The sequence below is a fragment of the Camelus dromedarius genome, chromosome 5 (genome assembly GCF_036321535.1).
Source record: "Camelus dromedarius isolate mCamDro1 chromosome 5, mCamDro1.pat, whole genome shotgun sequence".
NCBI classification, from domain to species: domain Eukaryota; kingdom Metazoa; phylum Chordata; class Mammalia; order Artiodactyla; family Camelidae; genus Camelus; species Camelus dromedarius.
Genome location: NC_087440.1, coordinates 51,822,142 through 51,966,320, shown reverse-complemented (window position 1 = coordinate 51,966,320; position 144,179 = coordinate 51,822,142). Strand labels below are relative to the sequence as shown.

At 41.1% G+C, this 144,179-nt stretch overlaps 1 protein-coding gene and 1 pseudogene across 7 annotated transcripts; one reads left to right on the top strand and one right to left on the bottom strand.

The window, feature by feature from the left end:
• Positions 1-8,666, bottom strand: part of LOC105091469 (cleavage and polyadenylation specificity factor subunit 7-like) — a 14,315-nt pseudogene extending 5,649 nt beyond the window's left edge.
• A 31,290-nt stretch (positions 8,667-39,956) lies between these two features.
• On the top strand, positions 39,957-143,764 carry TRIM9 (tripartite motif containing 9). Of its 7 annotated transcripts, XM_064485956.1 has the most exons (14): positions 40,041-40,967; positions 94,700-94,795; positions 97,056-97,178; positions 109,742-109,852; positions 110,996-111,149; positions 119,279-119,436; positions 120,606-120,760; positions 129,349-129,362; positions 132,850-133,038; positions 135,536-135,577; positions 135,994-136,017; positions 136,846-137,095; positions 139,579-139,741; positions 141,731-143,764. In XM_064485956.1, the coding sequence occupies exons 1-14, from the start codon at positions 40,146-40,148 to the stop codon at positions 141,791-141,793; spliced, it is 2,364 nt and encodes a 787-aa protein (XP_064342026.1). In that variant the 5' UTR covers positions 40,041-40,145; the 3' UTR covers positions 141,794-143,764. The 7 variants fall into 7 exon arrangements, with proteins under 7 accessions (XP_010981212.2, XP_064342026.1, XP_064342024.1 ...); XM_064485954.1 differs by lacking the exon at positions 129,349-129,362 and having other exon boundaries at positions 119,291-119,436; positions 120,606-120,744; positions 136,846-137,149; XM_064485955.1 differs by lacking the exon at positions 129,349-129,362 and having other exon boundaries at positions 120,606-120,744.
• The last annotated feature ends 415 nt before the right edge of the window (positions 143,765-144,179 follow it).

The window sequence follows — 144,179 nt, the reverse complement described above, 5'->3', positions numbered from 1 at the left end:
GGAGTAAAACCAAACCCAACCAAAATCTAAAAGTTTAGTAGTTTTCTTATCAGAGTCACAAATTAGTAAAACCAGTTGATATTTTCTGATGTTACTTCCTTTGTATTTTGCATGTCAAAAATGTCCCCATCAGTACATGACTATGAGAAAAAAGTCTGGCTTCTCCTGATATGCACCCTGTCTCATTCAAAGATTGATGCAGAGATACTGAAAACTACCTTTCATGTAAAAATTTAGTTTTTTTTTAATTAACTAATACATTTTAGATGATCTTACTCATTTCTGGTAGAAAGGTTTTCCTGGTAGAAAATCATTATGAAAAGTACAGAACATTTTTTTTTTAATAAAAATCACCAACTAGTTTCAGCACCTAAAGATACATGATGTCCATAGTTACCATTTTAGTATGCTTTTGTCTGTATTTTTTCTATGCTGTATTTATGTCTATACCAGTGAGATAATATTCTCTATATAAATTTAGTATCCTGGTTTTCTCTATGGTATTAAATTTTTTATAGAAGCTTTTTCATGTTGGCATAATATTCCATTGTGCATTATCCTATTATTCCATTATCCTTTTATTTACCTATTTCCTTCTCTTAGAATTCAGGTAATTTCTAATTTTCTGTTTATTATAAGCAGCCTATAATGAATATCTGTGTTCATAAAATTTTAGTCTACATTTTGGGATTTTTTTTCCTTTGTATAGATCCCTAGAAATCTTTCCTGGCTTCCTGAGAAGCCTGCAGCTTGGGGAGAATTAACAGCTCACTCCCCACATTCACGTAGCATGTTAGAAGAATACAGGCCTAGTCATCAGAAGACCCTATTCCACTATTTCCAAGTCTCTTTACCTCAGAGTCCCCAAGTATAAAGTCAGGGAGTTGAATCAGATAATTCCTATTGCTCCATTCATATTTAATATTTCTTAAACAGTCGATTAGTGGACCAAGCTCCTATCCAGGGCCATGATTTTTCTTATACCCTTTAGGTCTGTATAGACACGACAGAACACCACTGGTGATGGCAGATCTACAATATTACTGTATCACTATCTTTATGCCATAGAGGACATTCAACAGTATATAAGAATACAGTTGGGTCTGTGATGTCTTCTCACCAACCCATATAACTAACTGCTATCTGTGTGTTTTAAAGTTACTTTTGACTTCTACATTGTAGCTATGTGAACCTACTCGCTGAGCCTTCTAATATTAACCCAAGCAAAAGATTGTTCACTTGTTAGATGTTAACATACGACATTTGAAATTTTTCTTTTGTGTTGCCTGAATTTACCTCTGGTTCAACCTTCATAAAAAAGACTGTATTAAGTGTTTCTCTGTGCATGACCTTGTGCTAGAAACTGAATTACAAAGACATTATGTTTGATGTCAAGAAATTTCTAATTGAAAAATCATAACACTGAGGACAAAGAAGCATCTAAACAATCCGTCTGAATCTCAGTGGTTGTGGGGGGCTGAGGGCCTCTCGTGGGAGGTCAGGAACCAGGGGCTGTGAGAGATTCTGAGTTTCAAGAGGCTGGAGCTGGTACAATATTGTTCTCCTCAGAGAGAAGATCTTCGGAGGAAATGGGATTCTGGAAGCTTTTCAAATGAAGTGGCAAGGCTTCGGGTCTGCCAGAGAGAGAACACTTCAAGATCTGGGATCTAAATCAGGAAGGATTCTTTCTCCTGATAAGGGTGCAGACAGAACCATCTCACGTTTTACAGATTGAAAATAAGTCAGTTGCAGAATAAACAGGAAGGGTAATAACGTAGGAAAGACAGGTCTTAGCAAATGGCAGTGCAAACAAGTAATGAGAGTGAGCGTGGAGAATTAAGGCTGAGCACTTGGACACACTAAAATGCTTCCATGAGAAAATGCAATTACTTTCCATTGCACTAGACCTAATTGGGTCCCCTTATTGCTTTTAATAACAACTGCTCTTTATGAAACACAGTAGTTCTGGCTAGTTCTGGCTCTTTGCTCACACATATTGTATTGTGAGCTGGCTCTGCCATCAAGGACTTCATGAGGGGTTGGGGGAAATATTGTAGGAAAAATACTGCCTCTCCCCTATAAGGAATTGGGGTAGAGAGAGTGAAATGTAGTTCTGAGAAAGCTAATGTTACCAAGGGGCAGTTACTGCTGAGCCAGCTGACATGGTTTTCAAATGAGGATATTTAATAGGCTGACTGGTGCGCAGCAGGCGGTGCTACCCAGACATGAATGTTAGGAACTTGAAGTTCCAGCACAGAAGATGAGCCTTAGTTGTGGCTCCCTTGAAAGCAAAGAGTGAGTCAAGGACTGGGGTGTGGCAGCTGAACTGGGAGGTGACCCCAGAGAGCAGGAGTGAAGCTATTAAGAGAGGGAGACAAGAGGAGAAAGCATAATTAACAGAGACTTTTTGACTTTTCGAGCACCCTGTCCCTGAGGCCTATACAGGGAGAGCTTCTACCACTGTGGACATCAGAGACTCGTCCCGCCACAGGCCCTCCCAGGACTGTGGCGAATGTGTCCCAGGATTGTCCCGCTGAAGGACAGGGAGGTGGGGGGGATTCGTTCACTAACTGCTTGCTCCTCATTCACTGAGAAATTCATCCCCTAAGGCATTAACATCCCCGCACTCCCAGATCACAGCTATGCAGACTGAGAGGACTAGAGAAAGTCCTAAGGCAGAAAGAGAGATGTCCAGTCATGTGTTTAAGGCGAGACAGTGGCTGTTCACAGGAACTGCCCGCTGCCCAGCTCCAGGGTCCCCTCCTGAGGTCTGCGCTGGGATCAGATGAGCGGGGCAGGGTGGTGTGGTCAGACCTGCAGAGGACAGTGTCCTTGACATCTCACGGCGGCCAGTTCTTCCCTCACCAGCGCCTTCCTTCTTGTCTCAGTGGAGGGACTGTCTTCTGGACCTCTTCCTGGGGAACACAGTCACTGGTTAGATTCTCAGTGTCACATAATAAGCCAGTGTAACATGCCCTGATGACTCTTCTCTCCATGCTTCGCCTGGGCAGTTGTGGCTTTTCTGCCTCATTTATTGTAAGTTATTTTCATGTCTAACCAACAAAGAACCCAGCCAGCAACCTATGAAGTATCCTTGCCGGGAAGTCAAATCCTGAGTCACGAGAGGGTGCTTCCAGGCCAGTAAGTGCTCCCTGTACAATGCCTCCCTTAACACTCCATGCCCCTCTGTCCAACACCTTCAAGATCCACTCCTACACGTGTTTCCATGTTCCTGTCAGTGCATTTTAGTAAATTCCTGCAGTTCTTCCAGTAAGAAAGCTGTCTGTTCCCGCAGCAGGGACTGCTTGGACTAATCAGAGAGCTGTCCCCAGTTATCAAAATCTGATGACAATAATAGAGGGCAGGCTCGGGGTGGATCTTAAAAGGGACACATATCAGCTTATATCTGCCTCAGGTGAAGCCTTTGTGTCATCTGCTGGCAAAGGGGACAAATGCTTCTTCCTGCTCAGAGGAATTCAGGGCTTCAAAATGCTCTGGTACATCCACAAAACATGCCTGGTGAAGGTAGGGAGATGCAAGTCCACTGAAAAACATTTGCTTCCAACCAGATTCCTTTCTCAGTGGTGCCAGTCCCAATCCTCTGGTATCTCTCGTGTACCTGGTTCCTTTCTTGGAAATAATGACCATGCTGGTCTTCATTATAAGCAGGTTCTGGTGCCTCCTGCTGCTCTCATGGGACCAGCTAGATGATCTCTCCCAGAACAGATGTCTTTTTCTGGAAGAGCTCCTGCTGGCACCCACACTGAAGGACTTGGCTTCAGTGCCATGAAGACAGCTCTAAGAGAGGAGGTGAGGACACAGCAACACTCCTCATTGACGACCTGAGACTGTTTGATACCAGTAATTAGCTGTGAGCAGCATCCCAGTCGAGGCCCTGTCATCCCCTGCACTGGCTCCAGATAGTGCTTTAGAAGTGGCACTGTTGAAAATGGCTCTGTTTTGCTTCATAATCACTCCAAACTCAGCTTCACTCACCATAGAGGGTGGAAAGCCCAAATCTTGGCTGCTAGGGTGGTCAGAGGGTTCAAAGACCTTCAAGTAAATATCTGGTGGAGACCTCACCATTGGGTGGGGAAAGAAGGCTGGATTGAGGCAAAGGGAGGGTGGAATGGCCCAGGGGGGAGGTACATCTAAATAACGAGGCAATGGAGGAGCATAAGATGCTCATGGTGGGTGCCAGAAGGAAAAGGAGGGACTCCAAAGCTTGAGGAGAGAAGTGGTAGGAGTGGAATTGGGGGTGGGGCAGACCGATCAGGTGAAGGGCTGAAGAGGGCGACTGAAGTTGGGCACTGGGTGGCTTATTCATGTGGACGGATGAAGGTAAAATTTCTCAGAGTGTGGTCCATCCATCAGCAGAATCACTAGAATCTCAGGTATGGTCCCATGGAGCTATTTCCACTCATGAGACCCAAACACATTCACATTCTGAACCTCTGACTCAAACTATGACAGATTCTGCCAGGTGGCTGACCTCACCTTTTTCTGCATTAGGTACTTTTTCTGGCAGGAGTTTCCAGCAATTTGTGGACAGAGTTTTCAGAGGCTGCCGCCTCCTCAGCGTACCCCTTGGACTGGCCTTTTGCTCCATTCTCTGCAAATTTCAGCTCCACCACATCATGGACTCCTACAAAGTGAATAACCTGGGACCAGCTGCTGGTCTTTGGTCCACTAGAAGCTGCTCACATAGACAGCAGCTCATCTATCATTCAGACTATTGTGGGTATGCAGAATCACAGGCGTCTTGCTGGGCTTGGAGATGACTCCAACAAACAGGAAGAGGGGGCTCAGGATGGCTGCTTCTGCCATCTGAGGGCTGGGATGTTTTTCCCATAACATCCAAATTGTGATGTGGTTACTGCTGAAGGAGGTACAGCAGCAGAGCCCCACAGTGCCCGTGGGGTGATGGTACCTCTGCATGCCTCTGCAGGGCAAGCTGCATCTGACCTGAGAAGAGATGGGACCTATGAGATGAGACTTGGCCTATGAGAGGTAGGGTCATTGGAGACCCTTCTGGCTCAGAGGGGAGAGACTGAATTGGACTGAATTCTTCCTCTCTTCTTTGGACATTTCTGATATAGCCCTTAATCAGTCACTGAGGCAGTCTCCCCAGAGCTGAAAAGCCACATTCCCTTGGGACAGAGGCTATAGGTTGTAACCTTTTCCCCCTGTCCCCCAACCTCATCCTCATTTCCCTTCAGAACCTGGCGCCCCATCCAACCCGCCAAGTGGTAGGTGATGGCTTATCCTCAAAAGCTTTTTAAAATGTAGAAATAGCCAAATAAGGTGATAGTTTAAGGGGAAAAATATAGAATGCCAGAAAAGCCATTTACCTAGAGGATTTTCTCTCCTCATCTTAATTTTGTTTGTACTCAATGATAGAAGTTTTGGTTTTTCTTACTGAGAGCAAACAGAAGGAAAAGGCCTTGTCCCCCTGTTGTTGGTTATTTGTTTATCTTCCTGGTAGGTTGAAAATCGTGTAAGAAACTTGATGATGCTGTCAGTCTTTTATACTGCTTTGTATTTTTTTCCTTTTATAACAAAACACTTTTAAATAAGAAACGGGGTGTGAGCTGTTAATAAAAACAAAAATAAAAAGACAAATATTGTATGGTTCCACATACATGAGTTATCTAAAGTAGTCAAATTCATAGAAGCAGAAAGTAGACTGGTATTTACTGGGGCAGTGGGGAGGGGAGAGTGGGGAGTTAGTGTGTAATGGGTATAAAGTTTCAGTTTGGGAAGATAGAAAGTTCTGGAGGTAGATGGTGGTGACTGCACAACAGTGTGAATGTACTTAATACCACTGAGCTGTACACTTGGAAATGATTAAAATGGTAAATTTAATACTTTATCTATTTTACCCTAATATAAAAGAAAGGAAGGAAGGAAAAAAAGAAAGAAGAGGAGAGGGAGGAAGAACCAGGGAGGAGACAGGCACTTATCTTGTGGACAGAAAAGAAAAGCTCACCCACAAATCAGGGTCTCTTCTCTCAGTCATGGATGGGATAAAAACAAGGTAGATTTCTACCACGTTTGTACCCAACAGCAGCCTTCCACAGGCTCCGTCTCTGATGTGTGTTTTCATCTGGCACAGAAAGCAAACAAACAAGAGTATTAAATTGGATTTTCATGCTGTTCAATCTTTTCAGACTCTAGTTGCCCTGTAATTGCTATATTTACTGAATGCCTGCAACAAGCCGGACACTGTAAACCTCTATCCTATCAGATAGATCTTATTATTATTATCTTATTATTCTCTCTCTCTTCTTTTTTCTTTTTTAAACAGATTGGTAAACAAATTCAGGAAGGTTGAACCACTTCTTAAGACCTTAATGGTCTATTAAACTTTTAATGGACTATAACAGAATTTAGTCCCTGCTGAGCCTGACTCCCAAACCACCACATCACCCTCTCCCTTTCATTAGATAACTACTTGCAATGAATGCTCTTTGTGCTAGACTTACACTAAGAAGGGTCATGATTCAAAAGCATGCACATTTAGTTCATTTCAACAACTATGGCAGGATGCTGTCACTGTGCTAGAAATTGATATGTGGTGTGTGACCTTACATTATGCATTTCCATATATTTTATAAAATGCCCTGATGGTGACAAGAAAGCTAAAGTGGACAAGGCATTTCCTTGAAGGAGCCAGCTCAAAGGTGTTGCCACTGGCCACACTGAATAATATCATTTAAAAATCCATGATTCTCATAGTGAGAGGGAGAGAGGAGGTGGGGAGAGAGAAAAGAGGAAAAGATCGTCTTTGTAGGAAAATAATATAGAGAGGAGAAATAATAAATAAAGAAGAAATGATTTCATTAGAAATCATCATTTTGTAAGCCTTATATAATAATTGACTCAGGCAAGGATTAACAAAGGATGCTGAAACCATTGGGTAAAAGTTTGTTGGGGAATAAGATAGTTGTATTATTCAGATTATCACCCCACAGATTCTTTTTTAATTAAAAAGGAAAAAATTTATGCTTGTGGTGATATCTGGCAGACACACCTTACCCAAGTAATCAAACTTTGTTTTTCAGTAATAACAGAACAAATTTACACTCTGTGCCTCTTTCCCATAAGCTACGTGGGGAAATACACAGTATCATTTATGTAGTAGTCTTGAAAAAAATGTTTAACTTGAATCTAATCATTAGGACCAGTCCAGAATTGTGGTACATTCTATAAGACAACGGCTCCAAGTTTTCAAAATGTCAATGTCAGGAAAGAAAAAAGAAAAGGTGAAGGGATACTATTTTACTAAAGAGACATTATCAAACATAGTTCATAAATCCAGATTTCATCTTGAATTTAAAAACATGTAAATGTCCTAGCTTATGTCATTAAGAATTAAAAAAAAAACTGTGATCTATTAAAAAAATATAAGTGCCATTTTGGGGATAAATGGAGATTCAAATATGGACTGTATATTAGTTGATATAATCAAGTGAATGTTAATCTTTTAATTGAAGTATAGTTGATTTACAATGTTTCAGGTGCACAGCAATGTGATTCAGTTTTATATATACATACATGTACATGTTCTTTTTTCAGATTCTTTTCCAAATAGGTTATTACAAGATATTGAATATGGTTCCCTGTGTTATATTGTTGTTTATCTATTTTATATATAGTCATGCATATATGTTAATCCTAAACTCCTAATTTATCCTTCTCCTCCCCTTTCTCCTTTGGAAACCGTAAGTTTGTTTTCTATATCTGTGAGTCTATTTCTGTGTTGTAAATAAGTTCATTTGTATCATTTTTTTTAGATTCCACGTATAAGTGATATCATATGATATTTGTCTTTGTCTGACTTACTTCACTTAATATGATCATCTCTAAGTTCATCCATGTTGCTGCAAATGGCATTATTTTATTCTTTTTTATGGCTGAGTAGTATTCCATTGTATAAATAGACCACAACTTCTTTATCCAGTCATCTCTTGTGAACATTTAGGTTGGTTCCATGTCTTGGCTATTGTAATTGGTGCTGCTATGAACATTGGGGTACATGTATCTTTTCAAATTAGAGTTTTTGTCTTTTCCAGATATATGCCCAAGAATGGAATTGCTGGATCATATGGTATCTCTATTTTTACTTTTTTAAGGAGTCTCAATACTGTTTTCCGTAGTGGTTGCACCAATTTACATTCCCATCAACAGCGTAGGAGAGTTCCTTTTTAAATTTCTTTTAAATGATATCAGGGGTGGAAACTCATTGAGAGTGTCTTTTGGGGTGAACTGTCACGATGCTTGCAACTTATTTTTAAATGATTCAAAAAGTATATATTTTTACATATTATATATAGCATATAAAAGTTATATACATATATAAATATAGATAAATATATAGAGGCAAAGACAGAGAATAGAAACAGTGACCGACCTATTAGCAATGAGCATCCCTAGTGCCCAAATTGTGGTCTTGAAATACTATTTCTCATTAAAAGAAACCAGAGCCTCTGGGAAAAAATGGCTGATTCCAAATCAGTGACACAAAATAGTAAGATGAGCCTGGAATATCTTGTTTATCAAATACCAAGGAGCTTATCCAAGTCTGTTAGGATCGACTCAAAAAAGTTCACAGCCCACCTGAAGATTTCACTGGCCAAAGATGGGACAACTGGAGCTTCAATCATGATACTAGTAATTTTGATGAAATTAAAAAAATCAAATGTTTAAATCTGTGAGCTCAAAAAGAACTGATCACCTTCAAAATGTGATAGGGCATTGATTCATTACCTTGAAAAATGTTTTAAATAAAAACAAAGAATCACTATGCTGTACAGATATTAACATAACATTGTAAATCGACTATACTTCCATTTAAAAAAAAGAAAAAAAATTCTGGAAACAATGAAAAAAAACACAAACCTATTATGCTTCCCTGTATTGACTATACCACTGGGTAACCAAATAACAGATTAGGGAGAATATCTCTTTATAATAGTATTTCAACTAAAAATGAAATAGACATTATTAAAATTAGAATGTCTTCACTTTGCAAACCAAGTAAAGTACTAGATACTACAATGATCATCGGTGGCTGCTGACATCACCCCAAGGGAGACAGCTGGATGTGCCTCCTACAGAACTGTCCAATACCTCCTTGCCTTGCCAGAAGGATCAAACATGATGCTGTCCCTGGATCTAGCTGCCAACTTGCAGGAATTACAGAGGGCAGAGAATGTTCTGAATTACACCATGCGTGTGCAATCAGTAGAATCCAGATTGTGGGAAACTCTGCTGGTCAAAGAACAGAGATAAAATAAATGTAAGGAAAAGAAAAGGATTGTTAGGCTAGAATTTGAAATACATTTTTTAATAGGAAAGACTAAATTATAATGCCCAAGGCCATTTTATCACAATTGGGTGATAAAACTATTTGCAAAGCAGCAAATACTATAAAAGTAATTGGGAAAGAAAGTGTTCATCATTAGAATGAGTTTCATAGATAGGGCTTCTGAAGTGGAAGGCAAAGTTTTATTTTTTGACCTGGGTTGTAGTTACAAAGCTGTTCACTTTTTTTTTTTATGTTGAAGTATAGTCAGTTTACAATATTGGTGTACAGCATAATATTTCAGTCATACATATATATTCCTTTTCATATTCTTTTTCATTATAGGTTACTGCAAGATACTGAATACAGTTCCCTGGGCTATACAGTATAAACTTGTCATTTATCTGGTTTTGTGAGGATTCTCTGTGTATTTCCAATGTAAGAGGTATTCTCCTAAAGTTCAGTAGGCATTCTGTGTGAATTGTTCCATATGTGTTTTTGATGTATTCGTGGGAGAGGGTGAGCATTGCCTCCTTCTACTCCACCATCTTGGCCATCCCTCCCAAAGCGGTTCACTTTTATAAAAATTATCATACATTTATTTCACGTAGCTTTCTATATCTTCCTTTCACATTCTAATAAAGTTAATTGTTTTAAAAGAGAGAAAGATACTTTAGGAGACACAACAATCAAACATATGTGGACCTTGCTTGGATACTAATTTGAACAAACCAATTATAAGATATTTATGAGATAATCAGGAAAATTAGAACACTGACTGGATCTTTGATGACATTTAGGAATTATTGTTTAATTTCAGATGGGATAGTGCTACTTTGTGTTTTAGCGAAAAGGTGATTATTTAAAGATACACGCTGAAGTATGTTAGATAATGTTTGAGATTCACTTTGAAATAATACATTGGGGGTAGAAATGGCAGATCAGGGTTATAAATGAAACAGATTGGCCAATGTTGATAACGGTTGCAGACTGGTTGCAGAGTACCTGGGGGGGTCATTATATTATTCCCTCTACTTCCACATGTTTGAAAATTTCTGTTAACAAGAAGTTTCTTTTATTGACATGATTTGGATGAGTTGTCCATAAGCAAAAAAAAAAGATGGATCCCGAGTTCTGTGTGTGGATGTCTCAAGCAGCTCCCTCTCTCTTCAGTGAACTGCTCTGAAGATTATCCCTCCACGGAACAGTCGTTAAAGTCAACCAGAACTTCAGGGCTAGGTGTCATTTTCAGAGAAAATGTCCCTGGGTACCAAATGTCCCAACACTTCCTTCACATCAGACTGGCAAAATAAAACATGTTTTAGCTTCTCTGTGGAGGGCTGGAGACTGAGCAGAGGCTCCAGTGCAGTGAGTATACCGTCCAGGAGCTGTCGCCCTGATCAGTACCTTACAGGACGGAACCTTCCATTCCATGCTGCAGAATTTCAGGTCCAGACCCAAAATCTGTCTCTGAGATGCCTCCCACACTGGTTGAACAGCTGCTAAATCTCAAGTTAGTCCTGAAAGTAAAACATAATAATATGGGTTGTTTTTTAAGGGCTCACTGCCTCAATTTTGTCATGCTGGCATCAGCACCATATGCCTACTGGTGTGGCAAATTGAGAAGAAAATGTTTTTATGACCAAGCTGCTGATTTTAAGAATAGCGTATCTAATGAGCCAGCTGTGAGTAGACAGAAAAACATTAATAATGATTTCTACAGTTTATTTCATCCTAAACAGTTTTCAAATATTACTCTATCTTTTCAAAATTGTAAAACAGATATCATACAGATGGCCCATTTGATGGGTTCTGTTTTAAACAAGACACCTGGTAGATCATTGTTTTTATCAAAAGGCAGGAAAAATCATTTATCCCAGGTCAAATGGGCAGAACTAAAAATAAATTATGATTTTGACAAAATGATGTACATTTTATCAGACAGTGTTGTCAGTTCATGCAGATTACAGTGATTTGTCCCCTTGGAACTTGAAAATAAGGGACATTAAGATTGACTTGAGCATTAAACTATGCAGTCAATATATAGTGATCAGAACTGAGAATGCACATCTGCTTAGAGACCAAATAGCTGTCAGGTCAGCAAGACTGGGCTGTGAAAGAATGACTGTATTATGAAACCTAAGGATGTGTTCACCCAAAGTGCATGGGAGGAGGTGATGTTGATCCATCATAGAAATACAGGGAAAAAAGTGTCACTAAGGCAAGTGTTGGCTGTGTGTGTTTCAACATTGTTCAGGGACAGGGGTTTTAGCCAGTGGCTGAGTGACTTGAGTCTTAAAGTAAGATCACCTCTAATGTGAGCCAGATGCCTCAGGCTATGGAGACTCGAGGCAGAGCTTGAAACTAGAGTACTGGACAACTAACCCGGCTCATAGTCAGATTTGTCTGCTCTGTTACGTCCTCTTTTAATATTCAAATTAACTAGAAACTTTTTTTTAAGTGAAAAGACTTTACAGCAGATTCTCCATTTATTTTCTTGAAAAGGCCCCCATTTCCACGGGGCAAAAATCAGCGAGAACTGTGTTAGAGCTGTCACCTGCAGACAGCTCTCTGCCATCCACAGTCCCTGCCAGGCACCTTCACTCAACTCTCATACCTCCCTGGCCCCTGGATGCATTTATGTTGGCTGCCCCTAACTTCATACCTTCAGCTACTCCGTTGGTCTCACTTCCTGTGTTCTGAGTCCATGCTCATCACACAATCTCGTGGTTCCAGCCTGACTTCTGTTGTTTGTCTTCTACAGGGAGAAAATGAGCTGGCCATGTTGACGTGAGGACTCCTGCCTACGTGACAGTGGTATGTTTCATGGCACAGTAAGAATCTGGCATTTTGATTTTACACATCAGTCTCCGGTAAGTCAGCCTTGGAGAGATGGATCTACTCCTGGTATAACAACAAAACCAAGTGTCAGTCACCAGAGCTGACGATCAAACTCCCATGGCTGCTAACCTCAGACAGTGGCATGCTTCCCGGTGCAGTGACTTGGGACTGAACTACCCAATGTCACCATATAGAATCCTCCACAAAGAGGGTATTTTCCAATTTTTATTTTATTTAGAAGGTACTATATGCTCTAATTTTGTTTCATAAATCACATTCACTTACACTGTACCATTGTATGTAGGGGTGTGTGTGTGCGTGCGTGTATGTGTGTGAAATCTGAAAATGGGAAATTAGGTTAGTGGAAGAGCATACAAAATGAAAGTTTTGGTTCAAAGATAAAATAATCTTTGCCTTTCTAACACTTCTTCCTGCAAAGTGCTGGGTGTATGTTTTTGGTTCCTTTGTCCATTCTGTTAGTATCACATTTCATGACTCTTTATTAATTGTGAAAGAATTATTGCCTTTTCAAACTCTCAAACCTTATCTTCTCTACTTTGTGAATGTCATTGCCCCTGCAGCCACCCACTAGCCTCCCATATTTTATAATTTAGAAAATGTCCACCTACATACTGCACCTCAGTTGTGTCATCTGCCAAAAAGCAAGATGATTGGGGAAAAAAATCTTAAAAACACTTCCTACACATTCACACATTCCAGAAGCTTTACATCATAGGCATTTTGGAGTCCCACTATGTCTGAAAGAACTTTAGAATGATTGGATTTAGAAATAATTTGGGAAAAGATAATTCTGAAGATTCTCTCTTCAGATTCTCTCTTCAGGGGTGTTGTAATGCTGACTCATGTAACAACTCTGAAATATTTAAGATCCTCCAACTCCTCCCCCATTTCAGCCATAAACATAGACATCTCATTCACTCATTCATTCATTCATTCATTTAAAAAATGATCAATCATCTACTATGTGCCAGTGACCAAAGATACACCTAAAGCCAATAGAAAGCAGTTTTCCTGGATTTAGCGTCAGTGATCATAGTGGTGATGAGAATAAAACAGAAAAGGACAGTTTTGCTTTTGCAACCATATGAGTGATTTCAGTTGTTCTGTTGTCTGCACTACAGGATAGAACTGTTTGGCAGCTTACAAGAATTTCCAGCAAGTGCCAAGTAGATCCACACTTACGATTCGTGTTTTCCTCCTGTAAAGAGGTATCTTTGGGCATCAAACCGCAGTTTACTACAAAATGCAGGCTGAGGGCTGGCAACTATTTAGGGAATGTCTCTGAATATTGCTTCTAAATAGTTTTTTAAAACAAACCAGACTGTCACCAAAAACTCATTTTCTATCTCTGTCCCTCCTGTATCATTCCTACATCAGTATCACTTACGGTTGAAGCATCTAAATATGAAAAGTGACTATGTGGTGTATTGAAAAACAATAACTAAACATATTTCTTAAAATCATGTTTTTGAAATCACAGATGCATTTGATTAATTAATTAGTCACACAGAAAAGGATCCTAACTGAGCAACGTCTCAGACCTTTCATTTCTACAAAATGCAGTACTTTCAAGGCTGTAAAATACTAAATACAATCGCTAAAATACATCTTCAGGGACAGGAAGAAGTACTGGGGTCAATTCTTTATCAGGGTTACAAACTTTGAGTTTATTTTAGATCTTGCTTTCTCAGAATCAGAGAGAATGATAGAAGAACAGAAAAATGACCACATTTTTGAAGGACTGAATACTGATGTGTTAATTATAGAATTGACAGGCCAGCTCCAGTAACTCAAATACAGCAGCTGGTATTAGCTTGGGAATGGGCTTTACCCCACAAAGACGTTATGTTTCTTGCCCTTCATGAATACTTAGAATTCGGATAGAGATAGGAACTTCAGAAATAGAATTTTAATGTAAACATTAGTGTAACTAGGACCTATTTTTTTCCAAAAATATATCTACTTGACTGAAAACTTGTTCCCTCTCCTGCAAACTCTGTGAGCAACAAACTGAGGAATTTGTTAACCTGAGACACAGTGGCCTGGAAGCTATGTGAGATTATGTGTTCTTAAAACTGTTAACTTTTAAATGACAACTGTACTATTTTATCATAGTAACAAAAAATGACTCTGTGAGTTTTATATGGGAACCCTGCAATTCATTTTAAAACCGCCTCAGCAACCTACAGGTAAACATAGAGATCTGACAGTCAATGAGGACATTTGATGGCCTCATGCGGGTGGATTTGATATGGTATTTTATAACAGAAGAGAAGAAATATCAAGATAACTGCCAAGTATCATGCATTCTGTAAGCAACCCCAGAATGATAGAGGACATACATAGCATACGTTTTTACCTGTGCTACTCAAAGCCACCGCCCAGCTGCTCTAAACAGGAAGGACAGAAGGCAGATGACTCCCCTGCCTGGTGTGTGCTTTGCAAACCAAGGACTGCAGTGAGTCGATTCCACTCCAGAACCTCCGGCTTCAGAATTAGACACTTAGGATCTTTGTGACCTGGGCTGGTTTCCATAGTCTGAGTCTAAGATATCCATCTATAAAATTAATCAATTTAATCTATAAAAATAGAATAGAAATACCTTTTCTGCAAGCCTGTAAGGCTGTTGTAGGAGTCAGATGGGATGATGTGCTTAGCAGGGTGCCTGGTGGGTAGTCACTGCTTACTAAGGAGAGGACTTTGGGTTACTCTCCCCACGCCCTGTCTGCCGCTGCAGGAAGCAAAGAAACAGAGCTTTGCTTTGCTTTACCTCGTAAATGTGGTCCCCGCAGCTGGACTGCTGTAGCTTCTGGTTTCTTCCTAGAAGAAGACAATTATGCATTAGCAATATAATGTGTGTAAGCATCAGTGAGATGCCGTGAAAGAGAGATGGTTTTCCTGAGGAGGGTTGACCGAGAGGGAATGTGTGCATCCCTCTCTGTGTGGCAGTGTGTGCTGGCCACCCAGTATAACTGCGAATGCCACCTGTGCACACAGGAAACGGGGGAAAACCTTTTCTCATGGTGGATAGTGTCGAACTTCCCCCCGCCCCCCCCGGGTATTTCTCAACTCAAGTCGTTGCTTAAATATCACGTTTTCCACAAGGTCTCCTCTGACTACCATGTTGAAAACAGCAACCCACCTCCCTGTATTGATTCTCCTTCCTTACCATTTTATTACTCCTCAGCCCCACTAATCTAATGAGAAATACTGTTTCCAAACATATTACGTCTATTGCTTATTATCTCTGTCTTCCAGTTAGAGTGTAATCTTTTGGGGGACAGAAATCATTGTCTATTTTTTTGCCTGGAACACTTGATAATTTGTTGAATCAAGAAATAAATCGATACATTTATTCATATTTGTTTGTATATGCACAGAGAAACTCTGGAAACCTTCCAGAGAAAATAACCATTGTCATGGGCAGAAGACCTAAACAAGCAATTCTCCAAGGAAGACATACAAATGATCAAAAAGCACATGAAAAAATGCTCAATATCACTAATTATCAGAGAAATGCAAATCAAAACTACAATGAGGTATCACCTCACACCAGTCAGAATGGCCGTCATTCAAAAATCCACAAATGACAAATGCTGGAGAGGCTATGGAGAAAGGGGAACCCTCCTACACTGCTAGTGGGAATGCAGTTTGGTGCAGCCACTATGGAAAACAGTGTGGAGATTCCTCAAAAGACTAGGAATAGACTTACCATATGACCCAGGAATCCCACTCCTGGGCTTGTATCCAGAAGGAAATCTACTTCAGGATGACACCTGCACCCCAATGTTCATAGCAGCACTATTTACAATAGCCAAAACATGGAAACAACCTAAATGTCCATCAACAGGTGACTGGATAAAGAAGCTGTGGTATATTTATACAATGGAATACTACTCAGCCATAAAAACTGACAACATAATGCCATTTGCAGCAACATGGATGCTCCTGGAGAATGTCATTCTAAGTGAAGTAAGCCAGAAAGAGAAAGAAAAATACCATATGAGATCGCTCATATGTGGAATCTAAAAAACAAAAACAAAAACAAAAACAAACAAACAAACAAAAACAAAGCGTAAATAAAGGACAGAAATAGACTCACAGACAGAGAATACAGACTTGTGGTTACCAGGGGGGTGGAGGGTGGGAAGGGATAGACTGGGATTTCAAAATTGTAGAATAGACTACACTGTATAGCACAGGGAAATATACACAAAATGTTATGATAACTCACAGAGAAAAAAATGTGACAATGAGTGTGTATATGTCCATTAATAACTGAAAAATTGTGCTGAACACTGGAATTTGACACAACATTGTAAAATGATTATAGATCAATAAAAAATGTTAAAAAAAAAAAAGCCAAAGTTTAAACAAAAAAAAAAAAAAGAAAGAAAATAACCATTGTCACTAGGGCAGGAAAAGTGGAAGAGGTGGTCTGGATAAATTGGGGATGGAGTGGGAGAGAAATTCCAATTTTTAATTTTTGAACCATGTGAATTTTATTTATATATGTATATATATCTCAGACATCACTGTTTCTAAAGTCACCTGTCATCTCTGACAGACCTGATCTCCTCTGCACTCTCTCTAAAGAGACCTCTCTCTTCCTTCTCTTTTCCCTGCACCCTCTTAGTTTCTCTGTTGAACCTCAAAATGGCAAATTTTCTTCCTGCTACATCTGCATATGCGTCTGTATATATCCTTTCTGTGTAAATGAATGCTGTAAGAAAAGTGTGAAATTGAACTTCAGTTTCAAAGCAGAGATACTCTACTCAGATACAGAATGTAACCAAGTAAAGGTTTACTAAGCAAAAGCAACAACAAAATGTTGACTCCAAAGAGGAAAGCCAACCAAGAAGAGCGACGGTGACTGTAAACAGTTTGACAAACTCATGGTCCCCAGTGGCAGTTGCTTTGTGGGCATTTGCCATCCCTCCCTCCCGGGGGTCATGTGATGGATCCTTTGTGTGGAAGGAGCAGGTCCCAGTAGGACCTGTGGGCTGGGAGCAGCTGCTCTGGGATTCTCCCTGCTGAGCATTTCCCGAGCAGGCCGGATATCTGCTTCTGGGCTGCACCTTCCAAGGAAAAGGACTCCTTGGTGTTAGGGCATCTGAGGCGAATGCCTCAGAGAGACTGAGGGAACACAAACAAGCAGATCTGCAACATGGTGCGAAGAAAACAGAAGGGACACGTGAGTTGGGATGTGTTCAACGTTATGAATTCATTTACATAATCACCAGCGGAAGCCACAGGATCTGAAGTCAAGCGGAAGCCAAGAGCCTTGCCTCCAACTCTCCAGTGTGTTGGAACATATGTAAAAATTTTAAATATAGATGCTTTCTCCTTCCCTTCCAGCTTCTTTTTCACCTCCCTCCCGTGTTTTCCAGCCAGTTTTAGGCAAGCGAATTATTATTCTAGCCAGATTCCTCTAGGAGGGAAAGACCAAACTCAATCCATCTTCATTTCTCTCGTCTGACAAAGTAGGTAAGACAGTGATGGTATCAGTCTTTTAACTCACTGGATTTTGCTCGCAGGGATTTAATGAATATTCGTTAATACACTGTGATAAGCAGTGCAAAAATATGAGACATAGCAAAGTGATAAAGGCCATGAATTACAAATTCCTAATGCAGAAAACTAATTTCTTCTTACTACATTAAGCTCTGACCATGCTTAGACTCAGTGCCTTTTATGTACTTCTGTGAATTTTAATTATGTAAATAATTAAAACCTGAAGAAAGGAGCCACTTTAAAGATTTGTTCCTAATTTCTCACAGAAACATTTCTCTTTACAGAAAAAGTTAGTGAACAGCAGTACTTCAGCATCGACAATTGTCAGTCATATGCCACAATGACCTGTAAATGTCTTGTAGCAAAATAAAGTCTAAAGAGATGTTTTAAATCCACTTGTTTGATTGTGCATTATGTTTAATGCACTAACCTAGAAAATCATGTTAATGTAACCGGAAATTGAAATTAACGTTTTCTAATTTTTTTCATTCATTCAATATTTTCTGCTATTTTTCAGTGTTAGCTGTTGCTTCTATCCTGAAACCCCATAATGACATCACCCCCTTGAAAATCTCCCCAAATTATCTGTCACATGATGCCAGCAGAGCACGTAATTGCACTTTATTCAGTTCTTTGCTTTTTCCCCTACTTACTCAGCGCCACGACTGTAGTTAGTTTTCCACTGTGGGAGGCACACAATGGAAGAGCAGCATGCCCTATCACACCTCCAGGTTACATAAACGCCCACCCCAAGAGAGCAACCCAGATCCTCTAAGCACCCATAGAGAGAGGGTTCAGACCCCATACAGCAGCTTTGCTCTGAGCAGCAAGAAGAAGACACAATTCCACTTAACAATATTCATAGACTGCACCAGTCTACGAAGCTGGGCTTTCCTGGAGCACTGAACAGAAGTCACACTTCACGGTCAAGAGCTAGAGGAAGAGCCAAGACAGAACCAAAAGCTCCAGCAGTTGCCATGGCAGCAGCAACAGAACTGGAAAGGTTTCCAGAAGCAGGTCTGTCTCAAGAGTTTATAACATAATCACATGCTGTCTGTGTTTAACACAGGCCGAACGAAGACAGATACAGTCTGTTTTGCAACTCCCTCCATCAGTTTGCATTATGATTAACTGGTGAAATTTTGAGGAGGCAAGTGTGATGCGTTCTCTGACCCGGTCTTCAAGTTAGTTTGCAACAAAGAAGGCGCAAGCCCTTCAATCCTCCGCTTGTGCAGGAAACGCAGCATAAGCCGATCGCTGACCTAGGCTCAGCCTGACTGGCTGAAATTTCCAGTTACACTGTGACATTTACCAGTTTCTAACTGCAGTGTGATTGATCTAATAGCAAAGTTGACTCGACCACCAGAGTACTACTTGGAAATATTAAGAGCTGACCCACATGGTGCAGGGGAATGCTCTTTGAATCTAAATTCATTTCGAAAAAAGCAACAAGGGGTTAGGTTACTTCTTTTTCTCTTTTTTCCTAAGTAATTTGCAAAGCAAATTTAGGCTGTGATTGCAGATGTCAACTCTTCCCTGGGACAGGAGACCGGACCCTCACATGTTAGTCTATCTCTAGATGAATTTTACCCTTCCCCCACTCCAGGGAGACCACATGACTTTTTTTTAATGTGGTAAAATATACGTAACTTAAAATTTACTGTTTTAACCATTTTTAAGCATACAACTCAGTGGCATTAGGTATAATCATTATGTTGTGTAATCATCACCACTATCCAATTCCAGAACTTTTTCATCGTCCCAAATAGAAACTGTACCCATTAAACAATACCTCCACACCATCCCCTCCCCTCAGCCCCTGGAAACCACCATTCTACTTTCTGTCTTAATGAATTTGCCTACTCTAAATATCTTATATAAGTGAAATCATAGAGTATGTGTCCTTTTATGTGGCTTCTTTCACTTAGTATGTTTTCAAGGTCCATCCATGTTGTTGTATGTATCAGAATTCCCTTCCTTTTTAAGGCTGAATAATAGTCCATTGTATTTATATACAACATACACACATTGTATGTATGTTTTTTTCCCATTCTTCTGTTGATGGACATTTGGGTTGTTTTTACCTTTGGCTATTGTGAATAACGCTGCTATGAATATTGATGTTGAGTATCTATTTGACTCCCTGGTATCAGTTCTTTTGGGCATATACCTTAAGTGGAATTACTAGAATCATGTGGTAATTTTGTTTAGCTTTTTGAGGAACCACCAAACTTTTTTTGAGTTTTCCACAATTTAATAGAATCTTTTGGAGGAAGTGGGGGAGAAGTAATTAGGTTTATTTATTTATTTAAGTGGAAGTACTGGGGATTGAATCCAGGACCCTGTGCATGCCAAGCATGCACTCTGCCACTGACCTATACCCTCCCCTCTTGGCTATATAACTTTATATACCTACCAAGTTCCCCCTTTTAATGCCTTTGGAAAGCTATAACTTCTGTGTCACTTTTTCAAATTTCAAGGTGCTGGGGAAAGATTGCCAGTAGAGCCATCCTTGTTGTCGATACATTTCCCTGATGTCACACTGAAATCCAGATAAGTTAAAGCCAGTAAACATCTGTTGAATGCCTACTATGAGCCAGGCATTAGAGATACAAAGAGCACGTAGCTTAGTAGGAAGACAGACATTTAAATGCAAAAGTGTTGTGCGATGAATCTAATAACAGAAGGACATGCAAGGCAATAAAAGAGCAGGAAAAGCTTTGCAGAAGGGATGACTGAGCCAGGCTTTGCATGATGAACAGGAGTTTGCCAGGTGGGAGGAAGGAGAATAGCCCAAGTAGGGAACAGTAAGTTCAGAGAACATCCAGGAGAACATGGCCCCTCAGGGAATGAAGGAGAGTTCTTTGTGGCTACAGCTTACTGCCTGGTTTCTGGCCCACTGGTGTCCCCTCAGAAACGCTGTGGACAGCGGGGAAAGATACACATGTGTAAACTTGTGTTGACATATGGACTTGCATCTGAGGGTAGGAAGCAGTGGGACGTTACCACGGGGTGTCCAGAGTTTTCTGATCTGTGGTTAAATGCAGGAGCCTAGAGATGCTGAGTGAGGAAGGTGAATGCAGGGTGATACCTGACACTTTGATACATTGAAGTAGTTGTTACCAAACAAAATTTTAAGGCACCCAGAGATAGGAAATATGACTTAGAACTTCAGAAAAATCTGCTTTTGATTGATCCCGTCTCAGCAGTATGGCAGGCAAAGAAACCTGAATACCCTTCCACTGCAACTTCTAGAAAGGGTTTGTAAAATACAGTAAAAATTCTTACAAATGCAAAGCCAAATTAACATATACCCAAAATAAGGACATCTCCTGGTGTCAGAAAGGAGGCCACTGAAAGCCAGAGCAGTGACCTGAAACTGTAGACCGTGGGATTGCAGAGACAGGGATGCAGGATGGATGGTGAAAGATAAGGCAGAGTTTACTTGCTTCCATGAAGCCAGCTGGAGAGCAGGAGTGAGAGTCAACAACTAGGAGTGTGACCTAATGTAGTGTAACACAATCGTGGGCATGACATCCCCTCACCGTTGCCATATTGTGTTGGTTAGAAGCAGGTCCTAGGTCTCATTCACCAAGGGAGGGGATTATACAGGGCATGAATACCAGAAGACAGGGATCACTGGGGGCCAATTTAGGGTCTGCCCACCCCTGTCCATCACCTGGGTACATTCAGTAGTGCCGCATCCCAGGAGTCTCTATCAAGACCTTTCTCACCAACATCAGAGCAGAGTACAGACTTCTTGTGCTACCTCTGGAAGGCTAGTGACATGCTTTGTCCCATGGCCATTGCCTATAAATGCTGATGAATACAGGATTTACTAGCTTTTAATTTCTTTATTTTATGCAAATACTACACGGTTATGGAAACATTCCAAACAGTAGAGATAGGGATAAGGACGAAGGACAGATTCTCATCTCCTTTCTCATTCACAAACCGCCAGTACTTCTCCTCAGAAGTAATCTTTGGAAGTGGTTCTTGGATAGTGCAAGTTATCGACTGCCACCATTCCAAGAAAACAAGGGCACCATCTGTCCGGGAGAAAGTAGGAGTTGTCCTGGGCAAGGCCAGCTGTCTTGTTTTCTGAGGTTCCCAAGGTGAAGATGAAAGGGTAAGAGATTCATTAGGGGGCAAGAGGGGCGGCAGGGCAGCTGTGCAGGTGGCCTCCGGTCTGCCCTGCTGTCCTGAGACTCCAGTGGTAAAGTTCACTGGTAGGTTAAGGAGAGGGTGAAACCAAAAGGTTAATTATAAAATAAGAGAATTAAAAATTAAAAGGAATGAAATAAAGAAATATACACAGAAAAAACAGATTATTTTGGTGTCAAGATAAAAAATGTTAAGATAAAGAGTGCAGAGTATAAAAGCAAATAAAAGCCAAAAGTTAAAAGAAAGCACATTGCAAGTTAAATTAAAAGTCAAAGGATTACAAAGGCTAGACTTAATTTTTATTTAAATGTATTTAAATTTTTATTTAAATAAATAAATATGGGTAAAGAGATAAACTGACAATTTATATTGTAAAAGTATTGTAAAAATCTTATAGCTATATCTTCCTTACAACTAAGAGAAGTCTCCAAAAAACCAGGAGCATCACTGATTGAAACAGAGAAATGGTATCACAACCTATATGTCTGTCAAATGGGAATCGCTAACATAGATTATTATGTTTCCATTAAATCTGATTTATTCGCACAGTATAGTTTCCTCCTGCCTGAAATGGGCTTCCCTTCATTTGCCTCCTTCTGGAAGCCTTCTCAGATTACTCCATATCTTAATGATGATTTCTTTAGTAGATACTAGGATATTACCCACCATATCAATTTTCACTCACGTTTACTACCTTCAGATTGGTGATTTATTACATTAATGGTCCAAATCAGAGGTCTCTCCATATGCATACCCTCTGCCTTGTACCTCTGTAGTTCTGGCCCAATTTGAAATCTGGGCTTGGCCACATCACCTGTTTAGGCCAACAGGAAGATAGCAAACTTAACACACAAACACACATAAAGGCTTAAAAAAACAGCTTGCCCATTTCTGCTGGACCCTTGTGATTGCCAAAACAACAAACAAAAAACTGTGGTCTAGCCTGCGGAGAGTGAGACATGTGGCCTGGAGTCCAGTCATCCCAGCTGAAACCACCATAGATCAGCCAGCTGCTAGCTAAGTGTCGAGTCAGTGACGAAGCCCCAGCTAAAACCAAAGCACCAGCCAAACCCAGTGAAATCAGCAGAACCATCCAAACGATATGTAGGTTTATGAGAAATAATAAGTGATTGTTGTTTTAAACTACTGTGTTTTGGAGTTATACGATAAACAGTAGCTAACTGACATATTTGCCACTTTACCTTTTCCAAAAATATGTACGTATTCCCAGGCTGCTTGTGCTTGTTGATTAGCATTCACTATCTGTCTTACAATTAAACAGCTTTAAGAGAGTGGTTTTCAAAATAACTATTCCCAGAGTCAGTCCATGGAAAAAGTAACATTCCCAAGTAACTTTTTATGACACTTGGGTTACCAGTAAGGCTTGTCCATATGCTCTTATTATACCTAAGAAAACGACAAAAAGATACCCACATCTGCATGATTTGTTTGCTGTGATCCCCCACCTTGGCACTGAGTATCATCAATCACAAGAAGCTGGAATCTCCCAGAGCAAAGTGACCTAAGTTCACTCTGCTTTCTCTAAGTCCAGCCTGGATCTCCTAAGGTCATTGCTGATGTTCAAAACGTACACTCACTTCTGGCAATTACATTGCATACCAGTAGTGCTCCCTCTAAGCTGAAAATTCTATTAATTTAATTCAGTCTCTTTTTTTGCTATTTAGCAATGGTTTCCCCAAAAAATTAATTGAAAAGGCTATAACAGCAGCCAAAAAAAACTCTCTATCAGTGGCAAGATGCCACTATTTAAAATGAACGTATGTATTTTTTGCTTCACTAGTCTCCTTTTTCATTTCTTAAGTAGTTTTTTCTCACCTATCTGGGCATGACAAAGGACGGTCATTTCTTTTACCATGAAATCACATTCATGTTGTGGTTCTTTGAGATGCTAAAAAATACCCCCTTTCATATCCACTAAAGAGAGCTATGATTTAAAGGGAAGTAGAAACTAATTTAGGAGTAACCATGAACCAGGTGCTTTACATATGTGAGCTTGTTTAGTCCTCTAACCACACTCTAAGTTAGGTATTATCATCTCTGCTTTGTAGTTGATGAAATTAAAGCTCTTTAATAGATAACTTGCCCAAGACCACATATGGCATCAGAACTTGATCCCCCATGGGTCTGACCCCAAAATCAGAGAACTACCTCTTTCTTACTACCCAGTCAGGTTTTAATAAAATCTATCTGAATGATATTTATAAGAAGCCAGCCAAATTCATCTAATTTAATTTCTGGATCTAGGATTATTTTCTCCTCTTTTTTAGTTAGTCCACAACTTGCTTATATTTGACCCTTCTCAATTGTCCAAAATGGAATATACAATTAAACTACAGCCCCCTATTACAAAACCCGAAACTTCCATGACTCACAGGCAAGAGAGGCAAGCTCTTTGCCCAGACTCAAGGGTAAGCATCATGGTTTAAATTCTTGGCTCTGGCTCTGTCATCGAGCAGGCCAATGTTCAAATCCTTGGGGGTTGTCTGAGGACTGAACAAGTTCATGTATTAAGTATCTGATAGATGTACAGTAGATAGGAACTTAATTTGAAAAATATTTACAGAGCAGCACACAAAGCTGATCCGATTCCCACCCCCATTAGACAGGATGTGGAAGGGGAGAAGGGAATGACAGGTGAAGGGAGGAGGAGAGTAATGGACAGGGGCCTTGGGGCCAGGGAGCTAAACGCTGCTGAGAATGCAGAGACCAAACTTTCCATTTTACAAAGCCAAGGGCTGTGGCTTTTAATTATACCTGGGGCTTGATAAAGCTTCCTTCCCTGGTTAGAGACCCTTCGAATTCCCACTTGAGAGAGAAACAATCCGGCTTGGCAGATAACAAGCCGCCCTGTGATGACAACAACGCTCAGACATCAAGCCTGTTGACAGAACAAGCTGACAAGTTCATCCCCTCCAGGCGGGTTTACGGATTCTCAGATGTGTTTTACCACCTTCAAGTATGGGCAGATATATTTGGAAAAATAATGACTTCACAGCAAATTAGATTTTTCATGTGTTGCTGAGCAGTTTTGACAGGTGCAAGAGAGGCAGTGGAGGTAGGTTTGCAGATCTAGCCACGATGCCACCCCAACTGTGCGAGGTGGATGATCAGCAGGATGTGCCATGTCAGTTCCTGCTGATATTTGTTCCATCAGGATGAAAGTGACAAGTGCTGCTTGGAGAAGCCTTCCTAGCTAAACTCACCCCACCTCCATCTTTCAACCTCTACGGCATGTTCCTTTAGGGAGCTTACTACATGCCATGTACCGTTCTAAATGCTGTATGTATAATAAATCACTCTATCTGCACACCAGCCTATGAGGTAGCCACTATATCATCCCCATTTTACAAATGAGGAAACAGAGACACAGAGCAGGTAAATAACTTGCCCACAGTCACACGTGCAGGGCCTCGTATTGAGAGGCTGGAAATGCTGTGATTCCTGGCTCGCTATCTCCCCATAGCAAAGACCACGTGCATCAGGTGCGTGCCATGGTCCCAGCTCTGTGCTAAGGACCTTCCGTACATTTCTCATTTAATACAACACCTGTAGGAAGTGAATACTATTGTTATCCTTCCAAATGGGGAAACTGAGGCTTAGAAGGGGTTAGCAACTTGCCCAAGTTTACAAACATAATGAATTGGAGCAAAAAATAAAACCTCAATCTGTCCGACCCTAGAGCTCATGGTCTTCACTACTACAGTTCTCTGCTTCTGTCCTTTACTAATTATCTTGAGTATTTGATCTCTCTCAACCTCAGTTTCCTCATCTGTGAAATGGGGATACTGTAAATAGAATATCTCAAAACACCAAAGTCAGAGTGAAACATTGTACATGAAAATGATCTAGGAACTATACTGTGCTGTGTAATCTTAGTTCCTGTCATTTTTCCTGAATTGCTCTAGATTTGCTCCTTAGCTGTTTCAGATACTCATCTAACCATTCCCCCAACTAAGCACTAATTTCTCAAAAGAAGAAACCATGACTTCTCCACTTGTAAATTTATCTCTCATAGAATATGGCACTTTCTGGGTACATAGTTGGGACCTGATAAGTGCTTCTTAAATAAGCACAAGCATGTGGGACAGCAGTGCCAGAAGTTTTGTCTCAGGGGGAAACTTGGGTAAGCCATTTTGCAAAGGTTAATTCAGGCTTTTAGCCAATAATTGTCCTATTTATAATGATCATGAGATACATGTACTTTAAAACAACACAAATGTAGATTAATCTCAAATCAATGTTGGAGAAGACTCAAGTGGGTTCTTCATTTCACTAATACCCTTAACCTGAGGAGTCCGTCCCTCCACAGCTGTCCCAAAGGATCATATAGTTAGAACAAGGAGAGTCTACTTTATGAGAAATACGTGATTAGTGTAGTAAGACTAGGGAAAATGACTCCCCTTTTCTTGAATTTTCTAACCTATTGTCTATTTGCAGATACACACTATTATATATAAAATAAACAGCAAGGTCCTATTGTATAGCACAGGGGCCTGTATTCAGTGTCTTGTAATGGCCTATAATGCAAAAGAATATGAAAATGAATATATATAAGTATAACTGGGTCACTATGCTGTGCACTGTAAATTAACACAACATTGTAAACCGACTATACCCAAAAGGAAAAAAAAAAGTATAAATGCAGGTATTCTCTCTACTCCTAGTTTGATCAATGTGCGACCATTATGTTAGCAATACACACTCTGCATGGCATGCAGCAGTTCTTATTCTTCTCCAAGCAAATGAGTTCAATCCTCCCCAAAGCTGAAGCTTTTGGCATTTGTGACCCCTCACTGATTTATCAACATAACACATTTAAGGGGTAGAAGGGAGAAAAAAGAAAAAAAAAAAGAGGGAAAATCTCTTGCTTCTACCTCCCCCACCAAGTGGTTTTGTGCAGGGGAACCCCAGACAATCCCTGGGGCATGACCATGTCTTCAGTCTTGAATGAGGTAACAGCAAATATCTGAGCCTTTTTCTTTCAAACACAACAAGCTCCTTGTATGTCAGGGTCTTTGCATTTGCTGTGTCCTCTGTCTGGGTGCTTGTCCCCAAATTTCCCCAGAGCTCCCTCCTTCCCATCTTTTGGGTCCTTTCTCAGGAGGCCTTCATCCCTGGCTAAAGTAACCCACCACTCAGTCCCATCTCATAACCCTGTTCAAGCATCTCCACAACATTTATCGGGGTATGAAGTTACCTTGTTTACGTTTACTATTTGTTTTCCTCAGCTTGGGTGTAAACTCCTTGAGAGCACGAAGTCCTATGGCATCCTCAGATGCTTGGCACAGAGTAGGTGCTCATTAAATACGTGTGGACTTAACTGTGGAAAGACAGGTCCTCCTCCCCAAAATCCCACCTTCACTTCCACTCCCGTTTCCAAGCCAGAAAGACTATATAGAGGGCGTCTCTAAGGAAATGGTGCTCCCTCGTCCTCGGTGGTGATTGTCTCATGGTGACTGGCGCACCACGGCTCTGCCTGTGGCAGCCTCAGCTCTAATCCTAATCCACACATTTGGTGTATTGTTTCGAGGCATCTATGTCATGATTGCCAGGGTTCAGATTCCTGCTCTGGCTCTTTCTAGCTGGGTGATCTTGGCCTAGGTATTTAATCCCACTGTGCCTAAATTTCTTTGCCCTTACGAAGGGGATATAGAGCACCTACCCTGCAGAGTTGTGAAGAGTCCCTGAGATAATGAATGTGCCCGGCTGAACCCAGTGCCTGGCACAAGGTAAGCTCTCAATAAATTGGAACTCTGAATTTATTAATGATGGAAGGTAATTTATACTTGTGCCGCTAGTCTCTCTCCCATGGTAGTACTCACAAATTGATTATGCCATTCTTCCTTTTTAAAAATGGCCTCACAACCTTCATATAACACCATCCTCTCCTAGACAGTCACTACCCATCAATCACTCAGAGTTGGTGTGCAGACTGAAACCTATGAGTCCCTCCTGATTCAGGAAGCTTTTAACTGGCTGTCAAGCGGGACTATTAACTTTATGGGCTTGGTGTCCAAAAATAAATTGGTAGTTAATTTTGCCTCTGGAAAAGTGGCAAGTTCAGCAGGATACATCCATGGACACACTCACTAGCACGGGAGGAGAGAGAGTAATGGGAGAGCCTGCTCTTGATAGATGAGGGTGGAGGGGAGGGCCCTGACTCCTCCTATTAGGCTTGGCTCCCAGGAGATTATAGAAATCAGGGCAATTGGGAGACAGGGTATGAGCAGTCCTCAGATTTACTCTCTGGTATATTCCTTTAGATGAAACAGCTCTAATGGAAATTGGGTGCTCACCAGGCAAAAATCATCCCCCCTGATTGGCTCCCTTTGAATGCTTATTAAATATTCCAAACATCTCCTAACAATTTTTGGATTCCAATCAATATCAACAGAGGACTATGATTTTTAATAACTCATTTTTGAACGATAGAGAATCTAGCAGATTATTACTATGTGAGTGCACACGTGTGTGTGTGTGTGTGTGTGTGTACCATTTTAGAAGTGACAGTGAGGTTATTGAGGAGTTTTTCTAAGTGCTGAGGAGGCTGTTGGCTTGGATGGATAGCAATGACACTTTCAGAACAAAAATGTGAAGCTAGAAAGATGAAATACAGAAATAAAAATAGAAAGTGACGCTTGTGTTTAATTTACATCCATAAATCTAGCCCCATCAAAAATAGCAAACGAGGAGATACCAGCTTACCAGAATCTCCAGGACCCCTTTCCTTCTCATTTTTTGTCATTCTCTAAAGGACTTAGTGCCCCAACTTTCTCCATTAGTTTCATCATCCAGATATTCCTAGAGGAAATTAGTTGGAGAAAAACTAGTTTATACCAGAATAGAAATGCCTAGTGGCCTAATATTTCCTCTTTATGGATTAAAGAATTATGGGTTGAAGTGTGTTCCCCTCAGAATTTATATGTTGAAGTCCTAACCCCAGGTAACTCAGAATATGGCTGTATTTGGAGATAGAGTCTCTAAAGAAGTAGTTAAAGTTATATGACATCATTGGGGTGGGCCTTAACCAGTATGACTGGTGTCCTTATAAGAAGAGGAGATTAGGACACCGACAAGTCGAGGGAAGACCATGTGAAGACAAAGGGAGAAGATAGCTATCTACAAGCCAAGGAGAGACATCTTAGAAGAAACCAACCCTGTTGACACTTTGATCTTTGACTTCCAGCCTCCAGAACTGGGAGGCAATAAATGTCTTGTTTAAGCCCCCTGGTGTGTGGTATTTTGTTATGGCAGCCCCAGCAGACTAATACAAGTGGTATAGGAGTTGGTCAAACTTGTGTTACAATCTCGACTTTTCCACTTAGGAGCTGTGAAACCTCAGGCAGTTAACTATCTGAGCTTCAGTTTTCTCAGCCGTAGATGGAGATGGTAATACCTATCTCATGAAATGATTGTGAGGATTAAATGAGACAATATACATTATTGGTTGGCACAGTGTCTGTATGGTACCTGGCACTTACACTTCATCAAGTATTATCAGTACTACTATTACAGTAGAATTTTAACTGGTTATGGATGAACGAAATCAGTACCATGACTTGTCTTCACACCATAGATACTCAAAACATATCTGCTACTGGATCACACAACATTGGCGACTTCTCATTCCAAAGGGGCCCTTAATTCCCATACAGTTGGCATCAGAATCTACAGGTGTGGTCTTGGTCTCCAAAATGTAGACAAGAATTATGGGGAGATATAAGAAAAATCTATCCTGCAATAATAGAGGTGAGAAGGGTCTGCACCAACAAATGAAATAAAATTTAAAGAACCATGAGTGATTATGCTAAAACCACTAGTTTATTAAACCATTTATATGAATAAGGAAGTAGCTTGTTTCTAATTAATTTTCTGAGAAAGCCTCTTAAGTGTAGGTTCTCAGGTAAATGTCTTGACTGGGAGGACAGTTATCTAATAACTATGGTTTCGAGTCAGGCACATTAAATTTCAGACAAACATTCTGAATTTTAATGTTTAAGTTCTTTTTAGTATAAATGGTTTCTCTAGCAATCAAAACTCCCTAATGGGAAGGGAAGACATCACTAAAACGTATACCATTTCTCCTATCCCACAGTTTTATACAAAAAAAGGCTATGAAACAGATCACTCAAAACTATTTCCCACAAGGTAATCTTCACAGTCAGTATAAATATGTCCGGTTGCTTTGCATCCCCCCAGGAAGCAGGAACAGAACCACTTTGGATCTCTGGGTTCTAGGATTTTAGAGGTGAGCACATTAGCATCCACTGCATATTTTGAGGCTTTCCCCTTGCTTTTATCGAATGGAAGTAAAGCTGAGGTTGAAAAAGCCAGGTACACAACGTCAAAACATAAAACCCGATGCGGCCTTCTTCTGAGTCCCAGTGTGCACAGTCTACCCCTGGCCATTCCTTCTCAGCAGCAGAGAGCATCCCTTCTTTGTCCATCTGTCCCAGCTCTGGCACTAGATACCTCCATTCATTACTCTCGAGTCCATAATGTCACCCATCCTGCAGCTCTACCTTCTGTTCTGTCCTCCCCGTTCCTCTTGCTAGGCCCACTCATCTACTCTCTGGTACCCAAAGCCCACTACACCTCCCCTTCTCAATTAGCTGTCTATCTCTTATCTATTTCCCTGTGCAGTATGGCTGATTGCATTGTGCAACAGACTCAAGAAATCCTGAACGGAGAGGCTGAGAAGAAGGGAGGACCAGGTCCCTTTCTCATCTCAGGCCTCTAGACATGGCTGTTAAGAGTGTATCACTGGCCTGACAATTCAGCACCTCCTCAAATCCAGAATTAACCCAAAATGAATATAAGTTAAAATCTTTGGAGAAGTAGTGTAACAAAAGAAAAACAGGAAGATTTGACATTCTAGACTTCTTTTATTTCCTCTTTGAGAAGTAACCTCCTTTGTAATTGAAGTGAAATTCTCTGTTGTAAGTGGTTGTTTACATGAGCCTTGCAGAAAACCATTTCTCATTATCTCTGTCAGTACAGAAATGATCGTGGTGACACGTTCCCTCAGCTCCTGTTAGCCTGACACCTCCCCATGATGTACCAGAAGAGAGAATAAAGACTGACTTGTGGTTATTATAAATGCTAGAACTGAAACTTTATTGCACGTGTATTTTTGCTCACTAAATTGCTGAACCTAGTAAAGATATATTTGTTTTCTGCCTTTCTTACATAATGAATCAAATAGGTTTATTCAGCTTAGCCACTCTCCATTTAAATCTCTTACTGAAACATGACAGTGAAAGGCAGGACCACACTTGATTTCCTTTTGTATTATATCCTTCAGTCTCCAAGAAGCTTCTCTGACTGTTCAGGTGACCTCATTCCCTAGGATGGCTTAGCTATTCATGGGTAAGCTTGGTTTGCAAGTGCACACCAACAGTCTTTGATTCAGTGATGCCCCACGCCACTGGTTTTGTGTCTGACTTGACTATACTGTCTCTCCTTTCATCATATTGTAACTTGTCAGTCAATTCTATCAACCAGTCAGTATGTTTTTATTTTTTGAATTCTTTTAGGCTATACTAATGAAAGAAGACAAAAGCTGATAATGATCTAATCCTCTGAATTTTTTTTTAGTGGTTCATGGAGGAATTTGGATTGAGAGAATTGGATGTGACAGCTTCCACGAATGTCCTGAGATACTCTTTTGCAGGACCTGATAAAATCTTCATATGCACTCACAAACAGATCTATTACATCATACATGCAAAAGAATGCACCAGACAATACAGTTATGGCCAGCTCAATTACAGAATTCCCTTAGAATAGTAACTAAAAGAATAAAATGAAATTAAAAGCAGCAAGTATAATGTAATGCTCCCCATAAGCATTTAGTAGATACTCATTAACAGACTATGAGACAAAGAAGATACCAAAATGTGACTCAAGTCTGCACCTTCACAGACATGCAGTCACTAACAAACCACAGGTACTTACGATGCCAGGCTTAATCAGCTCCTGCAGCAGGTGATGGAGACTTGAATTGGAGATAGTGTCATTTAAAAGGGAATTTTTTTTTGTCTTTAGCAGTGATAACATCAATGGAACAGATTCCTTTTTCTTTCTTTCTTTCTTTTTTTTTTTTTTTTTTTTTTTTGGTGAAAATCTCCAAACTAAGCAAATACTCATGTATTGTTTGCTGGGAAACTGCCTTGTGAGCATTGACTAGAATGCAGATATTTCCAAATGAGATGCTCAGTATTCAGTTTAATAATATATTGGATCCATCTCTGCCCTTAGTAGCAAGAGAAGAAAGTTTTCACCTATTTACTCTAGAGGAAATGGGCATTTCCCTGTCAATCCCTGGGGACAGGAAAGGACAGCCCACTGCCAGTCACTTATTAATAGGAATAGAAGTGGGTCTTGCAATGAGCATGGGAACTTTTCATTTCTCTAGCATCAGAGGTTAGACTGGCCATCTAAGGTATGGCGGTGGGAGACTTTAATTTTTGAAGTTGAGCCAACTTCTGCTTCTCAGAGGCATATCTGGCTATGGGCCTGAGAGTAGCCACTTTTGTGGGCATATCTAAGCTATTCTAAAAGGTTGATCGACCTACACAGGAAAGCCTCACTATTTCTTCTTCTTTGTCACTTGCAAATCTTATCCTGAATCTAAAAACAGAATGAACTTACTCTTATAACTTATTTACCCTTGTATCCCTCACATCTAGTATAGTTTTTGGCCCACATTTTATTGTATTGAATTTTCATAAAATTCAATGGAATTATCAGGATAGGAGTTTTATCTATATTAAATAAAAGGAGCTAGCCCTTTAAGTGACTTATTTCTAACTTGAGCAGCTTTAATGGACAAAGCCTAGATCAACTAGCCTGCTCTCATTTTTGTAAAACTAAATTAAGTTGGTCATGTCATCAAAAACTGGGGAACCCACTGGCATTCCCAGGCAGGCACAGAGCCGAGAATCAGATTCACCCCACTGTCATTCTGTGCCTCATCTCCATTTCTCTCAGCATAGGCTTTGGCTCAGCCAGCAAAAAGTATCACAGCCAACACTGGTTTCTTTGTCCCAATCCACATAAAGACACATTTCCATGGTGCCCTTGGACCTACAGATATTAGATCATATATATTAAAAAATCAGATGTATAGTCATAAAAATAGAAAATAAATTAATTAATAAAGATTCAGTTAGTGCATATCAATCTGAGGATGAAAAGAAAGTCATGTTTTTTAGAAACCTAGTTCATGAAAGGTACTGTGTTAGAGATGTTTATTTTTTTTTTTTATTGAAGTATAGTCTATTTACAATATGTGTAAATTTCTGGTGTACGGCATAGGATTCACTTATACATATACATATTCCTTTTCATATTTTTTTGTTATAGGCCAATATAAGATATTGAATATAGTTCCCTGTGCTATACAGTAAGACCTTGTTGTTTATCTATTTTGTATAGAGTAGTTAGTAATTCTGCAAATCTCAATTCCCAGTTTATCCCTACCTACCGTCTTTCCCCCAGTAACCATAAGTTTGTCTTCTATGTCTGTGTCTGTTTCTGTTTTGTAAATAAGTTCATTTGTGTCCTTTTTTAATTCCACATATAAGTGATATTATATGATATTTTTCTCTCTTTCTGGCTTACTTCACTTGGTTTGATTATTTTATTCTTTATGACTGAATAGTATTCCCATGTATACATATACCACAACTTCTTTATCCAGTCATCTATCGATGGACATTTAGGTTGTTTCCATGTCTTGGCTATTGTAAATAGTGCAGCCATGAACAATGGGGTGCATGTATCTTTTCAAATTAGTTTTTTCCAGACATGCCCTGCAGTGGGATTGCTGGACCATAGGCATATTTTCTTATTTAATTTCTCAGTACAACTTTTTGAGTTAGGTATTATGTTTTCCACTATATTAATGAGAAAACTGAGGTTCAAAGGGATCATTAATTCACTGAACAAATATTTACGAAGCACTCATTATATTCAGGCACTGTTCTACACTCTCGGGATACACAGCAATGAGAAAGACAATATCTTCATGAAATTGATACCCATGTTCTTGTGCCTAGTAAGTGGGTTCACATCCAGCTCTGTCTGATCCCAATAGTCATGCTTCTTTCACTACACACAGCATCTGGAATGGAGGAACTCAAAGAGAAGATTGCAATATTTGAGTAACCTGAATAAATGCTATGAGAGCCTACCTTAACTCTACAATAAAAGACATAGAGTACCCAAAAGGAAAAGTACTTCAATTCTTGGTTCTAAGTTGTTTATTCTTTAAATAATTAACATACATATTTTTTCATTAAAAATATATTGTTAAATTCCCTTCTTCCTTTCTAGACTCTGGAGAGTATCAGATTTTTGTCAGTTAGCAAGCAATTATTCTGAGTCTTTAGGGGATGCTAAGACTCGTGGACATGTTTCTGCCCTTTTGGAAAAAAATCTAGGTCCTTCTTCCATCCATATGTTCTTGTGTCCTATGCACTAAAATAATAATACTGGGTTGATTTTCTTTACTATAAATTTTATCTGCAAAAGCTCCAAACTCCAACTTCTCTGCTTACTGTGTACCCTACTAAATATTCTTCCCCACCCCTTTCTTCTGAATCCAACCTATGAAGACTTCATAACCTCACCCATATGTGCTCCCTCCCTCCTTTGACCCCTCAAGACACAGTGGAACCATTTTCTGGCACTTATGGTCTTATACTGTGATCATGAGTGATTTTGTATTATTCTCTAATAAACATTCACTCTTAGAGGGCAAGGACATCTTCCTTTGGTCTCTCATAATCACCAAGACAGCAATAAATATTTTTAATTGGTTGCGTTATTTTTTTAAATTAAACCCATAATTATCTCTACTCAGATTTTTTTTAACTGTCATTTTAGAGAACCAGCTATTTTCAAAACCACAAACATGCCACTCAAATAAAAGCCCATGTTAGTTACTGAATCTGTAAAAATGTACAAGAGGATTTTCATCCAACCCATAAATAATTATTTGTCATCTACACTGCAAAAATAATTATTCCAGCATAATTGGAGGTTGCAGTAAAGAACCAAATGTACATCCAAATTTGTGAAGTGTTATAAAATAATTTAATAGCCAATCAATTAAGAGGTGATTATAAGCAATTCAAAGAGATCTGAATCACGGATTTGGGGCAAGAAAAATGATCTTGCTCATTCAGTCTCTCATCAGAAGTTGATTAGTAAAACTGGAAAATCTGGGGCTCAAAAACCAGCAATAAATGAAACTATCCCAAAATCTACATAAAGGCTTTCTAATATAGTATCCATTGGTGGCAACAAGGAAGAGAAATATGGAGCAATAAATATTAGCCACTTCATAAAAATTGGCATCACATTTTACTATGTAACTACCCTATAAATGTCACTGAAGCTGCGAAAACATTGCATAGTAGAGTGCTACTATTAGAAATTATGACAACAAAATGTTCTCTTACAAGTTGGTTGGGCTATTTCTATGTATGACCTGAGTTCTAGCCCAATGCCTTCTTCATGGCCCTGGGCACATTACTTAATTTTTAAGAACCTTTGTTTCTATAAAGATGGTCACTTACTCACTAGGGTTATGAGAGCCAAATGACATCTAATACATGAAACTATTAGTGATAAATTAGGTACCATCCCAAAGGTATTATTATGTTTCTTCTTTGCTTAAATATTAAATCAATATGCTTATTACATTAAACTTGTATTTTATTTTAAGGCATAGATATCTTCTGCTTGAAATTTGAGTAAAAATTCATATCAAAGAACAGGAATTAATAATAAAATCTCTAGAAGTAGTGCAGCCATATTTTAGCAATTTTCCTCCCCCAAATGAGTGTAAGCTCTATTTTATACCATTTAGATGCCATCATGTAACAAGTGGTTCTGACTTTCCGCTTATTCCAAGAACTTGTATAGGATGCTCTAAGTATTGTGTCCCCCAGAGCCTATTCTCATTCACCCTGGGGAGAAAATGATCTGAAACGTTTTTTCCTAGAAAAGGTCATATATAATTCTGAAAACTTTTCAATCTATAATCTCATGTATCTTTATTTGACTCAGGAAAATTATTTTTTCAGTTGTGACTTTTCCTCCATCTGTGCCTTTTCTTCTTTCTAGGATTCCTATTATTCACAAGTTGGGTCTCCTGGATTTATCCTCCAACTGTTTTACCTTAATATATGATTCATTAAACTTCCATCTTCCCAGAGTCTCCTGTCTACCCTTTCCAAAGTATTAGTTCTATATTACTCAGAAATATAGAAATATAAAACTTAGTTAGAAATACTACAGAATTTGAATAAGGTCATCTTCCAGTAGTACTAAATTTAAGGCAAAACACTTAAGTTACTTTAATTATTGCATAATTAAAAAGACAAAAGAATATTCACAATAAATAAATATGGAGGTTATTAAAGGATGGTACAAACATTACAAGTTTAAATATTAAGGGGTTAAATTAAAAAAAGTTTCCTCAAAATTTCTTTTGAAATAGAACATCACCTCCATTACTTTCAAATAATGCAACTTCTACAAGCCACATTCAGCAATATCCTTAATTACAAAGTAAACACGGAATATTTTTTATCTATGTGTCATAGAATCTTACCAGAGCCTATAATCAGCTCCTTTCACTGATTTTTTCCCCCTGTCACTAAGGATTTGTGGCTGTAGAAGAGAATGTGGGGAGAAGGAGAGAATTATTTCTTCTCTGAGTGTTCATTCTTTAGAATCAGAGACTGTTGTGTTAATAATTGAGCACTGTAGTCAAAAGTAAATAGGAAAACACCTACATTTTTCATTGGAAAACATTTGTCTTAAAAAAAACATGGAAAAGCTGCTAGTACCTTTTAAATTTGCTCAACTTCTTGCCAAAGAGCATCATTTGGGTGAATAGTAAGTTTCAGGGGATAATCAGGCACTTTACACACATGAGAACATCTGCAGTCACCCCAGGGCTACCAATCCTCCTGCTTCAGGGCATGGGCTGATCACCAGCTGGAAGAGAGAAGATATTCCCTGTGATATTTCTGTAATGTCAGCTACATTCAGATTTTTATTTCCCTTCAAACACAACCTATTGGAGGGCTTTAAAGAACGTTATGGCCAACTACTGCAACATGAGGGGGAAATATCAAAATATTTTAGAGAAATAAATTCAAGAAAATGATAAACTCTCAGGGAAGGTAAACAGAATAAGCATAGAAGTTAACAAAAATCATTTTGGTATTTATCACACACAGAACCTGACAGTGGAGCTCAGCATTTGTTGAATGCATGAATGAATGAATGAATGAATGAACAAAGAAAGAAATCCCAGCCTCACTAATATTTGACCTTCAGTACTTCACTTATCCTCAATTTACTCATCTTTAAAATGGGGATAATTGTACCCATCTCCTTTCATTATTATAGATATTGAACTAGATAATGTATATAAATAAATAAACTCATTGCCTGGAATAGTATGAACACTAAATAAATGATAGTCATTTAAATCTCCTGGGATTGATTTAGCTGATTCCTGACCAAATAGATCTAACACTTAAATCATCTCAATGTATTTCATGACAGATCAAATTTTTGTATATTGACTATATTCTAATCTTCATTCTATTGATTTTCTGTGAAACCAATAGGGTATTACACCACAGACATTCCCTAAGACTGTATTTTACTTGAACTAAGCGTAAGCTTCCTGCTAATAAACAGACCTCTTAGATAGTGTCTTAGTCTGTTCGGGCTTCTGAAACAAAACACCACAGACTGGGTAGTTTATAAACAACAGAAATTAATCTCTCAGAGTTCTGGAGTCTAGGAAGTACAAAACCAAATTGCCAGTAAATCTGGTATCTGGTGAGGGTCTGCTTCCTCACAGTGGTGGTTTTCACATGGTAACCTGACATGATGGAAGGGGGCAAGAGATCTTTCTTGGTCCACTTTTATAAGGGCATTAATCCCATTCATGAAGGCTCTGCCAAGGGCCACACCATCACCTTGGGGGTTAGGATTTCAAGATAGGAACTTTGGAGAAACATAAACATTCAATCCATAGCAGATGGTATACTGTGATAAAGTTCAAACTCATAAAAAGTAACAGCTGCTCACCTTGAAACATCCAAAGCACTGACCCAAAGGCTACTACAATTGGCCAAATACATATAAAAGTCATTTAAAGGCTTGTAAATTATGGATGCTACTGACACTCCTTTCTAACAATTTATTAATAATTACTTTTTTTATTAGCAAGTTCTCTTGGGATCTATAAGTTACAGATATCCTGCAGATACAGGTAATGTTCCAAACTCACATGAAGAAGTTCAGTGTCTGTAAACAGAATACATATGCCTTTGGATGCTCTGGACTCAACTAGTTAAAAGCTATGTTAAAAATAAATCACAGAGCATTTGTGATAAGCATAACCTGAAATAACAGTGAGAACTGTTTTTCCCCCAGTGATCATGTGCTGTTCTCATTGCAATTGAAGAAGGTGTTGGAAAGATAACCTAGTTTACAGGACTATTTCTCCAAGGGCAGGGTTATAAGCAGTCTTTTTCTTTCTTTCTTTTTTTCCCCCTTTCTTTCTTTCTTTTTTTTTTTTTCTTCTTTCTTTTTTCCTGCACAGTAAAGTGATTTAAATGAGCTGCATGTAATCAAGTTATCTCTTTTTTGGAGGATGGAAAATTGGAAGACTTGTTAGAAGTTGGAAATTTTGTCATTTACTTCATAAATCACTCAGCCAAAGGCAGCCAAGTGCTACTTCAAATAAGTTACTACAGAATGTCACAATGTCACTTAAAGATGGTTTGTTTGTTTGTTTTGGTCCTCCACCATCAAGTCAACAGTTCTGCAAAGGACCAGTTATCTCCAGCAGTGTTTGGGGAGAGCTGAGAAGAAGGGTTCTTAATACATGAGGTCTGACACTAGAACTAGCCGCCCACCAACAACATCACCCCACGCACCGCGCTAGAAGAAACAGAACCCAGCATTCTGGAAGCTGTGGTAGATGCTCGGGCCACACAACCCGGAATAATGCTACTTGGAGTCACTCGTTGAGACTGTGCAGTGACAACGTGATTCATCTAGAGATAGTTTACTAAACCTTGGGCACTCAGAGAATAGACAACCCATTTCTGCCTCAAGTAAACCAAAGGTTCTGGGGGCCTTGTGAAAGCTCAGCCAGGTGCTGGGAGCCTGTGGGAACACAGCTTGGGGTGGAGGGGGGTGGAGGGGGGTGGGGGGGGCGGGGGGTCGACGAGGGGCAGAGGCTGTTTGACGTGAAGAGGGTAGATACAGAAGCACGTTCACACCGCACGGTGCAGAGCCGCTGCGCCGAGGCTGAACTGAAGGCGTGAAATGAAGGGGACAAAGATTTTAACTCATATACCGAGGCTTTACATCGGTCACCTAGTTTAAATCTAATGGCAACACTAGGAAATCGATTATCCGTCCCCTTTCAGACGTCAGGAACTGAAGGGGAAAGAAACGGAGAGACCCCCACCAGGGCTCACGGCCTGCGCCGTCGGACACCCGGGATGCGGGATGGCCAGGGGCCGGCTTCGGCGGGCTCCTGAGAGGGAGAGCCGCCCGGCGGCCTCGCGGAAACCCAGGCCCTAGTGAGGCGCCAGCGGCGGAAGAAGGGAGGTCTCCGAGCGGCGCAGCTCTCGCTGAGGGGAGGCCGGCGCGGAGGCCATAGCTGCAAGCCAAAGGCGGACGCCGGCGACAAGCGCCAGCCCCCTCGCCGCGGGGAGGGGTTTCTCACGCCCCGCTCTTGGGTAACTGCGCCGGAGGTCGGAAGGAAGCGGGGCGAGGGATGAGTCACCCGCCTAATTCCTCCTTCCCGGTGCCCTCGCCTCCGCACGCCGGCCCCCTCCCGAGATCATGCAGCCGGGAGCGAAGATTCCCCTCATCCTCACTAAACCCCCTGCGGCCTGCAGAGGAGAGGAGAAGGACGGGGCGTGTGGCCAATGAGATTTCCCTTCTCCCTACCGCCGTCCAATAGGTCGCTGTTTACAGGCCGGGGCGGGACGAGGGGAGCAGGAGGGGGTGGTCCTGGGCTGGCGCGCGGCGCCGCGGTTCGGTGGCTCACAGAGAGAGCGCTTCACAGGGAGTCGGCGCCTAGGCGACGCGGGAAGGCGCCACCGCCACTGCCACTGCCGCCGCTGCTGGCCAAGGTGCTGGACCCGACAGACCTCTCGGCCACCTCGTCACCTCAGGCACCCGTTGCAGCTGCCGCTGCTTCGCTCCCAGCCCGGTCCCCATGGAAGAGATGGAAGAAGAGTTAAAATGCCCCGTATGCGGCTCCTTCTATCGGGAGCCCATCATCCTGCCCTGCTCTCACAATATATGTCAGGCGTGCGCCCGCAACATCCTGGTGCAGACCCCAGAGTCGGAGTCCCCTCAGAGCCGACGGGCCTCGGGCTCCGGGGTCTCTGACTATGACTATCTGGACCTGGACAAGATGAGCCTGTACAGCGAGGCGGACAGCGGCTATGGCTCCTACGGGGGTTTCGCCAGCGCTCCGACTACCCCGTGCCAGAAGTCCCCCAACGGTGTCCGTGTGTTCCCCCCTGCTATGCCGCCACCGCCCACCCACCTGTCACCGGCCTTGGCCCCGGTGCCCCGCAACTCCTGTATCACCTGCCCCCAGTGCCACCGCAGCCTCATCCTGGATGACCGGGGACTTCGCGGCTTCCCCAAGAACCGCGTCCTGGAAGGGGTAATTGACCGCTACCAGCAGAGCAAAGCGGCGGCCCTTAAGTGCCAGCTCTGCGAGAAGGCGCCCAAGGAAGCCACCGTCATGTGCGAACAGTGCGATGTCTTCTACTGTGATCCGTGCCGCCTGCGCTGCCACCCGCCCCGGGGGCCCTTGGCCAAGCACCGCCTGGTGCCCCCGGCCCAGGGCCGCGTGAGCCGGCGGCTGAGCCCGCGCAAGGTCTCCACCTGCACAGACCACGAGCTGGAGAATCACAGCATGTACTGCGTACAATGCAAGATGCCAGTGTGCTACCAGTGCTTGGAGGAGGGCAAACACTCCAGCCACGAAGTCAAAGCTCTGGGGGCCATGTGGAAACTGCACAAGGTGAGTCCTAAGAAAACCCACCCGAACTCCCCTCGCCTCCAGTCATCCGGTTTTGCAGTATTCGTTCCCCTTCTTTTGAGCACACTGCATCCCAGCCGGGGCGCAGTGCAGGTGCCTCCAATATCTGCTTCCCCCGTCTGGTGCATTGCAGGAAGCGCAGAGGGACCTTAAACGGTGCACAGGGGAGTTGAACATCTCCAGAGAGTTGTTGCGAGGATGCGTAGAGCGGGTCTCCCCTGGGTGTCACCTGGCGCAGGGCGCCCCCTACCCGCCGCGAATGTGCAGCTGTAGGCCGCCACCAGCGTGCGGTAAAGCAATGCGTGACTGGGAGGACCCGCGGCCGTGCTCAGGGCCGCCTGGGACGCTCCGGGCAGGTTGTAAGGCTCTGGCCGCGGTCCCCTAGGAGGAGGTGGGGGCGGTTGGGCGGCGCAGACCGCTGGGAATTGGAGCTGCTGGATAGGCTGGAGCTTGGAGTCGCGGCGGGGTGGGGACAAAGCCGAGAGCGGAATACAGATGAGTCGGAGCTGGCCCAGACCCTGTGTCCGCGCCGGAAAGGATGCAGGTCTGGGTGCTTTGCGCTCAGGAGGCAAACGAGTCGGGAGTGGGAAGGCGGGGGGAAAAGGGAATCCTGTAGTCGCCATGGCAACACGGCCTGAAGGCTGTGGCCCTGACCCTCCCGGAGGGGATCTGGACTGGAGCGGCAGGACTGGCGGTTTCAGAGCGGTCGAGGCCCGAAAGCTAAGCAGGTGCATCGTCCCGTCTCCCAGGGGAAACCCCTCCTGCCGATTACCCACACACACATTTAACCAGGATTCAACCCTTTTCGCCTGTCAGTAGTTGTCTGTGCAAACTTTGAGACACCTGTTTCCAAATTTATCTTTCTGATCTCTTTTGATGGTGCCTCTGCCAAAGCTAGCTTCAAGAACAGTGCCTTTAACAACATGTTAAGTCATGCCATTCCTCTGTTCAAAATGCTCCAATTGTCCCCCACTTTTCTTAGATGGTCCTTAAGATGGTCTACCAGGACCTTACATGACCTGTTCCCCTTTGGCCTCATGAACCTCGTTTCCTCCCATTACCTCTGCTTCAGCCACAATGCCTCTCTTGCCGTTCCTCAACCAATGCAGGCCCCTTCTGGTCCCAGGGCCTTTGCATTTGATGCTCCTTCAGGCTGAGACCAATAACCTATATCTGAATAGTTCAATCTCTCGTCTCCTTCAGATCGTTGCTCAGATGTCACCCTTGCAGTGAGACCTTTCTGATCCTCTTAGTTCCCTCCCTGCTTTTTCTTATCACTGACTGGCATGCTATATATTTTAATTGTCATGTTACTTTTGTATTTATATATTACTCCCCCAACACACTTACATGAAAATAAACTTCATGAGGAAAATCTTTATAATGTTATTGCCCACACTGCTTAGAAGAAAGGAAACTACTCTTGAGGAGATGTACATGAATTTGACTTCCACTTTTTAAATAATCCACTTAATTGGAGGTGCAAAGCACAGTGCAGGGGTTCAGGACTATCACAGGGAGGTTTTCTTCACATCATTGAGTTGCAAGCCCAAGGATGAGGTGGGGTGGTAGACGTGGTGTTCAGGCCTCAGTTGTGCCTCTCTCACGGTTTCCCAGCATTCCTTGGAGACTAGACAGGCTAGCCTTTGAGAGAGGCCCTGGGGTTAAGGCTGAAACATTGATATTTTATTTACAGCAAGAAAAAATAAAACATCACCATTTTCAGTAATGGGGGAGCTCTAACTTTTAATTTTAATATTAATTGAACATGATCCATGTTTACAGTCATTTGTGTTCTCGCATATAACCTATTAAACCATATTAGTACTGATGGAGACAAGTCACACAAATATGAATCCCCTAGGCACATGCCCCTAATTTTCAAATGCTTTAATTAAAAAATTTTTAATGATATTTAATTTTGAACTTTTTCAAAACTTTTTAGTTCATGGCCAATTTTTTCTTCATAAATGATTTCACTCTTAAACTGCTAACTATAGCCTATGTTAAATGCCCTACAAAACTATCCTTGGAACTAAGAAATTAATCACCCTGTCCGGAAAAAAAACTTAGAGGCACACTCTAATTACAGTGGTCAAACCACAGCATTACTTTTCTGTGAAGAAGAACCTATACTTCATCCATTAAGACCAAAGGCAACTTTTAAATCTCTATCAAGCCCTGTGCAGATTTGCAATGTTAAACCATTTGTTTTATTGGTAGTGGACGTTGTGAGTATGTAGTGTGTTATGGACAGGGTTGCTGTCTGCTAAAGAAGATTTAAAGCCCTTGAGACATGACATAAGTAGGCTAGGAAGGGACTATTGGTTCATTTTTTGAAAAGACCATTTCTTCTCTGATCTTCAGCACATTTTTTCAAAATAGTTAATAGTCATAATTTTGTCCAGTCAATATCTAGATTATTAAACTGCCAAGAAATATAAGGCGGAAGGATGACAGATTTTAACATTCACTTATCTGTTAGAAGAACAACAAACATTACTCCCCCACCTTCTCTCCTTCATAAGGTAATGTGTTAACATTCAATTTTCTTATATAATCTATTTATCTTCCATCCTTATAAAAAGCTCATGAGCCGGAATTTCTATGCCCTTCAAAACACAGGACAGCAAAGAATTACACTAAGTAGTTCTCCTAAATTTGGGCAGTTAGTTATCAACACCAGTTATCACTAGACCTGAAAGTTTTCGTTAATATTTAGACATTTCTAGTGATAAGGAAAACCCTGTGAATAAATGTTTCCCTCAGGCACTAAGTCATCGATCTTACACATTCAAGACAAAGTGGCTGAAGTTTATCTTTTAAGTGGTTTTAAAAACAACTGGTTGAAATTCATTAGTTGTCAAATGACCAAATTAAAATACTTTTCAGATATATGTGGCCTTCAAAATCCATGAAAAATAATAATGCAGGAAGTTGTCTTATAAGACAGATAGCTGGTAACACTTTTTATTTAGAATCAGCACTTGCTCTGTTCCTTAACTGAACTTAGGTTGTTATAAAAAATTGCTCGACACACCAAAAAAAGATTCTGTAGACACTTTCATATAAGCAATTGGAATCATTATTATTACTTTGTAGTTTTAGTAATTCATATTTCTAACTCTAACATTATCCTTGAATTCCTGGTATTTTATCAATCACTGAATCAGTAATATATTTGTAGCCATTCCTTTGTGTTTGTACTGTTGAGCAAGAATTTTCTTTTATCTTTCTACCCTAAACACTGGCTATTCATTGTGAATCTTATCTCGAATGTTAATTTCTCTTACCTTCTTTTTTTAAAACAAAGATTTGCAATTTAAACGTTTTAAAATAAATCATCAGTTATTATGCTTTCATCGTCAAAGTATTATGGGAAAATTTTCCATAATTTTTTAACTGCTTTGTAGTATGGTGGCATCTCATCAAACATTTGTGTAGCAAAAATGTTATTTAATATAACTAAAGTGGTGTTCAGAATATATATTATATATGTGTATATATACACATATATATATACACGTATATATATGTATATATCAGCAGTAAACACAATATATTCTAGATATTCCTGTGGTAATTATAAGGGGTAACATATGTTCATGTTTTGTAAAATTTTTAAAAAGTTTACTTCTAGTATAATTAGACATTCTGTGTGCAATGTAAACAGTCTTACAGGTATTAAGGAGAATGTTACAGAGAAATGAATTGTTGCCCTTTGTACTGAGACAAGATAGAAGGAGCTATATTACAGGAGATCTGGGTTCTTGATATGATGCCGCCACTTATTACTTTAAGTAAATCTCATAACCTTTCTGTGCTTCCTACTCACAGGACATAAGGTAGTTAAAACTATATTTGGGGAAATATTTTGAAATAATTTGAAAAAAATAACTTAAGTGTTTATAACTTACTAATTTCAGTTTGGCAAAATAGAAAGTTTTTGCATAAAACAGAAATTATTATCGTACTAATCAATAGTTACTGCATAAAAAAAAAACTCATCCCCCAGCTTGGGATACTTTGCTTGCTCCTTCCAGAGCACAGGGTGTAGTACAAAGGCTACTCTTGACAGTGGCCTAAAAGAATGAGCCATATCCTCATGGATCCTCAGAGAATAGTCAGTTGAATTAAGCTCAAGGAACAGAACACTACACCTTTGTATATTAAACAAAGGTATTTTGTTTTTGAATAATAAAGCTAAAATGATAACTGGTATGACTTTTTTCTAATGTTCTAATGAAGGTATTATTATCACTCAGAAGTAGTAGAAATTGTTCTTTCTGTATATACCATTAAAAGATGCTATGAAGTATAATTTCAGATCAAATCAATTTTCATAAAGTATGAGAAAATTGTCACAGCTATCTGTCATTGATTAATAAGAATAATGCACAAGGGAAAATTACCCTAACCATGAATATAATAGATTAAACTTCTCTTACCTAAACACCTTCCAAAGTGTGTGTATGCATATAACTTAACCCTGGCACAGAGGAGACTAGAACCTGTTATATCGTAAATGTTTAAGAACAAAATAATTCTAAATAATATTGTTTTTAATCAGTTTTGTCGGGGATTGTTGGTTGTAAGAAACAGAAACCCACGTAAGGGATCTCAGAGGACTTCATGCGAAATAAAATCAACTCACAAGGAGACGACAACCTGAAAACTAGAGTTTAAGTTCACTCTCTGTGTATCAGTCAGCTTGGACTAAGTTATGCTGCAATAACAAACAATTTCCAAGTCTCGGTGAATTACAACAACAGCATATAATTTCTTCCTCCCACTAATGACCACTGAGAGTTGGCTGCGGCACTTCTCCACATTCTTCTTATTCTTGAACTTAGGCTGAAAGAACATATTTGGAATATGCCAAAATTATGGTAGAGAGACGGGAGCAAAGCAGAACCACTCAATGGTACTTACAGTTTCCCCTCAGACATGCTATGTCACTTCTGCTTACATGCCGTTGGCTGAAACAAGTCATGTGGCCAAGACTGACCTCGGTGCTGCAGGAAATCCACTCTTCCAACAGAGAGAGGCACCAGGGAAGGGCCTTTCAGAGTGGGACAGAGAATATTTTGAACACATCATACAATCGGGCACATGTCTAACTCTCTCATGCCACTTCTCTTTCTCTGGATGGGCTCCCTTGGCCTGCACAAGGCCCAACATGACTCCTCTAGCCCCAGTACAGCATGGCTTTTCAGTTCAAGTGTTCACTCTCATCTAACTAGTGTCTCTGTGTCTCTTAGGCCACATTTTCACGTTTAGAGAAAACATTGGCTTTGATTGGCTCCGATTGATTCAGGAGTTTACAGATGACTGTCTGGGTCATAGGCCCACCCCTCTGGTGAGGTGGTTGCAGAAGACTAGAGCCAGGCAAGTGAGGCACTTTGGGTGAAAAACATCAAGGGGCACCAAAAACTCAGTAATCAGGATAAAAAAACTTGTGAGGCAGTATCTTGGAAAATAAAGATGGATGCAAAAAATCCATAATGAGCAAAATATCAACATTTTAAATAAAGACAAGATCAGTAACAGTGCCAAGCGGGGCCATACTAGAGCCTGAGTCAAAAGAGGAAATCAGTAATATTGATCCTGTCTTTGTTTAAGATTTTGATCTTTTGTTCATCGTGGATTTATTTTGGCATTCATTTTTATTTTTTAATTAAATTTTAATATTTTATTGCATTAAAATATTATTTATGTTTATTACTAAGGTTTTTGGCACCCCTTTAATTTCTGCTCCAAAGAGGGTGCCTCACTCTCCTCACCCTAGTGCTGGCCCTGACAGACAGACACTTGATACAAACCTGGCTCCTAGTGTCACTGTTCAGCAGGAGGAGAGCCCAGGGCAGAATGCCTCTGTGAGCAGTAGGGGCAGGGAGGCACTGACCAGCACCTCTTGTATAATCTAAGAGGAAGCCATCCTGAGTGCAGAAGAAAGTCCTTTTGCTTTACCTGGATCTTCTGCATTTTAACTGCAGCACTAATTTGTTGAGCTGCTTCAAAAGTGAAACAACAGAGTAGATGATGAAGAAGTCAGACAGTGTAGAGGACACTGACAGCTGAAGCTCAGTGCTTCCTCTCCCCAGTAATGCTCCACCATCAAGCAGTTTGTGAGGCTGTTCCTACTCCTATTATGTATTCTGGTGAACGTGGCCACCTAACAGCAAAGTGGTCCCTCAGGTTGCTTGTGTATGAGTGGAGGAAGGAGGACAGAAGGTGCCAAAACATGATATTGCACTAACTTTGAGTACCTCTTTTAAAGTATGTGATTGGGTTGGGCATGGGGAGAAAGAAAACCATATAGTTTCACTTCAATAATTTCATCTATTTGTTAGAAGAAAGAAGAGCTAGAGTTACCATGAAGTTTAGTGTTGTTTTTTTTTTTAATGTTTTGGTCTCTGTACTATTCTTACTTAGTTAAGTGCTTCTCCTCTCACCACCACATACCTGCCTCTGCCCAGTCCATTTGGTTCTGCTGGGGCTGCCAACCCAGTGCTCTGCCTTCCCTGTCCAAGTTGGGGCGGGAACACGTGATATAGGCCTGGCCAATCACCACACCTCTCCCTCTGTCCAATATTATTAATTCAGAGGAGGAGCACGTGACACAAGCCAATCCAATCAGAGTCCTTCTCTGAGGGTTTTAGATACTGAGTCAGGGACAGAAGAGGCTTGCCTTCTTCCGGGCTTGTTGCAGCTAGAATAAAAGCCAGGAGCTGTCTGTGTCCATGCCTCTTCCTCCTCCTCCTCCATTAGAAGAACGTAAGGCAACCCACAGAGATACAGAGCTAAGAAGCAGAGAATTCTGAGAAATGCTGTTTGAGCCCCTGAAACCCTTCATGACTGAGGCCAGCTTCCCACTCCTGCCTTTCCAGCTATGTGAGTCAACAAACCTCCCGCCTTCTTTTTCACTTCAGCTAGCTTATGTTGGTTTTCTGTCCTGACTTATAAAAGCATATGATTTAACACATATGAACTTTTGTTATTGAAGGTACTAATTCTTATTAATTCTAAGTATTGTCTCTATAGTACTATACTTAGAAGACTGCATTCTGATGCCATAAATACAAAAAGAGCAGTTTTGATTCAATGAAGCAGAAATTATACAATATTTAATTTAACACTATCTATTCATTTACCACTGTGTAATCTTTACTAGCTTATTGGCTAGTTTCCTCTATTCTTATCTAGAGATTGCTTACAAAGAAGCCTAAGGGAATTTTTTTTTTTACCAACTCTAATAAATTACTTGGCATATACAGTGATGTTATGTTTAAGGCCAATAGGTTGGACAAGGAGCTTGTGAAATCAAATTTCTGCCAACTTTCCAACTTGCCAGCCTCCCCACCAGCCTGCTCCCTATCCACCAGCCCTGCCCTCTACCATTTTCTTGACTAGACTAGACCTTCCAGTCACCCGACTTAGCTTGCCAAGCCCAGCCCACCAGCCTCCACAGCCTTGCCCAAGGCCAGCCTGCCAGCCAGAGCCTGCGTGCTGCTCCTGCTCCCCGCTCCAGCAGGGTCCCTCCTGCACCAGCAGCACCCCCACCCCAGCTGGGTTTAATTGCAGATACTTTTTTTCCTTAACTATAGAAAAGTTTTCTTCATTTTAGCTGATTCATTTTAAGCTTAAAGAGCAAGAAAACTTGCCTTGAATTTCTAGTCATGAGTAAAGAAACATCACCGACTTTTCTGTCCTCAATACACCTGTCTCCAGAGACCTGTCTGCACCACGGTTTTGATTCCCTCTTGTACCTAAATGTCTGAAACAGATCCAGTCATTTCAGTCCCCTTCCCTTTCACAGCGTGGTCCCAAACTCTGTCCTAGCTTCTATCCGCTCTCCCTCCATTGCTCCCATCTCTGTGTTCTCACACTGAACATCCTCCCACTATATTAAAATTACATATTTTAGAATCTTCCACTGGACCCTAGTAACTCAAAGTCATAGACTGTTTCTTGTATGTCTCTATTTCCCCCATTTCTGCACTTAGAAGATGTTTTTAAAAGGTTTGTTTAGAAACAGACTCACAGACATAGAAAACAAACTATGGTTACCAGGGGAGAAGGGGGTGGGAAGGAATAAACTGGGAGTTCGAGATTTGCAGATACTGACTAATATATATAAGATGGATAAACAAGTTTATACTGTATAGCACAGAGAAATATATTCAATATCTTGTAGTAGCTTACAGTAAAAAAGAATATGAAAATGAATATATGTATAGTCATGTATGACTGAAGCATTGTGCTGTACACCAGAAGTTAACACAACATTGTAAACTGATTATACCTCAATAACAAAAATTGAAAACCAACCAACAAACAAGAAGATTTGTTTACTGAAAAAGAGAATCAGTAAGAAGAAGATTAAGAATTAGTAACATATCCCATTATTTTAAGTTTCTTATATGAGCCTGACAGTAATAATTAAATTTGAAAACCTGTATTTCATGCTTTTTGTTAAAAACATTTCTGAGCACTCACTCTGTGCCAGATACTGTACTAAGTCCTTTCTAGGCACCTTCTCATTTAATCTTCAGAATCCACACATCTTCCTATGAGAAAACCAGGGCACAGAAAGGTTATAAAGTTGTACTGGTTGTAAGTGGCAAAGCCTGGGTTTGAATCCAGGCTGTCTGACTCCAGATCTCCTATGTGGAACTGCTGTTCTGTCCTACCTTCTGATAATCACAGGAAACATATGACCTGCAAAGCACGGTTTTATGGTCTTATGCATTATAATGACATAACAAATAAATGAGATCTTTTAGTTCTCATGTATGAAAATTACTGGGAAATTAAAAGCCATTTGTCTCCTAAGTTTCCTTGTGACAAAATAAATTTAAAGAGGAAAATGCAAGATGGAGGGAAAGGGTCAGATAAGTATGTTGAGGATTCCATAGACCAGATCAGTGAAGTGTACTAGGCTGACCAGATCACCTCTGCCTCCTCATCAGAACCAAGCAAGCGACAGATAGGCAGTAGGGTTCTATCAGCTTAGCCATGGATTCATTGTCTCTCTCCCAACAAAATAGTCATCTTAAAATTTACAGACAGAAATGATACAAAAGAATAAGTAGATTTAGGGGAACATTTTAAATATCTTTATTTCTATAGATGTAAGACATTTATAAGTCTATCCTGGAAAACATAAAAATATGTTCAAATCTGTAAGTGGGTATTAACTCTATGTTTATTTCAGTTTTTTCTTGTGTCCTTTGCTGAGATGGTTGAAAAAATTAAATGTATGTTCCTGTTCAAGAAAAGATTTGACCTGCCTTTTACCCAAAATATAAAAAGAAATATATGGCCTGGAAAAGCCTATTGTTTAAGAATGGATTAAAGCGCAGCCAGATAAAATTGTTTTCCATAAGCCTTGTACAGAACCAGAACTGTGTGTTTTATACTAATATAGTTCTGGTCAAAGAAGAAACTATTCCTTAAAGAATTAGCTTTTGAATTAGAAAGCTGAACATTGTCCTTTAGTTCAATGGGAATAGCCACTTTCTGTCATTAGCCAGTACACATAAAGGGTTAATCCTCTTCTACTGCTGATTTATTCATGTGAAGCTGACTTTCCGGCCAGATAGCATCAATTTGGCTGTATTGAGGTTTTCTTTCATCCTCTCTTTACTATTACTTTGCTTGCATTTTGCATTTTAAGAAGCAACTGACACCAAACACTTATCACTCTCTCCCATGCTCCAGGAAAAGCCTGCGAGAGGACCTTGCTGCTCTGACCTCTGCTGTGCATTAGTCTAAGACATTATCTAGTCTCTGAACAAAGCCAGTTGCAGAGAGAAGTGAATGTCAATACAGGGGATTCTAACTAAGGCAGGTCTTCATAACAGGCTTTTTGATTTTGTAGGGAACAAATGCCTGAAGGTCAAATATACACAGATTCAGTTGTAATTATAACTGACCCAAAGCCAAAGTGAAATGACTCTATAACATAATCTACCACTTTTGATCACCTGTACTTTAATTTCTTTGCATCAGTGCAAGTAATCAACAGCTGATTTTGCTATCAATATGTGTAGTCCGTTACACAGTGCTGCTGGTGATATTTATGCCATCACCCAGACACACCAATTTATGAACTTGATAGTGGTGTCACTTATTCTATGCCACCCCCCACCTAGCTATGAAATGTTATCCCAGGAGCATTAGTCACGTAAAATCAAATGTAGAATTGGACTTCCATCCAATCTAATAAATCTTACATGGCACAGATAAATCCGTGGTGCTTCTAACAAGCAGTTGTTATTGATTTTACTGCCCATCAATCATCTGGTCAAGACCTAGCAAGAAAATATGATAAACAGCTTTCAGCACTCAGTCAATGCAGTATGAAGAAGCTTGATGTTTACATTCAACTCATGTTTTCTGGCTACCTTCTGCCATTATGGAAGCAAATCTGCCACTGGTGGAACTAAAATATTATTCAGAATTAAATCAAATTGTCTCTACATCTTGCTTTGAGGAACAAGATATATGGAATATAGAAGCTTCTATGAGCACTGAATTTCCAGGCTGGCTTCAACAAGCATGATAAGCAAGTGTACGGTGTAACTACCATTCTCTTTCTGTTCAAAAATAGCACCTTTTCCCCTGAACTAGGAAGGATTGCTCTGGTCACTGCATATAGAGATTTTTGTGGAAGAGTTTGAATTGATAGTAAGGTCCTGTTATGTAGGCACAAAACATATTACTAAAGATTGGTATTAATTGTCAAATCAACACAAACGTTTTATATTAATTTTTAAAATGCCATCAAGCCAAAGAGAAAATTAATGCTTCTGGCAGTGAGAATATCTTTGATTCTTATTTTCCGAAGAAGCTACATTATCTTACATTCTTACCAGCAATGTATGAGGGTTCCAATTTCTCCATATCCTCACCAACACTTATTATTGTCTGGCTTTTTGACTAGAGCCATCCTAGCTGATGTGAAGGGGTGTCTCATTGTGGTTTTAATTTGTAACTACCTAATGACTAGTGCTGTTGAACATCTTTCCATGTGTATATTGGCTATCTTTATACCTCTTTTAAAGAAATGTCTATTTAGAGCCTTTACCCATTTTTAAATTGGGTTGCTTCTCTTTCATCATTGAGTTGTAAGAGTTCTTTATATATTCTAATACTTGTTCAATTTTTTAACGAAAGGGACATAGATGTGAGCCCTTCATCTCTCAGACACACATAAAATAAAAAACAGACACAGAGCTGAATGTGAGAAAAATTTTGTCAGGACTGGCCCACCAGAACCTACTGCTACTTCCTGGCCCAGTTACCTCTATCAGCCAGTTCTGAGGCAGAGCTTGGTTAAGCCCTACCAGGACTGGCCTATGACAAATATGTAACATGGGAAAATCCAAAAGCAGGAGGAGGAAATAATTTAGTTATCAAAGTCCCCAAATATGATGGCTGTGCCTCCTCCTTACCTCAAGTTCCACTTCTCCTGACTTCGATAGTAGAGTTCACTTCAGTGCAATATTGTAAAGTTCCTCATGGTGCTGTGCTTTCTGTTACTTGCGGCTTACCGTTGTGGTATTCAAAAAAGTAACCTCAGGGTGTCAGAGTGGTGCGTCCTACCCCAGTATTTGAGTCATAAACTGATAGTACTGGGATACTGGGTATTTGAGATCATTTGCTCAACTCCCTCAAAAGTCAGAGAAATAAATCCCAGAAAACTTCAGTAAATTACCAAAATCATATAGTATGTGTTATCAAAAAAACACCTTTGATTTCTTAGAACTTATATTAAGAATTCTGAACATCCATGGACCTGTTTTCAGTTGCTTCTGTGTGTGTGTGTGTGTGTGCACGTGCATGTGTGTGAAGCTCAACTGAAACACCTATTCTCTCTTTTGGAGGCTCCCTTGTGCCCCTGGACAACCATAATCTCAGGGTTTTCCCCCATATTCTGTGACTGCAACTATCAAAGTTTACCTTGTTGTTCTCTCTTTAAGGGCAAGTTATGTATGTCTATACTATTGAATAATGTTCCTTCTTTATAGACAAGATATTCTTTTTTTTAACATTGGCCTTCAGTAGACAGTGCCTTTGCTCAAAGTTTCAATCTAGTGGTAGGAGTTTCAGCATAAAGGCTGGAAAAGGAAGAATGTATAGACAACAGGCTTTCCTTTGTCCCTCACGCAGAGAGAAGTGCTGCATTGCAGCATGGCTGTCCCCTGATTGGCTCCCGCCCTAGGCAAATGCTCAGAAGGAGTTGATGAAATGAAGCAAGAGTCTTCTGTTTCTCCTCTCCCACTTCTGCTACACTAGTTCCCAGCTCTGTTGGCACCTTACTACTGCCAGCCCTCTCTACTCTTCTCCTCCCCTCCTGCTGTGAATCTCCTGGTTTCTGCCTACCTGTCTGCTAACCTAGCTGTGGTTCCAGGGTATGCCTTCCTTCCTGGTCATCTCCATGGCTTGCTCTGACCACTGTGGGTCCAGTCTTCTTTTCCAGCTCCAGACCCTTGACTAGCAACTTCTGGGTGTCTCTCTGCCCAGCCCATCCAGCTTGTGCAGCTTCAGCCTCCAACCTGACACTGGCTTTCCCAGTTCTGGCTCCTTTCCCAGCAAAGGTCCCAGTGCTGACAGCTCCTCAGCTCATACCACGTGGGCAGCAGCTTCAGAGCTGGCACTGATTCCAGCAATAGATTACTGTAATGTACTTGGCTGATCACCTGTAATGTAAAAATAAGCTTACAACATATACATCTGGGTTGTATAAAAATGAACTCACATGACACTTTTCCTTTGAAACATGCCATAAAATGATTTAACTAAATACAAACACAGACTCCATTGACATAGAGCCAGCCACTACTGAAATGAAATATGGCAGATATTTAGTGGAACCTGGAAGCTCTGTTTACGTTGAAGGTAGAAAGTAAAGAATAATTTATAAATTTCTTCTGTAAAACTGGAAAGGAATGAATTAGGAGACAGAAGATTATTACCCAGTTTGGAGGCTGGCCCAAAACTGGTCAATTATTCTCTTCTGAGTGGAGCCAAATAGTTCAATTATATTATAGTTTGACTCCTTTAGGTATTCTATTTACTTTTGTGAGAATAAAGTCATGAATTTACTATTTATATTATTTAATTTGCATGTTATGAAGGCTTCTGGGTGATGGTCAATTATTAAGTTTTCTAAAACCTGTAGATACAAAAGGTTATTATTGTGAGATACAGCCATCAAAAAAATAACAGTGTTTTTAGAGAAATTCTTTAGTTAGTATATCTGAAGGGATTGGTACAAAATTTGCATAAATATTAGATATGAAAATTGATTTCATGTAGTATTTGTTCATATCTCATGGTTTTCTTCAGAGATTAAATCATATTTATCAGTGGTCTAACAAACCCTCTATGTTCCTTCATGTCCTACTGTTCTTTAATCACCCTGGCCATGTTAAGGAATTTAGATGATCAGTGTTCAGAGCTTCATCCTCAATGTAACTTCCCTGAGGCCCAGTGTGGACTGAGTCAGGGCCTTACTGTCGATGAATCAAGTTCAGGGTACTGATGGTGTAGCGTGAGGCCACTGGCTCTTTAGTCACCACTGAGCTCCAGGTATATTCAGTTGCTCGACTGGGGAAATTCATACAGTGAGGGAGATTTCCACTTTGATCAGATAAGCACCTTTATACGCCCAGAAAGAGGACTGGATAATGGTTACACAGATAATGGTGTGTAACCATTTTAATTCCCAAGCACCTCTGAGAAGAACTTGTTCTTGTAATGTATTAAAACCAAGGTCACGTGTGATTACTGAGCTTCTAAATGTTGCTACTCCAAATGGAGATGTTTTGTTGATAGAAAATACACACTGGATTTTGAAGACCTGGAATAAAAAATAAGAGAATGTAAAATGTCTCATCAAGAATTTTAAAATATTGAAATTATAATTTTTTGGATATGTTAGATTGAAATGATATTTTAGATATGTTTAGGTTAAATAAAACATATTATTGAAATTAGTTTTAACTGTTTCTTTTTTACTTTTTAAAATGTAGCTACCACAATGTTTAAAAATAACGTGTATGGCTTACATTGTATTTCTGTTGAACTGTGTTGGCCTAGAACACAGTAAACTCTCAGTGAATGTTAAAAAAAAAAAACCAAGGTCATGGAACAGCTGTTGCTAGAACAGGATTTGCTGTGTGAACTGTGCTATGAGATGTGATTTCATATCAGTGTCTTTTCCACCATGAACAATTTCTTTGATTTAACAGTGGTCATCATTAGAATTGAGCCAGGAGGGCTTCATGCATGTTGAAGCTGAGGCTGAGGGCCAGGACTTAAGTCTGAAGCTCATGATCACCATACCTCAAACCCTGAAATACCCTATCGAAGACACCATGTCACCTCCAGGAAACATGAGAGTCCTTACACCTCACTCCTAAAAGCAGTTATCGTGTATGCCACTGTGAAGTTGCCACATCAATGCCTTGTTGGCTGAGAGCAAATGATGACAAGCATTTTGACACTATATGTAAGCTAGAAGAATCTGAGATGCACAGCAGGAATTCGGGAAACAGACAATAAAACAATCAGGAGAAACAGGAAATAGAATGAGCATGGCAGAATGTAAAACTAGTGTCTGGTTAAGCCCTTTTATAGCAAGCGCTAAAATGAGAGTTCAAGCCAAAAGACTAGAGCCCAGCTGAAGAGGCCTTTTCAGATAATGTTATGGTGGAACTGCCTACACGGTATTGAGCAGCTTACTGGTATAGCGCCAGCAAAGCTAAGTTCTGTTCCTTCATCTGCTCTTATTCAGGCAACACAATGGAGGGGTTAAGAACATGGGCCTTGAAGCAGACTACCTGGGTTTAAACCCTAGATTTTCTACCATTTATCTGTGTGAATTTGGGTAAGTTAGTTGACTTCTCTGTGCCTTGCTTTTCTTATCTGTAAAATGGAGATAGTAATCAGAGCAATCTCCAAGGATTGTCATGAGGATGAAAGGAATGGTAGATACAAAGCCCTTGGAACAGAACCTCGTCAGAAAATGTGATGATTAATGTGAGCTATTGTTACCTGTTAAATAGGACAGGAAATAATATTGTTATATATGTATATGTCTTATTTTAAGAAACTGGCTCACCGAGTTGGAGGCTGAGAAGTCCCATGATCTGCCGTCTGTAAGCTGGAGACACAGACAGGCTGGCGGTGTAGTTCACTCTGAGTCTGAAGGCCTTAGAACCAGGGAAGTTGATGGTGTAATTCCCAATCTGAGGGCAGGAGAACAGTGCCCCTGCTCAACAGTCAGTCACAGAGAGCACATTCTCCCTTCCTCCACCTTTGTGTTCTGTTCAGGCCCCCAGTGGGTTGGATGATGCCTGCTCACACTGGGAAGGGCAGTCTGCTTTACCCGGTCTACCAGTCCACATGCTAATCTCATCCTGAAACATCCTCACAGACACTCCCAGAAATAATGTGTAGCCAAACGTCTGTGATCCAGTCAAGTTGACACATGAAATTAACCAGCACATTGGGTTAGTCAGAAGCAGGACAGGAGCCATGAGAAATTCAGATAGATCCAACCCCTTCCCCAAAGGCTTGAGAGTTTGGACAGTCCAGCCATCCACTTTGCCATTTGCTCTTCCTCAGTGGCGGCTCCAAGGCTTCCTAACTCTCACTCACCTCTGGGTGTTTGAGGAAATACAATCCATGACTTCAAAGAGGACAGCAGAAATGGAGAAAAGACTGACAGGCAGCAAGCTGCTAAGGAGTGCTTCCAAAATGCAGCTCCAAGTGGGCTTGCTTGTATTCCTGCAAACTTCTTGTAAACAAGATCATATTGTAAATGTACCAAAAACATTTCCTAGAAAGAAATCTTTGGTATATATTTTTCAAATGTAAATATCTGTGGTAAATCTACATTGCCTAGATTCCAGGACACCAACAAGTAAATAAAAGGCTTTAAATTCTTTTTCTAGAAAAAAATAATGAACAAGAAAAAGAATTCTTGAAAGAATTATAAGGTACATCTCAATTTCAGAAACATTAGCATGGAGTAAGAGTGGGGGAGGGGGTCCATCAGGAATTTAGGAAAGTGGAGGCCAAGTATAATAGAAAAAGCAGGAGATGCAGAGTTAGAGGCCCCTGTTCTGATCCTGTGTCTATCTCTCGGGCAACCCACTTGACTCCTCTGAACCTCCAGCTTCTTATGTATAGAATAAAGATGTAAAATTAGATGAGAGCTAGGGTCCCCGTCAGTGCCAAATTTAATTGGAATCTGGATTTATTGATGTTTCTCTGGCTCAGTTCCTGACAAGAGTTTTCTGTATAAAACTGTCTGCTGCCTGCTGCTTGTGCCTTTGTAAAGAGACTTCAATTTTCCTACTGTTTCAAGTTTCTCAGCTGGGGCTTCAACATTTGGGAATCAAAAGATGGACTGGGTAACTGTAGCATCTTCCGTTCCCCTCATATTACCCTGGCCTTGAAGTGCCCCAGGGGCTCCAGAGCCAGGTGAGAGGGAGGCTGCCAGTACAGGGTGGAATGGGCAGAGGCAGCTCCGCGGGCAGATGGGAGCACGTGCTGCCCAGCTTTGACCTCTGCTTCCCTATCCTGGCTGGGACAACCGACTGGTGGACCTGTAATGACCCTTGTCTACAGATGACACTCATTGTCACTTCCTTGCAGAGAAAGAAAACGGCAGGGTGGAGGGTGGCAGCCAAAAAGGAATAAAAAAGCAGCTTTTGACTACTTACTTCCTAAAGTGAGAAGTAAGATTTGATTGAGAGAGATAAAAGGTGGGAACAAAATGGATAAATAAGCTTTTGCCTTCTCACTTCCCTATCATGGTGATTTTGAAGATTGAGTCTTTTTTTTTTTTTCAATTCTTCAAGTTATAAGTTTTTTTTTTAAACTTTTATTGAGTTATAGTCATTTTATAATGTGTCAAATTCCAGTGTAGAGCACAATTTTTCAGTTATAGTGAATATACATACATCCAATGTCACATTCTCTTTCACTGTGAGCCACCAGAAGATCCTGTATATATTTCCCTGTGCTACACAGTACAATCTTGTTTATCTTTTCTACATTTTGAAATCCCAGTCTGTCCCTTCCCAACCCCCTGTCCCCCTGGAAACCACAAGTTTGTATTCCATGTCTATGAGTCTGTTTCTGTTTTGTATTTATGTTTTTTGTTTGTTTGTTTGTTTGTTTTAGATTCCACATATGAGTGATCTCATATGGTATTTTTCTTTCTCTTTCTGGCTTACTTCACTTAGAATGACATTCTCCAGAAACATCCATGTTGCTGCAAATGGCATTATGTTGTCAGTTTTCATGGCTGAATAGTATTCCATTGTATAAATATACCACATCTTCTTTATCCAGTCATCTGCTGATGGACATTTAGGCTGTCTCCATGTCTTGGCTTTTGTAAATAGCACCGCTATGAACATTGGGGTGCAGGTATCATTTTGAAGTAGGGTATCCTGAAGATTGAGTCTTGATGTGAACCTGGCCTGGAGTTCCTTATCTCAGGGCAGGAGCCAGTTTGGTGCTGATCTTCTAAGTGGAGTCATATGTGTTCATTTTAGATGCCAAATTGCTTCAATTTCAAGCAATTATTATTTATGCAGAAGAAATTGATATTTGGTTTTTGTTGTGGTGGTCATTGCTGTGATTCAGTGACATGCTGGAAAATAATGTAAAGCCCTGATTTGCAGCGTTTGCCATGGCTGACCTCAAGCTACCCTGACATGAAAGCACTGACCTTGGAGTTGGGGAGAGTCAGAACAAGCCAGCTCCAGTACACCACTGCTCATTGTTAGTTATTTTGCTTTAAGTCAGATCAGAGGAAGAGCCAGATTGCAAGTTGTCTAAAATTATTTCTAAAATTATTTAAGCCTGCAGCTGCAAAAAAAAAAAAAAATTTACAGAAATTTTTAGTGCAGAAATCATGAATGTACAACTCAAAGAATTTCCACAAACTGATCACACCTGTGTAGATAGCACTAAATCAAGAAAACTGTCAGCCCCCCGGAAGCCCTCCTTTTGCCCCCTTCCAACCAACAGCCCTACTTGCCCATGCCAAGAGTAACAAGTGTCCTAGCTTCTAACAGCATATGATTTGTGCCTGGTTTTGTATTTCAGCATGCACTCCAGCATGGCTTCTTTTGCTTATCTTTATGACTGTTGGATTCATTCATATTGTTCCGTGCAGTTTTAAATCACTCATTCTCATTGTTTTGTAGTATTCCATTTTAGGAATATTCCACAATTCATCCATTCTACCATTGGTGGGCATTTGGGCAGTTTGCAGGTTTTGGCTATTATGAGTAGTGCATAAACATTATAGTGCATGTCTTTGGTGCACACATGTGACTGTTCTACTGTTTTTGCCCTAGGAGGGGACCTGCTGGGTCCTAGGCCTGTATGTGCATAAACTCAGCATTAACACGTGCTGCTGTTAATTGCGTTTTCATTTTAGCCTTCCTGGTAGGTATATAGCGGCATGACAGTGTTGTGATAGCCAGTGGTAGTGAGAACATTTTCATATATTTTCTGGTCATTTTAATGTCCTCTTTTATGTGGAGTTAGCTAAGTAATTTGCCCACTCTTCCATTGAGTTGTCTGCCTTTTTATTATTCACTTGTCTTTTAAATTTCTTTCTTTTTCTAAAATTCAAAAATACTGAAAAAAAAATCCTAAATCTGAGTTAAGCTGCTTTTCCTTGTGGGCCAGAGGTACTAATTAGAAAAGATTTGCCACCTCTGCTTTCTCTACGCTGTACATGGCTCTCTATCAAGTCATCAGATTTTGTGCATATTTCATAGTGTCACTTAGCAATATTATAGAGCAATTTAGAGTGAAGGGTTTTTCAAGAGCAAACACTTCGTGCAAAATGCAAATACATTTTGAAAAGAGAACGATTCTTTCTTAAATGAAAGTAAGAGCTATTCAATAGTCTGTAAGAAAAAATGAGTTGAAACCTCAATAACCTCAAAAAAGTAATTCTGATTTCATATTAAATATGAATTTTTAAAAGTTTCCAGAGGTGAGGCTTCTTTTTCCTTTCTATTATCGCAACAGAAAAACCTTGTTCCTTATCTACAGTCTTTTTTTTAGAACCTTTCCACTAAAAAATTGAATTCTTCCTATGTATTGTGTGAGGCGTCTTATTTTTTAAATCCTTACTTAGATATGAGAGTGCAATCTATTAATCCATTACTGATTCTGTGGCAAGAATATAGAAAATTATAAAGAATAGTTCACTAACTTCAGAGCTTAGGGTACTTTCCTTGGATGGCTGGATGTGGGTCAGACACTCCAAACAGGTTTGTCAAATGAAAGAGCTATAAAAATCTGGAAACTGGAACAAAACATTTATCTTACAGAATTTATTCCATATTTTCCCCTTAATGAATTATTTGGAACCTGGCTTTTAGGGCCTTGCTAGTAACCAGTATTGTAAAGATGCTACACTGATGGTTAGATATTCCACAGCCCTAGTAGAGGAATATTAAATTCCCTAGTAAAGCTGCATTTCCCCCCATTCTTTTCATTGTGCCCCCAGTTCTATGTCTTCAATTTGTGGCACACAATCAGAAGTAAATGTTGAAAGACAAGACTACCCCATGGTGTGTATTTAGCAGGTGGCCTGTATTTCCTATTATTAATGAAAGCACCTGGGTAAATGCTATGCTTCTGGGCATCCACTATTGCTGTTTCTGTAGAAATTAATTCAAAAGTCCTGTGGTAACCATGGTAACAAGAGGCAACATTGTAGAAGTGGTGTTTAGGGGAAATGAAAAATCTTGCCCTTCCTCTGCTCTCTGATCGTCCGTGCGCCACTGTTTCCCTACTCAGAGGAAAGAACTGATTTCCCAAGAACCATTATGGGTGGTGGGGGATGGAGGGAAGGAGTTTGTGCTAATATTGGGCCGGTCCTAGGCCTGGCCCACTAAGCCTCCATTTCATCAGTTCCTCCTTATAAACATATTCTAACCTGCCCTAGAGAATTTGGAGAACTGTGTAGTCAGTCCACGGGTTCTAAAATCCTTGTTTCCTACTATGATCTCCAAAGAAAAATGCAAATCCTCATGAGAATTCTTACTTGTATGTGGAGAGTTAAGAATCTAATTCTTAAGCTTAAGAATCATCAATATTTTTCTTATTCTTCAAACATCTCATAACAGGTCCCACTGGGATGTTCAGGGCATTTGTCATTCTGATTCAGTGTGATAGAAACACACCACATGCAGGTGAATTGAAGGCATTTAAACACAATAGAAATTGTTTCTTTTGTAGAAACGTCTGAGCTGAGTGTATCTGTTCTTCTGAAGCAGTCACAAGAATCTAGGCCCCTTTAGTCTTGTTGCCATCGTCCTCACAGTCGAGGATTGGTCACCACCCACCTGCCTGCTCTCTACCACAGTGGCCAGAAGTTAGGTCTAGGGCCACACCCAGCTGCAAGAGAGGCTAAGAAATGCAACCTTTATTCACATGCAGCTGAATCAGTAACCTGACTAATACACACAGGATCTCATTTAGTCTTACCAACCTATAGCACTGATAGAATACACAAGGCAGAACTAATTCTTCCCATTTGGTGGATGTAAGACTCAGCTACTACCTCAAGCGCACTTAGATAAGTGATCATGTCTGGACCAGACTCCAGTTTCAGCTCTGAGCTCCAGTGCAAGACTATGTCGTGCTGTAATGCCAGGACCCCCTCAGCCCTACCGGGGGAGGTTGAAATGTGCTAGCTTCAGCCCCTAGATTACATGGGACTTATCTTCATTGTCACTTGTTTTTCAGTCTCTCTACTGATAGGCTATCAGCCATTGCTTCTTGCTGTAATCTGTTTATAGAAATTTTACTTTCAATGAGTCATAGACTTAGAAACTAAATAATCAAGGTTGTTAGAATTTAATTTAAAATCAGAGTAAATTGTCTTGGAATCAGGGCCCAAATTTCTCTCCTTTGAGTAAATTATCTTTAACTGATCTTTAGTGGATAAATTTGTGGATCAAGTTGGCTCTGCAGACATCTTTTCCACCTATTCTCCTTTTTCACTCAATTCCAGGGAGATGGTTTAGCCTCAGACAAAAGTTTTGATTTTAAAAGAATATTTTTTAATTTATGAATTTTATAAGCTTGGCCGTTTTTTAGTCAACAACTATATTAATAGAAGAAAGATGAATAAATTCATATTTAAAGACCATGATTTTGATTTTACAACAAAAATAAAACATGATTTTCATATATTCTGAAATTTGCTGATGTGCAATGCTATTCTGCCCATGTATGTCATATTTTCATTGACCATTGACAAGCAGATTTTAAAGATAAAATCTAAAAAAAAAATTTAAATATAACAAAGCAGTATTTTAAATTTAATGTATTTGTTTTAGCAGATAGAATAATACTGTAAAAGATGGGGAACTCAAGTTTCAATATTAATTATGATGACTTCTAGAAAACAAATCCCATCATCTGTAAGAGGAAATTTATAGTAACCTATAATGAAAAAGAATATGAAAAAATATGTGTATATATGTATTATGAAACATTATGCTATACACCAGAAATTGACACAACATTGTAAACTAACTAGACTTTAATGAAAAAAAGAGGAAATAATGTGGCTTGCATTATAACCTTCTTGAAGACAACTAAAAACATCTGTAAATTTCTTTTGGTTTTTTTGGAAGGCAGAAACATTTTAATTCTATAAAATAAGTAGCACTCCCAGTAATCAGGCTAATAGCAGTAATAGAGTAATTTATTAGCTCATAGTCATTTGCTGTCAAGACCACCCAAGCAATTTGCTTCCACTGAAAGTGTGAGCAGCAATTTCTGTGAAAGGGTGGTGAGGTTTTAGGGTGATGAAATAAGGATCGGAAGACAAAGCACAGCATCAGTGACTATGCAGATATATGTCTGAAGCCCCATACTGGCTACATAAAGAGTCTTATCAATAAATGCTCCAAAAAGTAAAAGCCTCCAGAATGATTCTGTTAATAAATGGGAGGTGGGTTCATTTATTCATTATTTTATTTGACAGGCAGAAGCTAAGCCAAGCCAGATGAATATTAAGGTACAAAATATTGCCTTAAATCTCTGTTTCACCTTAATAAATATTTGCTTCTTGATCCCAGAAGCTGGAAACACTGACATTCGGTTTGAAGGAGATAAGAGAAAGGCTTGGGCAAAGTGCATTTTGTATAAGAAGACAGCAAGGATAAAAGAAACAAAGAAAAAGAAAAAACCATTGGCCAGAAAAACCAAGATCTTGGACCAGCTACGATTAAGATCCTGGAATTGTGAAACTGGAGGGAAGGATAATGGCACAAGAATAACAAAATAATAATTTTTTTAATGGTTTGCTGAGCCGTTGCTCCAAACCAAGTGCCTCGGTCATCTATTTTGTATTCAGAGTAATGTGGCCTCTGATGGATAGCTCACTGCACACACATGAGGTGACATTTCCAACCTGCCTGAAAAATGTTGGACTCATTTGTTTAATGTCAAGGTTTTTACGTGAGATTATGAGATCTGGGATTTAGAGTGTGGTATAGTTGGTGCTGAGGATTACTTCATGATGAATTTGTTTATTTTGTTTTATTTTTAGAAATTCAGCTTTGGATTTAGGTAGTACAGTTGCAAGCTATACATCTGTATCAAATGAATGTATTATGTGCTGGACAGAGGGCTAACACAAAGAATTTAATGTTTCAAAAATTTTGAAGCCAAATAAATACGAATTAACATTTTTCATTCCATTGCATGATAAAGGTTCACTGACTATAAACTAATTTCTGGTCTGGTTTGAGAGGTTTTAATACTCAGGTATATTCTGATTTTTTAGCTAGATCAAGGATGATGAATGCATAGGTGTTATTTTGTCCCATTATAAAGATTTGCTTCTCCACGTCTGTAATAGGAGTGAGCAAAACATCAGAGACATGAAGTGGACTGTTGAGGAGTGAGGTTGGTTTCTGGACATATTTATCTGAATTTATACATCCTAATGAAGATTGTCCCCTATGACAGAGGCGTGCATAATTAAACTTTTCAGGCTTGTCTAAAATTGCTTATTTATGAATAATAATTGAAAGTCTCATGAATTTATATATCTAGTAAAATACAAATATTATAACTTCAAATTTGTACAAGTTATATTCATGGAGTCTATGATGTCCATTGTATTAGCTTCCTGTCCCTGCCATAACAAATTATACAAACTTGGTGGCTTGAACCATCACAGATTTATTTAACCTTTTCAATTCTGTGGGTTAGAAGTCCAAGACAGAGAGCTGGGCTAAGATCAGGGTGTCAGCAGGGCTGCATTCTTTTATGGAGGCTCTAGAGGAGAATTTCTTTCCTTGCCTTTTCTAGCTTCTAGAGGTCACCCACATTTCCTGACTCATAGTCCCTTACTCCATCTTCAAAGCCAGCAATCTTGCTCCTCTCTGATGTTCTTCTGTAATCATATCTCCCTCTGACTCTTCTGCCTCTGTCTTCCAGTTCAAGGACCCCTGTGATTACATTGTGATTACAATCCAAGATAACCTCCTCATCTTCTGATTAGCAACCTCAATTCCATCTGCGTATATTCGTGTGTATGAATACCTAACATATTCATGGGTTCTGGGAATCAGGATGTGGACATGTTTGGGGGCCTTCATTCTGCCTACCACACACATTTTTTCACATTTTATCATTTCTGCAGTCAGGAGACATCTCGTAATCAATGCGGTTTAAAAAAATTACTTCATATTTTAACTGGCAATGAATTTCTTTCTTATTGGAATATAAAATGATGGTGCTTCTTATGACTGGTGGCATTTAGACTTAATGAAATAACTTACGGTAACTTCTAAGTAATAAGCCAAATGAGTACAAATAAGATCCAACCCTTTCTCTTCTGTGTGAGTCAAATCATACTCTCAAAATGATGTCAAAATTATTTCTAGAGAAAGTTTAACTAATTCTGTGATGGTCTCTGGATTTCAATTACTAAATTTTAAGATAATGAATTTTAGAGATTCAGGTTGACCATTCATCTGTCTTTAGAGATGGCAGCTAATTAAATTTAAAACTTCCTTTATTAAAGATTTTAAGACAGCAGACCCTTGTAGATTCATCCTTGCCCATAAATATTTCCTTTATTTACATTTGATAGTGTTTATCTTTGGGTGATAATTTAGAACACCTCCATCCCTAAAAATACTCGTTCTGATAATTTTATAGTTGAGCTTGCGTGTCTGAGATTCTCCCAAAGAGTGTGGAGTGTGGACTACAGACTGAGTATTGAATTAACTTTTCTGCATTTACATTGAAGCGTTATCCCCTATTGTCAGTGCGCCCAGCACGTCACTCCGGTCAGTAAGAGCACCCCACCTCCATGAAGATTAAGCTCTTTAAAAGGAAGTACCAGAAAGAAACAGAGGACCTCCCTCAGGACTTTGGGAGGAAACGGGCATTTGACAATTTGACTCATCTTCGGACCCTTAAGAGTCTGATAAATACTGTGAGGATACCTAAAAAAAAAAGCTCATCTTATTATCATTAATAAAATATTTCATAAATATGAAATGAGCACTTTGTGCAAGGTATTTTTCAAGATTCTTCCCAATCTGAGTTGTTGGTTTGTTTACTCTGAAGGTAGTAAAATGACAAGTTCTCTCCATCAACATCAGGTACACGGTGTGGGGCTTATAAGGTGCACCAGTAAAGTGATGTGACCAGTAAATCCTAACTCTCAACCCTTAGAGATTTATAGCCATTGATGTCTATATCTGGAGTCAAAAATGAGGGCCTTAGAGGAATCTGCTTAAGTAATAGAGTCTGAGTGCACAGTGGCAGCAGCTAAACTGCGTGTTATAGAATCTTGGCAACCCCTATGTCTACATCAAAACTCCTACTTTGAAATCAAGGTCTTGTATCAGTTGAAGAGTGATGATATGTCAGATAGATGATGCTGCTTCAGGCAATCAGAATCACTGTTCCCTTCCTATTCAAAATCAAATCCACAGGGATTTAAACATAAATTAAATCCTACTAGCAACAAGAGCCAAAATACTAAGAGATGAGGCTACTGATGATCAAATTTAATTCCGGGGAGAAGAGGAATTCCAGCAGACACGCAATAGGGGGTAAAATGTTCTGAGAGTCTTTATTAACGAAAAAGCAATTCCTAATCCTTTTGACAGATGTTGGCTCTTTTGTTATTTCTAAAGGGTCTCCTTAAGTGTTAGGGAGTTGGTAGTTTGCTTTACAACATTTATAGGTACTTTTTCCACCATATTAATGATTTTGGAAAAATGTATGTTGAGAGAATTAATTTAATGACAAGCGGGATAAGGTATTAATACAATTCAGTAGCTGGATCATTGGGCCTGTTAAATAAAAAGACAGTTTGCATTGTTTTACTGCTTCATCTTCTTCTTCAGGAACCCACATTTCTACCTCACTAACAATCCCAGCTGAGAATGATTTAGCTATTTATTTTACACTTCTCTGCTCATTACACCCACACTAGCAAGTTATGTGAATGCATCTCTTCCTTGGTGTTTTGTGTAAAAATCTCCCACCTCCCAACTTCAATATGCAGCAGAGACCTGCCAGGTAAGACTTGCCTGCCTTCACCTCACCCACCCCAAATTCCTCTTCAGTCCTTTCTCCACACTGGTGGTCAGGCTCAGAGAATCACAGCTCCTCTGAGGGGCACTGGGGAGGCCAAGGAGGAAGGGATCAAGAGTAACTGAGAGCACAGAAGGGAGCAACAAGAGGTAGGGGAAGAGAGAGAGACGTTAAGGAGACAGCAAGGGTGGCAGAGATGAGATAAAGAGAGGGAGGAAGGAGATAAAAATAGAGAACATTTTCAGGGACAAAGAGGGTTTCCTGTAGGTATCTGGGTTATGATAACTTTTTGTAACTGGTAAGTCAGAGCACATCAGTTCCTTACTTTCCGGTGACATTTCATCACACTTAGAATTAAATCCAAGCTCCTTACCATGACCTATAAAGCCTTACATGATCCAGCACCTAGTGACACCACTTAATGACTAAAAATAATTCATTCCCTCTCACAGCTTTTAATGAGTAAGGAATTAGGAGTGGCTTAGCTTGCTGATTCTGCCTTAGACTCTCTCTTGAGGTTGTGGTCAGATGCTGGTCCCAGAGTCCTCTGAAGGCATATGTAGGCTTGGAGAATCCATTTCCCAGGAGATTCACTCATAGGTGCTGGCTGTTGGCAGGAAGACTTAGTTCCTCTCTACATCAGTTTCTCCAAGTGGTCTGCGCTTCCTCACAACCTGACAGGTGGGTTCCTATGGTGAGCATCCATGGAGACAGAGAGAGAGAGAGAGACAGACAGAGAGACAGAGAGACAGAGAGATTGGAAGCCAAGCAAAGAGAAGCTTTATCCTTGTTATGACCTAGCTTCGGAAGACACATAAGATAGTCCATTGACTGGGACAATCCCAAGCCCCTCGCTGGCTTCAAGGAGAGGGAACATCGACTGCATCTCTTGGTGGACCACATTGTTAGGAGTACATCTAGGAAGAGACAAATATATAGGTAATGGCCATCTTTGGAAAATACAGTCTTCCATGGGAGAGGGTTTCCTGTGGTTAGACGGTTATAATAACTATTTTATGTAACTGGTGAATCAGGCAATATCAGTTTGTCCAATGACTTTCCATCAGTTACGTCCCAAAACTCCTTACCTACAAAGCCTTACATGACCTAGATCTTCACTGTGAACTCTTTACCCTTCTTGGCCGACCCACGCCCGCCTCCAGCCGCACTCATCTTTTTGCCACTTCTCACACAGACTAAGCTCATTCTCTCTCCCTGGGTTGGTTTCCTCCCCTATAGTCACATGATTTGCTTCCTTGCTTTATTCAGGTCTCTGTTTAAAAGATACCTTCTGAGAAAGGCCCCCTGTGACCCCACGCGCACTTGCTGTGCCCATGAACACTCTCCCTCTCTCAACCTTTATCTTGCTCTATTGTTCTTCAAGGCACTTGTCACTACCTGACATCGTGGATAGGCAGATGGAGAGAGAGAGCTAGAGATGTATATCTATATAGTGTCATATATTCGCTATAGATATAGTTATATCTTTGTACTTTTGCATCTCAGCAGAATATGAATTCTGTGAGGGCAGGAACTCATTTTGTTCACCACCACATACACAGAGCAGTGTCTACTCCACAGTGCTCACTGTGTGTGTGTGTGTGTGTGTGTGTGTGTGTTCAGTGTGTAAATGAAAAAACAGAGGGGTGGTACCTCTTCCTGTCAGCCATTCCCAAGTTGCTGTGACCAATGGTGGCAGCACCATCATGAGTGTGTCCGGGAGGATTAGGAAGGGCAGCGCTCCACCGCATGCGCACCTTCTAGCTGCTAAGTCACAGTGAGGCCTGATATAATCTTTTCCGTCTTGCTTCCACCAAACTAGGGTAATGTAAATGATAAGAATGAGATGGGATGACTTTTAATTTGTGGATTCAGAATCCAACCCAGCCCCTCTCTTTGCTTCTGCGTTTGTTGATTCTTTGTGCCAAAATCAATAATCTTTGAGGCTTTTTAAAATAGTGGGGCATGATCTTCATAATGATATATCAAAGGGTTAAAACTTCAGGGAAAATAGGATACTGTAATGGATTTTAAAGGCAGGCTTGCCTTGCCTATCACTGGATTCAAGGTAAATTGTATTGCTAAAGAGATGAGAGTTCAGATCTCTTCTGAAAGCCAGCAGAATAAAAGCAAGAATAATGCCTGTGCTTACTCATTTAATAAAGTTAGCAACGACTTGATCAGTATGGCTGTGCTTACTACGGGAAATGGAGAAGGCACCAAGACAGCTCTGGATCACATACCCTGAGCACCCTCCTGCATCCGTGCTCATGGTTCCTCAGCAAGCCAGGCCTTCTCGTGCCACCGTGCCTTCGCTCACTCTGTTCCCTCTTCTGGGAATGCCTCGACTCTCGAGCTTCATGTCCCCTCTGAAGCTCTCTTAACCCACACCCACCTCAAAGGAGAAGCAGGGGCTTCCTTCTGTTGAGTCCACAGTACCTTGTGCACACACTTCTCCCAGTTTGCATGCCTGCCCTGCTCCTGGATCACCAGCTTCTCGAGGGCAGAGTCTGGGTCATGCTGGTCTTTGCGTCCCTCCAAAGTAACCAATGACTTTGACATATGACACACTCAATGGAAGGATTTGATGGCTGGCCAGGCAGACAGACAAATGCGTGAAATTTCTTAACAGTGCTCTGTTGAGAAGGGCTCTGGAAAATATGAGGGAAGACTTGCTTGGCATCCTGCTCTCATTCTCACTGGGGAAAAGCATTGGTGGCTCTCCTCCTAGACTGTCCCACTGAATATGGCTCCTTTCTGTGAAGTCTGTGAGATGAGAGTTCTCAGGAGGGGCCTCTGGAGACAGAGCTGCATGGTATGCAGCCCGGCCTCTACGTCACGTGCAGTCAGACATTCACAAGGCAGACTGCCCAGCCCATGTTGAGTCTTCCCTAAGCTGCCAGACATCTATTTTTAACCCCCAAAACCTTGGCCTGCACAACAATTGGACAATTTAATTTGATATAGCAGGATATTCATTTTTCTAAAATTAATGACAGTCTTGTATAAGTAAAATTTAGCAAATGGTATCTTGGAGCAAACTGTAAATCAGGAAGGAGAATATTACCTTTCAGTGCCTGGATGAGGGCAGGTACTGTACAAGGTTAAGATTTGCTAAGGGGACTTTTTTAACAGAATAAATTATTTAAGAACATATATATTCAAAATAGATTGTTCTTTTAGGTGCTTTTAAAAATTACAATGAAATATAAATTTTTGTTAAAAGGTATATTTTCATTGAAAGAATTTTTTACACAAAAAAATTGTTAAGAGCTATATACTTCAATTGAAAGCTTTGTTCTTGTTCTCTAAAATGTGTGTTGCATTTTTCTCACTTGGGGAAAAAAACCCAAATCGCTCAGGATTTACCCATAGCATTTGGTTGGTACTCGTCTTTGGCCATTTTTCTTACCAGATACAGATTACATGTGCAAGTCTTTCCTGTACTGGATCAAATGTCCCTTTTCCTGTTTGTATGGCAGGGCCTAGGCAGTGCCTTACACGTGTTAGATGCATCATGAATATTTTAATTAATTACCAGTCCAATAATTTACTGTAGAGTGTTAATTATCCTCTCTTGCTTCCTAACTTGAAATCATCACTGGTAACAAGTCAACCCCATGATTTAATCATCCTGCTCTAAGCATTATGTTCATTCCTCAACAGTGAGCCACTGCCCAGCGCACATGTCCTTGCCATCCAGGAGCTCTACTGGGGACCACAGCCATGCAAGAATGAGTGCTCTGGCAGAGGTAGGGGAAGGTGCTGTCTGAGTGTGACTAACGGCCTTACCTGGAGCAGGGCAGTCAAGGACAGCATCTCAGAGGAGGTGATGTTTGAGCTCCAGAACTCAGAAATAACACACTCTGCAGACAAATGATGCTCCCTGTATGCCCCTCCCTAGGGACATTCCCTTCCCCATTCTCAGAGGTGACTCTGTCCTGAATTTGGATTTATCACCTTCGTGTATTTCTTTGTAGTCTTACTATACATATATGTATCCCTATTCTAGCATTAGCCATTTTCAAACTTTGTATCAGTGGTATCAGAGTGTTCATACAACGAGAACCAACAATTTAGAGGGCACTTAAGAAGGGCCAACACTGTTGTAAATATGCATATATTGAGCCAGTTAACAACTCGATGATGTGGGTACTATTGTTATCCCAGTTTACTAAGAAAGAAATGAAGACTCAAGAGTCTTTCATTTGTCCAAGGTTTCACAGATAATTAGTGGGAGAGCCAGGATTCCATTCCAGACAGTGTGGTTCTAAATTGTAAGTTTTTTATGCCCTTGGCTTTTAAAGTAATTTTATTAATGAGAATCACCTTGTTTTCTTCTGTGACAGTGAGAATTTTTAAAAATTTCTATCACAGAAGACCAAGAATGTTTTCCAGGGTTTTCACACTTGAAGTGATTATTTCTTTCTTCTTTTTTTTCCCCAATTCTAGATTCATCTGCAGCTGTTAAGAAGTAGTATTTCAAGAAATCCCTTCTACACTTTTCCCAGTTTCCCCAATAGTAAGATTTTGCAAAACTGTAGTACAATATCACAGTATAAATGGATATTGACTGATACAATCTACCGATTTTATTCAGATTTTCTCAATTTTCTTTTACTTGTGTGTGTGTGTCTATAAATTTCAGCACTGGGGTAAGCTTGTATAGACACCACCACACTAAGGATGATCAATAGGTCCAACCCCACAAGGATCCCTCCTGTTGCCCTTTTAAACCACACCTTCTCTCTCACAGCCCCACCCCCAACATGCTCTAGCCCCTCTCCTCCATCCCCATTCTTAACCCCAGCAACCACTAAGCTGCCCTCCATTTCTAAAATATTACCATTCCAAAGCCTGAATTTTTACCTCTCTATCATACTGCAATTTGCTTTTCTCCAGTGACTGTTAGATTTTCAAGACTGATACCTTGTGTTGATGTATTTTGCCCTGGTTCAGCCACTGTAACTGCTGGGTGGGTATTCCCTGACTTACTTAGCTTTTCTTCTGTTGATAGACACTGAGGTGGTTCCATGTTTTTCACCACTACAATTCATGAACATGTCTCCTTGTGTATATTATTGCTTCTTCACACTTGAATTGGGGTCTGTCTTTGATGACCAAAGGAAGATGAATGAGAGAGTTTATTTGTTACAAATAATGGGCCTAAATGTTATAATCAAGTTCACCAGAACCATCTTTTCAGAGCTGTTCACTATCCTTTTTCTCACAAATATCCAAATTACTAGATCTGCTCTGTCACTTCTAATGAAGGTGTTTGAATTAAGGCAAACAAGGCCGCAATACAATGACAATAACATGACATGTCCTCTGTCCTAATGGGGATTTATGTTCCAGTACTCCTTGAATCACAGGAAGTCTGGTTGGAAGGGACCTTGCAGGTAGCCCCCACCAGTTGGGTCTTGAGTACCCTATACAACGTTCCAAACAAAGCTTGACATCCTAGACCTCACATCCAGGGTCAGGCAGCTCAGCCCTTCTCCAGGCAGCCCACCACACCTCCTGATAGCTCTGAGAGTTGAAAGTTGTATTCTACTTTAAAATGAAATCTGTCTTTTAATCAGCACTTGTTAGTTAACGTCACACTCGTAGGGCCACACACAAAAAGACTGGTCATCTTTGAATATTTAAAGATAACCCTCATGTCCCATTCCATCCTGTATCCCCCAGTTCTTCTCCTCAGAGCATGATGTTCAGAACCAAACCTGGTACTCAAAGGTGGGATGTGATGCCAAGGAAAGAGACAGATTCCTCACCACAGACCTGAGCTCATGAGCTGACCTGGGGGTCATGGGCTGAGCCCAGCCTGCAGATGAGTCTTAAAAAGCCCCAGCAGAGTCAGTCCACATGGTAAACAGTTTGCCATATTTTCACGTGATGACAACCCACAAGAGGTGAGAAGCAGCCACTCTCTCAGACAAATGAATCCTCTGGTTCATCACAACCCTCTCCAATCCCAAGGTATCTCACAGCTGCAATACTAGGCCAATGATAGCCTAGATTTTTCTTCCTTAAACAAAACAAAACTACTACTACTACTAACATAGGAACTTTGGTGTGGAGGAGTTGATTAGGAGTGGCAGGGTAGCAGCTACTCACCTAACCCATTTCACTCCTTTTTTACTGGTCTCTTGCACAAGTTAAGACTAGATTTAACTACATAATGGAAAACAAGTTTGGATTAAATAAAATAAAATTCTTTTTCTCACTCATATATCAGCACAGTGATTGGCAGTCAGCTTATGGTGGCTATACTATCAGCAGAGACCTGTGTTCCTGCTCCACCATCCTTACTGTTCATCTTCTACCCTCCAAGTTGCCTCATAGTTCAAAATGGCTGCTAAAATTCCACTCATTGAGCTGACGTCCCAGACAGGAAAAAGAAGGAAAGGAGGGAAAAAGCAAAATGTCATACCTCTCATCTGAGTCAGTTACCATTGAAGACCTTTCTCAGAAGTCCCTTCCCAAAACTTTAACTATGTCTCTAATCATAGTGCAAGGGAGGTTTAGAAATAATTTTTATCCAAGCACATTGTTGCTTCCAATAACATAGGTATCTGTTGGGATGGAGGAAGGAGGAACTGGACATTAGGAAAGCAATTGGTAGCCCCGGGAGGAATTTTAATTGTTGACCTTTCTAAAAATAGAGATCTGTATCAGTGCATCCTAATTTTTTTTCCTGCATTCACATCATTTTGTGACCACTGCTGAACCTATTGTCTAAAATTCCTAAACCATTTTTGACATTATTCTGCAAAATCACATCCTATAATCTTATACTTGTGCATTGTTTTTGGTGTTTTTTTTTAGATTTTTTTCAAGCACAAAGCACATAATCTGGTTCAATTCAGACTATTGCTCCAACCTATCAGAATCTCTTTGGATCCTAAATCTCTTAATTTAAATATATGCAAATTATGTATCCTCTTTGCCTTTAAGCCTTCCATACACCATTGAAATCAAAAAGTTAAACCAAGCAGGACCAACATTATGCCTGAACCCTGCATTATACCTTCAGAAATCTCCTTCTGTTATTTAAAAAGTTGTGATCCACCCAACTGAATAATAAGTTAGCTACTTTTTCTTTTTCTTTTCTAGAAAGTTACCACACTAGATTCATTCAAATGCCTTTTTGAAATCACACTATTAAGTTGGTTGACAGTACTTATTTCCTGTGAACCCTTATTGGCTTCTGGGGATCACTGATTTCTTTCTAAGTAAACACAATCCTATATTTAATAATTATTTTGACACTTCGTAATTTCTGTTAGCTTATACTGAAAATAAAACTGACTACATTTCAAATTTTACTTAGATTTTATATAGCTAAAACCTGTTTCATTTATCAAAAAGACTTTGAGATTGATTTGATTTTTTTAAATAATTGCTTTATTGAGATATAATTCACATACCATAAAATTCACCCTTTTAAAGTTTACAATTCAGTGGGTTTTAGTATAGTATTCACAGACTTGTGATCTATCACTACTATCTAGTTCCAAAATATTTTCATACTCCAAAAAGAAACTCTGCACCCATTAGCAGTCACTCTTATTTCTCCCTCCCCCTGGCCACTGGCAACTGCTAATCCACTTTCTGGCTCTACAGATTTGCTTATTCTGGACAATTCATATAAATAGAATCATACAACATGTGACCTTCTGCATCTTGCTTCTTTCACTTAGCATAATGTTTTCAAGGATCATCCATATTGTAATGTGTATCAGTACTTCATTCCTTTTTATTGCTGAATAATATTCCATTGTATGGATATAACATTTCACTTATCCATTCATTAGTTGATGGACATTTGGATTGTTTTCACTTTTTGGCTTTTATGAATAATGCTGCTATGAATATTTCTGTACAAACTTTGTGTACATATATGTTTTCAATTCTCTTGGGTATATACCTAGAAGTAGAATTACTGGGTCATATGGTAACTCTATGTTTAACTTTCTGAGAAATTACCAAGCTGTTTTCCAAGCTGTTTCCCAAGCCCATAGTGGCTGCACCATGTTACAGGCCCACCAATAATGTATGAGGTTTCAGTTCCTCCACATCCTCCAACACTTGTTATCATTGTCTTTTTTTATTATACTCATCCTTATGGATGTGAAATGGTATCTCGATTCACATTTTGATTTGCTTTTTATATGCACAATGTTCTTAGTCATTAAAAAAGACTTAATTTGCTTATTCCAGAACTAAATATTTTTCAAATCTTTCTTAGCCTTCTGTATCATTCAGGATTCAATCAAAGAAGTAGGACCACTAGATATGTCAGTTAGTTAGTTAGCCAGACAGGGGGATTTGTTACAAGGATTTGACCTCACACAATTGTGAGAGGAAGTGATTAAGCAGTCCCTATAAGGCTGTTGTCTGAATTCACATCTGATCCTGGAGCTTGAAGTCCCTGAGGCAGAGCTACAGGAGACTGAAACACACAAGTATGAACTAGAACCCATGAGGATGGACTGAAAGCCATTTCAGTTCTTCTTGCTTCCAACTTTGGTGACATGATGCAAGGGTCCTGCTGAATCTGGGGCCTTTTGTCATAGCACTAAATGCACACACACACCTGGCTCAGGAATTGCAGAGGCTGAAGGAGGAGCCAGGGGAAAGTGGAGCAGTTGCTGGCTCAGTGGCAGCCTCATGCCAATTAGTTGATCCAGCAGATAAGCGACAATATGTGTTACTTACACAATGACTGGTAATTCCCTTCCACCTCCAAATCTCCCTGAAGTATCTCTCTTGTGGCCCACCCTAACTAGACATCCAGGAAAGAGAATTCTGGAGAATGCAGTTCCACCTTCCTTGACACTTTTCCAACCTCTCCTCAGTTTCATTTTACAAGCTGAGAGCTGAAAAGCAGTCATATAATTAGTGAGCTGCCTAGTTCTATTAACTCTGGGTGCACATCCTATAAAAACGATCAAGGATCTCTAAATTATAAATCCTAATATTTGGTTTCCTGCCCAAATTTCATATGAAACGTCTGTGGCATCGCTTCCTTCTAGTCCCTCAGGGTTCACCCTAGTTGAGGCCACACTGCATAGTTTTCTGGGCTGCAAATGGACTTGGTCAAGAAGGCTTATGAGTCAACAGGCTTTTCAGCACTACCCCAGAGGATCCAGTATTGGATTCTGGCTTGTTCTCTATCTTCTCTCTCTACATCTCTATACCTTCCTTCTCTACGTCATCCCCACCATTCTCTGCCTTCCTCTTTTGGATGTCCCTTCCTCCAGCTTGATGTCTCAGCTGGCCTCTGCCCGTGAGACCACATATTCTACACATGCTCGCTTCTTCCTTCCCCAACACTTCTCCTCTGTCTATACTTAACTCTAATCAATTAGCCATTAGCAGACCTGAGTTCTGTCATTTTAAATATATAACCAGAAATGGGCAGAAGAGGCATTCAGGAAGACAATTGGCATAAAATTGATTCACTCTAGTAACATCATTCTCAGTCTGAAATTCAGGTAGAAACACTCTAGGAGATGTAGTATTTGCATTTTAGGACTTCATATAAGCAAGTTAATTCTTAAACATTATTAACCATGAGCCTAATGTTTTATGCCAGGAATCTATATGTGTGAGATATATATATATATATATTAGAGGTGACAGAGGAGGCAGCCAGCCCTGTGGTCACTCAGAGAGAGTTGAGGACAGGTCTGGAAGAAGAAGTAGGCAGGTCTGTACCAGAGCAGGCTCCGATTGGCTCCTGGGAAAGGCTCAGGATGAAGGGACACTAGCTCCTTCACACCCTTACCTGCCAGTGGGATTGGGTCTCCAAAGGCCCCAGAGGGCTGCTCTTGCCCTAAGAAAGAAGATACCCTCCATGGGAGGGATGGGAGGAGAGAAGCTTCATCCTAAAAAGATGATTTCAGGTTTTCCTTTATGGCCAGCAAGTTTGTAAAACTAATGTAATTTCAGGACCCCTTTTCACCAAAATTATTCCCACTTTTCTCAACATTATCAAAAGTTCCCTTAACACAAAGTCTTTCATTTGACAACAGAAATAAAAGATTTAAAAGGGAAATCTTTGGTTTAGATAAAATTTTAATGTGAATGAATTTCACTGAAAGAATGATGGGATGTTTGGCCGTTCATTGTTCCGTAACTGGTATCAAGTTCTTCCTAAGCTTTGCGAGGAGGGAGAAGAGTTAGCATTAGGGGACAAGCTGAGGGGACAAGGAAGGCACACAACATGGAGAGGCAGACTTTACCAGATATGACCATAATTATTTTCTGCTGGGTGGGGACAATAACAGGCCAGGTACTGAGGAATTGCTGTGGAATACTTGCAATGGCATATAAAAACAGCTCATGTAGCATAATGCATCACGTGCTGAGGAGGGAGGGGTAGATTTAGCTATCAAGTTCCCACTTTGCAGAGGGTCCTCATCACAGTCTTCAGTAATCTGCACCCTTATTCAAAGCTGCATACTCATTCCCTCCTCAGATCTCTGCTGAGGACACCACCTCACTGCAACACAACTTCCTTCTCCAGCAGTAAGTCCCACTGTTCAGAGGAAACGTGGCTTAATGGATTCAGGAATGGAGTTAATGGAATTCACTCTGTTAATTACATGCTGCTAGATTAATAGCATTGATTTTTTTTCTTTACAAATTGGAATGAACCATTTTGATTTGTATAAATGTTATTAGGAAAATATGTTTATAAAACATTATTTGAAACACTAACATCATGTTAGGCTTTTAAATGAAAATTAAAAACCTGGAAATGTTTCTATATATTTTTCATATAGAGGAGAGATATTTTAATTATATTTTTAATTGAAAAAGTAAGACAAATTATTAAGAAGGAAATGATGGTAAAGAGAAGAAAGAATTCTTGTACAACAGCAACACCTAATTTTAACAAAGAAATAGTAAGGAATTAAATTTATATCATACTTAAGAACAGCTCTGGGAATCTCATCTTTTCAAGGAACTAATAGTTTCTGGAAATAAGGAGGAAAGACATTTGGGGGTGAACACTTGTCATTTGCTGTGAGATGCTCTACAATCTATTCCCTCTACCTGGGATGAAAACATCATTGAAAGTCACAGGAGAGCCAGGCTGTGCCGCCCACACTTGGCGGGTGCAGAATGGAGCAAGCTGCAGCTCCAAACAGGCCTTTCCCTGCACGTTGCTCTCTCTGCCTGATGTCAGCAGCAGATTCAGTCACCTCACATAACCCACCCTTGCTCGTGCAAGCTTTTAACAGGCTTTTCTTTGGAAATGATTGCACAGTTATTTAGTCGTTTACAAAATCAACCAATTCCCATGGTGAGATTTATTTCTGTGGGAGTCAAATCTTAAATCCTAACCAGCAGAGCGAAAATCTGTTGTCATGGAAACCATCCCCATTTCACTAGGCTGGAGTTGCAGTTCACTCGCTTTGGAGATGGATTGACAAAGATGCAGAGGGAAAGGGTGAAAAGGAATCAGACATGGCTTCAATGCATTTTTCTGAACAATATTGATGATCACTATTAATTTTACTCTGGATGAAAAATTGACCTATAAATACTGGACTCTAACAAACCTTTCAATACTGGGGGGAAAGCCCTAAATATGTTTTAGAAGCTATTTAAGATAATCCCCCTCACAAAAGATAACCCAAAGAGTTTCTGTTTTGCCAGTGAAGAAGATCATTTATTAGAATAAGATTGTGTTCTAGTTTGTTCTTAGACTAATTGAAGCCATGGTAGTGAGAGGGAGAGTTATGCAATTTCCTTATATTCAGGTTTTATAAATTAAATGTTAGGAGTATGCATCTCAAACTCATAGTCAAACCAAGCAAGTCTGCATACCAGTTCTTCTTCCTACGAACTTATGGCATCCTGAGTTGACTAGAAAAGACATGTGTATAAATAAGCTTTATTTATGCCTTTCTAAAGGACAAGACATTTCTGAGGGTGGGTGGAGGTACCAGCAGAGGTGTTATGAGTCATCCCAATTCTTACTCCATGGCCCCAGTCTTCCTGCTCCCTCTGAGAATTTACCACTTTTCAGATTAGTCATACATTTCCTCCTAAAGGACGTTCAACCAGATACATCCTTTAAATTACAGTGATGGCATTGTGAGAGGGCATGCAGACCAGAGTTAGCAGTTGCCATGTGGCTAGATTTCAGGTGCTGCGGGGTGTCTGCAACAGAAGTGACAGCATGGCCAGGGGAAGGGCATGAGGGATGACAGTCTTCATCCAAGCAGCAACAGCTTCCAATATCAGGTATTCCAGATAATTGAGTGAAATATTTCTAGGAGTCAGGTATCAGATTCTCGAGGGGTTTGTAGGTGTCTGTTTAAATTCAGAGATTCAACTGAAAAAATGACAAGGCTATCTGAAAAAAATACTAATTTTTTTCTACACAGCATTGGGTCTTAGTTAAGAAAGATTAATTATATACAAGGAGAATTTATTCTTGGGGGAAAAAATGCCCGTTTTAAAAAAGCATTAAGTATTTACAATATAATATACAAATCTTAAATTTACAGCTCAATAAACCTCTACATATATAAATATACTTATATATGTATGCATGTATATACACATATATATATGTATATATAACTACCACCCAGATAAAGGTGTAGAACATATCGGAGAATTTCTCCAAAACAATTTCCAGTTACTCTCCCCACCTACCAAGGTTACCATTCTCCTGACTTGCATCATGATAGATCAGTTCTGCCCGTTCTCGAACTTCACATAAATACAGTTTGTATTTTTTGTGTGTGTCTGTCTTCTTTTGCTCAACATGATATGTTTTCTTTGGGGGGTGGTAATTAGGTTTATTTATTTTTTAATTTTTTTAATGGAGATGCTGGGGATTGAACACAGGATCTTACGCATGCTAAACATGTTATTTACCACTGAGCTATACCCTCCCTCCTCAATATAGTGTTTTAAAATTCATTTATGTTTTGCATATATCATTACTTTGAATGTTTTCATTGCTGAGCAGTATTCTATTGTATGAATATATGGAATTTATTCATGTTACTGTTGACAGACATTTGGGCAGTTTCCAGCTTGGGGCTATTATAAAGCTGCTATGAACATTTAATCTAAGTCTTTTGTGGACAAATGCTGTCATGTAGGGTGGGTGTGTATTTCACTTTACTGGGAAGCATCAGTTTCCCCAAGTGGTTTTGCCATTTTAACTCTTACTAGAACATGTGAGGCTCTCCACCCTCACCAGCACTCAGTGTTGTCAGTCTAGTGGTCTCTCCTTGTGTGCCCTTTTTTCTAAAGAAACTCTTCAAAGAAGCTGTGCTGATGTCTGCCTCAATGTTGTAGTAGGGTCCTGAGGTTAGCATTAAAATGTAGATGTTGTGATTAACATTTCCTAGCCTCCCAATGACCCCATGCCTTTGAAAACAGTAGCTTTTCTAAGATAAATAGAAGTTCAAGGTGAGCTGAAATTCCAGGGTAGCCTTAAACTGATGATCACAACAGGCTGAAGTAGATAGGAGCACTTTGGTATCCAAAACACATGTCCGTTTAGGCTTCTGAAATGAACAATAGCCACTTGCTCTGACGAGACCAAGAATCTATTCCCTGTCCCTATTTTAAAATAGCTGAAATTCAATAGCTGCCTCCAGCCTGATGGGGAAACCTCACCTTGGTGATTAGCCATAGGGCTGTTGAGCTAGCTCAGTCTCACAGAACTTCTAGTTTACCAGGAGGTCAAGTGCCTCAGATACTTCAGATGTGTATGAAAAGAGCTGAATAGCCATTTCTTGTTCCTTAACTCAACCTTGAAATGTGTCCGCAGATTTCAGTGGGCCAGCTTCTTCTTCTTCTTTGTGGCCATGCTACTTTCCTTTGGAAGCTTGCCCAAGGGAGTAAGCATTGGGCTCCCGACTGACTGCCTTCTCAGGTGTATTAGGTTTCTGTTTCCACAACCTTCATGACCTAAAACAATGTGGATCTTGTATCTTGTATTTCTGTACGTTAAAAGTCCAACACACAGGGCTGATTCCCTTCTGGATACTCTGAGGAGAATCTGTTTCCTTGCCTTTTCCATCTTCTAGAGGCTGCCTGCACCCATTGGCTCACGGCCAACTTCAGAGCCAGCAGTATGGCTTCTCCCTGATCCTTCTTCTGTAGTCACTTTCTCTCTCATTGACTGTAGCCCAGAAGGTCTTCTACTTTTAAGGACTCGTGTGATTGATTAGAATGGGTGCATCAAGATAATCCAGGCTGATCTCCCCAAATCAAAGTCCATAACCTTCCTCACATCTGCAAAGTTCTTTTTGCCACGTAAGGTAAGATAACACAGATTCTGAGGATTTGGGCGTGGACATTTTGGGGGCCATTAGTCTTCCTACTACATCAAGAAACAGAATCAACACCCAGGGATCGAACCTGGTCACCCTGATTCTGGTGTCTGACCCCGGCTCTCAGTGACACTGCTGAGGCACAGGTGCTCCCTTGGAGTGAACATTCATTAATGCTGCTTAATGGTATAGGTGCCACAAATGTGGCTTTTATTCCTCCCAAGGTGTCCCAAAGGCTGAGAAATAGGTGGTAATGCCGCCCGTTGTATTTGTTTCCCAGTGAAGTTTAAAGGAAACCTGTAACTTCGATCTCAGTTACAGGTTTGCTTAGCCAAGTGAGCTATTCTTTGATGTTTGTATTTTGGAGGTGCTTGATCTATCTACAAAGATAGATGAAATATGAAAAATATTTTTAAAAGAGATAGAGAGAGACCACTGTATCTTGCCATGCAAGTCACAACTTAATACTGGGAAAAAAGACACTGAAATTATTGAATGTTCAGAACATAAGAACAGTCATCCAGAGCCATCCTGATGTAAGCACTTAAGTGCAAAAAAAGCCTCTTCTTTCTTTTATAATCTGGCCACCATTGTGATTTACCTTTGAAATTGTGTTAGAAGTGGGAAGGATTCTGTTCTGGGTCTAGAAGGTGCAGGATAGGGACAGGGGAGAAAATGTTGCTGGTTTTCCAAGTTCCATCTAAGAACAGTATTTCTAGTGGGAACAAAGTTATGAAGAGTATTTATTTAGGTTTCCTACCTAGTCCAAATAGTCATATTTTTTAAGTAATATATTTTCATAACCTATTTCTCTTCATTAATATCTAGGTAATTTATGAATTCAGTTTCAACTTCCAGTTTGATTCAAGGGTTATTTTGAATGGTATTTCTGAATTTCCAAGAGATGCATTAAGTGGAACACTTGCAGGACTGTAGTGAGAAAGGAGAATCAAAATTATTACTTAATTTTGACTTAGTAATGGACAGGTGTAAGTTTATGTGTGATAAAAGATGGGAAGGTAACAGCTTGCAAAGGAGAAAAGCATAGCAAAACATCCAAATTCATTGGTGAGTGGGATTAAAATAGTAAAAGAAACGTGATAAAGCCACACATTTTTTAAAAAAGGAAAAACAGATTGTAGCAAATAGAAATATATACAATATTGATGGACTAAAGCCAACTATATCAATTAATACAATAAATGTAAATAGCCCAAATTTCCCTATGATAATGAAAAAACCATCAGATTGAGATAAAAACAAATGTAATTTTAAAATAAATGAGCAAAGCTTTATGAGAGAGAGACAGGAGGGTATATAAAGTAGTATCAAATGAAATGGAGTTCAAAACCAAAAGAACTAAGTGAAACATAGAAGGATAAGATCTAATGTTAAAGATATAAAGAAAGTATAACAAACAATGAAGCCACAGAAAAAGAAGGCAAAAACTCCTAAAAATATAGGAGAACACGATTCTTGTGGGGAATTTGATTACCTGTTTATTTTAGAATATTATGTCAAGTAGACAAATAATGGACAAAATATACGGTATCTGAATAACCCAATTAACACGTTCAATTATGTTTACAAATGTGTTACAAAGGTTTATATTATACATATCATGTTTATATTATACATATCCTCTCCTGTAATAAGAAAGTATATTCTTCTCGTCTGCCCATTGCATGTTTACCAGATGTTGTGTACTTGTATCTGTCCACAAAATAATGACTATAAATTCAAAAGAGTAGAGATTTTGTGAACCAGACATTTGACCATAATCTATTAAGACTAGTAATCTATGACTTCGCTTCCTCTCCAAAAGGCCACTTGAATTTTCCAGATCATTTTCCAGCTTTGGGCCCCTAAGGCTTTTGTGGTAAGCAAACACGTGTGGTGAGGACAGCCTTGCCCAGTCATCAGCAGTAGGAAGAAACTAGTTTGTGTAACATTTAGGTAGCATCCCATGGGCTAGGAACTCTTCTAAGGGCCTCACAAATAATACCAGTGGGAGCTGACACCTTAACTAGGGAAAGATCAATAAGATGCTTTTGAAAAAAAACTCACCCCACCCCCTAACCTTGGTAATTTTAAAATGCAAAATTTAAAAATGAGATTCCATTTTTTGCTTATGATTACAAAAATAAATATAAATGATAATATTTGGAGTGAGTTATATAGGCAAGAATACTTGCCTATATATCACCTTCAGCAGGAGTGTATATTAGATGATCACCTAGGGACAATATGATTTTCAAAACCCCCTAAATGTGAAAGTTTGCTGATCAGGCAATTTTACTTTTGGAAATGGGAATAATCAAAAATGTGTTCAAATATTTCCTACATGAATTTCATTTCAGCTCTTTGCAACAAGATGAAAACAAACTAAATATCCTAAACTAGGAGGTTAGTTAAATAAATTACAATGCACCTACACAATAGGCTACCCTACAGTTTATCAGTGAACAGTGTAGATTCTGGCCACAGGCTTCCCTGCTCTGCTCCTTAACAGCTTTGTGGCTTTGGACCACTTAACCTCCCTTGCCTTCATTCTATAACCTATAAAAATATGAATAATAATATTTCCCACTTTTGCTGGGTTATTTTGTGAAATATAAAGGAGTTAATATGTGTAAAGATTTGTAAGCAGTGCCTACCACATAGTAAATGTTATCAAAGTGTCGTGTGGTTACTATATAGTTGGATAGGCAGTAGCATATCTAGTCAGATGGAAAAAATATTTAGAGTGTGTTAAGTGAAAGGGGCAGATTCCAAGACAACAATGGGTATATGACATGATCTCAGTTTTGTTGACATGCATTATATGGAGACATACATATTTGACTATAAGTGTATACAAAATGTCAAAATATAAACATCAAGGGTTAATTATCAAGGCTAGTAGCAGTGTGTCTCTGGTGAGATTGAGGGTTTTCTTTTTCTCTTCTAAGTCTTTTTATTTTCTGATTTTTCTGAAATGAGCATGTTCTGCCTTCGAAATAAAGATGGGAAAATCTATTTCTTAAGACAAATAAAGTCTTACTCTCACCAGTTCTCCTCATCAGAAACTTGAAGGGATAAATAAGAAGTCGTTCCTGTTTTGGACACTGAAGTCTCTGAAAAAACACAAAGCATTTCTATACGAAAAATAGTTCAGTGATTTTTTTTTAACCTTTTCATATATATTTCTAAGAGCATGTTTTAAACTATTTAGTGAAAACCCCTTATTGTAGAACTGGGAGTTTCTACTATATGGGGCATTTAAATACTACAGAGAACTGAAAATTCATAGATCTCAAATCTGTTTTGCTTGTCTTAAAACTGTCCCCTGGTAGTAGCAGACAAAGTGGAGTGCTATACCACCTGGAAGAACATGACAGGCCCGTGTGAATGTGAAGGCAGCCGGGGGGATCCAGAGAGAAAAGAGCTTTCTGGGAAAGGACTCAGACCTGCCAGTTGGGGCCCTAGAATTCTCCTGAGAGAAAAGGCAACATACACACAAAGGAGATCTGTCCTATGGTTCATCTCTGGGATGTAAAATCCAATATTTACACAAAGGCTTAGCCCAAAGAAGGCATGTTTTTTGATCCTCAGCTATAAAAACTTAGTAACTGCCTAACAACACACACATCATGGTTTAGACTATCCATAGAAAGGCATGCTGTCTGCCGGAGCCTTGGGCAGAGTGGTGTTGACCTTCCAGCCTGTGTGCCTGCTGCTTTATTACAGTTTCATGCCTTCAGTCACAACAGTGGCTGCACAAATTCTTCCACAGCTTCCAGCATTTTAAGTAAAAGCCATAGAGACATGGCAAATCAATTTTCCCTGAGAAACTGTGAACACTGGGGTGAGGTAACTGTTTTTTTGCTCTGCTCTGAGGCAAAAAGTGGCTCCTCTATCTTATTGCTGAAAAACCCTGCCATGTTGATTTGCATCTCCCATTTAAGAGTTTTCTGTCTAAGATGGAGAATATCTGAAGTTTGGTGGATAAAGACTGTACAGAGTATTTCTGGAATTCAAACTCCAGCCAGAACTCGCTATGTCTTACTTGGAAAGCAAGTACTTCTCATTTTCCCTGAGAGTTGGAGGAGCTACTTTTCCGTTAATTGTTAAAATATTCCAGTCTTCTTCTGCTTCATTAGGGCACCTATGGGAGAGAACTTTTAAATGGACGTTATTAAGCTCAGGATGGTGGTAGTTTCACTGTAATCACTGTAATGGCGGTTCCATGAGGGAAGGGATTGTGTCTACTTTCTTTATCATTGTTTCCTTAGCATGAATCACTGTACCTGGTCCATGGTGAAACTCCGTGATTATAGATTAAATTAATAAGTCATGAAGGGAAAATTATAATACCTATCTTGTATTAATCAGTTTTGCTGCAGTAAGAAAAAACCATCCAAGTCTCAGCAGCTTATAAAACAAAAGTTTATTTCTTGCTCTTATTATATCATAAGAAGCAGTCGGAAATTCCATTCTACATGTCTTTTTTCTGAGGCCTAGAGCCACTGTGTGGAATATGCCCTCTGGCATGCTGACCTGGCTCATACCAGCCCACAGCTCAAAAGAGTTGATGGTATACATCTCTTCCCAACTCTGTTCAGTAGTGCCATGTTGGTGGCCTAAAATCAACTGTGTTATTTACACCATGGAAATTGCCAAACACTACAAATCAAAATTTGTTTGTTTGTTGTTTTTGTTTCTTGAGAGAGAGTTTATCAATACATCCCTGGATTTGTGTGACAAAAGGAGAGAACAAAAGAGCTGGCAGAAAATCTCAGTGACTTTTTAGGCTAAAGCAAATCACATGGCCAAGTAGGACAATGGGACAGAGACACATGCTCTATCTACAGGAGGAGCTCCAAGTCCTGGGCAAAGATGGGGAGGGAACAAACAATACAACAGCATACCCCACTGTCTGGATAATTATAATGACCAAACCCCAAACTGGGACATGTGGTATGACAATAGGGTTTTAATGATTTATGTATATATATGTATCTTACTGTATAAACAATACTACTTATTAAGTGCTTACAATATGCCAGGCATTGTATAGAAGAACTTTATATACATAATGTCATATAATCCTCACCAGAGTTCATTGATGCAGATACTGTTATTATCCTCATGCTGAAGTTGAGGAAACTAAAGCCTAGAAAATTGTATTATAAATGGGGGTTCCCTGGACACAGATTCAGAGAGTTGCGTAGGGATGGTTAGTTGCTCAGTGGTCTCAGTAGACCCACCTACAAGGAAGTGAGATGGCCAGGACTGAGCAGAGGGAGGTGGTGACCTGAATGGGCTTTAGCCAATCCTGCAGGGAGTTCCAGAGCTGGGATGGCCCTTCAGGATTTTTCTCAAATCAAGGCAAGGGGCTTCTAGCCAGTCCCTAGCCATGGAATACCCCTGGAAGTGGGCATAGCCTTGAGCAATTCAGTTTCCTATGGCCAAGAGCAATTCCTAGTTTAATCTATCAACAGTGACTATACCCAGCTGCAATAAGGATGCATCAGCCATGAAAGGGAATCTGGGCAGAGCACCACAGTATGCACTGTGATTAGGTAGCATCCATGGTCACACAGCTAATAAAAGGCTAGGAGTTAAACTCAAGTCCATCTGCAAAGGAGGCAAGAATATACAATGGAGAAAAGACAGTCTCTTCAATAAGTGATGCTGGGAAAACTAGACAGCTGCATGTAAAAAAATGAAATTACAACAATATACAAAAATAAACTCAAAATGGATTAAAGACCTAAATGTAAGACCTGAAGCCATAAAACTCCTGGAGGAAAACATAGACAGAAAACTCTTTGACATAAATTGTAGCAATATTTTTTGGATATGTCTCCTAAAGTAAAGGAAATAAAAGTGAAAATAAACAAATGGGACCTAATTAAACTTAGAAGCTTTTACACAGGAAAGGAAGCCATCAACAAAATGAAAAGATAACCTACTGAATGGGAGAAAATATTTTCAAATGATATGGCTGACAAGGGGTTAATATCAAAAATATGTAAACAGTTCATAGAGTTCAACATCAAAAAACAAACAACCCAATTAAAAAATAGGCTGAAGACCTGAATAGACAGTTTTCCAAAGAGGAAGTCCAATGGCCAACAGGCACATGAAAAGATACTCAACATAGCTAATCATCAGGAAAATTCAAATCAAAACCACAATGAGATATCACCTTGCACTTGGCAGAATGACTATCATCAAAGAGAACACAAATAACAAGTGTTGGCAAGTATGTGGAGAAAAGGGAACCCTTGTACATTGTTGGAGGGAATGTAAATTGGTGCAACCACTGTGGAAAACAGTATGAAAGTTTCTCCAGAAACTGAAAATAGAACTACCATATGATCCAGAAATTTCACTCTTGGGTATATATCCAAACAAAAACAAAAACATTAATTCAAAAAGATATATGCACCCCGAGATTCCTCAAAAGACTAGGAATACACTTACCATATGACCCAGGAATCCCACTCCTGGGCATATATCCAGAAGGAACCCTACTTTAAAATGACACCTGCACCCCAGTGTTCATAGCAACACTATTTACAATAGCCAAGACATGGAAGCAGCCTAGATGTCCATCAACAGATGACTGAATAAAGAAGATGTGGTATATTTATATAATGGAATACTATTCAGCCACAAAAACTGACAACATAACGCCATTTGCAGCAACATGGGTCTTCCTGGAGAATGTCATTCTAAGTGAAGTAAGCCAGAAAGAGAAAGAAAAATACCACATGAGAACGCTATATGAGGAATCTAAAAACAAAACAAAACATAAATACAAAACAGAAACAGACTCATAGACATAGAACACAAACTTGTGGTTGCCAAGGGGGCAGGGGGTGGGAAGGGACAGACTGGGATTTTAAAATGCAGAATAGATAAACAAGATTATACTGTATAGCACAGGGAAAAATATACAAGATCTTGTGGTAGCTCATAGCGAAAAAAAAATGTGACAATGAATATATATATGTTCATGAATGACTGAAAAATTGTGCTCTACACTAGAATTTGACACAACATTGTAAAATAACTATTACTCAATTAAAAAAATGGAAAAAAATGGAAAAAAGATACATGCACCCCAATGTTCATTATCAGCATTATTTACAATTGCCAAAATATGGAAGCAATGTAAGTGTCCATCAACAGATGAATGGATAAAGAAGATGTGGTATATATAAGCAATCTATATATTCAGCCATAAAAAAGAAAGAAATTTTGCCATTTACAACAACATGGATGGACTTGGAAGGTGTTATGCTAAGTGAAATAAGTCAGACAGAAAAAGACAAATACTGTATGATGTCACTTAGATGTGGATTCTAAAAAATACAACAAACTAGTGAATGTTTAAAAAAAAAAAAAAAGAAAGATCCACAGATATAGAGAACAAACTAGTGGTTACCAGTGGGGAGAGGGAAGGAGGGCAAGGCAATCTAGGGGTGGGGGATTAGTAGATACAAACTACTATGTATAAAATAAGCTACAATGACACATTGTACAACACAGGGAACATAGCCAGTATTTTATAACAACTATAAGTGAAGTACAACCTTTAAAAATTGTAAATCATTATATTGTACATCTGTAACTTACACAGTGTTGTACATTTATATGTCAAAAAAAAAAAAAAAAACCCAAGTCCATCTGACTTTAAAGTCCATCCTCTTAACCTCAATGCCATATCAGTCCCCATTGCCCTGTCTCTTTTAATTGCTACTATCTGATGAAATAATGGCATTTCTGGTACATGTTTATGGCTTAAAGAGTGGCTGAGCAGAATATTTGGATTTGAATCATTATAGAGAAGAGAGTAAATGGCGCTAGCTTTTGGTGTGAACGTCTGTGTGCTTGTGTATGGAGGTAGCACTGGGAAATGGGGAAGGGGATTATATGTAACTGTGTATTAGATTAAAAATGCATGAAGTCTTCCTTCTTTCTGTCCTCCACATAGCTTTTGGGTCAGGCTCACAATTGAAATGGTGAGACTGTGAGAGACGTGCCCACTCAGGCCAGGGGGTCTGGGTCTGCTGCTGATGTGCTTCCTTACTCATCCTTAAAGCTTAACCTGGCCTGCTGAAGGGTCAGAGCCAGGGCCAGCTGCTGTCAAAGCAAAACAAAGCCGGACACTAGTTAAAGGGGTGAGGACAGGTTTTAATCTGTAATATACTGTTGCAGTAGGGGAAAGAGTCCAAGGTGAACTAAACTCAACTTTGAATTGCACAGAGGTGATTGGACATTTTAAAGAGAGAATGAAGGAGTAGGGAAGGGGTGAGCAGGGGCTCAGTAGAGTCAAGAATGTGAAAAATTATAAAGTGGGAAGGGGGTTGGTGTGTGAAACACATCTGAGTTTATTAACTGGTGCTTACTGAGGATAGGCTCCCACCTTCCCACAGAGACTGGGAAGGGTGGGGGTGGGGGTTCCTGTCTTCACATGTTGGCTACAACAACAGTAAATTTTTTAGTCAGCCTTGAGTTTTCTCAGACAGACACTTTAAGGGGACTAGGGTCACGCAAGAGGGATGCAGTCTTGAGCTGTTAAGACTTGAGCTGTTAAGATTATGTTAGTGTTTATTCAAGTCTTACAGGCCACAGTTGAGGCCTATAAAATCAAGAAGAGGGCTCAGAGGAGCCTGGCTAGAGTTTGGTCAAGGAGAGAATCTTTGTCACAACCAATTAGCAATAAGCAGCACTTTAGTGAACCAAGGCCCTACCTATAAGACTCCGCGGATACAAACCTCCTCCAAAGCCAAGAGCCTCCCCATACTCCACTGATGAGCTATCTCATACACACACACTCACATGCTCTCACACTCACATGCATACTCTTGTCCCTATTTTGTGTGTTTCAGTTCCCAACCCAGCTACTCAGTTTGCAAATCGCAGCATGTTCACTGCCCCAGCCCTGCTGTTAGGCTAAGGGACAGGGTGGCGTCTCCAGGCAGCCCAGCCTCTCACCCAGCTACCTACAGTGAGCTGAGGCTACAATAGATCCAGGATCTTCCACCAACAGAGAAGCCAGAGGAAAGAGCCCTTCATGGGGGCAGGGAAGGTACAGACAGGAAAAATAGAAGTTTTAGCTAGAAGGAGAATCAGGCCCCTTGGGCAGCTCAGCTTGAAGGTTCCCCAGGTACTGGTCACTCTGTGAATTCTCATTCCTTAATCTCATTCCACACTCAGCCCAGTCCCTGCCCAAGATCTCACATCAGTAGGTGATAAAGCCAGCATTGGACCCCAACCCAAAGCCTCTGGCCCTCTCCTATGAGACTCCTCTCTGACAGGGATCCTTTTAAAATTCAGTGAAGGAGGTAGTATATAGCTCAGTGGTAGAGTGTGTGCCTAGCATGAATGAGGTCCTGGGTTCAATCCCTAGTACCTCCATTAAAAAATAAATACATAAACCTAATTACCTCCCCCCACCACCAAAAAAAATTTTTAATAAAATAAAAATAAATAAAGTGATATGAAAAATAAAATAAAATTCACTAGAAAACTTTATGCAGGAAGAAAGTTGACTGACCCATAGGGTGACTAGCCATACTAAGGATTATATATTATCTGACTGTTAAGCATAATCACATTCCCCCATAATCCTAATCCCCTCATTAACTCACCTTCTTGGGTGTTAACATGCTCTCATCATGGGTTGTTTCTGTTTCCTCCTGTGCGGGCAAGGAAGGAATTCTCTTCTCGGGAGGCCGAAGCAAGAGCACAACTTTGGAATCAGATGAGGGTTTGTGTTCTGGCTCTTGTGTATGTGAGTGGTAAAACCTGAACTCAGGAATATCCATACCTCTGAGCCTCTGCAAAATGGTAGGCTGGAGATTGGGATTAAAAGCACACATCAGAATTCCTGGCTCATAAGAAATGACCAATATGTTGTAATTATTTCTTGCTTTTAGTTTTTAATCATATAATGTCAATAATGTAGTGAGACTCAAAAATCAGCATTTCTTTGAGAAAGAGTGTTACTCTCCTGGGGGATGGGAGGGGCTTTCTTCAGAATCACATTGCGTCAATTGTCACTTTTCTTCTGTGTTTCGTGCTGCCCTTGGTACCTGGGAAGGGGGAGGCGTGGGCCACAGTCCTGAGTGGCGAGCACTTGTCGGAGCTGCCCAGGGAGGCAGCATGGTCATTTTCGGGGCCATCAAGCTGCTGTTGCATATTTGCTGCCTCATCTATTTTGTACCAATTCTTTGGCTGATCCTTTTTGACCCATCTGGTGCCTGTAACTTCAAATCTCAGACAGCCAGGAAGCTTCCTTTCATTTGTCCCAATTTGTCTCCATCCAATATTCGTAGTAAATTGAGGGGGAAATGACAGATGAGTAATGTTCACAGCAGGGAAAGGAAAGGAGACTTGGCCTGTCTGGGAAGGTGCGGCAGCTAGGAGGATACAGAGGCACAGAGGGGGTTGGTTAGGACAGACTGAATTCGTTACCCGTTTGCTGAGCCTAAATAATTGTGGTTCTGAAACACCCTCCACAGGGGACCGATCTCTTATCATATGCGCTCCTTTGGGAGGCTAGGGGAGCCAGAAAAGGGTGGAAATTGGAGGGGAAAAACAGTTGGAGGGAGAAAAGGTAGGCAGGAGGCAGAGTTCTTTGTTTTTCTCCTTCAAGCTCCGAACAACTTGTCATCTTTCCAGGCAATTTCAGTTATTCTGAGCATGCTCTGAGCTCTGGACTGGAAATCTGTCAGCGCTGCTTTGGCTACATCATTTTCCCACTCCTGTTCACTTTTGGATCATGACACCTTTTCAGTAAATTGGAAAACAAACATCCAAGAAATCAGAATGTCATTGCTTAGGCATTATAAACATCTTCTAATGGCTACACGTACCGCCAAGGATGCTGTAACGAAAACACACACTAAATATTTGTATCTCGTATAAATTCACAGGACTGGTCTGTGGTGCTGAATACAGAACATTTCTGCTAACATATAGCAGGAATTTAAATTCTTCTGGGAAACAAAATCAATCAATAATAATGTTCTCCTATATCAGATGTAGCTTATAAATGTGATCAAAAGACTGTCCAATAAAAGCAATGCACATATAAATCCTCACAAGAAGGGCATTTTCTAGTGATAAACAGTTTCCAAGACTGTCTCCTGCTCAGTTTCTACAAAGTGACAAAACTTAAGAGAAAGGTTTCTAGATCTTTATCTTATAGTGCAGTTGTTTATCAAATACCAGCACAATTATTAGCCAGGTAGAAGGCTGAACATAGACACAAAGGGAGGAAATCTGCAAATAAATTGAGTTTTGCAGTTTACTTACTGCTTTGCTATATAAAATCTAGGGAGTGGATGAGGCCAGCACTCTTTATCTACTATAGTATAATTTTTTTCTAAGTATATAGCAGCACCTGGTCAATAATCCTTATTGGGTGTCAGGTATAACTTGCATTATACAGACACAGATAATTGCAAGGCTGGAATACAAGAAATCAGGTAGCTCCGGTTCTGTGTAGCTGAATGAATTTGGTTTCTCTACGTAAACCTCCAATGTGGTTACTAAGGTGTAGGTTACGATCAAATGGGGAAGAAAACTGGTAGCCCAGCGAACTCTGACTCATTCAGGAAAAGAGGGAGTATGTGTTCTAAAGCCGCAGGAACAAAATTTCTCTTTAGGATATGTCTTCATTCTACTGCCCACTCTTCCAAATGAGACCCTCTTTCCCTCTTCCATCCCTTGGGCTCCTGCGAAAGGTCTTGAGGAGAAAACTTTTACCCCAAATTGTAGTGCACCTGGGACCTAGTAATAAATAACTGAGTAGCCCTTTAAGCAACTGTGGGCTGATTGTGCTTTCCCTTCCTCAGCTGTATTGGTCTAGCCTCCCAGAGTACATCCATCAAAGCACAAGTGATGAAGGGTATTTTCCAACAGATCTTGTACCAGCAATCTGCCCTACAGACCCCATCCCCCACATCAGTCTGCAGGTGTGTGAGCAGGAAGGAAGAAGGCGAATAAGAGTCAACAACAGCAGATGTGTGTTAAGCCTGCACCATGTGCCAGCAGGGTTCTGGGCTTTAGATACAGTGTCTCATGAGATGCCCACAGCACCCAAGAGGAGTAGTATTCTTCTCATTTATGGAGACATAAAACTATGTGTAAGGTATGAACAGCCAGTAACTGGCAGCATTTAGGAATTTGGAATGCTTCCCTTAACGACTGTCCGTTACTAGCAGGAGCTTTCACACTGATGAATGCATTGAACCCTCACAGTAATGCAACTAACAAGGTATTATTATTCCCACTTTTTTCATTGGGTCCACTGGGACTTTCTCAAGGGCCTGCTTAAGAAGGGGCCAGAATTTGAACCTTTCCAAAGCCTATGCTTTCTCTGCCATCCCACAGTGCTTCCACCAAGCACATGGTACGCACATTTTTAATGTGATTCAGTGCCCGACTTCGTATTTAATGATGTAAAAATAAGTGAAAAACATCCACAGGACCAAGACATATAATTGTAAGATTCTATTCTTTTACTGAAAGGAAGGAGTGCATGAGGCGTTGTGTTGGCAAGGAGGAGAATGGGCTTTAGTTTTCAAAGAAGGTGTTGTGGGAAAGGGAGTTTGTCCTGTAATTTGCAGGAAGGATGGAAGGACTTGCCCAGGCTCTCAGGAGAAGGAATTTTGTATCAAGTACAATGTTAACGGCAGCAAGTAATAGAAAACTCCAGTACGGGGATGTAACTGGGAGGCCATTCTCTCCACATGACAAGAAGCCTGGTGGTAGGAGACTTCAGGCGTTGGTTCAGCTGCTGAGAGATGCCATCGTAACCCAGGCACTTTCTCCTTTCACCCCTCCTCCTGTACTGTGTTGGCCTTTTCCTCATGAGGGTCACAAGACCTCTGCCATCAAGTCAGGAACAAAAGGGAAGAGGCTGCACCAGCCACACTGGAACCACGTTAGCAGAAAAAGCAGAAGCTTTCTCAGACCTTCCACCCCCAACCAGTTTCCACTTTGGTCTCATCAATTAGCAGTGTGTCCCATGCGCCAGGCAAGGAGGCTGGGAAAGCAAGTGCTTACCTGGACATGTGTCCCCTGCCGCACCCTCCCAGCAGGACTGCTTCCCCACATGGATGGGGCGGTGTGGGAAACCAGAAAGAGAGAACATGTTGCTTTGGGAGGCTGGTGTGGAGAGGAGCTAGCGCAGCAGGGCTGCACTCGGGAGAAGGAAAAGGACATTGATGGGGAGGAACGTCATCCTGCCCTTTGTGTCTGTCATGACATTTAAGTGGTCCCAGAGCATCATACATGCTCGCCCCCTCCCTTTCCTCATCCTGTTCTTGACTCTCTTCATTCTTTCTGCCCCAACCCCAGATCAGTAGCTCTTTCGGCTAAATAATGTTGTTAATTATCAGATCGTCTGACTCATAGATTTTTAAATTTAAAATTAAATAAATTATTGCTGAATTCATTAAGTAATGAGATGAGGAAATTCCAGGCAGACATCAGCTGGTAAGGGTCTTTGAGTGGAATGGCCACAGGTTTTCGCTGCTTCAGAGGGGACACTCTGCAGGAGCCAATGGAAGGAGCCTGGACGCTGTTATTGCCAGACTCCTCAAGCACAGATGTTGGCCAAGTGGCCCAGCTCAGACAAGAGGAATCTGAGGAGAGTGAGGACTCTTGGGTCTTGGATGACAACCACCCTGCATGGCCTTGTTGCTGCCTCATGCGATGGTAACTCCATGGTTTCCTTCTTCGTCTCTGCAGAGCCAGCTCTCCCAGGCGCTGAACGGGCTGTCGGACAGGGCCAAGGAAGCCAAGGAGTTCCTGGTGCAGCTGCGCAACATGGTCCAGCAGATCCAGGTACTGGCAGCCCCTGAGACTGAAGGCAAGCCGCACGGGTCAAGATGTAACTGTGTAGTGGGGGAACTATCTCTGTCTTCTCATATTTTTATGTGTTGTGGGGAATTTCCTATATATTTTTTTCTGCCTTATCTCATCTGATACATATAAACACACATAGAGAGCAACTTCAGATATATCCCTTTTCGAGAGGGTTACATTTTCCCAACAAGCCGCACCACCCTACCTTCCGAATAGTCCCTATCTTCCACACTGAGCTTTTAATTCTCTACTGCTGTGCATAGAAAGACACCCATTTCTTTGTGAATTCAGAGTCATGACTGTTGAGTTTTTTAAACTCTATAGGTTCCCAAAGCACTGTACAATAAGTATATCTCATCTAATGGTAACAAAAAGATCGCATTTTCTCTTTTTTTCTTCCTTTTTTTCCTTCCTTCCTATCCCATAATAATGCTTCTCCTCTACTTAGGTACTTAAATATTTTTCAGCTGTAATCTCCTGGAGACTATTATTTCAGATTGCTTTATCTGGACACGATAATCAAAAGATCAGCCAGCATTTGAGGGCTTGTGAATTCTCTACTGCAGCTGAACGGGAGAAGCCATAAATTGCATGGGATGCTAAAATGGTGACCTTCCACGCTGTTTGTTGTTCTTATATTTTGAGGTTCACTTCACAGAAATAACCTTAGCTCTGGCCTCCAGTAAATTGGTTTTCTGAGTTAATATGTAACCCATGTCAAGGCAGAAGTGGCTTTTTAAATGGAAGCCAGCCCTTCCGAAGCATCTCACGCTGATTTCTTTGCCCTTTTTTGGCATGCTGGCCCATGTTAAAACTTTTGATTCCCTAATAAGCCAACAGTTGTACACTTCCTTCTCTTTCCCAAAGCAATAGAGTTTATCAATTGGTCCCTTCTTTGCTTTTGCTGGCATAAAATCTGCAGCCCCGGGCCTGCCTCTGCACCTCGTCTCTTCATCAGAGCAAAGCTTTCTTTCTACTCTGAATCAGAGCTTCCACGGAGAAACTGCCCTCTCCCTCCCGACATTACCCTGCTCGAGACATAGAGAGCTCTTAAATGATGTTTTCCAGGGGACTTCTGTGAGCTCAAAAGCAATTGCCGTGAAAGCCAAAGCTGAACATTTGTAGAAGTCACTGTTCAAGTGATTACAAATACACTCCTTATGTGAGGAATTTTGAAAGCATTTGAAAACAGTGACCTAACACCTATCCATAGATCCTTGTATTAAGAGACACAATTCTTCATGACTTTGGAAGCAAATTAAAATTTGATAGACAAAGCTCTTCCTTCCTTTCCAGCCCCCAAAAGTTCACAGTTTACTCAGCTGAGTGCTGTTTTTTCAGTGCCATTAGTGTCTCTGTGAGGAGTATTCAGCTTTCATTTGCTGTAAATTACAATTGTTTTTCAGATTATAGTTTGAGAATCAAAATTACAGATGTAACTTAGCAAAAATATTATCTTTAACAAATACTTATAATTGCTTAAAGGAAATATCTACAGCACGTATAGATTTAAATCAAGTAAAAAAATTAGACCCGGCTTTCAGTGTAAACATCATGGGAAAGCTATAATCCATTTAGAACATAGTTACTGGCCCCCAGCAAGCTCTTAGTTCAGGTCTGACTTTCACAGCCGAGAGATGCCTGTTACATATACCGACTGTTCTTCACTGCCTCCCTGCACTTATTATTTGCTTCTTTAATGAACAGAGCAAGTGCTTTTGCCCGTGATTATTCTTAACAAATTTCTGCTGCCATTGGATTATTATTTAATATCGAAGGCCGTTGCCATCCGCCTTCCTCTTTCTTCCCCTGAATTCAGTGATTCTGTGTCTCTCGTGCCTCAGCCATACCCAGCTCCCTCAGACGCCCAGCCTCTCCGCACGCCACCTCCCACCAGGCACAGCTGGGCATAGGCCAGCCCTCAAAAGGGTTCCTGCTCAGCCCCACAAACTAAAACTTGATTTTACCTGATATAATTCAAACAGAGGAGATGATTTCCTTTTGATAAAAAATAAATGTATTAAAGAATATTTATCCCTTTGGATCTAAATTTAAAGTGGAACACTACCACTGTGGCGTGAAACTCATTCCATTGTTTACAAGAAGCAGCTGTGCATGGTGGACAGGGCTCCTCCCTGCAGCAGGACCGCGGCCCTGCAGATGCCCAGGAGCCCTGCTGTCTCCAGCAGCCCCGGGCGCCCAGGCACCTCGCAGCTGAGAGCTGTGCCCTCTCGTGCAGGAGAACAGCGTGGAGTTCGAAGCCTGCCTGGTGGCCCAGTGTGACGCCCTCATCGACGCCCTCAACAGGCGGAAAGCCCAGCTGCTTGCCCGCGTCAACAAGGAGCACGAGCACAAGCTAAAGGTGAGTCCTGCGCCGGGGGAGAGCCAGAGGCTCCCAGGGTGTGACGGACAGGCTGGGAGGGTGGCCCCCGCTGGACGGGGCTCAGGGTACCCGCAGCCTTGGGGGGCCAGTGGCCCGGCCCGTGGGGAGCAGACATATCCCTTCTTTCACCGCTCACTCCTCCCTTTATGTCACCTATACTCTTGAGAGACTTCTCTACGCAGGAAGTGCTCTGGGTACAGACGTAATAAATCAAAATCACTGTCCTCCTCAGGCTTATACTCCACCAGAAGGGATAAACAGTAAGTAAAATTTGCAGTATGTTAGTAAAAAGTGCTAAGGAAAAAAATAAGGAAAAGCAGATGGGGAATACTAGGGATGGGGGTTGAAGTTTTAGACAGACTGGCCAGGACGACCATGCAGAGGCGAATATATTTTTGAAATGGGAAATTGAATCTGTACCTTCCAGAAAACAAACAAGATTTGTCTTAACTTCTAAAGCAAACTGTGCAATTGAACAGCTGTAGAGACTTTGCTCCTCACACAGTAGTATCAATTGATTACGAGTTTGGGGACCTATTGGCAGAAGGACTGGTCCTCCTGGAGACACTGGAGACATCTGACACCCCATTCATTGCCCCCTTGGAGGGCAACTACCCATGAGAGCAGGCTGGATAGATGGGCAGCACCCAGCAGAAGGAAGCAAGAAGCAGGCCATGGGGAGACGGCCACCTACAGGGCCAGCAAGCCTCAGGGTGGTGGTGGGTGGAGGGAGGAGCGAGGTCTGACGGTAGGCTCTCCAGTGAGGTCAGGCAGTCGGCATCAGGGAGCTTCAAGAGTGGGCAACAGTGATCCGACACAGCCTCAGGGGAGCTGGTGTCTGGAGAACAGCCCAGGAAGTGGCAGATTTCCCCAGCACGTGTAGAACAGGCTTTAGTCCCTGAAGAGCAAGAGAAGGTCCCATTTCTAAAAGAATGGGATTCCAGTGAAAGAGTCAAGAATTTCAAAATGAAGAACTGAGAGAACACAGCTTACAAAATTTGGGGTTAAAGCTTGGTGGCAGGGAAGCTTTGAGCAGGACTGGTACCCAGTTCATGGTTACTAGGAACAAGGCAAGAAGCCAGTTGCTAACTGGGGCATGAGACCTGGGCAAGACCTGCAGCAGGACTCCCAGTGCTGAGCCCTGAGCAGCAGAGTTACCAGTCCTTAACCTGTGCTCACCACACACCAGGACCCAGGGCCCAGGGAACTGTGCCAGGAAGATGGGGACCAGGCAGTATGAAAGAGAAACCTTTTCCCAGGGATGCTTAACAGGTCTCTCCAAAGGCAAAGAAAATCCTGACTCCAGCTTCCTCCTTGAGGTTCCCTTGTCTGCTCCCCACCTACAGCTCCAAAGAACACATTTAGATCCACACACCTGCTTCTTTCTTCCCCAAAGCCAGGGCAATAATGCGGCTGAAATATAAATCTTTCTCCCCTGCCTCTATGACTTACCCATCTGTCACTGTGAGGGGGCCGGTGGGATGGAGGCAGGCTGGAGGCTGAGTTATGACAACAGGGTCCAAGTGAGAGGGCTCGCAAGGATTGTGCCCTCCAATGAAGTTGGCTGGCCTGACCTCGCTGGTGCTGTATCAGGGCCACGTCTCTTCGAGTGCTCCCGATGCAACAGCAACAGCACAGTTGGATCAAAAAGTGACACAGCTGATTCCTTGGTAAAAACATTGCACATCTTAAAGTTGGAACCTGAACCAGGAGTTAGGAGAGAAAAGTATCCAAGGCTCCAATGTTCAGAGAGCCTCAGCCTGTTGGCTTGGTTGGCGAACCAAGGCTGGGGATCTTACTACTCCTTCCAGAGAGACCATGACTGTTTCCTGGGAGCGAGTCTAACTGGAAGACCCTCTCAGGTTCATCTTAGAATGAACACAAGCCCCTGAGGGGCACCCCACCAACCCCAGCCTCGTGGAGCCTTCACCCTGAGCTGCAGGTATCTGGAAAGCACTGGGTTTCCTAGGGAGGCACCCCCACTGCCCTGTGTCTTGCATGATTCACAAAGTGCTGAAAGATGGCAGGTTTTACTTAGATGACTTCCTCTAGCTCATCAGTTTCCAGGCTCCAGTCCTTTAGTGTCTGTGATCAAGTTATTTGCTTTTGAATTCCATAAAGGACCACTGGACTGTGTTTCGTGATAACGTATGTGGTAATTCCTAAAATGTAAGGGAGAGAAGTGGGGGCAGTATTAAAGATACTATTTTTTTAACTTTTTTTTATTGAGTTATAGTCAGTTTACAATGTTGTGTCAATTTCCAGTGTAGAGCACAATTTTTCAGTTATATATGAACATACATATATTCATTGTCACATTCTTTTTCGCTGTGAGCTACCACAAGATCTTGTATATATTTCCCTGTGCTATAGAGTATAATCTTGTTTATCTAGTCTACTTATGCCTATCAGTTAAAGATACTATTTTTTACCCAGAAAGTTCCCTGAAGGTTTTCCCATGTGGATATTAATCTTATACATTTAGCTGCAGCAACATGGGAAATGGATTTAAATCCACAGGCATTTCCATCCAAGATGGGCTAGGCCTGAATGAAAAATTTTCTGGAGTCATCATTTTTCAATCTGAATTAAAATCTAGAAGTGCTGTGAAATGTGATTCTGTAGCTACCCAGGTAGAACACAGAACGAGCATCCTTTGTGACCAGGCCCTGGCTTTTGTGACAACAATAGCTAACATTTAGGGATACTTGCTTTGACACAGCACTATACAAATTGTATGACAGGGATCAACTCCTCTGTTCCTCACAACAGCTCTACAAGGTTATTATTGCTACTATCCACATTCTAGAAATGAGGAAACCTTGGCACCATGATATTAAGAACTGGTCCAAGGATCCAGAATTCTGGTCCTGGTAACCTGGCTTCAGAGCCCAGAATCTGGACCGTGGCACTCTGCTGCCTCTGGCTGGTAGTACGGAACAGAGAGAAGGCATGTTCCCAGTCTCATCCTTTCACCAGTCAGGCAGCACCTACCTAATGCACACCTGCTAGGAGCTGAGTGCTGGGCAGGGGGGCGGGGGAGAGGGACACGAGGGTGACTCAGGATGAGTCCTGCCCCTATGGGCTTACAGTGCCATGGAAGAGATAAATCATCCCCACAACTGACTCCAACATAGGTTGAGAGTGAGTTTCCAGGTGAAGGTGGCCCATGTCATGGAAGTTCTGAGGTGGGGAAAGTTACTTCCAGCTGAAAGGGTCACAGAGCGCCTCCTGCAAAGCTGGCACGGAAGGAGCCCAAACTTTGGGAGGCGTGTGTTGGGGTGGCTGATGTCCTTGCCTGCGGGGATGGGCAGGGCTGCGAGGGAAGACGATAGTGAGCAGCACGGTGCACCCTGGCCTTGCTGCATCCAGCTGGCCATGAGGACCAATGGATGCTTTCTGTTTCCATCACTTCCTCTGACGTTGCCAAAAAGATGATCGCTATAGCCCTTCATTTTAGCACCATTTGGAACCCAGAACTTTTATTGGTATGGTGAAACTTAAAATGTCATTTGAACCACACAGAGTATCTAAGATAAAACCACAGTTGTCTTCCTTCAGGTAATGGGCTGGACAGCTGGGATTTCCCCCCTAAATAGTGGACCAGCCATTTTAGTATGTAGCCATAAATTTCAACTTTTTCCTTAATGGACATCTCTTTTGTGAAATGTTGCAGACACTTTCCTGGCATCTTTAACAGAGCATGGTAAACAGTCTGCCATAGGTGACTATAGTGGTGACTCCAGGTTTCTTATACCGGAGAGGTGGAAGGACAGCAATGTGGATGGATGAGGGTATCAGGATTGAGAGAACATCATTTAGAGCATCACAAAGTGCAAAGGGGCATGAAAGCCCCCCAGTTCTCCTTCCTTAGTGCTGCCTCTGCAGGATGGGACCGAGCGGAAATCAGTTCTGGGCCTGCCGGTGGGCGCAGATGGAGACAGCACAGAATGCACAGGGACTCCGTGTCCAGTGATGGTCCATCGGTGCTGGTGTCCCGCCCCCACTGGGCACACTGCTGTGCTCCAGGGCTGCTGAACAGAGGCAGCTGCCTGCCCTCATTCCTCACTAGCCCAGGGTGGAGTTCCCTGCCCCAGATCCCAGAGGGCTACGGAAACGAGAGACAGGTGGCCAGTCGTCCCCCACAGCAGCGAAGCTGTTTTGTCTTCTGTCTCCAGCGATTTGTTTCTCTGCTGTTTTGAGCCAATTGTATTTGTCACCACTTCTAAAAACAGCCAGCAAGGCCAACACTGTGACTGCTGATGCCAGTCTCCATGTCTCCCTCCCTCTGCTTTTCTCCTCCTGCCTTGTCCCTTTCTTGTCACTCGTCAGTTGCTACTCAGATTTGTGAGAAAAGACTGGCCTTTTGTAGACATCACTTGCCAAGCACAGTACTTCTTTCTGTCATTGTTGGCTAACGCATCACTCAGAGTCGGCCGGGGATAATCTTATGGTCTTCCGCTTCCCTTTGGCAGAGTTCTCTGGGGGCCTGCTTTTTGCTGACAAAGAGGAGAGTTGTGTGTGTGTTTTTCTGGCAACTTTCTCTTCTTGAGCAGTCCGAAAGGCCAGGGGTGCTGGAAAGCAAGTGTGCATAAAGGCAGTCTTTATAATCTATCTACTCATGCCCCTCTCTGAAAGCACTGATTGCTTGAGCAGATTGAACAGTTCTGGTTCTGAAGCGAGATGGAGCTGAGTGAGGAGTCCAGATCCTGGGTCATAGAGAACAAGGTGTGAGGAAAACTTCACTTACTAGATCTCTAACCATGGACAAGTCTGTGACTCAGTTTCTCTTACCTGAGTGTCATATGAGGCTCAAAGCAGTTGTCCCCTCATAGGGCCTTGTAAAGGCCTTTAGTACAGTACTCAAAATATTAGCTTTATTACTGTTCTTATCATTGAAAGACTGGAAATATGGTTTCACTCAGCACACTGAGGATATGCCCCAGGGACTCATGCTCCCTACTACCAGGTTCATATTGTAGAATTAGCCCATGTACTAGTGCGATTGTCCCTGACCCTAGAACTTGCTTTAGTGGCTCGAGTTTATAAATGATCATCACATAAAGTGGTGCACCAAGTTTGGTGAGCTATTTTTAAAAGCTGAAAAAAAGGCTTTGAGGCTTATGCAGATGTGACCATATTTTAGGAACACTGTTTGAAATGTAAATTACAGTGAATACCCTTCTGTGGTTTAAAAAAACACTGGGGGCCAAATATCTATTTTCAGGATGTAGTGAATTAATCAAATGTCAGAAAGCTACTGGAGGGGAAAAATGCTTTTGAGCTTTCAAAAAATGTTTCTAAGTCACATTTGGCACTACTGGGCAACACCTGCACCGTCAGCAGAGTCACCTGGGTCCCCAGGTTTCTTGTCCAAACTGTATGTTTTGTTCACATCCTCCCCAGGTCTTCCTTTGCTGAGTAAGGCCTTAAAATATCCTACTATCTGTGATCGCCACAGAGAATTTGCGACAACACTTATAATTATTGAGATCTACAGTTTTTTCAGGAACTTTACAAATGTCATTCTTCTCTTGGTAAGCCCAAAGAAATATCTGAGATTTTTTTTTTATGAAACATGCAGAATTTAAAAGAATTCTACAATCATCTTAAATGTGTTCTCTCCCCAACAGTTTAGAATGAACTCATGTGTTGAATGGTACAAGGTGATACGTGTTTTCTTGGTTCTCTTTCAACTCTAAGATCCTCCGAAAGAAAAAAAAATTGTCATAATTATTCAGAAATATTCTGAAAAACCCTAATCTTTAATTTCCATATGTGGTTGGTAAATTAACATACCAATGAAATTATTCAGTGAGAATGCTGAAGGATAGTGATTAAGCTTCCTGATTTACAGAGCTTTTACTTTTACAGAGGGCCTCCACGTCACAACTGTAGGTTTCTATAGAATACTTGATTCTGAATCCAAGTATACCGTTGGGTTTTGTTAGAAACATTATTATTACTGTCATCAGTATCTTTGTCATTATTTACCATGTATTGCCTGTTTGTTCCCATATGTTAGCATAAAAATTAATTATATATCCATATGTTCAGAGTACAAATTTACACTAGGGATGTTATTGGCGTGTCAAATTGCTTACTTAAGTCATTTTGCCAGTGCTTTGCATAATAGACAAATAATCCTTTGATTCAGATTTAGAGAAAGAGAGGAAAGAAGAAAAGGAAGATGGAAGGAAGGGAGGGGAGGGAGGGAATGAAGGAGGAGGGAAGGGCCTGCATAAGGTCACCAAGAATTTAAAAATAATTGGGTAGGATTTGATGATTACAGTCCTTACTAGAAAGGAAAACGATAAACTAGGGGGAAAAAGTCAATAATCCACTCAATTTCAATAAAACTACTAGCAAGGAATCCTGTTAGTCCACTACAATGAAGACATTTGAAAACATTAGGCACATTGGAACACTTGAAACCTTTGCCCTCAGCCAAAGTCTTTAGGGGGCCAACTCTAATCATTTAACCACAGTTGTTATTGATAACAAGCCCACCATTAATGGTGAATGTATTTGTCAAATTCTGTGGTGCTCTGCTTCCCACCATGTAGAAGCAAAGGTCAAAGAGACCTGTAAGGAAGAGAGTGCCCAAGATGCCCGTGGAACCACCAGGATGTCACCACATGCAGCTGGAGCTCACCAAGTTTAGGGGACATACCTTTGAACACCCTCTACCCACTCTGGCAGTGCCAATGAGGGGCAGTCACAGAACTTCTTTAACGGCCTTTGCCTAAACCTAGACATGAGTGGCACTCCTTAGCTCCAGAAGGCACTTAACACATACTCTGAAGATGGTGGAGTATCCGTCATACCTCACACCCTACAAAACACCATACTGGCTGCATCACTTTCATTGCAGAACACTATAGATGGTTAATGCTCTCCTGTGTGAATAGGACCACACCAGGATGCTTACCTCTCCATATGGCTTGCATTTCTTCCTTCATTAACTTCTCTGTACAAGGATACAGTATTCTAGACACTAAGAACATGCTTTGGTATTCCACTCAGTGTTTATTGATAAGGTTATTGATGGCATTCACACTTCTGAGATAGGAAGTTGTTAAAATCTCAAGCCTTCCTTAAAATAAACAGGTATGTGTTTTGTTTATTTAATAAGCCTACAGAATCCATTTCTTGATTAAAAACTCCAGGCCTCAGACTTGTCTTTGAAATGATTAGTTGCCAATGTGGTTAAATTAATAACACTAGTACAGAAGGTGGTATCAAGAGAATGGGGGAAATATTTGTCATATTTCCATAAACCATGTGGGAGAATGGTGGCATGTGATTAAATTAAAATGCTCTTCCTTCATTTAAATGCCTCTAAGTTTCAGTGAATGTACTGATAATATAGGAGATAATATTCTACTCTAGGAGAAAAGGAAGAGAATTATTTATTCTCGTAGATGAACCTATAACTCACAAGCATCAGTTTGTCATCTTGCTTCAGGACATGATGGGACACACAGAAGAAACCACCCCCACTGACCAAAGGGACTGGGAAGAATAAATTCTTCAAGCTTATATCTTGATTGTACTTGTACCTTAAATAGGAAAAAAAAAAAAAAAGGATTGCCTTATACTTAGGGGAAATTGTTTTAAATGGCAATCGAAATGTATAGATTATATTTCTGTTACTATTTACTTAGACTAAAATATCACTAGGGATATCCCTCCAGACCACATGATGAGAGAGAGTACTACGAGAAAAAGTATTTATTAAAAAGAAGAATTAAAGGAAAAAATTTAAAGAGCTACATACATGAAAGATGGAGAGGTGGATGGAGGTGTCAAGGTCAAAATTAGATAAAATAATGAAATTCCCCTTAATTAAGCTCAGTTTTTGCTGGTCTTTGTATCACATGAGCTGAGTGGCAGGATATGGGGTGGGAAATGTACTGTGGATAGACAGAACAACATTTTACATTTGTGTTATATAAGTTGTCATGGGTTGCTCTCGGCTACTAAAAAAGTCTAAGCATTCAGAGGGACACAAAAGTCTGCTCTCAAATTCTCCTTTTCTGAACAGGTACAGTGTCATATCCTGACCCAAGATATGACCTTTATAAATGTACCATTCAACAAAATCAAACTCTTCAAGTGATCAGTAGGACTTGCCGTCCAGAACAGATGGTGACTACTGATAAAATTGTGAAAGCCTTCTCTAATCTGTGGTCTAACTGTGCACCACAGATTAATTCCTTGTTCCCTGAGAGCTGGTTGAGGCTTTAATGCACATGAAAACTGGAATATTGTTTCCCAGTTCCTATTTATGTCACTCTTGCAACTTGTACATTTCCTTCTTAAGGAAAGAAAAAGAAATTCCTTAAATCCAGCCAGCTACAAACATAGTGTCAGGAGTTTCTCCAGAGCATCAGAGCCACTGCACAGAAATGTGGAAGTCAAAGAAAAAGTGACATGGCCTGGCTTCCTAAGAATTGTTTTTCATTAAAAAAAATATAATGTAGAAATAAATAATAATTAAAAAGTGGTAGATAACACAGAGTGAAGAAGGTAGCAAGTAAGAAAGCTGATAAAGACACTCAGAGAAAAAAAATTTATGCTCTTAAAAGATTTAATTATCTGGCTGATTTCCATAAGATGGGAAATCTTGCTAGATTAATTGAGAAACAAAGTTAATTACAAAGCACCAAAAAATGCTTCTCTGGGACCCCAACTATTTAAGTTTCAGCAGTGATTTTTATCACAGGCTACTGTGATCATTGTGAAATGGTTGATTAAAATGTTTTAAAAATGGACCAACATAGTAACAGTGGGAATTGAGAGCCAGAAACTCAGGATATTGAGTCCTTCCAAGAGACTTGAGCCATGGAATACAGGAGCCAATGGCAAACACCCCGAGACTCACAGACTCTTTGGCAGTGCAACAATGAAGCTTCTTAAGAGTAGCTGGAGCACCCCAACACTCCCACAGCTCCTTTGGCACCAAATAAACCTTGCTTGAGAAGGAAATTTATAGAGGCAGACATAGAATTTCTTGAGGCCTGAGTAATGTACTTATTTCAGCACATTTAGGTTATAAAATTATCACTGAGCTGAATGTTCTGGAAAATAAACACAGTTCGGTCTGTTTTGCCTCAAGAACAGACTCACTCTGGGTTACAGTGCTCAGATCCAGTCCGTGCTCGTTATTCAGACTTTCACTACCAGTCAGTTCTGCAGTCTTAGGGCAGAGGCCATCTGGATAGTGGGTGGTGACTGATGAGGTTTCTGCTACCTAGCAGCACTTAACACACTGGCTACTGAAATATAGAGACATTTTCTGGGAACAGTTTAGTCTAACCTCATATAGCAGAGAGGAATAGCATATTAGCTGTAGGTCACCTGTCTTGCATTTTTAAGTATTTTAGTTGTGGGTATTTTTTTTCTCCCCAAGAAGCAGAACCTTAACCTTTCTTTACTTTCTTATTTTAAAGTAAAGTAATAAAATTAAAATAAAAATATAATCATTTGCATTTCTTGAGCCCAGACCAACAAACAGTGGTGGTGATTTGACAGAAACATACTAGATGTCAGAAGAAAAGACATCAACCAGTGAATTGTAAAATTTAATTTCCCCCCAATCAAAAGCACAAAACAATCTTCACATCAAAGTTGGTTTCTTTCACCAATTCTAATAAAGAGATTTTTTATTTCTATATTTTATTTTAATTATATTAAAAGTTAAAAAGCAATAACAAGTCATCTGTCAAAATTTTAGGAGACTCCAAATAGTCAAAACAATCTTGAAAAAGAAGGGCAAAATTGGAGTTCTCATACTTCCTGATTATAAAACTACTACAAAGCTACAAAACATAGTACTGGCATAAAGATTGACACAAAGACTACTAAAAATTGAATAGAGCCTGGAAATAAACTCTCACATATATAGCCAAATGATTTTTGACAAGGGTTCTAAGAGCATTCAATGGGAAAAGGGAAGTTTTGTAACCAGTGATGCTGGGGAAACTGGCTATCCACATGTAAAAGAACAAAGTTGGACAGTTACCTAAAGCCATGTACAAAAATTAACCCAAAGTATATCAAAGACTTAAATGTAAGAATTGAAACTATAAAACTCTTAGATGAAAACATAGGGCAAATGCTTCATGACACTGGGTTTGGCAATGATTTCTTGGATATGACATCAAAGGCACAGGCAACAACAAAATAAGCAGACAAATTGGACTTCATGAAAATTTATAAATTTTGTGCATCAAAAGAAAACAAAAAAACCCAATTTAAATTAAAAATGGACAAAGAACTTGGATAGACTTTTCTCCCGATAAGATACACAAATGGCCAATAAGCACATGAAAAGATGCTCAGGATTATTAGTCATTAGGAAAATGCAAATCAAAACCACAATGAGAACCACTTCACACCCATTAGGATGGTATTATTATTTTAAAAAAAAACCAGACAATAGGTGTTTAGTGAGAATGTAGAGAAATTGGGAACTTTGTGCATTTTTGGTGGGAATGTAACTGGTACAACTGCTGTGGAAAATAGTATGATGATTTCTCAAAGAAAATTACAATAGAATCACCATATGAGCCAGAAATTCCACTTCAGGGTATATACCAAAAAAAGCAAAAGGGACTCGCAGAGATATTTGTCTTCTCATGTTTATAACAGCTTTATTCACAACACAAAAGCTGGAAGCAACTCGAGTGTCCATCAATGGGTAAAGGGATAAACAAAATATGATATATATATATGTGTGTGTGTGTGTATGTGTATAATGGAATATTATTCAGTCTTAAAAAGAGGGAAATTTTGACACAAGCTACAACATGGATAAACCTTGAAGATACTATATAAGTGAAATAAGCCAGTCACAAAAAGACAAATCCTGTATAATTCCACTTATATGAGTTACCTCAAGTAGTTAATTCGCAGAGGCAGAAAGTAGAACGGTGGTTTCCAGGGGCTGGGAAGAGGGGTGAATGTAGAGTTATCATTTAACGGGCACAGAGCTTCAGTTTGGGAAGAAGAAAAAGTACTGGAGAAGGTTGATGGTGATGGTTGCACAACAGTGTGATGTATTTAATGCCACAGAATTGTTCAGTTAACAATTGTTAAAATGGTAAGGTTTATGCTATGTATGTTTTATCACAATAAAAAATTAGAAAGGAAGATCAGCAATAATGAATGAGCTGTCCAAAAATTAGGAAGAACTTAAAATGTCAAAAAATAGGTTAAATAAATTATGATAACCCACTCAATGGGATATTTATGTACCCAGTAACATTTATTGATGGTGGCAACACAGAAATGCCTATAATATGGTGTTAAGTGGGAAGGAGGTAAAATTGTCACATACTGTAATTGCAACTATAACTAAACCTAGCTCAAGGAAAAAAACTAAAAGGAAATATCAAAATGTTTTAAAATTTTGCATTGGAGTGGTGAGGCAATTTGCTTTTTTTGGGGTCTATTTTCCTATTGGTTTTGAAAGTAGGCATAATAATCTTTCATGGAAAATAAATTTATAATCAAAACTGAAAACTTGATTTGCAGTTCCCTAGGAACAAAACTGAAAAGTTTCCAAATAATTATTATTAAAACTCCTTTCAGTTATTATCCATAAAATCCAGAATGCTGGTTATTTTTGAGGCTTTTGCAAAGTACTATAAATACAGAGGATGAGTAATTGAGGTTCCTAGAAAACCCTTGGTCAACTCTGTGCTTCAAAAACCGCTACAGGATTTGGGTCACTGAGCAGAGGACACAGAAGATGAACATTTCTAAAGAAGGAAACTTTTTAAGATCTGTCATGTGCTTGACACTGGGGAAAGACAGCTTCCTAGAGGCAGAAACTGCACATTCAGAGAGATGCCTCTCTAGGTTAAGGCAGACTCATAGCTGGGCAAATAGCCTTTAAAACTATTTTGCAAAGTGAGGCAGTGAGTGATTCTAAATGAATTATTTTTAAAACTTGCTTCTGCATAGTCCTTCTCTGGCTTATTTCTTGTCATTAGCTCATTGTCTTTCAGTAAGTTCCACCTCTAGCCCTACCCCACCACCCACCCAGGGAAAAGAGAAACAGAAGAAGAAAGGAACTGGGTTCAGATGGTGACATTTGCTCTTTAGAAAGGACAATTAGAGGGCAGGAGAAGATGGGCAACTGTGTCACGGAGCAGAAGCTGCCGCTCCCCTCAGGCCACTCAGCTCCTTTACCCGTGCTCCACAACCTCCTGCTTAGAGCAGCTCCCAGCGGAGGGCAGTGAGGGAGACCTGTGGAAGGTGTCCCTTGAGGTGCCAAGGTAACCAGCTTCCCAGGGTTCCAACAACTAGTATTGTTCTGATAAATTCAGTTGGTCCAAGTCCCTGTAAGAGCCATTATCCTACCTGTCCTCCAGAGCCATTGCCCATAGCAGGCACTGCCACAGAGTATCCTCATAAATATAATACCATTCCGTAATGCTTTTGGATTCTGGTTTGAAGTTTTCCAAAATCCCAGTTTGCTTCTTTTGTACCTTCTGCCATTTTGGACCGTTCTGTTGTCTTATCCATCCCAGGTGGTTCGAGATCAGATCTCTCACTGCACGGTGAAATTGCGCCAGACCACAGGTCTCATGGAGTACTGCCTGGAGGTGATTAAGGAAAATGATCCCAGTGGCTTTTTGCAGGTAAGTGTCAACTAGTTTCTGCTTCAGATTCTCAATGTCCTGGGAGGCTGAGTCTATGACACCAAGGCCAGGCCCCCAATAGCCCTGGCTGGGCACAGGTCCCCCCATAACAGAACCCACCTTGGTGCTGACGTGTGTATGTGGGTGCCTAGGACACTTCACTGACTCCCCAGAAGTCTCTGCTCCCATGTGCCACAAGACTGAGAAGCGTATGGGCTTTTTGAATTTTGGTTTGTTCATGTTTGATCCTGAAAACATAATTCCCTGCAAGTTTTTCCGAAGCAGAGTTATTGCCTTGCTTCAGAATTGGGCCCTTTTACTAATATCTTGGACAGTTTTGTCAGCTAGAAATGTCTAATCATACAAGGTTTCTACCTCCTTGACACCTCCTTCTGGCCAGTAAGTCAGTTTCTTCCCAAATAAAGTGAAGTTTCTTTCATTCCTTGGGTGTCTCATGATTTCTTCCGTGCTGTTTTAGTGAGATGCTATGATGTCAGCTGAATTTTACTTAACTTTTGATCCCAATGATTCAAGGACCTTTTATTAAGGAACATGTAGATTCCCTTCTAATTCGAATTCTGCCAAGCTGGACAAGAATGACAGAGGGGGATTAAATATAAGAAATGAAAAAGTGCTTTACCAAAGAATAAAATGATACATGAAGATGATGCATGTAAAGTGTAAAGAAATTCTATTTTATAGATTATCATGTACAGCCTCCCTAATCTATTTAATAAAACTCATTTCTAAGTCTTAACAGGATATACCCACAGCTCATATCAGAAACTTAGGGTTGTTGGTTCCAGTAGACTTAACGGATCGCCAACATATCATTATTTAATGTTATTGGCTTCTATTTGATCAGCCATAAATAGCGTGATCATATATACAGATCATATATCATATATTAGAGCAATTAACAACCACTAATTATTTATAGTGCCCACTCTGACTCATGGAGTATTTATATTTTCGTAATAAGTCATAAGGCATCCTTGTCATAACAGGCTCCTGGCTTCCTGCACAGAAACGGGAAGGGTATTAGTCCCGTGGTGGCTGGTGGTGTGCTCCCGGAGCTGAGGAGCAGTGATCTGTGTCCAGTGTGGGGTTGTACTGCTTAGGCTGTGGTCTTTGATGTGATAGATTTCTGACGCCCTCATAAGGAGAGTGCACCTGACGGAGGATCAGTGGGGGAAAGGCACGCTCACTCCCAGGATGACCACAGACTTCGACCTGAGTCTGGACAACAGCCCTCTGCTGCAGTCCATCCACCAGCTTGACTTTGTGCAGATGAAAGGTGCGTGCTTGGGTCTCCCTCACCCCACTACCACCCCCACCCCCCACACCCAGCCCCCACCGTCATAGCCACACCCTGAGCGGATCCTGGTGCTGCCAGCATAAAGACTGCCACCATAAAGGCAGCTTGCCAGACTGCAGCAAACACAAGGCAGCCGCTAGGTTTATAAATCACGTGACAGGTGGGAAAGTCAACACACACACAAACACACACACACACACCCCCCTCTGGTTAAGGTTACAAAAATGTGGAATGGCTCCTGTCTTACCATGAATTGGAAACATAACTTGTAGCCGTGTGACCTGCCTCTCAGAATCAGACAAATCCAGATCAGCTCAATGCTCGCCTCTTTGAGGGTCTTAGAGATGTCACATGCTCAGTATCAGAGAACAGCTGACGTAAAAAGAGATAAGGAGAAAGAAAGAAAGAGCGCATCACTGTGCATAAAATCTTGTTGCAGACAGTAACCCAGATGTCTTGATAAAAATCAAAGGAGTTCAGAATTGAAACTGCTTCCACAGGGACAGAGATAGTGAACAGTGGAGCGTGGATTCGGGGGCATTTGAGAGGATCACAGTCGATTTGCCTGTGCTGGTCAGGAAAATGAGAGCCTGGGCACAGAAGGAAAGTGGAAACGTGAAATCAACGTTAACTTTTGGTCTGTGTGGTTAAGGGATATGGCAGGATCTCTTAGAGATTTTCAGGTGGCTGAGGGGAAGTACAAATACTTAAAATTACCTTAAGGAAAATGACTCTAAAAGAAAAGTAAAAATTCACGCTAATCATGAAATGGTTATGGTATTTTTATGGCAGCGTAAGTAATATCTCATTTGAAAAATATTTCAGATTTTTATAACTTTTTATGTTGAAATGATTATGTATTCACAGGACATTGCAACAATAGTAAGGAGAGGTCCCCTGTACCCCGTTTCCAATGTCCATTAGTGGTTTCATGTGGCATAACTATTATAGAATAGCAAAGCCAGGAAACTGACATCAGTACAATGTGTGTGTAGAGGTCTGTGCTATCGAGTGTAACCACCTCTGTAGCTGAGACACAGCTCTACTCCATCACCAGAAAGATCTCCCTCATGCTGCCCCTGTGTAGTCGCACCCACACCCCACCCCAGCCCCTGGCAACCACTGATCTGTCCTCCACCTCTGTAATTTTGTCATTCTTTCTGATCTTTTTTAAAACTGAAGAAATTTGATTTGCCCTTTGCTTCCCCCAATTTAAGCATCCATGTAATAAATGACTGAGAATTCAGTGCTTTAAAATGTTTGTTTCTTAAGAAAAATCTACATGCATCTTTTTATCAGACATAGAGAACCGTGTAACCCAGTGAGCGTTAGGGCTATGTACATCATGCAGTTACATTTATCCCTGTCCCTGGTACATGTCCTTCTCTCATCCTTTTAATGAATTTTTGCCCTGTTTTATTTTCAGTTTTCTCATTTTTTACTTAGTATGAATTGCTTTAGGATGATGCCTTAATTAACTTTCGAAGTAAGTTGTGTATAGATTGTAAATAAAAATGCTTCACTGTAGTAATAAAAATATTTAGCATTTATTGACTGCTCACTAGGTCAGAAGTACTCCTAAGTACTTTCCAGAAAGTAACTCATTTTATTCTCATAACCCTGTTAGGCAGCTGAGGAAACTGGGGCGCAGGAAGACTGGGTTACTTGCCTAAGCTCACCCAGCTCATGAGCGGCAGGCCCAGGATTCATACCCAGGGGGCGTGATTCCAGAACCCATCTACAACTTCCAGTGTGTGCTATAAAGTTAGTGCCTTACTAAGGGGCTTCTTTAGGGAACAACTGAAGTCTTCTCTTAAATTGAAGAAATTGAAATTTTTGTTGCAGCAGTTCCTTCAGGCTTTTACTAAATTGTTCTTTAACCCCTTCATGGTAGCCTATGAAGTGTCACCATCCAAGGAGTGTACAGAGCCTGAGGTAAAGTCCCCTTGATCAACCTCTCTTTATATCCAGTTCTTTCAACCAAGTTGAATCATTGAAAGGTCATGTCTCAAGTAGCTCAGAGGAGAAAATGTGTCACAAGAGAGCAGTGGAAAGGCTTTTGGTGGAAGAGAGAGAAAAAAAAATGAGCCAACCCAATTAGCCTTAGTGATGAGGCAGGAGGAGGGGCCGGTAGAGGGCAGAAGCCTACGGGCTTTCAGATGCTTTAATCAGTGGAGAGCCCTCTCCTCCCCATCCTTTTTGAGTCATGTCCATCTGCCATAGCGGAGCCCAGGCCTGCCGGCTTGCATGATGCTAACAATTGTATTGGAGTGAACAGGCCCTTCATCTGGTGTGGGAACTGCAGGCACAGACCGCATTCCTAAAGCATCCTTGCTTGGCCATTTATGTCTGTACACAGAAGGAAGTGTGGACATGGCTGTACACACAGCAGAGGATGCTACCCATGCTCAAGGCCAAACACAGAACACTCTCACAGCAAAAATTCACCTGGAACCCAAAATTATCCAGAACAGTTATGTATGAAGTTAATATAACTATGTATATATAAAGCTATATTATATGTATACTATAAGACCATTTGGTATGAGACTGGATTATTCCATTTTCCTTTTCTTTTTAACATTTAATTTACTTCTGATAAGTATCCTGCAGATTTAATTCATGTGCTTTGCTTTGTGCTCATTAAGCTTAGTTAATTCAGTGAGAGCCCAGTCCTCCTTAGAATCTGAATAATTTTCATCTGTCATGCTTTTGATGGCAGAAAAAAAGCCATAAGGTCATGACATAGTAGAACTTGATTGGCTGTAGTTAAGACTTCTCCTACTGGCCCCTTTGGTATCTGTTAGCGTATACACAACTGTGCCTGGTGGAGTGTTGGTCTTTTTATTTTCTTAGGATATTCACAGTTTAATAAATTGTGCTTTTACAGCTTGTCAGTAAAAATATCTCAAGAATTTGCACCCCCATATCCATGTACAAGTGGCCAAAATTTAAGTGACATTTGGAATTGTGTTAATCTGACCATCGTGAGACTAACATGTTAGTTTCAATGTATGTTTTCTAATTGTGCTAAATATGTGGATTAGTAGAAAGTTTAAAATATTTTCAACTATTTGAAATATGCATTTAAAGCCATGACTCAGACCTACAACTAAAATATCTGTTTACTTTCTGACTCAAAATTTGAGCATCTCTCTGGTTTTGAAATTTCATCTCAGATGCCTTTTTTAAAAATATCAAAGAAGATAGGTCTGTTGTTGGTTTTTAAATACTTCCGCTTAGGCCAGCTGCTGCTCAGCTAAAATGCATTGCCTAAAATTATTCTCTTATTAGCTAAGGATTTAACTGATCTGCTCTTTTTGTTTCACCATCACCCTCAAGCAGCTGAGATCTGAGTGGCAAATGCTGGCACCCTCTTTGTTCAAACATCCCTAAATTGTAATGACATGTTTTCTGGTTACATTTTGATTAGAAAATCATCTTACCCTCTTTCCAGACTATTGGGAGTAGTGGTTGATCTCTCAAGCTTTTCTTTTGTAGAAAAACAACTGATTAAACCTTGTTTTCTGTTTTTATTACGGAGTAATAAAAACATTTTTCCTGAATTCTAAATTGCTATTGTCAATTCTTACCAGGTCATGGGAATGAAATTTTAATATTTTTTTCCAGTCCAACCCAGGTCTGCTTCTTGGCTCAGAACATATTTCAGATACCGACCCTCTCCCAGAAAAATATTACCCCAGAATTGTCTAAGTACACAAAGGATCCCAAGGTTCATGAGTCAGTGCTGAAATGAAACACTAATGTGTTCACTGTGACCCAAGATGAAACACTGACCCAGTAGTCCATCAAGCCTTTTTAGCACAAAGACTGCTGACTGTTAATCCCTTGAGTGCCTCTACCCACCTAAGGACACATTTATCTTCATTAACTCATTCTGAATCTTAAGAGCCCTGATTATGCACCAAGGACATAGACAAGGACAGTGTGATCTGAACAGACCCCCCCCCATAAATCATGGAGAAAGAGTGCCCAGAGATTTGGCAGTGATGAGCACACACGCAAACTCACGTGGTATCTGTATCATGATCTGGGAGCCTGGAGTTCGTGTCCTCAAAGCCTGTGTTCACGTTTATCCTTAGGAGGGTACTGGGAATAGCTTTCCAGAAACCACCTGTCGTCCCTCTAAAATCAAAACTTTCCTCAAAAGCCATTTGTATTGTTTGACCACCATAAAAAGGAATGACTGTCCACAAGGAACCTTCAGAGAAGTTGATGGAGCAAAACTGCGTTCCCGGCCACCATAGCTCTGAAGGTGAAATATGTCATTCGTCTAGACCAGCAATTCTTGAGAAGCTTTATCGTTCACATTGTAGGAATCAAAAAGGAACATTCCTCTTGAAATTAGGCCTGCACCTTCCCTCTTGTTTACTATTACTGACCCCCGGGATGGAGAGGCAAGGTAAACATAAGACCCCTAGAGCCAGTTGGCTTGGCATCGAGACCCAACTCAGCCCCTGCCCAGCTGTGAACCCTTCCTGTGTTTCAGTTTCCTTGTCTCCAGATAGATAGTAATACCTCGTGGGGTCAGTGGGGTCATGGTAAAAATTAAGCAGGTGAACACATGTAAGCCTCTCCCTACAGTCTGGCCCTCAACAATGTTTCCAGGTCTGGGGTGGGAGGCCAACCTCCTTTTCTCTCCCCCACATCCTCACCACTCTCCTGTGAACTCTCACAGAGGAATTCTAGAGGGTTAGGAGTATTCACAATCTGAAGGATTAAAGAAAAAGGTAAACAAATGAGAAAAATATGAGCTCTAATTGGAGCTAGAATGGCCTTTAAAAAGTCAGACATTTGAAAATTTGGGTATCACAAGCCACTGTGGCAGAATTTAATTTTGAGCTGAGGCTCTGCCAGACCCCAAGGAAGTCAGTAAAAACAGCTACCCCCCTGTATCTAAGAGGAGAACTCTTAGCCTGAAGTTTGGTTTTACAGGCTAACAGGATGCTGAGTGCTAGAATTCTGTTCAGGTCGGGGGAAACTAGTTGTTTAAGAAAAATAAAGATATCCAGGAATGATCATCATGGTGTTAAGATTAAGATAGCTATTGTAGCTCCAATGCCAGGGGTTTTAATAAAATGTTCTCCCTCCAAGTTCAGCCCAGGAACTGCCATTTCCAAAACACAAGAGATAACTAATTTGAAAATACTTTGGATTCTTGTAGACCATTTATTTTATACCTAATAAAGTGAAAAAGGGTAATGATATAATACCCAGTATAAAATTAGTTCTGAAACATCAGCCTTAGCCTTTTGTAATGAGTCTATAATTTTGTTATATTTCCTTTTATATGCAACATCGCTTTGGGGTAAATAAGGAAAAAGTAAAAATAATTCTCAGCACATTGAGAAATAGATTTAGACACATGCAAGTGTTTCTAGGTTCCTTCCTTCTCTCTCTTTCTCTCTCACATTGCTTTTTTTGTTTGCTTATTTGTTTAAATTTGGGACATATGAAGATGAGTGATTGGTCAGACTTTTTTCTGTCTTCTTGGCCTTTTAAAGTGTATCCACTGAGGACATATAAATGAAGTTCACATGTTTTAATTACACATGACACCATGTATTTCAGTTAATCTTTTAATTATACCTACATCTATGCAGGAAACTTGAGTTTCTTATCAGAGACATTGTAAGACATTGTATGATTCAAGTTAAAACCACCTTGTGATCCTACTCTTCAGTTTTAAAATTGATGAAATTTAGATGTTCTTGAAACATGACAAAGGGAAAATGAAGACTGATTGGGTAGATAATGAAGCAGAGTCCAAAGAATAGTTGTTATATGGTAGTTAAGAACAAATGTCCCCAGGAAGAATCATTCTTGTCGCTAGAAGCCCTTTGAAGAATGGTTTGCTTAAACTTGTGAGATTTTACTCCACTGTTAATATGTTAAGATATATTATTTTAATTTGGAAAAAAATTTAAATGACAAAGTAAGTTCCTAAGTGGTATAATGACCTCAAGTTGACCCTCCAATTACAACTCCTAGGTGATACCTGTTTACATGTAGATGATCATTAAAATCATTAGAAGGAATTATATCTTCTGTCTCCTCTTTCCATACAGTCGTGTGGTCTATTTATTGAACAAGGCAATGCATTTATTTCCTTTCCTCCATATCCAGATGTCCTGGGACCTCTGAGGCTGCAGAGCCATTGTTCTCTGATAAGGTTCCACCTGAAATCTATGCCACTGAAACTTGAAGCAGGACTTCCCTTCCTAAACTGATCACCTCCAGTTGACTTGTCATAATTTTGATTTAATTCTGCTTGATCTAGTAACTCAGGGATGGTTTTCTTGTCATGCATCAGCCTTATTAAGTGTAAGATAATAGGCCTACTTCATCCTCACATCTCTTATGTTTTAGTCCCTGCTTTTGTTTTCTAGGTTATCTACCATAGAACCTGTTTCCTAAACTCCTGCTAAATTAACCGTCTTCTTACTCGGGGTGACTGGCAAGGAGCAGATTTAATTCAGTGCATGACACTCAGAGTCCAATTTTGGCCCAGCATACCAGGTGTTCTGCAATTAACATTGGTTCCTCTGAATGTCCCTGGACATGGTCCAAACTGTTCTCTCCTGTTGTTAAAGTGCCACAAAAAATAAATGAATGTTTTGATGCTTAAAAAAAAAATTAAGCAGTTGGTAAAAACATTGTTCCCAGATACCTATATTGAGTTCATGTATTAGGAACTAGGATTATTCATTACCTAACATTTCTATGTCTGTATGTCTAAAAGCTCAACTAATCTGCAGTTTTAAGTAATACAGAACGGGGAGAGGGGGTATCGTGTCTGGTAACACAGTGACAGATTCTCACAAGGTCACAAGGACACTCTGACCCTCTCTGCCAGGCCCCATCTGTTCTTAAACTACTCTCTAGGCTCACACTTGACTGTTCTACACCTACAGAAAGAATAGTCTCGAACTAGTACCATTTTCAAGGTATAGCTACCTTGAAAGAATGCTGTCAAATTCCTCAGATATTTCAAAACTGAGAAATCACTGTAGCCCTTGGTACCAAATTTTTGGAAATTGAAATTGTACGCAGCTATAGCTACTAATGTGCACAAAACCTTAAGTAGAATCATTAATTTAAAAAAAATGATAGAACCTTAGAAATATAGTGGTTTCAGAGCTATTTCTCAGCATAGGCGGTCCTCAGTTTATAAAGTGAGGTTTAAGGCTCAGAATAAATTTTATGAGAAATTTATCTATCAGCCACGTTATGGGTAAAATAGGCTTTAGTGGTCTGGACAGGAAATCCATCCCCTGTGTAAAACGTTTCCCATAGGGGTGATACCTTCAGTGCTCATGGGGGTGAGAACAGAGCAGTTGTCTCTACTCTGATTAAGGAGGAAGGAAGTGCACCATTATCACCAAGTCCAAACTTGACAGGCCAGTAAATTGGGAGACAAGATGCTGGGGCAAGGAATAACAACTTTATTTGGAAAGACAGCAGGTCAAGAAGATGGGGGCTAATGTCCTAGAGAACCACCTTCCCCAAGTCAGAGTTCACACTCCTTTTATACTAAAAAAAAGGGGAGGGGGTGATTCGTTGTTGCAAACTTTCTAGGTGTTGGAATCCTTTGTTCTTTTAGCTGTCCACGTAGGTCAGGTCACGATGTTCCTGTAAACCTCCAACAACAAGACAAATGTTATTCTCTGTTCTGCAACTTTTTATCTCTATATGAATGGAAAAGCGGTATACCCTTAAAGGTCAGAGCCTTGAGAATGGGCTATCTTGTATATTTTGGGCTATGGGCAACATTCTTTTACAAAAGGTTTAGAACCATCATGACAAAGCCCAGGAAACAGAGCACAGGGTTAGAGCTAAAGGAACAGATCTAATATGGAGTCAGATTTGTTCTTCCCTGTTACACCATGAGCTTGGAAAAGCACTACAGTAGACCAGAAATCAGTCCCACTCCTGGAGACTGAGAGGATAGTGTTCAGGTCCCTACCCATGTACCCCCAGCTAGCTACTTAGCCTAGTCACTTGTTTATAAGGAGATGTTTATCATTCCTAGATACTGAAATGTTGGCAACTCGACAGAAGCCAGGGTTACACTAATTTCTGTTTAGCTTCCTCTCCAGTCCCAGCGACCCCCATCCTGCAGCTGGAGGAGTGTTGCACCCACAACAACAGCGCTACGCTGTCTTGGAAACAGCCACCTCTGTCCGCGGTGCCGGCGGAAGGCTACATTCTGGAGCTGGACGACGGCAATGGTGGTCAGTTCCGGGTAAGTGGAGCGCCTACTCCTTGTTAACCAAAACTGTGCGGAGCTCAGAGGACCCACCCTGGCGTCTCAGACCCATCCGGGCAGGGCCTGCCTGCCCTTCGGCTGAGGCTTGCCTTCTCCTTGTGCCATCAAAGATGGACCAAGGAGCCCCTGCATAGGAACTGCCCCGCCCTCTGAGAGAAAATACGTCCAATCCTGCAAAAGCTCTGGAGTCAGACTGCCTGCATTCAGATCCCAACTCCACCACTTAGCCGTGGGCCTGGGCTCACTTCTCACCTATCTGAGACTTCAGCGGCTCCTTTATAGATGGGGAGGTGATATTAGCATGCACCTCAGGCACTGTTGTTAAGAGTGACTTAGGTAATTCACATAAAATTCTTAGTGCCTCAGTCCCAGGCCCCAGTCTTCCTAGTATCCCACTGGAGAGTTGTCATTTTATGGCCGTGCTTTGGATACAAATTATTTTTACTCATTACATCAGCATAATGTTGCAAAGTGTACAGCTAAAGAGGGAGGCCAATGCCTAACCTGCGCTAAAGATGTATTATGCTAGGATGTATTTTAAGCTTCTGAAATGTCATTCTTCCTCCCTCCCCTGTTTCCTCCCTCTTCCGTCTGTACTGTGATGAGATCTGAAAGCTCATGATTCCCCTTCCTAAACTTCAAAACTCCTATTGCTTTGAGTCTTATCTTGTGACAGTTCCTCAAGTTATCAGTGGGTTATAAACACAGCATAGAGAGCACCCTCAAATCCATTTTTTTTAGAAATCATACTCAGTTAAAGAGCTTAGTAGGTATAATATACTGAGTAAATGCCAGCTTAATGCTAACTATAAGCACCCAATTTTAATATTCAAAGCCCTGTTAATAACAATCATTCAGGAAGCTGCCAGGCCCACGCTAAACACAGGGCACTATGCTAGTCAATTTGCACAGATGACCTTATATAATCCTCCCATCAACTTCATAAGGTAGGTGTTTTTGCCCCCATTTTACAGAGAAGGAAACTGAGGCTGAAAGCAGTCAATTCAAAGGCATAGTATCTCCCAGATGAGTCCACATCAGGCAGACACAGAAGCACCTGCTCCATCCACCTGCAACACTGCCTCCTTAACAACCTCAAACAAGGGTTGGAGTTAAAGGGTGGCCTGTTATTTTTTGACCCTCAGGAAGTGTATGTGGGAAAAGAGACAATGTGCACCGTGGATGGTCTTCATTTCAACAGCACATACAATGCTCGCGTCAAGGCCTTCAACAAAACAGGAGTCAGCCAGTACAGCAAGACCCTGGTCCTGCAGACGTCCGAGGGTAAGGCCCTTCAGCAGTATCCCTCAGAGCGAGAACTGCGAGGCATCTAGAATGGCCGGCCAGCCCGGAGGTAACCCCACCACTGCCCACATTCTCAAGTGTTTCCATGACTTGCTCTGCATTCTGGCACAGAGCCACGGTTTCTCTCCTGCCTTTAGAGAGCCTATGGTATGTGGATGTGATCAAACCAAAGATTCCACAGCGGCTGTTCCAATGGCCTGGGCCGGCGGCTTCCTTCAGTAATGCCCTAAGTAAGCTACAGCGGAAGAAGCTGAGAAGTGAAGGCCTGAATGTGCCGCAGTGTGTGGGGCGAATGTGTCTGGGCTCTAGGGCAGGCTCCCCTTCTCCACGATGCACATCACTGGCCAGTTTGGCCCAGAGGATGCTAAATTGCTTTGTAGGGTTTGCTTGTGTCTGAGAGCGGGGCCCCGGTCCTTGCCAGCTGTGGATTTATCTGACTGGATGTGTTTCCGAGGGGTGTGGGGTGCAGGAGCTGTTCCGAGAGGGCCTGTCGGCAGCCACTCCTGGCTTAACCAGTGAGCACCGCTTCCATTTCACATGCGGGGACTGGCTTCCTGTGGGCACCAGACAGGAAGAGACCAGCGCCTCAACATTACCTCACCATTTCCACCTTTGCCTGTCCCTCTAGGCTTAGCTAGGCTGCCTGGGCCCTTCACACAAGGTCCATCTCTAGAGAGCTTTTGCTTCTTGGCTATACTATACAGATTTTGGCCATCAAAGGCAAGCTGTCCATCTCAGAAGAGGGGCTTGGATTTGATGGCCAGGTATAACCTCTGAGAATCTTAACATTTTCTTTCTAAAAGCAATTGCAAAACATGAAATTAAACTTATAAAGAGGTATTGGTGGTCGGTGCCAAAGCATTTTCAGACCTGAGTGTCATTTTAATCCTAGCAGCCACCCCCACCCTGCCGACATTCTCCCTAACGTCCCTCTGCAGAACTAATTATGTTGATTTTGTTCACATTCAAAATGTTAGCTAAAAGAACTGTGGTGGTGTTTTTTCCCACCTCCCACAAACCTCAGCATGTGCCAGTCACCCCAAAAACGATTCACATGGTTAAAAACAAGCACAACTTCAAATCCCATAGCAAGGTTCAAAGGCCCCTAGCCGTGAGAACCACGCCTGGGGAGCAGTCGTAAGTCTGTGAGCGATGCCATTCAAAGAGAAAGGTCTGGCGAAGGGGAGATGCCCACACGACCTCTCCCCATCTGTGTTATCGGGATGTGGGAGCTGAGCCTCCCCTGGAACAATCTATTTTAGCACCTTCTCTCTGGGAGGAGACTTAGCTTAAGAGCAGTTGCCTGTCTTCCCAGAGCCCCACACTAGATGCTAGAGTTCTGGACGCAATGCAGAAGGCCCTGGACGGTGATGGCCTCACTTCCCGTGTGTGTACAAGGCGGTTTGATTGAAGAGTGAAGTGCATGCCGTCAGAGCAGGGAGACAATTTGCAGCAATGTTGTTATTTACTCTGTGTCACCAGACCTACGGGAAAACTATTTCTATTCATAATGCATCATGGAACTCATACTATTCTGCTAAAATCAGTTGTTAGCATAGCGGCCTGAGCACTGATGTCTCTCTTTTCATCCTGCAGGAGGATGTAGTTTCTAAGTTTCGATTAATGTTCATAAGAGTATGGTGTCTAATAAATTACAGGATTGGAACTACGATCCTTGGTACCACAGTCACAGAACTGGGGGTCATTTTCTAAAAGAAACTAATGGAACAAGTCCTCTTCCAACAAAGAGACTGTACTGTAGAAATTAATTTCCTCCATGAATTTTATATATTGTGTACAAATATAAGGTATGTATCTAAATACAAAGAAAACCCTATCATCGTGTAGATATCAGTATTCTCTGTTACTGCACAGAAGTGATTTTCTCGTGATGAAATAAAGTTCACACACATACTTTCTCCATAACTTTGGTTTGTTCTATTTGTTTCTCCCTTATTCTAATTCATTCCAACAGTGAGACAAGATTTAGACAGCAAGAAAAAATATAATAAATAGCTTATTAGAACAAAAAGATTTCATGAATCTGTAACAATAGAGAAAGCTTATAAGAACTAAAGAACTATACCTCTTTTTTTGTTTTTTTAGAAATCAGTGAGACAAATGGCATTAACAGAATTTTGGTACATTAATGGAACTTATACTTTATTCATCTTATTTCCTACCGTTCCTGGAAAGGTTTGCTTTGGAGATTTTTTTCTTTGCTGCTGTAGGGGGAGGGTGATGGAATGCTTTGTTTTGGCTTTCTACTTTAACAAAATATTTTATGTTCTTTTAGCAAGAGTTAACCCGTTTCCACGTTGCAATATCAAAAGCCTGTATCACAGAAGGGTATGATTTTGTATGTGATAGCAAGTCTAACGTGTATTTACATGCTTTTAGCCCAAGGCTTAAATCACTTACCACTTGTACTCTTTGGACTATCACAAAACCTTCTGCTGACCTAAAAGTAACATCATGCAGGAGAGAGCAAAAGTCCACATTGTTGTGAATTCTGACTGTTTTTTCTGAAAACAAATTTGTTTATTTGTCTGTTTACCTGGGAGTGTTTGGTAAGTGCCTGCTGTGTGCTGTGCGGTGGGTATAGAGTGTTGGGCAGAGGTCACCCAGCTGTTGTGGTGCTTACAGTCTAAGAATAGAGACAGGCCTGAAAGAAATAGACACACAAATATAACATCTTCACAAATTATGATAAATGCTGTGAGAAAAGGAAAGGAGACCATAATGAAGATGTAATTTGTATAAGGGAACCAGTCAGGAAAACAATGAATATACTAATTCAGTGCAATGGAAATTATAAAGAATGTGTTACCAAAAGAGAAAAGGAAAGAAAAACGCATTATTATGTGAGTTCAAGTTTGGCTGGTTCCCTGAAAGCAAAGTTCTTGGGGATGTACCCGAGACAGCCATGCGAATAAGGCCGGTTGCAGATCAAAACCAAATTACCCCGACTTAAGAAGAAACATAAATGTAAGCACTGAAGAATTTTAATGAAATGTTCAGATAAGGCCCACAACCTGGTTGTATGCATCTTTAAAGTAATTCATTTAATAGCCGTGATGGCTGTGTTACAGTGTCTGAAACCATCTGCAAAAGGATATTTGTTAAAAAACATTATGTAACAAGACTTACTTAATGCATAGAGGTCTGGGGCTCATTCTGTGTCTAGAAGACTGTTTTCCTGAAAAAAAAAAAAAAAGACATGGGTGAGAATAAGACAGGAAAACTTTCTGTTTATTTTCCCCTATTTTCCTTCTCCCTATCTAACCAGACTGTGTATTTTTTTTTTCTTTTTCTCAAGTCTGGAGAGAACAGTAAGATAGAGTAAAGATAATATTCCTGGTGCTTGGATAATTCACTGAGACTATTACCTGGCTGAAAACAGGTCTTTCTCTGACTGCCCTCAGCTCTGGGAGCCAAGGAACTGCTTCACGCAGCCTCCTCCGCAGGGGTGGAGCTGCGGCTCACTCATCCTTCAGGGGAATTAGAACACAGAGCGTTGCACCTTCTGTGCAAAAAGTACTCTTAAATACAGATCTTTGCGTAAAAAGATTATTTTCCTTGGACACATGCTTAGAAGTAGAATTACTGAAGCGTATGAACATTTTTAAGGCCCTTGATCTATGTTTGCAAATTGCTTTCCAGACATATTTTACACCAGAAATGTATGAGCCTTCTCTTTTTTTTAGTATTACCTTAATCCTACTATTCAGAGTTTAATTTTAACTAACAAGCAGCCTCTTCTAAAAGAAAAAAATAATGTTTCTAAAAGGGGGATTTTTAATTCATTGTTTCATAGAAATAATATTCTGATTCTTACGTCTCATAGCTACATGAGATAATTACAACACACTGCAGGGAAAATGAACAGGATCTAAAGGGGAGGGAAGACTTCTCAGGGGTGAAAGAATAGGAGAGAGAAGGAGAGAGAAAAATCCAGAAAGAGGGAATAACTATACAAAAGGCAAAAACATCAAAATGTGCCTTGAGCTGACTTTTGAAAGGAAACCTCATTCATTCAGAAACATCCATTGAGTTGATTTTGTGATGCGTACAGCATGGCCCTGCCCTAGAGTTTACAGGCTTTACTCTTTCTCTTCCCTGACCTTCATGGCACCTGGCTCAGTGCCTCAAAACCATGGTACCACCTCACCTCTCCAGCGTTAAGGTAACCACCCCACGATCCAGGTAGTCCTCTTACAGTCAAGAAGTAAGCGACAGCGACTTGTGACTGCGGGGGGAGGAGTTCAGGCCTAGACGCTCCCGTGCTGTCCTCACAGCAGGGCCCTTGGTGCCACTCAGCTCTCTCTTCCTCCCTTACACGGAGCTCAGTGACCCATCTGCGAAGAACACGGCAGACTAGACGTGTCATATTAGAAGAGAGAAGAATTTGGCACAGAAGTGAATGGAGGCTGTTGGCAGCCTTGAGCATGGAAGGTAACTGGAAAAACTGTGAACAAACCGAAAAAAAAAAAAAATCTAAAGAGAGCATTCTGTGGCATATGCTCAGATTAAGAAAGTCAGAAAGTATATAATGAATTTTAAAAAGATTTCCACCTAATACATTTAAAAGTCAGTTTATTGTCTGGAGCCCTTAGTAATGGGATATTAGGTCCATGTCAGACGGCTTTAGGAATCAAACATGAAATAAGTGCCTCCCAAGTCTATGATAATAAACCCTACTACATATTGTGTCCAGCTTCTAAGAACTTTCTTCACTGTCCACTAAAAACTTCCATGGAAAATGACAGCAAATATTTGTAGGACACTGAAATCCAGTAGAATTGTATTAAAACTACCCATTCACTGCAAGGTCCTAAGGAAAAAATAAAGATTCTTTTCTGCTTGCCCTAAGCCCACTGTGTAGACTTTCTGCCTCTGTCCCCATTGCTGATGTCTAAACTGCTCCCCTGTCCTGTTGCTGCGACATTCTAGATTCACCCTGTGTATTAGTTTCCCATTGCTCCTTTAACAAATTACCACAAGTTTAGCAGCTTAAAACAACACTAACTTAGCACCTTATCACAGTTCTAGAGGTCAGAATCCTAAATGGGTTTCCCTGGGCTAAAAGCAAGGAGTAGCTGGGCTGCATATCTTGGAGGCAGTTCCAGGGGAGAATCTGTTCTGTTTCTTTTTCCAGCTTCTGGAAACCACCTGCATTCCTTGGCTCACAGCCCCGTCTTCCATCTTCAGAATCAGCAGCGTGAGATCTTCCAGCCTTTTTCTGACTCTGACTCTCCTGCTTCCCTTTCACAAGAGTCCTTGTGATTGACTATCTTGGGTCCATCTGGATAGTCCAGGATAATCTCCCCATCTCAAGATCCTTCACTTAATCATCCCTGCAGAGTCCCTTTTGCCATGTTAGGTGACATATTCACAGATTCCGGGGCTTATGACACGGAGCATTGTTTTTGGCAGGCCATTATGCTACCTGTCACACTCTAAGAGGAAAGTATCATCATCATCATCATCATTATCCCGCTCTGCATATGGGAAAACTGAGCCTCAGGGAGGTTAAATGACATGTCAGACCTGGGCCTTTCAGCTCCAGTGCCCGGCGCAGTGCACTATGATGCTGACATAAAAGAGTGCTGTGTGCACTCAACCAAAAAGGAAGGAAAGAGGGAAAACTATCCTAAGTCTGTTTGCTGGATGTCTGACAGCAGTTTGTGGAAGCAGTGTTGTGTAGCTGCCTCATGTGTTCATCCGGAAACCCCAGGCAGAAATAGGATTTTAATACTTTCAAAGAGTCATGTAAGAGTTTTGTTCAAAAGAATAGTGTGCCTGCTTTAAGAGGGAGATGTGGAGCTGGCTCTGGTCTCCAGCACAGTACCCAAGCACCTCCTTGGGTCCTTCCTGTCCTTTTTGCATATCTCTCCGTTTCCTTCAGGTCCCCCCCGCCCTCCGGGGTGGCTTCCCTCCACTGGATACCAGTGGATGCTCTTGGCTGTCTCACTGCCTGGGAAGGAAAAGGAATGTCAGAGCCACATCTTCAAGGTCCTTGAAAGACCCCACCAAGTAGCTCTGGGATGAGAAGCGCTGCTCAGGTTGAAACCCCTGAGCTGTTTACTCATAGATGCTCTCAGCCCTCCAGATCTCAAGCATGAGGAAAAGTGGGGAGGAGGCAATCAGTGATAATGAGAGAACCAGGCTGCAGATGAGGCTGAAAATTCCAGCGCTCTCTGCACACAGCTGCCCAGAGCAGTGGAAAAAGAGTGCTCTCAAGCATCCTTTTACTTGAATGTCCACAGGAGCCATCTCCCCAGCGCTTTCCAGGATGGTTTTATCTAATGATAGCAAAAGGGTTGGGATTCTTGAAATTACATCTTAGAGATTGCTTTCTAAAAAGGGACATAGAAGGTGTTATTCATAAAGATTAAAATGCCTTTTTCTCTCCCATTAGACTCTCAGCATCACAGTACCCTTTCCAGTGTGATAGCTCCTCCTCCCACACATCAAAGGAAATAACCCAGAGAATATTCAGAGATGCAGGCAGAATACAGGCCCAGAACGACCCCAGATACATCTGTTCAAAATCTCTTTGCAGACATTTTATGGTGATTTGGGGCCAGGATAAGTACTGCTCTCTTAAACTTTAATGTACTGAGACACCATCAGTGTCCCCCCGACCCTCCACCACCAGAGAAGATGTAATCTCATCTGACCTCAGCCTGCCCTTCCCGTGTGGCCAGAATCCCAAAGGGGAGGGTGATGTGTGTTTGCCCAGTCATCACAGTCCATGGAAATACTCTATGTAGACGAGAAAGATTCATCCTCAATACAGTGCAGGATTTGGAGAATGATACTATACAAACCTTGGTCCCCCTGAGACCACCGGAAGCGGCCCCATGGCCCGGATCATAAACCTTATCTTTTACACATTTCCAAGGGGCAAAAGAGCAGCATTGGCCTTGTCACACACACACACACCCCAATTTTAATCACCAGGAAATGATCCTGCCTGGGCCCCTGTCCTGTCCCATCACAGCTGGTAGTGTGACTCAGATGTGTCCTTTAATCTCTCTGGACTTTGGGGGTTTTGTTTTTTATGGTTTTGTTTTTGTTTTTGTTTTTGGTGAAGAGTTGTCTCTAAGACTATAGACTTAGAGTAGATGACCTCTTAAGTTCTTTACAGTTAATACCCCCTGGTTTTCTTCTGTGGCTTCTCTCTTCAGAATTACTGCTAAAAGCTTTATTTCAGAAAATGCTATGAACAGGCAAAGCCACCTCCTGCTTCCTGCAAGAGTTTTAATGGGTCTTGGAGGTCACCTGTGATACTGAAAATTCTGTGCTGATAGGGGATAGTTGATAAAGGCTCACAGAAGGGAAAGTATACGGTCCCCTGGAGATACTTCCCCCTATGCCTCTGCTTCACCTTTCCTCACTCGGAGCATCAGCGCCGCCCCCAAAAGTATTTAGTTAGAAGAATATGCATTTCCAGGACAAATTCCTCATGGTAGGTAAATCATACCTGAACAAATTTGGGTAGATTTTACAGAATTCAAAGTGAGAGGCATAATGATAGCTTTCAGGCCCAGAAAAGAGAGATTTTGTTCCTTTTAATTTTGACAACATGTATGATATCCCAGGGAATTCCCTGCATCTTTTCAGAGGACTGGGTTGGATCCAAACCCTATTTTTACTTCTGGTGAATGGTCTTTGGAGTTGATACTCTGGGGAGCAGTTTAGTCTTTGGAATCTTTTTTGCCTATTTGAAATATAGGAATGTTCGATTCTTCTGATGATAGTTCCTTATAAATAATGCCATGGTATTATTCTGAATTGGGGTAGAGGACTTGGTGACAGAGTGTACAACTGTCCTGGGGTGGAAGGAGGCTGTTCCCTTTCTTCTTTTAAAAGGAGCTTTTCAAAACAGATTTGTTTCTCGCTTCTCAACTACAATTAACGCCACACTTAAGAAAGATTAAAATACCACCTTTGGCTGTAAATTATGTACCAGTGGGACGTAATTGTGACTTTGGATGCTTATTAGATCATTTAAGGAAACTCAGCCCCCTTCATTCATTTCTTCATCTCTTTTAAAGTCTTCCCAACAAAAGCGAATTATTTTACAGCTGGTTTGTAATTGACACTGCTTGTGCAGCTCTTGGTGGCATATCTTACCCTACTGTGCTCTGAAACACAACCATCATGTTGAGCCAGTATCCAAGGGTCCTTCAGTTATGAAGCTGTTCACTACCAGACAGGCAGATAACCAAGAATTCTACCAGGGCACAAAGGAAGCTGGATTAGTGTACATTGTCATAAAGAACTCCTGTCAGCTTGCTTTTCCTCTTTGAATTCCAAAAATAACATCTCAACGCCTGTGCCTTACATTTCCAAAATATTCTACCACATCCATAGAAATCTTTAGTGTGCTATACATGTTGGAATCAGTCAAGAACTTCTACCCTCCGAAGTGCAAAAATTAATCAATAATGTAAGACAAGAATTTTCTTTAAATTATTCTTTTTCTTACAGTCAGCTCTCCTCCCAGCCCTGTGTTTCCCAGCTGCTTAGTTCTAATGTGATGTCTGCTAGTGAACAAATAATATGAATGTGTAGTAAGCCAAAAAGGAGTACGCCACTAAAATATTCTTTTTTTGCCTCAAACCCAAGAGTCAGTAGATAATAAGTGTGGTCCCCAGCCAGCCTTTGCTTTGATTATTCTTGATTGCTTCTTTCAAGCAGAGGACCTAATCTCAGAATCCAGCCAGCCCAGGTGGGAAGGGAAAGCAGTCCAGGTAAAGGCAAGAGGAGAACAAAGGCCATTGACACAGTCAAGCGAAAGTGTGTCTTGACACATTTCTATTATAAACGCCATCCCCATCCCAGAATTACTGATCTGCCCGGGGTCACCACCCCCACATTCAGTTGGCATTCTGTTTTCCATTGCTCTTTCTTGCTAAACTGCTTTCACTCAGCAAATCTCTTCAGCAGACAGGATCACTGCTTGGGATGAAACATGATAAGAAATTTTAAGGAACTATTTGTCTTTCTCTAGTGACCTATACATTAAAAATTAATAATAATCATCTGGATATTAGCTGTGACCTGAAACATAGCTTTGTATCATGTATTCTTAAAAAAAAAAGCACTAACCTCATTCCTCTTTGTTGTGACTAATAGAATATGAATGGCTGAGAATCCTCCAGATCTCACTAGTTGTACTTTGAAGGAGAGGTGAGGAAGCGGGATGGACATCCGTCCCTCATCCTGTGGGGATAACACAGAACACACACTTGGCTAGCTGTGTGTGTGCCCAGTGTTCATTGTGGGATTTGGTCAAAGATGGGTGTGGCACTGCTATCCCCAATACTGTCTTACTGTCTTGGGTTCATGTCTTTGAACATGTCAGAGGGACATGACGAGGAGAGTGAAGATTTGAAATCCACATCCTAGAAGAAAGTTTGGAAGTAGTTTCTGTTTAGCCCTGAGAAAGAATGGTTTTAAGGGGACCCGTGACTGCTCTCAAATATTTGAAGACCCAGTGATCTGCATGGCCCCAGAGAGTAATGCTGCAGTGGAGGAGCAGAGCTCCCAGACAGGTGTATCCAGACCAGTACAAGAACACCTGTAAACTGGGGGGCCTGGCCGGAGGCCACGAGACCTTCAACCCAGGGGATTTCAAGGGGCAGCTTGATGGTTGCTGCTCTGATGTTATCAAGATAAGTGCCTTCTCTCTAAGACTCCCGCAACCTAAGGTAATATCACGTGGCATAGATGACCTACAGGCAGCTGATCCAACATTTGCACCACATGCATGGGGAAAGGCTCAAAGGTTCTGGCTGGTGGAAAGTTCTCTAGAACTTCATTTGGACAGTTTTCATGACGAGGTAGTAAATTTTTTTTTAGGAGCTTCTTAGAAAAAATGGAATAAGAGTCCAGGTAGTAGGGTATGGGAGGCCATAGGTGGGAAAAACTCCAGGACAGAGATGGAATGATTGGATACCATGGATATTAAGTAAGCTTGCCTAAAGAGAGAGCGTGGTTCAGGAATGAGAATGGTCAAGGAAAATTGGGTCATCAGTAAATAACAGCTCTACATAAAAGAATAGGAAAACCAACCATTTAGTGTCAAGTTACTGGTCGCCTGTGTAACCATAGCTGCCCTCAGCCCCTACCCCGCACAGAGGTGCCGTCACCAACTCTAAGTTCTTCCTTATGATGAGACTAGAAAAGGTGAGTACCGTGGGACTGGATATGCTCCCCGAGTCTGGATTCAGTACACATCTCTTCACTGGTTTTCAGATGATTACTCGAGGGTATGGTATACTCTGAAATTCATTTTACTGTAAGAGTCCTTTCCCTTCATTTTCAGGGCAACCAGAATTTTCGGTATAATGACTTGATTGTTATCACCTGGTGAAAAATACCTCTCCAAGCAAATTCTTGTTAATAAAAATCTTTTACTGACATAAATAGAATTGTAAATGCCATCTCTCCCTAAAAGAAGCCCATGCCAGTTTGTGGTGCTGTGCTATTTATTGTCTTTCAAATTTTTCTGTTAAACTGAAAAACCAATTCCCCCTTGAGATAATTAGAAATCATTTCTGATTTACCATTTCTGGACAAGGAAATGACCACATATGTCAAGTTACCCAAACCATATGAAATTTAGGTAGAAGAAAACTCAAATGAATGCATTATTATTGGGAACACCATGCCTTAACTCCGTAAATAGCAATTCCTATTCTCTGAAAATCTGGTTTATACTTTTCTGTTTAAAAAAAAAAAAAGTGCACACACACACAAACACACACACACACATTTCCCCCAAGGGTAAGTCTAAAGCCTGAAAAGCTAATTAATTTTAATGTTATAAGTTCAGAAATGAAAACGGAGCTGGGTTGGCAGTATTAAATTGAAACCCACCTATACCCTTGCTCTGAGCTCTCAAGTAGAATCCTATTCTGCACACACATGCTCCATTGAACATGCACAGAATAGCATTTTCATAGGATGAGGGTGTGTTCAACACAGAGGAGCATGCTAACAGACTCAAACCAGAAAAATATCCCACGAACGTGCTCTGGCCACGAAAACAAAATTATGTTTTCAGTGAGAAGAAATTTCCTCGATGGTTTTCGACATAGAGTGCTACCATCATGCCACCTATATTTCCTAAATTATTACTATCAAACTGAGTTCTAAGAAAGCCCTAACTGGTAAAACATCTCTCTGACCAGATCACCCCACTGCATACAACCAACTTACTCTTTCATAAATGAGAAAGGAGCAATTTTAGTAATTTAGAGAAACTACTCCTAAATTGCTCTAAATTCTAAAACCAGATCAAGTAATTGATACGTTCTCACTGTGGTATAATAGTGATCTTTGTGCCAGACCTAACTATCTGAAAATAAAGACATTTTTTGCCACTAATGCACCTCACCACTGCCCACGGTCTGTTTATTGTTAGAGACCCAGAGGTGGTCAGGGATATCCCTAGAGTCTGATCTTAATTCAGGGACAAAGGTAAGGCTCTTTCCCGATTATTTGTTCAGCCCTATCTTCCTCTCCTATTTAAAGAGCAAGTCTTAAGCGTATTGGTATAGAAAAAGCTTCTCGTCCATTTAGAAATGGAAAAAATATATATATATTAAAAGAGAAAAGGGAAAATACGGAACAGCAAAGAATTGGTCAAAATCATCATTTCTTACATAGAAACCTTGTAAGAGGCCATTGGACAAGTAGGAACATCCAAGGGGGCTGAAGAGGGTAGCGTGTTCATCACCTCTTGGTCATCAGTGGACCTCTAAGGTTTCTAAATTCAACTCGAAACTATATAATTAAAAGGAAACCTTCCAATACTTTCTCTACCACTAAAAACTGGGAGGAAATGAAAACAATTGTCTGAGATATTTGAAGTGTCCTCTGGTCTTGGTTTCTGACCTGCTGAGAATTCCCTCCCAGTCTCAAATCACACTGGTTTGGTCATGTCTGTGGCATCTGCGGGGTGGATGAGGCTTTGTGAAAAAAGCATTCGTAAGGCAGGTCTTGGGGAACCGCGCACGGGCAGGTAGCAGATTTCTGATCTCTAGTTTGCATTGATCTTACATTTAGACACAGATTCAGAAGAACAGACACTCCCTTTTCCAGTGCCTTCGGAAAGATTGCCGCTCCGTAGAATGAGTCCTTTCTCCTCTACCCTTAATCTACAACCCAGCTTCCCGGGGAGATCCTACTTTGATTTCCGATCCTCACCCCACCAGCTGAGCTTGCATTCCTCTTTACAGTCTCTCAATGCACCGGGTGAGCTGAGCTCGTCTGACCTTTCCTCTTCATCTCTGTGCCTTGAAGGCATCTCTGAAATAGCTGTTTTGTTCTTGCCGTTCATGTGCGTGGAGAGGCCAATGAGCTGTCTCTGTGTATGTGGCCTGCTTCTGGGATGAGGAGCATTTGGGTGATGGAGCTTTGTGGCATTCTTGTTTGTCATGTGAGGACCAACCTCTATGGTCGGTGTATATGATGGTGTTGGAAAGTGTTGAGTGAAGTCGTTCTTTTTGCACGAGCTGGTACCACCATGGGAAACCTGCTCTGTCATCACATGCATCGGCATAGCACGCACCAGTGCCGGCTGAGTGGAGGCTGTGGCCTTAGTTTGGAGATTTGCAACCCTGCTGTATCCAGGAAACCAGCTGTGTCTGGGAGACTGGATCAGTGCATCCAGCCTGGAGTGGTCTGATTAAACATAGACTCAAGAGATCTTTATTGAAAAAATAAAAGTGTAAAACTTGCCAACAGCAGAATGCACCATGTGTAGCAGGCAAACCGGAGAGTAGAAAGTGAAAGTATTTTCTGCAAAAGCCTCTGCTCCCTGGTCCAACAGTCGGTCTCACGGCTGATTTTTTTCTAAGCAAAGAGGGGACCCACCACCAGCTGAATCAGAAACCGTCAACTAGCTTAAGGCCCAAAGATGGGAGTCCCTGAAAAGTCTGGCCTCCTCAAAGTTACCCACAGCCAAGAGAGCCGTGGCAGGGCTTCAGGCTCATATGAGGGAAGCTAGACTAGTGTTTCTGTGTGGTGAACTCGGTCTAGCCAATAGAATCTTAAAACATCTAACACGCAGACCTTTGTGATCTCTTCAGGACTATATTGTAATCAGGGATACACACGATGCACATTTCACATTTCCAAAGGTTTCTTTTCTCTTTTATTTTATTCTTTTTGCTCATCCCACATTCTGGAATGAAGAAGGCCACAGCATGACAGTGCAAAAAGGATGCAGGGACTTCAGGCTCTCTTGAAAATGACATTTTTCTTTGTGCTTTTATGTTTCTTATTGTTTTTCTGTGCACTACTGGCTTTTAAACATGCTTTGTTATGGAACTCTTTGCACTTGTGTCTAATGTACTGAAATATTGTTGTAGTCTTTGTAATGTATATTGTCTCAAGAATTAAATGAAATGTGGGTTTGGGGATATTTGATGGCTGTACTTGACGCCATTGTTCTAGCTGTCTTGTTGAATCTTAAATGTACGATGGTATGTTTAAAGTAGTGTAAAAAGATTTCAAAAACTTGTTTTGAAAAAGACTTGCACAAGGCATGATTCATTTAAAAATTTTAAAAGCCCTATTCAAATTCTACAAGTTGATTTCCAAAGCTAGCTATGAGATTCGGTTTTGAAACTCAATGTGTTCTGTACTCACTAAGCTCCAAGCTGTGAGTAGGAATTGAAGTGATGGTTGATAGAAACTAAATATCAGCCATGAGTTGGAGAAAATTATTCTTTTGCATATGAAGTCATCCCAGAGAAATATAAAGTAACCAAAAGTGAGGTCATAATCTTTACATTTTGTTTTTAATTCAATCAGTAGTCCTTTCTAAGTTGCTTTCTTAATTCTTCTAAAATTCTTTTAATTCAGTGTAATATCCTTCATTTAGCACATAAGGGCTTTAGAGTGTTGAAAAAAATTAAATGATTCTTTCTAGAGGATACCCTAGTACTCATCAAAAATGTTTCCTAGATCAGTCACTGATACCTCTTGAAATTGTAGTTCACACACCTTTGAACATCTTAAGACTAGACTGTTTCATCCACCTGTGGAAATTTCTCACGGGTTAGGTAGGGCATTCCCAAATGTTAAGGAAGGGGGAAGGTGGTTGTGAGAATTCCACAGGTGATTCCAACATATCCCTGAGGCCACTCCTCACCCACTGCCCCCACCTTCTTTGGTGAAAAGGACTGATGTAGTAAAGCACTCTAAGACGGAGACTAGGTCATTTTTGTTTTTACTACGTTTAATTCATGTCATTATTAATAATTATCAGATGTATGTATTAACATACAGATTACATTACACATTTAGTTACATAATTATCATTTGACTTGGGCCCAAGTCACAACAAATGCCTTTTGGCATAATTAGAGTTAGAAGTACACGGCATAGTGATGCAGAATGGAGTGTTACCAAGATCCAGTGTTTTCTCCATTTCAGTTGGAAGCCTTCTTAATATGGAAACTTTAGTGGAAAAGATTGAACTTGGAAGATGATGAAAATTTAAGCAGTAAAGTTTAGAAACAATTGGAGAAGAATTTATTAAGTGGGGGGAAAAGATGTACCATTCATTTTGAAAGAGCAGAGAAGCAATTTTTACCCAACCAAGTAAACTAACATAAAAAGGGCTTTGGTTTTTCATGAATCAGGCCTCTGGTGACTCTGTTCAGCTGGTGCTTTTTACGTGTATACAAATTATTTTTATCAACCTGGTTGTTTCATAGCTTTGATGTGTAGTATCTCTTTATAGGATGCAATTTTGAGACACACTCTGCACCTTACTCTCAATTAGGCAAGTATACCTATTGTAATTGTTCTCTTTTACTGATGTGACCGATATGCTCCATTCCCTTCACAAAATAAACGGCAGCAGCTTATTCTATGTCAATACAATTGTCTAATTGTCATTCAAATCCCATTGTAGCCATTTCTCACGTACTTACAAAGGTGGAAAAGATACGTGGATTTTGAAATTTTATGCCTCAAAGATTACCTTTCCCCCCAGTTTTCTTGTACATCAATGCAAAGCACTCTTTATAAGCAGAGCACTTGTGGGCAAAGGCACTAGTCAGACCAAAGGTTGTAGTGTTTGCAGGTTTAAACTAAACTCTTTTTTGATATTGTTTTATCAAAAGAGACATATTTTCTTATCAATGTCAATTTTGCTTCCTGTTTCTCTCTCCCATGCCTCACTTGGAATGACAACAGTTGACATTAAAAAGCTGTTGGCAGGTATGGAATAACCTTATTCTGTTACAAATAGCAAAGACCACAGTGCATGTGAGGTGGTTCACAGGTTTGAGAAATCAGCAATTTTGTCTGTCTGAGTGCATTCTTGGCAGGCGGCTTTCAGAACTCGGGCATAGCTCTGTGTACCAAGACGTCATTCTCTCTGCACCTAATGTCCAAAATGTTTCAAATGTTTGTTTTAGGAGTAATACGCAAACTGCATTCTTAAGTGTGAAGGAAGCAACCTGTCTCACATCCAAGTCACAATCACTCAAGAAAAGTAGTTTCTGTTGCTGTTAGCTTTCAAGCTTTCAAGCTTTCACTAACACTGAGGACATTTTCAAAACGACTTGATCTGAGCACTTCTGCCGAAGGACGATTTCCTTGTTTCACTCAGTGTGTTTTATCCCTCCTCCATCTAGGACTCTAGATCCTAGCCTCCCCGTCTCAGGGTTACACAGGCATCTTAGCGCATCCCTCCCCCTTATGTCTCTGGTGTACTGTTCTGCCAGTCACCGGGTGAAGGGACTTGCACCTTCCAAACCGATGCCACTTCACTCCCGGATCACCTGGTTGGGAGTGCAGTCTGAGCCAGGTAACCCCTGCTGAATCGGTTGTGTGTCCTCTGTCTGCTTCTGGGCTCAGAGAGCACCAGCTCCCAGGACGAGCGCCCTGTCTGCTCACTCACAGCCCTTTCTGGCCCCGGACGCCTCCTTCCTGCATGGCAGCATGCAAACGGAACAAGATGCTCCTCACCTGCCCAGGAGTGAGTGATGGGGTTGAGCCCATCTGGTCCCTCTTAGTAACCGCCCTCCCTTCTGTTGTTCCCAGTGGCCTGGTTTGCTTTCGACCCCGGCTCTGCACACTCTGACATCATCTTCTCCAATGACAACCTGACTGTGACCTGCAGTAGCTACGATGACCGGGTGGTGCTGGGGAAGACCGGCTTCTCCAAGGGCGTCCACTACTGGGAGCTCACTGTGGATCGCTATGACAACCACCCTGACCCTGCCTTCGGTGTGGCTCACATGGACGTGATGAAGGATGTGATGTTAGGAAAGGACGACAAAGCTTGGGCAATGTATGTGGACAATAACCGGAGCTGGTTCATGCACAACAACTCGCACACCAACAGGTACCCTGCAGCCCTCAAACCGAGCCTTCTTCACGTTGGCTTCTGGTCTAGAATGACAGCCCAACTTCAAAGACCTGTGAAATAGACAACATTGAGGAAGTAAGGCAGGCGATCTTTAAGTAAAAGTTCTACTGATCTGAGCCGAGTCCACCCTGGTATTTTATTTTTTTACACAATGAGAGAGACATGAGTACTTTCCTAGGCCCCTTTCTTGCTGTATTCCATCCAGGGCTGGAAAATAAGAATCCCTGTGCATAGAAACATTCCAGGATTCTAAAACCCAGACTTACAACTTACCAGAAAAGCACTTTTGGACAAGGTACTTCATTTTTCTGAACCTCGGTTTCCAAATCCACCAAATTAGAAAAGTCATATTTTGCCATGCAGAAATGTTCCCGTGATTAAATGAAACATGCAAAAATGCCTCCCATCAGAGGCACCTGAAAATAGAAGCCATTGTTCTTATGATGATGATTATCAATGCCACTGCTCAGAATAGTAGCCATTCATTAAACTAAATTTTGTGAATGCCAATTTGGAGAGTTTTATGCTTGAAGAACTCTCTTATTATAGTGTGGTTTCAGAGCACCCAGTTTTCTGGGAAAAGAACACAGTAATCACCTTAGGTTTGCCTTTACCACCAAAATATAGGCAGTTATAATTTAACCCATACTATGTTTTCTCTAGATTTCTGTTTTCACTTGGCTTGTGTTTTCTTCCTCATCCGTATTTTTCACAAATTTCCTAGGTAGAGAAGTATCCTTTATGGGCCTTGGTCTACCTTACCGTCAAAGATTTCCCCAGGATACATTTTCATTGGTATCTCTTGGGGTGAGGGGTCGGAAATACAATTGTATTCAGTCTGATCACTAGGAAAGTGAGTCGGGCAGTGGTGGGCAGTGGACATTTTCTGTGTCCTCATCATTGCTCCTTTTCGAGCGAGCAGGACTCCCAGGGCCTCCACTTCCTTTTCCCTCGAATAGTTTCTTTACGCCTGCATTCAGTTGTATGTTATTAACCATCACTTGAAGTGCACACACATGCCATTTCAGCCTGATAGCAAATCCGACTAGATGTAGATAAACCATTATCTTCAGTGATTCACATTTGGGGGACGCCTCTGTGACTACATTCCCGATTCCATCACCCATGTACCATACTTTTCCTTTTCAGCTTATCTATTTTGGAGTAAAGGAATGAATAAGCTGGGAGGGTATAGCTCAAGTTGTAGAGCACATGCTTAGCATGCACAAGGTCCTGGGTTCAATCCCCAGTACTCCCTCTAAAAACAAATAAATAAACCTAATAACCTCCCCCAGCAGCCAAAAAAAAAAAAATCCCTAGGAAGAAAAAGAAAAAGAAAAAGGAATGAACAATATAATAGCACAGCTGCCACACTATGCAGAGAAACACTTTCTTAAGTCAGAACACGTCTGCTTGTGTATAAGCTGCATGTCACCAGTGCCGTCGTCGTTGAAGCTGGGAGTTTCCAAGATGCAGTTGATACCCCTGTGCTTTAAAGCCCATGTGCATTCTGTATTCTACATGCTGGGCTCGCGGGTGAGTGGGGAAGACAACACTAACATTTCTGTGCTCTGCTGAGATGACGATGAAGTTCAGTATTGCTAGATCTCAAAGAGGAGGAAAAAGACAAATCTGATCATCCAGGCTTAATGGCTTTTGTGAAACTATCAGTTGAAGAATAAGACACAATTTATAGTCAAATGACAATCACTCCAGCTGGTACAGTGTAATTAATTATTTCACCTTACAGAGAGGAGACCCCTCTCCTTCAGTGTTGCCATTTTACAGAGCACCTCCAACTTCTCAACATGCCCAAAATTACCATCTTTCTGAAATGAGTTTTTCTATTTAATGGATAACATCAGGCCCCAAGTCCAGTTTTTCACATCTGTGTTTTAGGTTCAGATTCAATTCTTCTTTACTTTGACTTTCCAATTAAATCACGTTGGATTTAATGTTTCATGCACACTGTCTGTGTCAAGTGTGCAAGCCAGCTCTGGGCAGAGCTTTGATAGCCCAAAGGCTGCTGGCTGCTCTCGGGCTTCGGCGTTTTGCCGGCCTAGTACTGTGGCTCAGCAGCAGAGCCCCTGTATAGAGGTGCTCACCATCGGCAGCGGCAGAGCAGCACAGCTGAACCTCACAGGGGAGCAAAAACTCTTACTGCTTTTACATACAAAGCCCAGATACATACACAGCACATAAACAGATACACAGTGTATCTGTGCTATTAAAATGTATGTGAGGAGGGGGGATTGGGGGGAAAAAACGTTTTAAAAGGCTCCTGGGGTGGGGGTGGGGAACAGCACCTTTAAACAGGTTGAGAAATACAGGTTTAACCATACGAAACGGGAAGCTGCTAGAATGACGACAGGCAAGTGAAACCCAACTGTTTTCTTTTCCCACAGAACTGAGGGAGGGATCACAAAGGGGGCCACGATCGGGGTCCTCCTCGACTTAAACAGAAAAACCTTGACATTTTTTATCAACGATGAACAGCAAGGCCCCATAGCGTTTGAGAACGTGGAGGGGCTGTTCTTCCCGGCGGTCAGCCTGAACAGGAATGTGCAGGTGAGCTGTGGTCTCCGCTCCCAGGGCTGCCCGCTGGTGGTGAGCTGGGCCCCTGACCGGGAAGGCCCAGATCAAGGGGGGTGGGGGGATGGACAGAGACAAGTGAGAGGACTCCGAACCAGCATAAGCACTCCGTTATACTTGGACACAGTCTAGTGAACAGCACGTGGGAAACTCCTAGTTCTTTGCCTGGCTTGCCGATGATCGTCCCTCTGAGCCCTAGATTCATCTCCGGTAGGAATGAAACTCTTGAACCAGCTGGCATGACAACAAATGGACTGACTGACGCAAAGCCCGTGAGCACCTGAGCAGTTCAGGTGTGAGGCTGCAGCGTGAGCTCCACGCTCAGAAATGTGGGGCATCTTCTCTGCATTCCTGTTGGCTGTTAGGTGCTCCTGGGACAGAAAACATTATCGCTGCCTGAGAGTTAGTTACTTATGATTTACTGCAAATAAAAACAACAGGTCCTCCTCATTCATTAGTTCAACAAATATCTCTGGAGTGCCTTTAACATATCAGGCACTATTGTAAGTATTTGAAGTATTGTTGTTTCTCAGTGAAAACGAAAAAAATCTTGCCCTCTTAGAGCTCTCTTTCTAGTTATAGGAGGCAGGCAGTAAATAATATGCACAGTTGCTACATTGGTTATATGGTACGTTCGAAGGTGATACACAATGGAAAGAAGACCGAGAGGAGGGGAAGGGACGAGAGCGCCGGGCTTGGGAGGGCAGCACAGCCTGAGAAGGGTGGTCTGGGTGCTCGGTGCAGGTGGGCCTTCCTACAGTCACAGGTGAGCTGAGCCTTGAAGGAGGTGAGGGAGTGAGCTGTGTGGGGCTTTCCGGGCAGAGGGAGCAGCCAGGGCGGTTTCTGGCAAGGAAGGGCCAGGAAGCTGTGGCTGGGGGAGACAGGGGAGCGGTGGGAGAGAAGAGCAGGGAGCGTCCCGCCAGCCGCTGCTAGGATCGGAGCTTTCACTCCCGTCTTGAGCTGGAATGCTCGTTATCAGCTGTTCACCTCATTCAGCAGATGGCTGTCTGATGATAGAGAGGGCTTGAGGATCAAAACACTGCTGGTGATCTGTGCCCTATTCAGAACCACCATCTTGAGAGCTATTAAAAAAAAAAAATCCATTGTTGCTTATCTGTATGTGCAGTAAAAGTGATTGCAACCCAGTGACCTCTGCCCTTCTCTCTTCCTGCATCTAGATGGGTTTTTATGGGAGGCTGAAATCTAACCTATCAGAGTTCAGCCTCTACATTGGAAAAAAGAAAACCATCCATTTCCCTAGCAGTGTGTCTCAGAAAACCCTCATGCAGAATCTTCCACATTTTCAGCTATTCCCCTTCCCAAGAATATTGTACTTGATGCTCTTCAGGGGTTTCCAGGATGTTCTGAGTATCTTTAGGTCTTGGGCTGGGGAAGACAGGGACAAGAAGGGGAGAGATGACAGCACTGCAGGAAATGCTTCTAGCCTGGCCCAGGCAGCTACCCACTGGGGCATGAGGTTAGACAGAAATAAGTGAAGTAGTATCAGGGCCCATGTTTCCTCGTACCTGACAATCACCTGTGCCATCCCAAATTGGAAGGTTTATCCTAACTGGAATGACCAGTGGACAAATAACAGGGGAAGCATTCTCTACTCATCAGTTCTCCATCCATGGATCTGGCAGTGATCACTGTGATGTGCCCAACAGGCTTTTCTCCCTGCAAATCAGTACCCGTGTCTTCAGTCATAAGGAACACAATCTCCCGAGAATCCTTAGAAGAGGCAGGTGGATGAGAACCATATTATTTGGGATGTGGGAGCCCAGCATGGTGGCCAGGTTCTTATCACAGGCTGAATTCTCTTTCGCGTCTACTAGAAGAGATGTTACAGAAAACTCAGTAGGATCCTCTTTTAAGTTGGGGACATTCCCACTGTGTCTGGGGAGGGGGCGTGGGGGGCATGGGGGCTCCTGCAGTGCCTCCAGGACTCACAGTCTCTTCCCCCAGGTCACGCTTCACACCGGGCTCCCAGTCCCAGACTTCTACTCCAGCAGAGCATCGATAGCCTAAGGATGGGCTGTGGAGGCGCCAGCTGCCTGTTCTGACCTCCACCTGGGAGCGACGGCAAGGCATTCAGCCAGAGCCAGAGCAGGAGAGGCAGGAGGAGGAGAGAAATGCTGGTCCTCGCTGCCCACAGCCCCCTGTCCCTCGGCCTCTCCACAGCTGTGCCGCCTGCTTTCTCTTCCATGTTCAGTAATTCTAACCAACAAAGGACCTAGACAGCCCACCACGTCACTTCGTTTCCACGCCCAGAGTTTGCTTTTATTTACATTAATTTTTTATGTAGGTGAGTTCCATTTTGTTTCTTTTCTGATCATGTCACTAGTGACTACTGAGCTGGTACTGCCGAGAGGAAATTCTCCTGATAACTTTTTTCCTGAACTTCTGTCAGAGAGGTAGGTGGTAGGGAAGAATGAACTGGATTTGAAGCCGGCAGTCTAGAATGTCCTTGAATGTTCTTGCCCCATGACCTCTCCTGCAGTGTTAGCTCTGCGTAGCTAATCTTTGGGAGGTGGGTAGAGGGAATGCAGCACTGAAAAGTTTTACTCTCTGTTGAAGCACAAAAATCTCAGCTACACAAAGGCTCACAGTGGGGTAGGATCATAAGGCAGCCAGGTCCTTAGGACAGGCCAGAAACCCCAGTCACTGAATGAAACTGGGACGTCTCCAAACAGGGAGGCCAGGGGACTTCATGATTTGGTTCATTTATTTAATCCAAGTTTTTAGTTGAGAACCTTTTATGGACCAGGCACTGTTTTGACACTGGAGACACAGTGACAAATACATAGGTGTGGCCTCTGCCCTCCTGGAGCTTATACGGTCCTAGGAGAACAAACCAAAAATAAAATAATTACAAGTTGTTCCACGTACTAGAAAGGAAATAAACAAGGGCCAAAGGGTCTCATTGGCAAGATCTTTCAGATCCCCTAGAACGAGGCTAAGACTCTATTCATTCTGGCCATAGCACCAGAAACATACCAACTCAATGCCTTTTCAGCTGTGCTATTTTAATTGTGGTACCTCCTGCCATTCATCAAGAGCCCTTCTTTGGTAGAAATGATGTCAGCATTCTTATTTGTTAATGCTGCAATGATACTAAGCCTTAAAAAATGAATGTGAAAAAAAAAAATAGTGACCAGATGGAGGAGGACCCATTCTCTGTCCTGGGGGATCTTAAGTTCCAGTGCACAGCATTCACATTCTCAGGATTAACACACTTGTCTCCATGTAGACTCACTATCTGTGCCTGTCACAAATGAAAAGTCCATCCACTCTGCTGCCATTCACAGCCTGACTTTCTGGAACAGTTCAAATAATGTTTAGAAGGAAATGAAACTGTAGGTCATTGCTATGACTGATAGCAGAAGAATCAGCTTATTCCATGTAGAGGTAGACTTGTATAAGCTGCCCTTCAGAGCCTTTAGTTTGACAGGAAGTTTTAGAAAATGTAGGACCTGGAAAGAGGTTCTGATTAGTTGTCTAAATATTTGCCAGGGAGCCAAGAAATTCACCAGGAAAAAAACAAGTATAACAAGGGAAGAGGTAGGATGGGGTGGGAAAGCTTACCATTTAAAGTGTTGGCAAAAGTGATCTATGTAAATAGCTCATCATTTACTTTTGAGCTTACTTTATTTAGATAATCTCTATGAGCCGTGGTGTTTTTCTAGTTCAGTGTTCCTAATTTATTGAATGGGTGCTATCCTGTTTGTGTCCACCTTGATCTTTCTTGGCTACAGAAACACTCTGTTGCAGGCCAACACTCATTTGATATTTGATTTACTCTCCAGTGAGACTCAATCGCTGGGCCGCTGTAGACCCATAGTTACTCTTGTTCTTTATTAAATTCATCCTGCTAATTAGATTTCTAGTGATCGGTAACACGTAGTTTACACAGAACTGCAATTATAGATGCATACAGCTACTGTGCTAGAAAACATGGATATTCCTGGTGTGCCAATAAATGACTTTTATGAGAGAGCATCCCATGTCTCTTTAGAATTGTGTAGTCTGGGCCTATTTGGGGTGACAATTTGCTTTTGTCAGAGCAGTATTTCTTCAGCAAAGTGTCATTGGACACCCCCCCCCCCCCCAGAGCTCAGGAAAGCACCTGCACTTCACCCCATCTCCTCCAGAGCCTGGCACTGCTTCCTGGTGGTACTCAAATCCTGGGTCTTAGTGTGAAATGTCAGTAGTTAGATGCTGTTGGGGATCTGCCTCCAAATACTGGGTACTTACTTTAAGAAACCTGCTCCTAAAAAAGCCACAAGCTTGTACCTCAAGAGAGTGTCACTGACTTTTTCTAACCTTGTTCCTTCATCGCTTCTTGGAGTGGCTAAGCATACGATTGTTTTTAAATAATTACAACGTCACTGATCGCCCTTACATTATTATTAGC

Excerpts from the sequence above, each read along its gene's own strand:
- TRIM9 (XM_064485953.1), top strand. The coding sequence starts at position 40,146 with ATGGAAGAGATGGAAGAAGAGTTAAAATGCCCCGTATGCGGCTCCTTC. Across the intron at positions 135,578-135,993 it reads TGCACCTTACTCTCAATTAG|TTGACATTAAAAAGCTGTTG; the intron begins GCAAGTATACCT and ends GAATGACAACAG. Across the intron at positions 136,018-136,845 it reads CATTAAAAAGCTGTTGGCAG|TGGCCTGGTTTGCTTTCGAC; the intron begins GTATGGAATAAC and ends TGTTGTTCCCAG.